The sequence below is a fragment of the Pavona decussata genome, unplaced genomic scaffold, assembly GCF_977016875.1.
Source record: "Pavona decussata unplaced genomic scaffold, jaPavDecu1.1 SCAFFOLD_37, whole genome shotgun sequence".
Taxonomy (NCBI): Eukaryota; Metazoa; Cnidaria; class Anthozoa; order Scleractinia; family Agariciidae; genus Pavona; species Pavona decussata.
In genome coordinates this window covers 2,198,846-2,310,537 of record NW_028145459.1, presented here as the reverse complement: position 1 = coordinate 2,310,537, position 111,692 = coordinate 2,198,846, and the positions used below count along the sequence as shown (strand labels likewise).

The following is a 111,692-nucleotide window of genomic DNA, read 5'->3' as shown; positions in this document are numbered from 1 at the left end:
AAATGATGATGTAGTATGAAGGAGATCGAAGTTTATCTTGTATGCGAGATTGTAATTTCAAAACTTCCACCCTAAATCCAAAAAAACTGCCTCGAGCCTCCTTAAGCTTGTCTTTGTACTCCGCACACTCTTATCCATTATTTATATTCAAATTTGCATTGAAGAAGGCGCAGTTTCTGCCGAAACTTGTCTGTTAAAATAATAAATTGAAAATCGTCGTTTGATATCTAAAACTTATTCTCTATATGAATTGTACTCTGCATAGTACTAGCTAAAGGAAATTATATTCACGAAACAAATATAAAGGAGCGTTTGCTAAATAATTTGCTCCAAGGCGATTGTCGTTCTACAGGTAAACAAGTCCTACAGTAACACAAAGCATATTTGTTTTGACACACTTCAGCACAATTCGGGAAACGAACTGCTGTGGAGCAAAATCAATGTTCTGTGTTTTCCCGCAGTTTGCGGTTAACGACATACACTATCTGACAATACAAGGAATAGTAACCTATAAATAGACAGTGTCATAGGAATTACCTTGCTTTCTTTCGTCCAAAAAATGGTTAATCCATGTGAATTTCTTTTAAATCACCACTAAGATGAAATCAAGTGAATTTTTATAGAATGAGCTTCAGTAAGCTATTATCAATTTATCCAAGACACAACGGAAGAACTTGAAAACTTTGGTCCAGTCAGTTTTTCAAGAAGTTTACGAACACTTCTGCGAGTGTCCTTTGAATTTTGTTACTTAAAATTGATGACACTGTCCTTTTAAAGGCAGATAGAGAGTGCAAACTCACTATAATACACTCTGGCCAAATTCAAAAAGTCATTCTAGATGGCATTGTGCAACTCTGTAGCCCATACAACAAGCATTTCCACTTGCAACAGTGAAAATGGGAGGGGTGGGGGGAAGGAGGGAGGGGAAACTTCCTCTGTCTAGTTCCTAGAATCATCTTCTCCTCTCAATTCTTGCAATTCAACTTTTGGGTAGCAAATCCCCATTGAAACACTTGCTATGCAGACTATCCAGAAAGGGACTGCTAGCCGTCTAAACTGGCTCTATTGGACAGTGCAGCTAGCCTCAAGTATCTGTGTCCTGTTGAAATTTCAGCCGCGTATAAGATCTCTTTCAGCCATTAGCCGACCCTTAGCGACATCCAAGGAAAACATCATTTGCATGTCGTAACTTTGATTTACAAGAAAATTTGGCCAAAGGTAAAACTATGTTGTTTTCTCCAACAATATTTTTGTCACATAGTAAATATACTCCACTTTCACATCTGTGGGGTGTTCTTAACAAAATGTATCCTACATAACCATTTTTTGTGTGCATAATATATATACCGATAATACACTTATGGTGGCAAATTAATTTTTGATTATCAAATTCAATATTATTGACTGTCTCTCAAGACCACATTAAAGAAAACAAACAACAAAAAGACTACTAAAAATTGTACTCAAGTTTTATCCTAACCTACAATAAAGCTCTCTCTTGCAACAAATTTTGAGAAGATAGAGAACAGCACTGCACCAATACACTAAAACTTCTACTGCAGATATTGTTTTCTCCAGTAAATAACTTTTGAGCCTAAGGTGAACCTGCACTTGGCACCTTAACCATAAAGAAGACAGACAAGTTTTTAACTATGCAGTCAAATTAAAAGTTCTAGCATGAGTGAAAACTGATACTACTACGAGTTAATCTTTCTTATTTAATAATGACGAGAGCTGACTATGCGTTTGATACTAAAAAAACCATCAGGAGATTCCAGAGTGTTGGATCAATGGTCATTTATGGTTCAGCCTTTCCTTTCTGGAAGAAACCTGCTCAAGAAATCCACTGGAAGTGGGAAGAGGACAGTGGAATTTTTCTCAGCAGAGATGGTGGTCAATGTCTGCAAGTATCGCAGCTGAAGAGCAGACGGAGACTCTGAAATGATGTCAGCAGCTTCCTTAAGTGCACGAGATGCATTCATCTCACCCTCGGCAGCAATCACCTGAAATAAAAGTAACATATTTAAGTGACTTTGTTACAAGTTATTTGCTTTTAGGAACATTTGCGAATCTGTTATTGTATCAAATACAGCACCTTATTATACCAAAGAAAATTGCAGACTAGGAGCACAGTAACCTTGGGTTTCCATTTCACAAACAGTCAGTAGTACAAATTAAATTTGCCACTATCAAGCAAATCATGTGGAGTGTCACATAGACATCTAGGACTTACTTAGAATTGGAGACTGTGGGTCAAGTGACTGACAAAGACGGAGTCTGATGGTGTGTGACCAAGAGTTACTAGCAATGGCATGTTGGTCAAGCTTTTGGTCTGAGTGGCCTACATAAATACCACATTATGTAACAAGCCTGGCATGCAATAGGATTATACCTTAGCACGAGCTTCGCGCGAGGCTTCAGCTTCAGCTGCCATGGCTCTCTGCAACTGCTGAGGAAGACGAACATCCTTCCTATACATCAACAAAACACACAACTCGTTACCAACCAATTAGGCCTTTAGCAGTTCTGTTTACTTCCTGCACCTAAAAGCTTTAAACATTTATTGTCACAACTAAACCATCCATGCTGAATTCTCATGGGAAGATACATTGCCGAGCCTTTGATATGTATCAGGTTGGTGAATCAAGGGCTACCCTCTGTTGTTGTATTGTTCCCTTACACAAGAAACTGCTCCACATGGCCTCTTCACCAAAGTCTATAAATGTCTACTACCAGCACACTGCTGGGTGGGGTAACCTGAATAGCACCCCCTCCTTGGGGGGGGGGGGGGGGGATTAATGACACTCCTAGTTGCTTCATGCTACAGCAACAGGGCTGAACTCCAGGGCCCAGTTGTTTGAAAGCCAATTAAAAGTTAATTAAGGTTTTCATGTTGCTCATTGAAAATGTTTTCGAAAGCTCATTTTATGTAAGTCAAAACTGAGGGATAAAAATCTTTTGGAAGAATCTCTATTGACTGGTAATTAAACTCGAATCAGAGTTCACATTAATTCTAGCCTGCAGTGCAGGCGTTTTTCATGGGCGAGCGCTGAGTAATAAATTTAGTTCGCATATTTGAACGAGGCTGAGGGGGAGGGGGGGGAGGGGGAGGGGGGGCAGGAAATGAGAGCGAAAAAAACAAAACGCCTGCCCGCAAACCCCGAGTAATCGCCAAACGCCCCTATTTATAGTTGCGCTTGATCAGTGCATTTCCGGCTTCATTCATCACAGCTTGTGCAGTCATGTCACGTACTTCGCGTGATCTAAGTTTCTACTTTGAAATCAAGCATAATAAAGTGAAAGTTGTCTCTGTCTCAAAATAAAAAGAATCATGAAAGAATAAAGCTACTGTGTGACGGTCAAATTAGTAAATTTAGTAAAGTTAATTTTCTGCGTTCGCTTTCAGAAGATTTACAAGTGTCACGCTGTGCGCCGCAAAGGTCAAATACAGAAAATCAAGCACAGATCAGTTCACAGTTTTATTCCGGGCTATGCGAATACAAACCTTTAACCGGTCCACCTGAACAGTATGCGAGTCGTCCCCAGTTATCACACAAAGCTGGTGTATCAATCTTTTTCAGCGTTCGAAAAACGGACAGTACTCCTCCGCTGAAGCAATGATAAACGGTTTTTTGCATCCTCAATATCTTTTTAGTCGGTATCCGTATTTTGTTAGTCCCAGTGAAGTTGCTTCTTCACAGCACTTTTCAGAGGACAGACAAGGATCGCATCAGCACTTTTGCTCGATAAAATCAATTTAAATGCCCTTCAGTCAAACCAACAACGGCAAGGTAAGGCTTTTTCCAAAGGCAGTAGGAAAATCTGCAAATACATCTTGTCTCGACAACCGTGAAAAAATTATTTCTTTTTGTTCGGAGCTCAATTCAAGTGATATTCCAATTTCTGAAAGACACGGTTTCATTGAGCACTGTGCTAGTGGAGCTGGAATGAAATGACATGTGGACCGATCTGCCCTGGATTGTCAGGTATCAATCAATATGTGACCTACCGCACCAATCAGAGCCCCCGTCTATCCAGTGTACGGGTTCTGCAAACAAACAATAAGTGCGGGCAGGCGTATTTTTCCCTCCTCTCCCCCTCCTTTATTTCTCAGCCAGTCGTCCTCTCCCTTAGGGTCACTTTTGACTCGCTCCAGCCCTCTCGCGCTTCCTCGCCCAAGGTGACAGCAACGAAGGATTATTCAGCGCTCCCGCTCCAAAAATACGCCTGCATTGCAGGCTACATTAATTCAGGATTAGCTTAATTGGCTTTGAACAACTGGGCCCAGCTGTGTGGGTAGCCTGTGCCGTGTGGGTAACCTGTGCCTTGTGGGGAACTTTAACCTTTACCTTCCTTAAACAGCAGTTGCTGCAAACACGTTCTATAGACCTTTTTCATAAATGGCGGCCAATTTATTATTCTTTTCAATATATGTTAATTAGCCCTACTAACCTCATTTTAGTGGAAAAATTCTATTGAATTTTGCACATGCTAACGAGGCTAGTAAGGCTAATTTTCATGAAAACAAAAGAATTATTTATCGGCCGCCATTTATGAAAAAGGTCTATGCTGCCACAAAAAGTGACACTCAACTTACTGAATGTCTTGTTACTTTTTTCTGTTATGTTTATAATTAACAGACTGTGCTTTTTTTCAGTCAAGACTGCCAATGAGTAGTATCTCTAAAACATATCACCTATTGCACACACAGTTTATTTCAACTCAATCTACAGTCTTAATTATTAAACAAAATCTTTGCTTACACTTCAACACGTTCCACCTTCACACCCCAAGGATCAGTGGCCTCATCCAGAGACGACTGTTATGGAGGAGAAACAAAAAACTCAAATAAATAGATAAGCATTACTTCAAAATAACAAAAATAGTTATTATATTTACACTCTTAGGACATCTTGCCAGACTTTTTATTCTTTTGGATCAAAGACCCTATGTTATCGGGGGCACAGTACACTGCAATCATCCCCGTCCAACTACTATTATGTGGACCCAGCCTAGCGTTCAGTGCTGGCCAACTTAAGGACGGTGCCTACTTTTGTTACTGCACATACGTTCTGCGCATCTGGAGATACTCGGGTTTCCTATGGGTGGTGCCTTCTAATACAGGGACACTTTTGTGCGGTTTAAAACTATGCGGAGAAAGCAGAACTGAGCAAGTGCTCTTGGTATCCAAAAAGAAAATTGGGGGCAACCATGCATTTTTCAGAGATAATATAGCTTCAAGTTGGAAAAAACACCATACATTGCTTTGTATTTTACGGCTTATTAGAGTAACTGTTGCTTAATTATCTCTAAAAAATGTGTGGTTACCTCCAATTTTCTTTTTGGATTCCAATAGCCCTTGCTAAGATCTGCTTTTCCCACATAGTCAAAAACGTGCAAAAATACTTTGGTATTAGAAGGCACCATTCTTAAAGTTACATTTCTTTACCTGCATAGTGTGACTGATGCTTTCACGATCAGCCAGGATGTCGCTGAGGTTCTTGGTTCCCAGTACATTACGCAAAGTTGTCTGGGCCAGCAGACGGGTGGAGCGATTGGCATTCTCCACATTGGTGATGGATGTAGTTGCATCGTAGATTCTGAAGTACACCACTGCATCTACAGCTACAGTCACACTGTCTTTGGTTAAAATCTAAACAAAAATACAATAGATCAACAGAACAGAATTAAAGTGCACCTAACCCCAAAATGTTTTTTTCTCTTAAATAAATCTTTGCACCTGTTCGAAACATATTGCGCTATTTAGCGCCTTTTCCAACCAAATCTTGACTTTTTATAGGCTGTAAAAGTTACGAAATCCAGCCATCATCTGTCCCATGACCGAGCTAGTTAAGGGCATGGGTCTATTCCTTACTTGGCGTCACAAACTGGTTTGCATTGTATTAAGTCTTTGTGAAAATGCATGAAAAGAAGTTTGTGACATCAAGTAAGAAATAGTCCCATGCCCCTTACTAGCTCAGTCATGGGACAAATGATGGCTAGATTTCGTAATTTTTACAGCCTATAAAAAGTCAAGATTTGGTCCAAAAAAGGCGCAAAAAGGCTCAATGCGTTTCAAACAGGTGCAAAGATTTATTCAAGCAAAAAAAAATTTTGGGGTTAGGTGCACTTTAAGGAAAAATGTTTAACTTTTTTTTAACAAAATAAAGGATAGATCATAAAGCTAGATTACAGCTAGACAGCTTTTATTTGAATTGTCATGCTTGAATATTTAATCCATAGATTCAATTTAAGGTCAGAACAACATCAGGAGGATAGAGATGTCTACTTTAGAGTCATGTGGGCTTTGGAAGAGTATGGTTTAGGCAGGCAAAGGCTTTAGAAGTAATGAACTCAAACTTAAAGTGCCTATCACCCCTACCCAATTCCTCTCATTCTCAAAAGTAGACGTAGAAAGTAAGCCAAAACAAGCAAAATAATGAGATTTGAAGTTATTCTCGATTTTTAAAACGCGATCGAAATCACAATTTCCGAAGTTAAAACCGCGCCACTAGAGGACTGGCACTAGTGAGTTGTGACGTCGACCCGGTATCTCGATAACAAGCACACAACAAAACAGTAGTGAGTCGGAGTGAATTCTACGCGAGCTGTTTGGGGTTTCTGGCCGATTTTTTAGCCTAAAATCCGAACACTGACACCGAATCCGAGCAAAGCTGTAACGCAGATGATTCAGAATTTAACTACAACCCCGGCTACGTGATTGACGCGACTATCAAGCACGTAAAATAGGAATGAAAGGCCTACACAACTCCTACTCGCATGTTTATCGCTTCTATCTCAGTCTTTTGATCAATTTAGCTTCTTATATGTTTACAGCTGGTTGGCATGACGATTTGAAGGATTTGTATGATAATCATAGAACAAAACCATGTGCTTAACTGTAGCATGTTTTGTATTTTGATCTCAAAGGACATTCTGGGGTTAGAGTTCTGCGTTTAGCGCCTGTTTATTTCACCTCTTATTGTTTCTGTTTAGCCGCTGTCGTTCTTATGCCATTTCATTTTACTAATATTTAGATCTAGTTTGGCTCGTTTCAGTTCGCGGTCCGGTGACAGTACAGCTTCTAGTTAGGATTGAACCGGGTGATAATCTTTAACCTCCGAAAGCGACCGCTATTGTTGTCATCTTTGTGAGGATGCAACTGTGTAATTACATCACTTTATCTTACAGTTTTTGTATTTCGGGGCCCGGCCATTTGTTTTTGTGGCAAGATGTTGTGTCTCTGGTCGTTGCTATTTGTTTTTTGATCCTTTCTCTAGCACTGTAGATTGCTTCGAGAGCTATGCAATGCGTGAAATGTTTGTTTAGTTACGGCTTCGTTTTTGCATGACCCTTTGCATCGCCTCGCTTCGCTCCGCTCTGAGGTTTGTGTTGGGGGAGCTTGCTATTTTCTAAATATTTGAAATCTTTCGGTTTTAAAGAATATTTTACTGGGGCTCGATTGAAGTGTAAATAAGCAAGACTTTTCCTATGAACAAGAGGCTTGCCTTTTGTCAACAAAAATACCCACATCAAATTTTACTTCGCGACAACATGCGGACCGCTGAGGAGACATTTTTCGTGGCGTAAATATAAGCTTATTCAGTTGATTTTTTTACCATTTTTAAATTGTTTTTAGCTGAAATTGTTCTTGTATTAAGAGAAGTAAAACCGCACAACGTTTGGAAAGCCATTGCGTGTGTAATTTTTCAAAATATCTCGATTTCCAGGCAAGAAAAGCCGACCTTTCGAGCAGTATTTTGAGCAGTACAGTGTAGGTCAATCGACCGAGATTTTCGATTGACTCTTAATTACTGGCTCGTTCTTCACAGACAAATTCAAGACTGAAGCTTTTTTAAACAGAATGCTCTGTTCTTCTTGGAAAGGCTAATCCCAAACTTATACACGTGGAATTGAGAAAGAAAAAGAACTAGCTTTATCATGTCACTGTGGCCCCTCATCCGCGCGCCAACAGACAGCAGTCTCAGAAGTAAGAGACTCCATTCGCCTCTTCGCATTTTTGTGAGTCTAGACCAATTGTAAATGAAAATAAGTTTACTATTTCAGTAGGTTTTTTATTAGCTGCACCTATAAGCTTAAATAAAAAAAACGGAAACATTTCTTACCGCACGTTCGCGGCGATGTTTGGAAATGGTTTAAATCTGGTCACCGCTTTAGCATGGGCAGTTGGCGTCACATTAATACCGCTATCATCTCGTTTCAGTCTTGGGAGGGTTGGCTTGTTACTCACTTCATCAAGAAATCAGAATCGACGCATGAAGTCGTCGTTCACGAAGTGCTTGAAGCATATTGACGATTTTCCAGGTTTACCCGCTTTTGTTTCATGAAATCGATCTATTTCTTTCTGCATTTCCTTGCTTCATCATTATCGAACAGTGTAGCGAGCAGAACTATACCCTTCTACATAACTGTGAAGGCAGCATATTCACCTACCACATACCATCCTAACACATTCCAAGTTCAGTACAGAGAATGTAGTGACAAATGAGCAAATGCTCTGTGGCTGAGATACCGGGTCGACGTCCCAAGCTTGTTAGAACCCAGTCTCTCAACTGCTCCTTTTTGTATTCAATATGGCGGAAAACGACCTATTTTGGGTGATTTTGTCGTCTGATAAAAACAAAACGAAACATGGAATACGATTTATTTCTTCGCAAAGCGTCTTAGACATGCATAAATTTTCGAAATTCATTAAAACTGTGTAAGGGTGATGGGCACTTTAACGGATCATGTTACAAATCAAGAGCTTTGACATATGAGGAATTAGCAGTACATACATGTAGTTTTGCACTAATAAATGAAAGGAAACTGCAATGGGCATAGTTGGAGAAGCAGCTCTCACTAGAACATGCCTTGTAACTGTTGTCCAGCAAACCAAACAAAGGCAGAAAGTAGAAGAAAGCTGAGAGCAACAATATCCATAAAACAATTACCTACAACAGTGGGGCAGGGCAAAAAACTTTTCTTTCATTTCATTCGTCCATCGGACAAGTACTTTCCAGATTTTGGTTGTCCAAACACAACATCCACTCGTCCAAAAAATGATCCAAAATGTTTTATTAGTAAATTTACTACCAAAACAATAATCAGTATAGTTACACGTACTAAGAATTCTGTCACATTATTTACAACTTCAATAAAAGTGTTAGTACTACGATTACTGATTAAGATTGCTATCCTTTAGACATGTGTTTAGTTTACCGAGGTAAATAACTCCGTACATCATGGGTTGGGAATTTAGGATAATTTTATGTACTAAGCTTGACTAACCGGTAAACGTTTGTATGTGGCTTTACGGACCAAGAAGAAATATCAAACTAATCAAAGCTATAAACGTAACAACAACGAAAGAGACCTAACAACTTGTGATCAATTTCATACTTCTTACAAAGAGTAGCTGGAATCACGCTGAATTTTGTTTCTCTCATGATCTGCAATCGCGGAAATAAAAGCCTTGCATGTCGTAGGATTTCTGTAGTGTTGGCCAATGTTTATAAGCCATTTTCTCCTGAGGAATGCACAAATTTGAAAATTTTGTTATGGCGAGTTTTTCCTTCGCTATGAAATGCGCTGTGTTAAACAGTTTTTCAAGTCTCTCCTGAAATTCTTTGTTGATTCTTACCACTGGCGCCTGCTCCGGTTTAGTCTCGTTTTTCGCTCTTTCAAAACAAAAGTAGTGGTATCGGCTTATTGCGGCTAATCAAGCTTTCACAACGAAAACTTGTCCACGATGAACCATCGGCTACTTATGTCACAAACGGAGGAATATTTACAGCAAACTCTACAAAAGATTTCATTTTTGGCTTCGTGAAATTCAACCCATGGAAATTCTTTCTTCCAGCCTTGGTTGAATTTACGAACACGAGATTCTTCATACCTCTCTCTTCATTGTTGTGGAGATGTTTTTCTCGTTTCCTTGCGCTCAATTTTTTTAAGGTTGAGCAGAGTCATCGTGATCTACTTGAAGACTGACACGGATTTCACGCTCTTTTGAGCCGAAACAAGGGTGCACGTACACAGCATTTCACAGAGAAACAAACACTTTAACAAGAAGTCACTTCTCAGTATTTTATTCATTAGAAAGCTGAATGAAAAAATATTACCACGGTAAAATATTGTTTTACTCGTCCTGTCGGACAAGTGCTTCATGAGTTTTAGTTGTCCGAATCAAAAACTACTCGTCTCAGACGAGCGGACGAGTGAAAGTTTTTTGCCCTGGTGGGGTGTCAGTACTCGATTAATAAAATACAACAGCATCTGTCAGTAATGCTCAGCATGGCCATCTGCAGCTCTTGCATACACTAACCAAGTTATTTTGCAAGGTACATGCAGAGTTACAGCAGCATATAAGTGTACCCAAAAACCTTAATTGAAAGTCTCCTTAAAACCTATAGTCAAGAGTCCTTAATTAAAGTATTTCAAAAGTAATCTGACAAATATTCTGTACCGAGGCCCAGTGTGTTTATTTTTGTAGAGGCAGCAGTTTCTTTGTCTACTATTGATTGAGTTGATATAGTTTTTTTTATTACTTACATTTAATTAATTTCCAGAGGCATGTTTAGTTGGTCAGGTTTTCTCAAATTAATTAAGGTAATATAAATTCCGCAACAGTAATGACAACAAAAATTACAGCTATGGAACTTCATCATTAACTTCAAAGCTGCTGACATCCTTCTCCACTCAATTCTAAAGAAAATGCTTATGGTAGCATTATTAAACACCTGGCAAACAGATAGACCCCTGACTGTTTTTAATTAAAAGTTCTTGAAAAAAATAAATATCAAGCTAACTTTCTCCTGCTTTATTGTTTAGCAAAAAGTAACTGTAAATTATTTTCATTTTTGTAGGAGTGGTAATCATACCATATGTTCACATTTTCAACTGTTTTCTCAGGTTATAGGCCTGGAAGTTACATTGCATAGAGAATGAGGAGCTCTTTTATTCCACAGGAAAGATAGGTCTAATGAATATTAATGCTGCAGTAACTGTAATTTACAAACCTCCTGTGGTGGCACATCAAATGATACAGTCCTGAGATCAACTTTCTGGTATGAGTCAATACATGGCAGAATAAAGAACAACCCTGGAAAACAAAATATAACATAAATTATTGTCTTTAAATTGACAAAAACTGTAAACCATACTATCTTGGAGCTGGACATATTGACATATATGTATCCCAGAAGAAAAGGAGGAAGGGAGAGGGGACGCAACTCCCACAAAAAGTAACGGGAATGTATCTTGGTACTGTGGGTTACTACCACTTTCATAGAGGGTGCTAAAATTAGCTCATATAGTAAATTTCGCCTGCTTTGTCATATCCTAAGCTACAGGGAGCCTGGACCTTATAAGCCCCCAGCTTCAAATTCAGCCTTCCCTGTCACCAAACCTATTTTGTACGTGTAGTGTGTAATATTTATGGTGAGGAAACAAATAAATAAAATGAATTTTGGCAACACCCACTACAAAACATTCTGGTACTTTTTTAACCCTTTAACCCCTAAGGCAAAACGACATTTTCTCCAGATCCAAGACTACAGACTCAATGTCCATGTATGATAAACCATTTTAAAGCTACTCACAAGTGTAGTTCATAACTGATATTAATAATAAATTATTATGAGAAAAGTTATGGCTTTAAGATAAATGGCCTTAAAACGTAAAAATTTTAAAGTTCAAAAACGTCCCAATCCTTGTGTATTATTAGGTATACGTCTAAACTATAGCTTATTTTGCAGTTCTTAACATGTTCATTTATGTGAGTGATGTACTAAGACCCACAACCTCTAGGGGAAAAAAGTTGAAAAGTTATCGGGGTGGTCAACCATATCACATATGGGAGGGGGTTAAGTTTTTATCCTTTTAATGAGTAGATCTTCACAAGACCATCTCCGTGTCTAAAATTCATAGAAATCTGTCAAATATTGAAAGAGTTATGGAATTATGTGTATATTGGCACTCTTTGGGGTTAAAGGGTGTTAATCTCAAAATTTCAGACTGTCACTTTTTATACAGCCGTCTCCCAAGATTAGGTGTATCATCAGGCCAAAAAAATCTTGTTACATTTTACAACAGAAACTTCCATACCTGGTCCTTTGGCTCCCCCAGGAAGCAGCCGACCAAGACGGAAAATTACTGCTCTCTCATATTCTTGCACAATCTGTAGTTTGTTGAGAAGACAAAAGTGAAAGGTAATTATGATGTGGCTAAATATAATTCAGGCAAAGTTAAAATCAAGGCAAGTGCTGGTCAGCGGTGCCTGCATGGCTGTGGCGTGTGGGGTGGCCACACCATTTTGCAGGGGCCTCCAGGTTTTTACAGCTCACATGTTTGTGCCAGTTCATTTCACATCTGCTCACTCGCCAGAGCTTGTGCTTTCCAAGTTTGTTGCTCCCAGTCTCTCGCACCCATTGGTAAGTATAGTTCAGTGGTTGTATGTGGAAAGTATTGTTATTTCTATTCTCAGCATTATCTTTCTATTATTTACAGGAGAAGTGAGCCAAGCAAGGTGCGAAACCATGGCAACCCTAAGAGCGGCAACCACCCTGTACCGTCACACTGAAAGTTCAGTGGAATAATGATCTTTTAGTGGGACGGTGCAGGGTGGTTGCCGCTCACAGGGTTGCCATGGTTTTGAACCTCACTTGGCTCACTTCACCTGTGGCACAACAAGTCTTTCAGGTACCGACCCCCACGCTCATCTACTGACAATGAGTTTAAAGTTAATAATTACACACAAGCTCCATTTCATTTAGAAAATATAACCACCTGACCATTTCAACCTAGACTCAGGTTGAGCAGGCCTTGATTCACATAATTATTGCTCTCTATTAGATAATTAAAATTGTGGATAAAATTCTTGCTGTGCTGTTAACTGGAGTGTGCTGATCTTAAACAAAATAACCATGAAAGAAGCAAGCCTGAGAAACTCAAAGCAACAACTGCCAAAAACTGGTTTTGCAGACAGAAGGGTTGTAAACTTGACAGCGCTTGCCATCCAGGCGGGTGTCTCAACACTGCATGTTTCCAAGAGCAATTCTACGGACCTGTCGCGTGGATCTATGTTTTCTTGAACATTCAATGTTTGGTTAGCTTATCCATGCAATTCAAAGCATGTGGTTTAAAACAAAAATGGTTGCCAATATTCACCACCTAAATGGTGGAGAAAGAACTCACAAGTGGGAAAGAAAACTGCCTATATGTATTTGTTCAGCACTGTAAAAAAACATACAAATTCTATCTTTCATTTAAAGGCAGGGGCATTTTGCAGAACGCCAGATCCATAGAAGACCTATAATGTCAAATGTCTGCCATAACAACAACTTAAAGCTTTCTTTCTGTATAACCGAAATATTGTTGTTTGTGATAACCAAGGTTGTAAACTGCATCCAATTAGTTCGTGCAAACAAGTACCCTACTCTTAAGTTCACGCATGCCCAATAAGCGATCTTAGCTGAATTTTCTTGCGTTTCCTTTTGTGAAATTTTGTTTAAACTGGCCGGAGGTTTCAAATACTTTGTTCTAGTTGGGGCTCAATTTTGACAACAAATAATATTATAAGACAAGTTTTTATGAAGTGGCAAAAACCCCAAACTTTCAAAAAGCAAAGGATCTGCCATTGCAACCTTTACCTTTATTGCTCTTAAAAAAATTTTTCTGGTGCGGTTCTATCCTCTGAAAATTTCAAAAATTTCACAGAAGGAAATTGAAAAAAAATATACCTCGTAATCAAAGCCTAATACACACTGACAAATGCCTGTGTTTGACGGGGCTTCTGATATTATGCGATGTTGCGATTTCGCATAATTGACCTAAAATCGCAACAAATCGCATAATTCATGAAAAATCGCAGAATTTGTACAAAATCGCACAATTTAAGAAAAAAGAGCAAAAATCTTGCTTTATGTTAAGTTCTCCGATAATTTAAGCGTTATCTCAAGGAATTTTTTCTTTCAAAAGGCGTCAAAAATCACCTGGAAGTGTTCGTTTGTTGATTAAGCGAACAAACAGGCGTTCTATGCTTCATTTTACATGCTGGGGACCTGGTGCTGGTTTTCAATATTAAGCAAGTTATCATTGGCCCAGAATAAACAATCCTTTTATGTAAATACACCAATGACAATCATTGATATATTTTTAAGATGTCATTTGATCCCTTCATACTTGCGATGTAGGTATTGGCGTGAAAACTGCTTGATAGTCGCTTGCAATATGTAGTTATTTTGTTTTAATTGAAATAAACATCCTCATTATGGATAAGTTTGTTGTTAAAATGCCGAGCGCTTCTTCGCAGGAGAAAAAAAATCGCACCTTCCTGTAAATATTTCGGCAAAAGACAGGGCAAGAAAGTACCCGAAGGAACGTTTCATGTTGACGATGGTCTGTTGTTTACCCTGCGAGCAGTGTCTCCTTCGATCTTCCTAGATGTTTTGCTCTTCGTGCAACATAGTGGTTGATCATCTTCGAAAGTTTGTGGTTGACAAGCACATTGAAGCTGAGTCACACAAGCGGAACGCGGAAAAAAATGCGGGCGGGAAGCAACAAACGCTGACTTGACCAAATTAGCAATATCTGATTTTCAATAATTTGAAATGAGGCAACAAATGATTTATTTCAGCTGTTTCTTCATTTCTCCGTGCTCTAATTGCTTCTTGAACAGCAAAAAATGGATTGTGTTCCTCTTAGACCTAATAAAACAAGGTTAAATTAGCTTAAATGAAATCGCATAATTTGCCGCATAATAGACCTTTCTTGCCGCATAATGAGATTTAAAAGTGCCGCATAATTTCCAAATTTTTTCCGCACCCTATCAGAAGCCCTGGACTTTGAGTAGTTTTAACTTGAGACTCAAAGGCATTATTTTACCAGCAAGAGGGTTTGGGGACACAGGTTTGTTCTTGACTTTTACATTTTGGGTGATTTCAATGAGTGGTGACATGACATGCATAATGTAGGTTAAAGACTGACCCACTTCGTACGATAAGGACCTATTTACATGGAAGGTCCCTTGTAGAAGGGTCATAAGACAGCCCTCCTTTACATGTGTAGGGTCATCCCTGGAGCTCTGTCTGCCAACAAAGCCGCACAAACCTGAAGCCATCGCTTTGAAATCGACGCCGCTGAATTCACACTTCGTCCTGTACTGGTTGACATATCTGAGAAGCAGTTCAATGGTTTCAGGTGTTCACGGCAGTTTCCTTGCCTTCTTCGACGAAGAAGTTGGTCGATTGGCCACTTTTCTTTTACCTTTCGATTTACTGCGTGGCTGATCAAGTACGGCTCCATCTCTCAAGCTTTCGTTCTTGGTCAAGAATTTTGCCTATTAACTGGACAATCACATCATCAGGAGAATGTTTCATTCCAGCTGCCAAGCTGTTGCCCTCGTTCCGGCATGGATTCACCACTCTGTCAGCATAGTTCTCCAAAATAATTCTCCAGGTTTATAACCATGCAAAGCTATGTTTATAGTTGTAATGTAACAGTAATCTGATCGCCCTAAATTTGGCCCTACTAGGAGGGTAACCCCACCTTGAGCGTTTACATGGCTTAAACAAACAGAAAGTTGACCCTCCTAGAAGGGTAACCCGAACAAGCAGATAGGGTTCCCCTTCTCCTACGGTAACCCTACCTCCATGTAAACAGGCCCTAAGTACGCTATTTTATGTAAATAAATATATTATTGTTGTTGTTGTTGTTGTAGAAAGAAAACAAGGAGAAAACTGTCTTTGTAACAGCCCGTGCCATATGGATGAAAACCATATGGAGCCACCTGAATGACCAATAATTCTAGTCGCATTGACAGTTTCTTCTGGTCATATAACACTGTCTTTTTTTTCTTCTAAAAGTGTCGAAAGTGCAGATTTACCAAACCATTTGGAGATGTTCTTCGCAAGCCCGGATTTTGAACGAAAATTCTAGGCCAAAAAAATGCGGCTTAGACGCCGATGTTTAATACGATAATTGTGCAAAATTACTTTATCGTGCACATGATATCAGATCCCCTACCAGTTGGCACATAGCAAGCAAAAATTAGTTTAGATTTAAATGACTGATCTTGATAGAACAGCGCTATGACAAACTTACCTTTAAGGTAAAGAACAGAGATAATGGCAGCGTACAGATGAATATGATGAAGGACAAAACCGTCAAAACATAGTCACAACAGCCACGGCTTCCGCCCGAATCCTCTGAAGGAATAGAAATAAAACAGACAAAAGCTACAACAAGTAGTAATGCTTGTAAAATCCAACTTAAAACTACTGAAACTTCACCAAACCAAATTAAAACATAATGCTAAAATATCTAACCATGTACAAGGTGTTAGTAACAGACAGTATACAAAGTAACCTAAACCTTTCCGATGTTGTCTCATTAATAAATTATTTCCTCAAAAAGGAATCCAATTTTACACGTTTTAAAAGCCAAGTTGACATTATTTTGTTATGGTTTACAAGGATTCCTATATCCTTCGCCCTTTAATGTCACTTTTATGGTCATTCCGAAAGCTGATTCCTTCGGAAACGGTAGGAAACGGGCAACTCCCCCAGACATTATGCGCATGCAAATTATTATTCGAAGGTGATAATGTCTTGCTTATGAAACACCAAAGAGGTTCGAAACAAGCTGATCACGAAGGAAGAACTTCACCAAAGAAAAATTGGACTTATGAAGCGATATCGAAATGAAACAAATAAATGAATGATGTCAAGAACGAAACTTATCCAAGACATCTTCGTCAGTTCGATTTACACTTGCGTTTATAAACATCCGTGCTGCGACACTGAACTTTTTTTGGTTGAGCTGAATTAATAAATTGCCTCTGGAGTCATATTTATGCCACGTTTACCATTAAAATTGATCAAAACTGCTGAATCCCGCTTAGTTTCCATCACTGAAACATGTCAAAACTAGGGTCACAGCCCAGCTAAATTTAGAAATTTACGTTAGCTCAAAGCTTACGTACTTCGCTGCATACAGCATGCAACGTAAAATCACAAGACCACGGCAAGACCTTCTCTTGGGAATTGCATATTTCTTTCAACGTAGCGCATAACACTCGAAACAGTTTTAAATAATATTTTAACGCAAATTATGTGAACACATCCACTAAAATAAGCAAAACATTACGAATTAAGCTTATATATAAGAACTTAATCGATTATTCCTTCCTCACTGGATAGCTTGCTGGTAACTGCACTGCTTCTTAGGTAAACTGTAATCACGTTTATTGGATTTAGGGCCAAAGTTGTAAATCATACTACAAAATACGGCAAAAACTGTTATTTGACTTACCTTCTGAATCCATAAGTTCCGTTTTGGGTTCCTTATTCGCGGGAATTCGCTCAAAGTCCGCCAGGGCGAAGAAAACCGAAGAAGAGCACTTCGCGGTGTTCGCGCTGGATAATTAAACCATTTACCTAATATGGAGGTAACGTGACAGGGAAAGGGTTAAGTGCGCCTTGAAAGACAAACACCTGTCTTCGTGCCTAAAATGATGTTGCCTTGGCAACCACATCATCACACTACAAAAAGCAAAATGTAAAAAATAAATGAAAATATAAACAAAAATCTACTTATTCACTAGAATTACACTACTAAATTTCCTGAAGGAACCACCTTTAAAATATACAGAAATTTATGATGTTATTGTGGACATAAGTTTACCTCTGAGGTGAATCAGTCCCATGCCACCTGCTGTGAGAAAATTATGGTAACGACGGTGAGGCTGTGAGCTCTCCCTTGAAAACAGACAGCTTCGCAAAAATTATACATCTCCGTGAAAAATGAGTAAAATTATCAAAAAATTTGCGAGGCCACAGGCAGCCCAAGCTCGCAATGTGGTGTCACGAACGTGACTCTTTCTGCAAGTGGTAATCAATATTTTATCATGTGGTTTAGGGCTTTCTGCAAATGACAAAAGCTAGTGGAGTTGTAGAGCTACAATGCAGTTTTTATGGGAAATTTCACAACATTGCGGCCTCCACGTTTTCATTTTTATTCAGGCTCTCTCTCTCTCCCGCGCCAATCAATTCCAAATTTCAACATCCCCCTTAGCCTCGTTGCGTGCCTCCGGCCAGAGCGCGAGCAGCTACGAAGGAGACTACATTGGCTTGTTCAATTCTCGCATCCCGGGGCCAAAAAGTCGTTTAAATGACCTACCAAGCTTCCTCCTCGAGGACAAATTTTCAGAATCAATCAATCACACACTGTTCATGCTTTGCAAAACGTGATATAGTTTCTTGACACTTTCAAAACCTATTTTGAAGCCGTTTGAGTGAGCCATTCCTTCACAAAGGCGGAATTCTCTCCTTAATTAAAAATCTCCTTACTCCCCAAAACTAGGGAAAAACCACGTGCGAAAGCCGCTAGACAAAAACGAAAAATTCAGTTCAAATTTTCCCTCCCCGGGGATGGTGCACGGTCAAATGCCCGGGGTATGCTCGTGTAGGGGGTTTGATCGGCCCGCGAAAAGAGAGGACTGCCGACGCCTATTTTTGTTTAACCAACCACCTTTTCTTTAATTCATCTTGTAAGCATTTCTTTATGTAAATATTGCGACGACTGACTACCTGCAGTAACACAGCTATTTTAGCCACTAAACTGAACTTGTGAAAAAATTTCTCTCTCTCTCTTTTTTTGTTTTTGTTTTCCTATCTCCTTTTACCCCCGTCCCCGTTTCTTCTTAGTTACAGCCTCGTTTCTGGCCAGCCTAGCCTGTGAACAGGCTCTCAAGTGTGTCAAGTAAGGCATAGGGCGAAGAGAAAAATCGGCGCGACGGAGACGGACGAGCGCAGCGCGGTCTCGATTTTACTCTTCGCCCTATACCCTTCTTGGGAGCCTGGCTAAGGCAGCCCAAGTCAGCGCAGGTCGGAGAAGTGAGGACAGATGCCCAAGGTAGTTAACCAAAGTGGGAGGAGTTACACCACAACGACACAAAAACGAATGATGCAGTAACATCAAGTATTTAGTGTTGAAGTGAGTGAGTTAGTGCCGTGGAGGTGCAAAGAGAGTACGGAAGAGAAGTTAGTGGAGTTCGCCGCGGAGATCAGTGTACAAGGGAGGTTTGGGAATTGACAGTGTTTTGGAAAGAGAATTTTGAAATGCAGAGGACCCGAAACTCAAGCGGTATGAGGAATTCATTGATGCGTGTAGTAGAGGGTGGCTGGAGTCCAGAATTATCAGCTTTCTGTTGGTTGCAGTGGATATGGGCGAGGAGCTTGCGTACATGTGTAACTTCACAACGTACAAAACCTACCCCGCAAAAACACGACAGGTCTGTAGTCTGTCCCATGCCACTACCTGCAAATATTTAAATGCTCCGCCCCACTAGCACCTTGCGCTAAACAACTATAGAGAATACGAGTAGTAAGCGAGCGAGGGACACACGCGAGCGCGCGCGAAATTGCTCGCCGCAAGGAGACGCAACGCGTGGCTCGTCGCGTGCTGTGTCACTTGCCCCAGTCACGCGAAGAAATGGATTGAATTATAAAGACAGCTGTAGGCTGAAACACCTTTTTTATTCATCAGAACCTAGATTACAGATTAAGAAACAGTCAGTGAACAACATTATTTTAAAGCTCCGACTTGCAGAAGTCCTGTTTTACGTAAAGAATTTTATAAGGAAAAATAACGGAATAACAATATACCAGTGAAGGATGAATAAATGAGTATGAATATATGAAACTAAAAATTATGAACTGCAGATGAAAGTTTAAATAGAAGAAAAGATCCTCGCAGTTAGTATGTAACTTAAATTTGAAAAGGGAAACGAAATGAATTCTGGTCGGTTGTAGTCAAATGATGTCATCTGGCGAAAAGAACGCCTGAAAAGAAATTTCAGGCTTTCTTTTCACAACTGCTTAAGTTGCGTACTAACTGCGAGGATCTTTCTTCTATTTAATTAGCTAATTCCCGATTAAAAATTAACCAAGGTTTTCATCTCATGCAATTAAATTATTTTAAGCTAATGGTAAAGAAAAGTGTAAGTCAAAACTGAGGCACAAAAATCTTTTGAAGAATCTTATTGGTTTAAAAGTAAATAAACTCAGGTGTGTCTATTTATCACTTTATGGCCTTTCATACAGCCAGAAAAAGAAGCAATCCTAGAAAAGATCTTGGTAAATTTTCTCAGGCATTTATTACAAACTGAATTGCCATGAAGTGGTGTTAAGTCAAAGACTACTGTAATTATGCCTGTATAAGAATCAAAAAGACAAAAATTGAGGTATTTCTTAGAAATTATAACCAGCTGTCCCTCCAGTAAACATCTGGGGCAGAAACTTTTATTTTTACCTTTCAGTTTGGGACTCATACTATTCTTCTGCCTTTCAAAGGCACTATATGTTAACTTTAAACTTGATTAGGTGTCCCCTACCTGAAGTACAAACCATCTTTTGTCTTATTGACAATATGCTGTACAACATTTCTTTGTTGAAACAACATTAAACAAACAAAGTACAGGTTCCTAATATCTATAATTTACTAATAATTTTATATAACTACTTTTCATTTTTGAATGAAACAGTGGTATAGAAAATCTAATACTTTTAATGTGCTAAACACAAGTTCCTATATGCATATCTCTATGTAAACTTTACAATAATAATAATAATAACAATTGAATACACTTATATAGAACTATATTTCCTGAAAGATACAGTTATAGCACTTTACAACAATATAACTTAAAGATAATAATTAAAATACAATAAAATTATTACAAAAAGAATGAAGACATTATCTCATTATGGTTCATAAAACACTTTGTTAATTAAAGCCATGATTTAAGTTTACGTTTAAATACATTTATTATTCAGCCGAAGAGCTTTTCCTAATGCCTGGTGGTAAAACTATATCTTCCTATGCGTAACTTTTCTTTTATTCATGTTTATTGCATGTTCACAAGGATTGATGGAACCAGGATAATAAGTTATCGAAAAAAATACATGCAATTACATAATAACTACTAGACAGGATTTTCCCACCCATGAATGCTTAACAGATTGCAAGTTTGCATGCTAGGCCCAGTCTCTAGTGATCCCTAGGATGACAGCAGCCTAAGGAGCTATGCTACCACCAGGCCTCTCTCCCACCCGGGAAGGTTAAATATTAACAATAATTATTATTACTTGTATTGGAGCCTACCAGCAGACCCTCATCATTGATTGCTTTATGGAGTTCTTTGATTTCAAGCGGGCATTAATGTGCACTTTAATTTGCCATGTGTTTGCAGGCAGAACATTATGAAACATCATTGTCACATATTTTAGTTCTGAAAAACCCTGAGGCAAGCATGCAGCTCCGTAAATGTGTGCATGAGTTTCCAAAGGTGTTCTGAGAGTTGGTTCCATGAAGTTTCTGCATAGACTGACAAGGCGCCTAGCAGTAAAAAGTCAATCCTTGCAAGGATAAATTTCAAATCAAGGTTGTCATCCTATGACAGGGTCACTTGCACTGCTTTTCGTTGCTGGAATGTGACGGCCTCCTAGTGAGCCAAGATGACCAGTATCTTAATTAAAAGTGATGTCACCTTATGTAGTAACCAAGGAAACCAGAAACCAGATGTACATGTAATGTTCAAAGACTCATTGCGGATAGATAAAGGGACAGTCCTCCAAACTTTGCAAACCTCAACACTCCTCTTTTTTCATCTGCAAATGGTCACAAAAGTCAGACCTGAGTATACAAATAACTGAAAGTTTCAAGGGTTCAGCTTCCATTATAATGCTGACTGCATCCTTCATCTCAAACAAACAACTAAAGGTTGGCTTTTTAACAGGTCTTTGATGAAACATTGATAACCAAAATTAAAGACTGTGTAAATTACACACTTTTTTTACTTATCTTACTACCAATACAGGCTACTCCCTTCATTGCGAACACCCTCAGGACCGCAAGTCAGTGTCCTTAATGGCAAGAGTCCGTAATAGCAAAATTACTGGCAATTTAGCTGTATGATCTTTAAAGTGTCTTTATTTGCTTAATCAAATCTTTGTGTTGTTCTGATATGGAAATAAAAAAAGATTTTCCTTTATTGCCAATTTTTCTTCCCAACATTTGCTAAAGCATATAAAGCATTAAATTTTACTTTTGGTGGGTTACAATACTGCACAAGATGGGAGACTGGGGATAGTATAGCTGTGATGTCAACACAGGATCGTTAATTTTACGGTTTTTCTATTCCTCAGTTGTTTCATTGTGAGCATTCAACATTCCCAGTCATAATTTTGTCCACACAGTTTTGTTTCTCTCCACACAAAAAGTAGGTTCAATTTCTGCCGCTCCCTTGGGTTTTATTCGGTTATCTTTGGGGATGAGTGCAGGCTCATTTCTGTATTATTATTTTGTATTTTTTATTTACTCCACATGATGCTATTACATAAGGTTACAGTGCTAAAGAGAGGAGTGGAGAAGGGCATAATAATTAGTTAACTATAATTGTATGCCCTTTAAAAATACGAAACAATATTTGTTGAAATATAAAAAAAATAGAAAAGGAAAAGCAAAACTAATTATAAATAGAGGAGAAGAAAGACAGAAAACGTTTTACAGGGTTGTATGGCAGTGATTAATACTGAGCAAAATAATACTGGAAGAGAGCTTGTTTAAATAGTTGTTTTGTTGGATTCCCAAACAACAGCTGGTAATCGAGCCTACGCAAAAAACAACTAAGGAACAGGTTTTCTCAAATTAAGGTTACTGTTAGTATAAATTTCGCTAATACTACTGTCAACAAAAATGTGGCATGGGAATTTCATGATAGGCTTTGAAGAAGTCCTTCATTCCATAGGGAAGATAGGTCAGATGAATATTATTGTTGCAGTAACGGTACTTTACAAACCGGTCAGTATAAAATGCAGACTGCAGACTGCAGATTGCAGACTGCAGACTGGGTATAAAATGCAGGCTAGGTATAAAATGCAGACTGAGACCAAAACCGCCTCTTCGTCAAATACAGGATACATTTTGAATTTTTCAACTTAACTTAGTGTCATACAATCGTCTTTCGAGATCATTTGCCATAAAATATTTATTTGACATTATTATATTCTTTTCGAAAAGCGTCAACCTTGAAATAAACAACCTCAAAGCATGACGTAAGCAATTAAATGTTGACACATGACCTTTACTTCGCACGTGGTTGACCTTTTCGCCGCTTTGCGTCAACATGACATCGGCAACATCGGTAAGTGGTAGTCAGGGTGGCAGTAAAATAATGTTTCTTGAATAAAATGTGTGTTTATGTATTGTTAGAATAGTGAAGGTATACAATTTGTCTTTGACAAACTTCGTTAATATTCAAGGAAACTAGTTAAAATCTGTCGATGTCAAATTGCTTGCCCCCTCAGAAATCAAGTCTGTTTCCCTCATAATAATAATTATGAAAACCGTCATGGGCGTAATTGTTTACGAACTAATGCAAAGCGATTAAGCTGGAGTCTTCTTTGTGAAGAAAGGGCCTCAGGAAATGAAAGCTACCAAATCAAGATAAAGAAAGCAAATTGTTGAGAAATGGGTCAAAAATAAGGTCAATTTCGAGGGAGACGATCTCGGAAATGTGATTGCGTGACACTTGAGTGAGTTGAAAATTGAAAATGTATCCTGTATTTGACGAAGAGACGGTTTTGATATCAGTCTGCATTTTATACCCAATCTGCAGTCTGCAGTCTGCATTTTATACCTAGTCTGCATTTTATACCCAGTCTGCAGTCTGCAGTCTGCATTTTATACTGACCGCTTTACAAACCCCCTGTGGTGGCATATGAATATTAATGTTGCAGTAACTGTAGTAAAAATACAAACCTCCTGAGGTGGCATGTCAAATGATGTAGTCCTGAGATCAACTTTCTGATATGTGTCAGTACAAGGCAGAATGAAAAACAACCCTGGAAAACAACGATATAACATAAATTGTTGTCTTTAACCAAAAAAAGCTGTAAACCATACATTATCTAGGAGTTGGACGTATTATATCCCAGCAAAAAGGGGGTGGGGGAGGGGAGAGGGAGAAGTAATCGGGATGCTTCCTGTTCCTGTAGGTTTAAATACCGTTCTCACGTACGATGCTAAAAGACCCACAACCAAAAACAAAATTACAGGATCTACTAACAATGTATTAATTTGCAGTAAAACTGTAACTTCCAAGAGGTAAAAAGGAATTTTGGCCACAACCGCGATTCTAGTACTTTTAATAAAAGAAAGTTTGGACAGGCATCTCTGTCACTTTTGTACAGCAGTCCTCACAGATAACTATATCTATCACCAGTTTAGAGCAGTGTTGTTACATTTTAGAACAGAAACTTCAATACCTGGTTCTTTGGGTCCGCCAGGAAGCTGCCGACCAAGACGGTAAATTACTACTTGCTCATGTTCTTGCAGAATCTGTTGTTTGTTTAGAAGACAATAGTAAAAGTTAACTATAAATTATCTCCAATTTTAACCAGTTCCCAGGCTGAGTAAGCCTTGATTCACTCATGGATGAAATGGCTTCTTTTGTGATGGACTGGGGTGTGCTGTAAAGTTCTATCATGCAAATTATCGACCGTTGAAAGTACACATGAAATGTCAGACCTCCAAAATAATTATAACCATGAATTTAAAGTTAAGCGAGCCTAAGAAACTGAAGAAAATGACAGCCAGAAAGCAAAAACAAAAACAACAACAAAAAGAATAGCTTGACATACTCTGTGCAGTGTGCAATATTGTTGGACATGGTATATTGACAGAGCAAAACTAGTATTGGTAATTATTAAATTCTCAGCCTCGGATATTGCATTTCTAGCGTTCTGATTGGTTCACTAAATCTCGGTTATCAGCTCATATACCGTAGTTTGACCTTATATGGAAAACGAATGCCCCAGGTGTCGCTAAGCTAAATTTTTTTTTCCGGGGGAAGCAAAAGTTTCTTCAGAAAAATGTAGAAAAAAAAGGAAAAGAAAGAAATTCCAAACAATGCCATCTCAATATAACAACAATAAAAGCCACAAAGTTCGGTATGACACTATTTAATGGTACATATCTCAGGAGTTTCCTTCAAAATCTTCAAAATTGCAAGATTTTACAATTTTTTAGATCACATAACAACAATAATATAAACAACCGGTTACCTTCAAAAATTTCAGGATGGCTTGCAAATCCTGGCGGTAAGAGGTTAAAACCAATCGAAGAAATTTCTCAGGAAGAGCTTTATGCCTGCCTTTATGTTTTTACGAATTTACGAGGACTTGAGATGGTTCATCTATGAAATCCGTACGAGCGGCGGCCATAATGTTCATTTCCGTCGCTCGGCACCACTCAGCAAAACATTTGCACTAATGTGCACAGCTCTTACGCTTCTCAAATAAGCTTGAAGTTTAAAAACTTGCACTGAATGCTTGTCTCAGTGAGGTTGTACCTCGTACACTTGGACTTGCCTGAAGTGTTTTAAATCGTCCGCAAGGAATTCAGTTCAGCATGAAAAAAGCCGACCTTGCCCTGATCTCTTCCTTCGCTCGGCACCACACAGCAGAACATTTGCTCAAATGTGCACAACTATTACGCTTCTCGGTGAGCTTGAACTCCAAAAGCACTTGAATGCTAGTCTCAGAAAGGTTATAATTCGTACATTTAAACGTTTCTTGAATTTTAGATGTCCGACTGTGTCCAATTTTCTTCGCTTTCGATTTTTCATTCAACTCCGTTTGCAAAGCGCTTCGCGTGTCATGTGATCATTAGGTTTCGCGCGCTTTGGTCGGAGGTTGCCTCAATATCCGGTCGTTTTAATTTGACAGAAATTTTTTCTTAAAATATAAAAATTCAGTAAACTTCAACAGCAATGTCTAAACGTGGAGAATTTAATAAAACAATTATTCCATTCGCGCTTGTTGGATATGAGATTAGTTATAGCCAACCCGGCGCTTCGCGCCTCGTTGGCTATTTACCATCTCATATCCAACGCGCGCTCATGGAATAATTGTTAAATAATCCAGACAGAAGGGTTGGAAACTAAATAGCATTGTACCTAACATCCAGGCTGATGACTCAAGAATTAACGCACCAATAATAATAATAATAATAATAATAATAATAATAATAATAATAATAATAATAATAATAATATATAAAGCTACCGTCAATTGACTTTCCTTTAGGGAATAGCGTAGAAGCTCAATATAGTTTTGGTATTAGAGAACTTTTATATTTGTATGAGATTTTTATATTTTATCGCTATTTTTTTTTTAAGTCAGCAGTTTTCTTTTTATAAGTTCCTAAAGATCGCATAGGAAGGAAAGTTATTGACTAAAGAAGACGAGGCTAAAGCAAGATGGAAAGAGCACTTCATGGAAATCTTAAACCGGCCAGTTCCCGAAGTTGTTATTGAGATGGAAGAGGCAGACGTAGTGTATAACAGCATCAATACAGGAGAAATAACAAGGGAGGAGATTAGGAGTGCATTGAGGCACATGAAAAGTGGAAAGGCGCCAGGTATTGATAGTATCACGGCAGACCTTCTGAGGGTTGACATTGACACCACAGTTAGTGTCCTGTATGAGTTATTCAACAAAATATGGGAGGAAGAAAGTATTGCAGAGGACTGGTCTAGGGGGCTTATCATCAAACTGCCCAAGAAAGGGGACTTGACGAGTTGTGGAAACTGGAGAGGTATCATCCTCATGTCTATTGTCGCCAAGGTGTTGGGAAGAGTCTTGATCAAGAGGATTGTTGTTGGAACGGATGCTGAGTTGAGAAGAGATCAAGCTGGTTTTAGAAAAGGAAGGAGCACGACTGAGCAGATCTTCATATTGCGAAATATAATTGAACAGGTAGCCGAATGGAACACCAGCCTCTACCTTTGTTTTGTGGACTACGAGAAGGCCTTCGATAGCATACACAGAGACACTCTCTGGAAGATCATGAGGTACGTGCTATGGAATACCAACTAAGATCGTGAAAATGGTGCAAGTCATGTATACTAACTGCACATGTGCTGTGGTAGATGGTGCTGGAAGATCAGATTGGTTCGAAGTGAAGTCAGGCGTCAAACAGGGTTGCAACATGTCAGGGTTCCTGTTCCTCTTGGTGATTGATTGGGTGATGAGAAGATCAGTCGAATGCACAAGGACAGGTATTAGGTGGAGGTTGACAACTATGTTAGAGGACTTAGATTTTGCAGATGACTTAGCTCTCATCTCAAGTACATTCACGCAGATACAGTCGAAGATTAACCATCTCAGTAGTAATGGTAAAGGAACAGGCTTAAAGATTAACACCAAGAAAACCAAACTGATGAGGATCAACGCCAACAGCAACAAGACAGTTGTTATAGATGGGCAGGAAGTTGAGGATGTGGATTGCTTTGACTACCTAGGAGCAAGAATAACCAAGCATGGAGGGGCTGAGGACGATATCAAGCACCGTCTAGGGAAAGCTACAGGAGCATTTAACAAACTAACTAAGATCTGGAGAAGTGGACAACTGAGCAAAAACACTAAGATCAGAATATTCAAATCCAATGTCGTAGCAGTGTTACTCTACGGATGTGAAACATGGAGAATGACAAAGAGGGACGAACGAAAGCTGGACACATTCCTACACAAGTGCTTACGTAGATTACTTAAGATCTATTGGCCAATGAAGGTGACAAATGAAGAGGTTAGACGGCGAGCAAAAACCTGCTCCATCAGTGAGCAGATTAGGAGACGGAGGTGGCGGTGGATAGGGCATGTCCTGCGCATGAGCAGCGATCAGAACCCGCACATTGCCCTAACTTGGACACCGGAGGGGAAGAGGAAAAGCGGGCGGCCGAAAGAGACCTGGAGAAGGACTGTGGAAGGAGAGAGGCAGAAGATGGGTTTTGACACTTGGGGAGAGGCTGTCATCGCTGCGAGAGACAGGGTGGGATAGAGAAAACAAGTCAACGGCCCTATTCTCCCAGAGGAGATAAGGAACTAAGTCAAGTAAGTCAAAGATCGCATAGGTTACGCTGCGCGCCCTATGCTGTTCTATTTTAGCATACATATGTTTATTAACTGCACAAAATAATAATAATAATAATAATAATAATAATAATAATAATAATAATAATAATAATGAAAGAACCCACCAGTGCTCAAAATGAGCGGTCGTCCCAGTTGTCTAAGACCAATGAAAGTTTTTAGATTAAAATTACATAATTTATCACATTATATCAGAATCCCTTCTAGTTGGCACATATATATGCAAACAAGTTGGGATTATTGAAATGGCTGATTCTAATAGAGTCAGCATCCTGACAAACTTACCTTCAAGGTACAGCACAGCGAAAATGGCATGAAAAGGAGGACCAAGAGTAAAGACAAAACAATCAACACATAGTCAAAGCAGCTGAAACTTCCACCCGAATGCTCTAAGGAAATCAAAAGAACATTGAAAAAAGTTTCACATAAATTATCACACTATAATAATATAATGCTATAAACGAAGGGCTGGCTAGAGCATTAAACTGACCCAAATGACATTTCAGATCATTTTTGGTTGTTTTAGCTCAGATTAACTGCAAATTATTTTTGCATGTGGCCAGTTGTACTCCAGTGTTTTATCCGTATTGGGTCACAGGTAGCCGTTGAGAATTTAAATACATTATAAGACTTTTATGGGGAATAAAATATTGCTGATTCCGAACCTTTAATAATTCTAAATTTTAACTTTCATTCAATAAAATGAATAAAACTGACTCACCTCTGATGTATTCTCGTGCGTTTGGGGGTTATTTTACTGTTTCGGCCCTTTATTCTCGGTTTTCACTGTCACGCCATTGAAAAAAAAAATCGAAACCATTCCGTGAATGAAGTCAAGAAATTGACATGGTATAGAGGATACATAAATAAGGCATCTGTCCAAGTGTCAGGTCTGTGCGGCATTCTGTACTCGAGTTATTTGACAAAATGTTCAACATAAATTTATAGAGCTTAGTATGGAGACGCCATGTTTGTGTCCCTCTGAGGGGCACAAACATGGCGGCCGGAAATACGAAAAAACATCTGGAGTTCACTTTTGCCAGAAAAGAAGTTTGTTTGCCCTTGTGAATTTTTGAATGTTTAGATTAATATTTCTCCTCAAACTTAAATTGTTTAGAATGCTGAAAATCACCCGAAGAGTCATTTTTAAGATACGGAAAAGCTCTGTCACGGCCGTCCTCTTTATGTCACGCACGATGGAAACTCGGAAATTGAAACTGGTCTATTTTCAAAAGGAAGCACGACATCGAGCTAAGAAATTGTGAACAGACATATTTTTAGGTAATCTTTCCTTGAATGAAGGTAAAAATTTTGTAGGCCTCCCAGCTTTGAATTCTAGAATTTGGTGACGTCACATGAAAACCAAGAATTCTTTGAAATCACTGTTATTCCCAGTGATAACTTTCAAAGAATACCCGAAACGGTAAACTTATCAACCCCCAAATGAATGAGAATACATCAGAGGTGAGTCAGTTTTATTCATTTTATTGAATAAAAGTTAAAACAACAATTAAGACTCCGTCTTATGAAGGGAATAACAGTGATAATTTTTAAAGAATGCCCGAAACAATAAAATAACCCCCAAAGGCACGAATACACCAGAGGTGAGTCAGTTTTATTCATTTTATTGAATGAAAGTTAAAATAATAAGACTCCACCTTATGAATGGAAAAACAGTGATTTCAAAGATTGCCCGAATTGGTAAAATAACCCTCAAATGCACAAGAATACACCAGAGGTGAGTCAGTTTTATTCATTTTATTGAATGAAAGTTAAAATAATAAGACTCCACCTTATGAATGGAAAAACAGTGATTTCAAAGATTGCCCGAATTGGTAAAATAACCCTCAAATGCATGAGAATACACCAGAGGTGAGTCAGTTTTATTCATTTTATTGAATGAAAGTTAAAATTTAGCATTATTTAAGCATCGGAATCGACAGTACTGATTTTATTCCCCATACAAAGTCTTATAACACATTTAAATTCTCAACTGCTGCCTGTGACCCAATACCGCTTGCACTCAAAGGTGTTCGTCACACTAGTAATTAATTGGTGGTTTTCACCTCACACATCGTCATGCAAGTAAAAAAATGAAATCCTCAACCATTCAATAGATAAAGTCAAGAAATTGATATGTTGTAGAAGAGTGATACATAAACAACGTGTGAAAACCACGGGGCTGTGCGATATCTCATAATCGAATTATTCGAGAAAATGTACCAAGGAAAATTACAGAGTTTAGTATGGGACGCCATGTTAGTGGACACCAACATAGCCACCAACATGGCGGCTGGAAACCAGCAAAAACATCTGGAGCTACCTTGGCTATTTCAAAGCCTTTCTTCTCTCTGCTGAACTTTCACACATTGGCATAGTCGCTTCTATTTAACAATTAGATTATGAGCTCGAGATTTCTATCGCGTGATAGCTGATGAGGGCGCAGCCCGAATCAGCTATCACGCATAGAAATCGAGAGCGAATAATCTAATTGTTTTAGTATAAATCTACTAGTCGGTCAAAACTAAACAAGTAAATTATCTATTTCCTCATCGCAGACACTTCGAAAACGCGAAGAAGCAGGCGCCATTTTGTTGAAAATCGCTACTCACTATCTATCACAGAATAGATAGCGAGTAGCGTAGCCAATCAGAGAACGGCATTCGTGATAGAACACTAGTAGATTTATACTAATACATGTTAGCTGATCAGACCTAAGAAAAACACGAGGCAAATCGATGTTTTCATGTACGTGACATGTTTAGAGCAGCAATCGCTTCTGTCACGCACTACCCAAAAATCTAAAATTCAAACTGCTCTATTTTCAAAACAAAGAATGCTATCCTGCTGAAAACAAGCAAGCCGATTGAAATTTATATTTATTTTATGTGATGAAGATAAAAACCCAAAATTTTGCAAAATTGTGTTTAGTTATGAATTTCAGGTTTTTATGACGTCATGTGAAAACCAAGAATTGTTACACGCTCTCCAGTGACACGAGCTTGGGCTGCCTGTGACCAAAGCTGCTTCAAAGAGGGGTGTGACAAAAATTGCACAAAAATCGCAACTTACAGTAAATGGGCCTTAACAATTCAAATTTTCGATAATATTAACGATTGTTTTGCCAGCAAGGTAGTTTATATAATTAAGCACACGTGCTTTTCTAGCTCGGCCGGTTGTATTGTAATGAGATTGTTTTCTCTGATCCGGCCACGTTTTTATGGATCAGCGATCGATTTGTTATTGCCTCTATCTACACGTAAGCTTAACTGAAGCTAAAGGAGTACTTAGCCAGTAACCTTTATCACAAGACCTTCTCTTGGGAATTGCATTACTTTTAAAGCAAAAGGGAAAAACAAAACATTGCGTGATTTCTTCCTTCCTCACTACATGTTGTATCTCTGTATCTGAGATCACCTTTGGCCACACTAGTTGTACGATCAAAACTGTTGTTTCTCTTACCCTCTGAATCCATTAGCTCCTTTGGTTCTTGACTTCTCTTTTGTCTGGGATTTACTAGCCTGTTTTAGTTTAATACTGGCGTTCTTATGGGATATAGGTGCGAATCGAACAATAAGGCGCGGGAAACAAAAGACTCGAGGAGGGGGCGAAAGAACGCCTTCTCTCTCCAGTCTCCTCGCTTTTGTATAACCGGGACGCGGGCACTTGCGTTTTTCTGCTCTCAGGGCCGTACATAGCGGGGGGTGCAGAGGGGGCAGCTGACTCCGCTAGGAAAACTCAGTTTTTTCTGACATAGTGTTGAGTTTGCTGAGCTATTTCTATAGCTATAATGGTCCGAAATCACAAGAAAATCGACAAATTGACTGAAAAAAATCTTCCTTCAATGTGAATTCCAAATAATTATTTTGGAAAATCTTTCGAGGCAAACGCCAGTACGAGTTTTCCTATAAAAATAATGATTTTGTAATTTGGGCTGCCTGTGGTTTAGAAGTTGGCGAGTAAATTAAGACTGACAAGCCTAAGCCACTCCTAGCCTTTTTAAATCTAGCTTACACGAGTATGTTTCTAACAACAACAACACTTTCAGTAGAAACCAGAGAGTTACAAGTTAGGTATATACCTACCCGCAAATAGCTAAAGCTAGTCGAGGCGGGTAGGTATGACTATATTAAGCTAAGTGCAAATACATTTTTGTGTTTACAAGCTGACATTACAAAGCAACAGCAGCAACTAAAATAAGACTTAAATAAGTAGTAAAAAATTAAGTGAATATACAGGACAAAAACGGATTTGCAAGCTATATTGATAGAAATTACGGGATTGTTACAAAATTTACAAGTTTTTGATTATTTCAAGAATTGAAGCCAGGTGTAAGGTAAGAATTTTCTTTTTTAAAATGTTGATAAGTATTTCATTTATTTGTTTTTGAATAGTTTTCTGTTGTCAGACTTTCTAATATTATCAGGTCAGAATTCCATAACCGTGCCCCAAATCGAGAAAATGAATTCTTTAGTTGTTCAAGACGTGGAGACATGATATAAAATTTGTTAGCGATTGCTGACTTGGTGTTGTAGGAATGTATATCTCGGAGACATGTTTAAATTGGTTTTTAAAGGCCTGCGCTAATTCCCAAGGTTTGGAGGATTTGATAGAGCCTTGAATTTAAGCATCGTATGTTCCGACACCACAGGTCATTTGTAGCTGATGAGTTTTGATTTTCCTATTTTGAATTCTCCTCATTTTGAATATGACTTCTTATTCTGTGTGTTAATTTAACGACGGTGTTTTTGATGCCACATAGGGCATGTCAGCTAGGTTTGGTTTGGCTCGTTTTTGTGCAATATTAGGACAGGGATTAATCATTGCTTGTATCGTGCAATGAGCTTCATTCTGTAGTTGTTGTAATGCCGGGCCCGGCTATTCATGAGTTTTTGTCACAAGGTGTTGCGTTTCTTGACCTTTCTTACACGGCTGTTTAGTTTTTTTAGGTCTCTAGTAATCATTGTAGCGTGTTATAGAGCTATGCAGCGTTTTATAGTAATAAAAGGCTTGAATTATACTTAAATCTTTTTGCAAATTGTTATAGTGCGTTTGACTTGTGGGAGCTCAGTGATTTCCTCCTTTTGTTTTCAGCAGTGCATCGACTGTTTTAAATTTACCATTAAATGAAACTTTAAGGCAATGTGTGGTTCCAGCTAAACAAGGTGTTTATGCCATAGTAAATCATGACAATTTAAGACAAAAAGCATCAGTGTGTTTTGTTTTCTTTAAAGATCTTAGAGGGAACTTTCTGTGTGGGGGTAAAAAAAAAATAAAACATTCAACTAGAAACTGTCTGTATACGGGAGACCCCTGTGAGAGGTGTGCGGAGTTTGCCCCCGACAAAAAATCCTAGGTACGGCCCTGGCTCTGTAGGTTAATTGCGCCTTGACAGTCACCCTTCTTAATTCCTAAAGGTCGGCACACACGAGGGGACTAGTCGCAGGGACTTATTTTAGGGACTAGTCCGCTATAGGGTTTACACGATGACACGATGGAACAAGTCCCTTAAAGGGTTTACACGCGGGGACCTGTTACACATCGAAATAGCAAAATTTAGGGCGCAGACACGAAAAAGGAGCGGTCCTAAACGGTGCATCCGAAGTTACAAAATTAACCCCAAAACATCGAAATACACGTACACGTCAATAAAACAGCACACAGTCGATCTATAAAATTAGTCAGTTATTTACAATTTGGAAAACGTTTTTTGTTTTTTTCTAGAGTTCAGTATACTACTGATCTAGAACCGAAAAATAGCAGCTATTCAAACAAGGCCTTTAATACAAACAAATTCAAGATTTATTCTCCAGGCCATGTCAAATAAAATTTCAACCTCACAATCGGCCCCCATCTTATTTTCATTTGGTCGCAGGGGCGACCATAATTTGAGAGGATAAGTCCCGAGGACTTGTCCCACGAATTCAAACCATGTTTGAATCCGTGGGACAAGTCGCAGGGACCAAATTCTGGTCCCTGTGACTAAATTTTTTGATGAAAATGGGTAGTTCACACGAAAGGACTTGGTCCCCGGGACTAGTAGCGGGGACTAGTCCCTTCGTGTATGCCGACCTTGAAATTATGGATGTTGCCTTGGCAACCACATCATCATCATACTTGAATTACATAAATGGCGAAAGAACATAAACTGAGACTAAAAACAATTGAAGTGATATGAAGTGAAAAATAATTTATGCCTATTTGAAAGGCCTTTCAAAGAGAAGAAGAATGGCGTTTAATGCCGCCTCAAACATTTCTTCTCAGGACTACACTCACCCTGATGGTCATAATTTCAGGTCCTTTTATCTCAGATTGTCTCTGAAAGAGTCTATCCCGAGTCTTAATGTGGATTCAGAACCAACACATCAACATTATACATGGTCTTCTCCATCAGACAGCTCCAAGAGAAGTACAGAGCAACGAAAGCCTCTCTACATTGCCTTCATCGATCTAACCAAGGCTTTTGATCTAGTTAGCAGAGATGGACTCTTCAAGTTCCTCCCAAAGATTGGTTGCCCACCAAGACTCCTCAGCATCATAAAAAATCTTTTCATGACGACATGAATGGTTTTGCGATCTTCGATGGCTCAACCTCGGTAGCCTTCGACATCCGCAGCGGAGTCAAGCAGGGATGTGTACTCGCCCCCACCCTGTTCGGGATATTCTTTGCTGTCCTCCTCAAGTTCCCATTCGGGACTTCCACCGAAGGCATCTACCTGAGGACCAGGCTGACGGGAAACTGTTCAACTTCGCCAGGCTAAAAGCCATCACCAAAACGCAACTCAAACTTCTGCTAGACTTTCTGTTCGCAGATGACGCAGCTGTCGTAGCTCACTCAGGTGAGGAACTCCAGCAATTGATGAGACGCTTTAGTACAGCCTGCAAGCACTTCGGACTGACCATCAGTCTCAAGAAGACCCAAGTGATGGGGGAAGGAGTCCCTTACCCACCTGGGATAACAATCTCCAATCATCAACTTGAAGTGGTCCATGATTTGGATTGGCAAGGCATCAACCACCATGTCCAGCCTGACAAAGAGAGTTTGGAAGAATGGAAAACTCACGGCAGAAAACACCAAGATTCAAGTATACAAGGCGTGCGTGCTGAGCACGTTTCTGTATGGAAGCGAGTCTTGAGTGCTACATGCATTGCATGAGCACAAACTCAACATCTTCCACCTGCGCAACCTCCGACGCATTTTGAACATCACCTGGTAAGACATAGTTCCCAACACTGACAGAGGTTCTTGAGAGAGCAAATCTGCCAAGCATGTACTCTCTATTGAAACAGCGACGCATGCGATGGCTGGGGTATGTTTGTAGAATGGAGGGGGGCAGAATCCCAAAGGACACTCTGTGTGGTGAACTGGCGGAAGGAAAGCGCCCCGCTGGCAGACCGCAACTGCGATTCAAAGACATCTGTAAATGCGACCTGAAATCCATGAACATCCGGCGATACAAACTCTTGGGAAACTCTTGCCAAAGACAGATCAGCCTGAAGGGAGCAGTGATAGCTGGCCTTGATACTTTTGAGGAGACACTCACAATCATCCAACACAGACGAGAAGAGAAGGAGAAGAATGAAGAAACAGCAAGAGGGGCATAAAGACTCTACCTTCATCTGCCCCACCTGCGGAAAGGACTGTCATTGAAGAATTGGCCTTTCCAGCCACAACAGAAAATGCTTCCAGCGCGCAACTCAATAGTCTGACAAGACCGTTGGATGCCAAGATATATCACAAATCGTCTCAGCACAAAGCAGGAGCCCATATGTCTGGATATTTCTGGAAATATTGGATTGATCCCATTCAAATTTAGTACCAATAATGCCCAACAGAGACACAAAATGACACCAATTTTGATTTTGCCATGGCATTACTCTCAGCCCCAGTCCCTGTAAATAAAAATAATTCTCACGATTCAGTTGAGGTGAATTTATATTGTGCTGTTGCTCGATCTGGTCACAAGCCTAACCAATTTATAAATTCATTTCTGAATAGACTATGAAGTTCAGCCACAAGTGTCTTCTCGTGTTACCCTTATTCTTGACAACAAGAAGCCACGATGGTTCTCGGATCTTATCGTTACTGAATTTCGATAACTTTATCGATGAATGCATGAATCGTCGCTCTCATGCTAGAGATCTCAGTGGGGTTTACGGTCAGTCGTCAAACAACCTAAAATTTAACCATCAACCGTCAAAAAGGGTAATGTTTACTGTCAAGCTTCAAAAAGGCAATTATGGTCTTTTCTAAATTGACATCACAACTTGAACTAGTTTCCCGTCTGGAAGAACTTCGGGTTTCAAGATATCACTGATTTACTACATTGATCACTTGTTTCTGACCAAACAACCTCATTCCCGGGGCTTTCCAATTTTCACATGGAAATGCCCTGGGAACGAGGTTGTCTCCTGAAAACAATTGTTATTATAAAAAAACCACACACACAAAAGTTAACTTTTAACTCACGGATGAAGATTTCCCCTTCATAACCGTCAAAGCTTTCCCCCCATTGAGACCCACACACTAGTGAAATATCTTGATAGTTCACGGTCCGGCTCATGTCCCCACCTAATCTCGTACCCAGATCTTCCACGGTCAGCTCACATTTCGAAATTCCCGAACCGACTGAGATCTGGGTACAAGATTAGTCCCCACACCCACACGAGGGTCCCCTTGCTCGTGTTTTTAGAGATGGTCCTTGGTAAGTCATGCGATCAACGAATCTTTAAAAAAAAAAAAGAGAGAAACACGGTTATAACTGAAAAAAAGAAAAACAAAACAAAACAAAACAAAACAAAAAAACACCATCAGGCTAATTTGACAGTGCCACAGAGTCAGCAAGGAATTTGTGCTTGTGGATAGAATACTTTGAGGGAGACCACTTGATTGTGGCTTATTTAGCGGTATTTCCCGCCGTGCTGTTTATCAGAAAAACATGCAAAAACCATATTGCTACAGAAATAATCCGTAACCGTCTGGAACGCAAACTTAGCATGTGATTTGCATAATGACGCGCGTTGTTCTCGTATACTCCTTACATAAACAAGAACTTTCTGGCGGTCTACAGCGCCCGAGGCGAAGAAATATCGTAAATTTCTGGACGCGTTCAAATAAGCAACATGTCTGTTCCAGAAAATTGGCAAACAACAAAACCCACCATCAGGGAAAGAACCAAGTTCCTGCTAAACAACGATCTCTTCAGCGATGTGAAGTTTGTGGTTCGTAGGAGTGATGGTGAAAGTGAAAGTAATCAAGTGATTCCAGCTCACAAATTTGTGCTGTCGATTGGCAGTCCTGTGTTTGAAAACATGTTTTACGGTGAGCTAGCGGAGACTAGAGACTCCATTGAACTGCCTGACTGTGATTACGAGAGTGTGTTGGAGTTGTTTCGTTACATGTACAGCGATGAAGTGAATTTGAGCGGAAGTGATGTGTCGATGAGAGTGTTATACTTGGCGAAGAAATACATGGTGCCTTCACTCGCTGTGAAATGCACGGAATGTTTGCAAAATAATCTAGCTCCGTCAAATGTTTTCAATTTTTTGCCAATGGCCGAAAAGTATGAGGAGAGAGCCTTGCTCGATCAATGCTGGAAAGTAATCGATGAACAATTAGAAGTAGCAGTGAAATCGGATGGATTTGTGACAATTGAGAGATCCTTACTTCAAGAAATAGTCGCAAGAGAAACTCTGTGCATTGAAGAAATCGATTTATTTCAAGCTGTTGATCTGTGGGCAACAAAACAATGCGAAAAACAAGGCTTAGCAGCAGATGGTGCACTGAAAAGAAGGATTCTTGGCGAAGATATCATAAAAGCAATCCGATTTCCAGTGTTGAAACAGGAAGAATTTGCCTCTGCTGTCCTCGATACAGGCATTCTTACTCGAAATGAAGAGGTGACCTTTTTTAAATTCTTCAGTTCAAAACTGACTTCTCCAGTAGGATTTCCAGAAACCAGACGATCAGGAACAAGAACAATTTCCTCCGCTCCCTCGAGTCCGTCTTTCCTTCCCGAGCCTGAGAGACTCTGTTCGGAGGTGAACGTGGGTTCATTTCCCGAACAGCAGCTGGTATTAATCGAGCCTGAAACAAGAGCCAAGACTGTAGTCTTTCACCGATGTGACAGATTTGAATCGGTTATAGTCGCTAGCTGGGGTTATGGTAGAGGGCGGAAAGACTTTCTTGGTGTCACTGTAGACAAAGATGTGACGTTGCATGGACTTTGTTTATTTGGCAGTGAGAATAATAACTACACCGTTTCCTTAGAGATAAAAGATGCCAGTGACATCGACAATTTGTGTCTGCTTGTCTCAAAGTCAGGAACATTTTCTTCAAAGCTTCTGCAATATAAACGCGAAAAATATCATGGATTTGAGGTTTTGTTTGATTCTCCAGTTGACTTAAAAAAGAACATCAAGTACCAGATAGAAGCATTAATATGTGGTCCAATGTCTGGGAATGGAGTGAGTGGCTCCAGTACTTTCCTGTGCAATGGTGTGACATTTACCTTTTTAGACTACACTTCACGGCTAGCTAACGGAACGTCTTCTACTGTAGGCCAATTTCCTGAATTTCTGTTCTCAGTATAGGTCTATACTTTGTCATATCAGCGGACATGATCATAGAAGTAAATATAAAAATACAATACGTACTGGTGTACAGGCAATACATTAACCAGAAGCCTGTTAGGGATTTTGATAATGCTACAGGTGACGCAAGCTCTAGCTCTTTACCATAACGTAAACACTAGCGTTAGGTCATTTGAGCATCAAGATGACCAATGCGTAATAATAAAATTACAAGGGTTTGTATGGCGAAAAAAGTATCGTATTTGAAGGCAATATTAGAAACGATATTTGTGTCCCGTGTGGTTTTGGATAGAGAGAGAAGTCATGGGAACTGAAACGCCAAAAACCACAAAAGACATGATCAGGGAATTCAGGATAGAAATACAAGACTGGCAATACACAAATACGAGAAGCCTGTTAGGGATTTTGATAATACAGCATCAGTTTGTGTATAGTAACTGAAAGAAAAAATACGGAATATGAATATGGGGACACCCGTTCTCTTTAGTTCTCGTGGGCTTCTACTCTACTTAATCTCATTTCATAGGGTATTGTTAATATTTTTTCTTTCAGCTTTAATTCTAGCACTTACTTTCACACCGAAACTCCCAGTTACACATAACTACTTTAAATTCATTAGCATCACACCAGAAAATATCCTGAAGAAAGAACTTTTACTTTTCACGGGTGAAAACAGACAGATATTATCATGATTGTAGTATATGGAAAACCCAACAAGTTAATTATTGGCTTGAAGCATCGTAATGACATCATTCGCGTAGCCGATTCAGCGTTGACGCTGAAGTAGAATAAGAAATCAAATAGGCCCACCCACCCTTCCCCTTCCCCCACCTCGAATTTACCATTCAAAGGAAATTAGAAAGCCATGACGTGCAAATCACAAGGCCGTCCAATGTTCCTTGGTACGTGGACTTAATTATGTCCGACCCCCGGGAGGGGCAATGTGAAAATGATACCCGGGGATGTGGGCTGGGGGACAGATTGTGCTCGTATTAATGCCACTGACAGAGCTTCTGCTTTTCCAAAATTGGGCCCTAAATTATGCTAGTTTTTTTAAATATGCAAATATTAGCGGAATGCTCAAAATCTATGCTAGCTAGCTGAAACTTTTTAAATTCTATTCAAATGTAACTAAAACTGTCACATTTCCGCAAAAAAATAAAAAAACAACAATCAGGACATAGGTGCAACCAAACACTTTCGCGTACAATATTCTTATCCACGGACATAGAAATGACAATGATCGTGATACTAAAGCATATTCAGTAGCAGAACATTTAATTAAACGTATTGATTTTGAAAACTGTTTTGAAAATTGATTTCGCTGCTTTCTGAATAATCAACATATGCCAGGAGCCAGGGTAATGGGTTCCTTGAATGCCGTAATTTGGGCGCTGGCGCTGACTGAGTAGCACGAAAACTAGTTTTTTCAGATCCCATCAGCCCAGCTCTATTTTAGTTCCAGTTGAAAGGGCAGGAGGTTTCGCCCCAAAACAAAAAAGAGTTTGGCTCCAACATTCAATCAAATTCCCACCATTCCCACAACATTTCGATTCGTCCTCCATGTTTAACCCGGTTGAGCGTTGTCGAACTCGAAATGTAGGTGAAGAGTGAGTTCCCCCAGTACGTAACACTAAATGTTCAACGCACACTGTCACACAATAAAACGGATTGAATTCAATATTAAATAGAAGAAAAATACTTGCAGTTAGTAAGAAACTTAAGCAGTTGCGAAAAGAAAACCTGAAAACATTCAGGCTGAGTGGGATTGGAACCCATGACCTCTGCGATGCCGGTGCAGTGCTCTACAAACTGAGCTATCAAGCCAACTGGGAGCAGGTCATATTATGTCTTTCATCCAGAGTTCAAAATTTATCTTTAATATATTTATATTCATGAATTCAATATAAAAACAAAAACAAAAAGAGACAGCTGGAGGCCAAAACACTTTTTTATTCATCAGAACCTACAGATTTAGGATTACAACTTACTTGTTTTACAGATTGCATATTATATACGGTCAGACTAAAGTCTATTATATTTCTATATAATTTAGTTGTAGCATAATGAACACATAACCTAGCGAACTTTAAATGAACTAATAATAAAATTATTCAAATACATCAAAGTCATTAAGACAGCCACTGTAGTTTTTCTAATCAATGCTTGGTTTATTACAAATGGTCTTTTTCGGGAGAAGAGCTGATGTATCTGGTGTTACCCCTGGGAAGTTTGAGTGCACGGGTTTGTCCATAGCTCAAATGCTGACCTATATATCTATATTTAGACAAAAAAATATCAACAGCTACCCTATTGAAACTGAGCTTAAACCTTGAGGTTTATTGAAACACCAATGACTGACAGAATCATCAGGTAGACAGACATTTATTTATTTTAACATAACTGAATGATCTGAATAAACATACTCTCTAGTGGACCTCTAAGGAATATTATAACGTATAGTTTGAAAGAGCAGGTTAATAACATTTACTAAAAATTTGATACAGGGTCCCTGGCCTGGTGTATGCACTATCTTTGTTCAATTGACATGTTGTTGAAACATCCACATTGTTGAAGTGACAGTTGACCCAAACAAAGCAATTTCTTATTTATCATTTAATGGTAATTACTTTCTATTTTTTATTCACACATTGGTGTGCAAATTCTACTCACCTTTAAGGTGCTTAACCAAATTTCTTATAAAACACAACATTTAATAAATTCATACGTTACTGCTAATTGGCTGTCATGGAATCTATGATATATCTGGAACACTAAAGGGCCTACATGTATGGTATCCTGGTTTTACTATTATTTAGTAAACAAATCCCTTCAGGCGGCTGGTATATCTGAGGATATTGCCCGAGGCCGAGGCTGAAAGACGTTCTAGAAAAAAACAGCAGTTGGCCTAAAAGCAAAGTTTTGAGGGAACCTTTGAAATATTGAGGGCAATCTTTCAGCTGAGGGTATTGTCGTGCATATCATCTGATATGCCAGCAAGCCAGAAAGGTTTTGTTTTCGTGCCTAACTGTGGAAAAGACAAACAGCCAGTGACGGTCTCAAGATGCTGTGACTAACCAAAGCCTACATGTACTTCACAGTATCAGGGGCGTAGCGTCCATATACGCACGTGCGCCCGTGCGTACAGCTGAAATCTGAGAAAAAAAATTTTCTCATTAAATTTGCTGGGTAATAATTTCATATTTTCACATTATACTGGCGTTTCTTATAAAAATTTCCATTATCCAAGTATTAATCATTCAGTGCTGGCCACTAATAACTATTACGATGACGGACGAAAGATTAAGCTCCCTAGCAATCCTTCAAATACATAAACATAAGAACGTGGATATTGACAAGTTGGTTACGGAATTTGCCCGTCTTAAGGGCCGACGCCTCGCCCTTTGCTTGTGACCTGCTTCATTGTTTTTGTATTTTTTCTCTTTTCAGCCACTATAGCTTACAGAAAACACTAGGGAAATGGTTAAAATAAACAACTTTCTACTGCATTGTTGCCGCATTATTTATTGAAAATGCCCCGCAGAACAACCAGGAAATGGCATTTCCGAGACCCTAAAGCGCCAAAGGCGCTTACGAAAATTTATTCTCGTGCGTATATCTTCAAATTCCCACGCTACGCCCCTGAGTGTAAACAATAAGTCTTAAACTATGGAAGCATTCCAAGTTGTATTCAGACAATAATCTGATTTTAAAGAATACTGATTCAGTTAAAGGCGACTATTGTCTTCACACTGTCCAGCTAGTCATTTGCCTTCATTTGGAAGAAATCTGGACAAAAAATTGACAGAGAGAGGGGGAAAGGATGGTTGAATTTTTCTCAGCAGAGATGGTGGTCGGTGTTTGCAAGTATTGCAGCTGAAGAGCAGACGGCGACTCTGAAATGATTTCAGCAGCTTCCTTCAGTGCACGAGATGCATCCATCTCTCCCTCGGCAGCAATCACCTGAAGGAAATAAACAAGCAAGCTAGGTACCAGTATATTAAAAACATCTTGCAATCCTTATTTCCCTACACTTACTTTCACATTTGTCAGACAGGGAAAGCCCATGGCCATGCACTGCTCTTACCAGGATTTTGTCTTGTGAAGCCTTAGGGCCCCTTTGCTGAAAGAAAAAGGGGGCCCCGCAGGAAATCGATTGGGTCAGAGTTCCTCATGGTCACTAACTGTCTTGGAGAAAATCCTTTGGGATTACTGAACCCCTTCGACTTTGCCAAGCTCTCTAGTTGATGGGAACTTATTTGATTAGGTGCTGATTTGGGAATAATAATAGGGTTCAAATTGAGCTGGAGTATTCGCTTTTTGGTCGAAAAATTTCTCGACTTACTAACTTCTGAAAGTCGATTTGGTTTGTTAAGCATCCTAGGGCGCCCTTTTCGTGGCTTCTTATGTGCCATTCAATTTTTCCCGTGGGAATCCCGCAAGGCCGCAGCCTGGTAATAACACTGGGGATGAATCTCGTCTTGCGTTTATATATATAGCAGGGGCACCCAACGGAATATGGGGCAAAAGGGGCATGGTAAAAAAAGCCTTTAGTTAGTTTTTTTTAGTGGGTTTCTTGTTTATCCTTATCTAGACCAGGTTTTAAAGCTATAGCAGCGACACTTGGAGGATAATGTCTGCAATGGTGGTATCATCTGATGAGGAAATTATGTCATGATTTATGACTGAGGAGTAATCCGCCCACTCCCTCTTACCCTCCACATAAGTTTCTCTTTGCTGTACATTATTTTCCAACAGATTTTCCCAAACGTATCAAAAGACAATAAATCAACTTTTCATTCCATTAAATCTTTCTGGTGTCATGTTTTTTCTACTTCAAAGTTTGGGTGTGACCCAGTGCATAAGCCTATTTGCTCCTGGGTTTACTGCACAGTATCTACAATAAATGGGTAAAACCCGGCGTGAGATTTTCGAGGATCATTTTTATTTTTAATTATCGCTATAATAATGCATCAGTCAATTCCAGCCGTGCCCATCCTTCCCGGGCAATAGAGGGGCATTTTCCCACACTGTCCATCACGGGGGTCGGGCATTAGCCTTCCACCCAATTACCCCAGGGCATTTGACCACCTCACTTTTTAATTTCACCCTACAGCATTGTCGCTTCCTTAATGACAAATTCATCTGAAAATACAGTAAATTTCTTATTGAATACGTCTAGATAGGACATAAAATGGGACGCTAGAGTTGTAGAATGACCTATTTTTCCACTAACTACGGGAAACAAGACGCAGCTATGACTTAATTTGGTCTGAATTAGCTTAGATTTTACTGAAAGTAAGACGAGAAACGACGAAAATGAAACATTTTTGACATGTTTGAGCCACCACCCAGGGGCATTTGAACAATTATTTTGTCCCGGCGGAGGGGCATTTGCCAGTTTATTTTCAAAAAATCCTAATTCCCGGGGTCAGCCCGGGGTGGGGGGATCTGTTGGAATTGACTGATGCATAACTTGTACCTCTTGGGGTGGTACGTCAAATGACACCACTCTCAAATCCACTTTCTGATAGGAGTCAATACAGGGTAAGACAAAGAACCGTGATTTTTGAAAAACAACAACAGCACCAGTTCAGGACTGAAGAGTTCACACAGAAACTGGCAAACAAAATTCATCTTAGATGGTTAACACAAAGTTTACCAAATTTCTTTACTTTTCAACCGTGAACTTAAAACAAATTAAATTAAATAATCAATCCTTACAAGCTTCCGTGATAACACATGTACAGTTCATACTAATTAATTGGTAGTTGTATAATTTGTTAAATCCTGTTAAAGTAACCAATATACCTTTTTGTTTCAGAACTTGGCTCATCTCCGGTGTAATATCCACAGCTGGCATCATGACTGTCGCGGTAACACATATGTATGGTTTTCCACGCAAGAAGGAGGAAACACGACAACAAAGAACTATAAGAACCACGGGAGCCACGAGGAGTCGAGAACCAGAGAACCACGAGAAGGACAACCAGAGAACCTGTAGAACCAGAGAACCAGAGAATCCTAAGAGCCACGAGAACTACAAAACTAGAGTATCAGATAAGCTTAAGAACCACGAGAACCAGAGAACCAGAACCACGATAACTACGAGAGCCACGAGATCTACCGGAGCCCACGAACCACACGATCTACGAGAGCCAAAAGATCGTCAACCGCTTTAACCACGCTAATCACGAGAAACGCAAGAACAAATAAAAACACGAGAACCGTGGGAAACTTGACAAACATAGAAGCCCCAGAAGAAACAATGAAGTAGTAGAACCACGCGAAAAAGAGAATCAGACACACGAGAACAACCACGACAACCCGAAAAACCTTGAGAACCACGTTAACTACGGGAGCCACGCGATCTACGGGAACCACGCGGTCTAAGAACAAACAAAAAAAATTAAAAAAAACAAAAACAAAAACAAAAAGTGTTGGAAACCAACACTAAACAGAAGGCAAAGACTGCAAAGAACACATTATGGACGCAATAATGATCACAGTTATTAAATGTTTTCAGGTTGAAAATAAGTGGCTTTTATAAGTAATTTTATATGTCTTGGCTTCGTCATTCTCGCCAGAAGTGTAGAAAAGGAAAACATGATTTACAGTAATTTGCATTTTAACGCCAAACGAAAGAGCATACGAAAATGTACAGTATATATTAGACCTCACACGCTTCAAAATGTCTCTCTGTCGTTTGTCTGCGATGTATCAATTGTACAATGACACTTTGAGCGAAAATTCCGGCGCCGGCGTTTGCAAGATCATGGACTGAATTTCTATTTCTTTTTAAGTATTACCTTCTACTTGTCTTTACGTGATTCTCTGAGCCAAATCTAAATATTAATTTCTCATCAACTGAAAAAAAAAATGTTCGGCAAAGAATCCTCTGATTTAGCTCGTTGTGAAAACTTTGTATCTTTGCTTGCTTTGGTTAAAGGGATGATTGGTTCGATGGACTTTTGCGGGAGTGTCCTGTGATGTGATTGGTCAACTTTGTGTGACCCCGGTAACACTAGTCGTACTGTAACACAACGCGATCAGGTTGAACGGAAAATAACAATTCACTGACCAACTTTTGACAGATTTTAAAGGCGGTTCGTAGATGGATTGTTCTATTCTTGCTGTAATATCATGGGTGACTCCTTAAGTTTGGCGCGAAATTTCAGCGTTAATGTGAAATTACAAAATTGCTATAGCAACGTTTCCTATATCTCAGCGCCAAGATGGCGTCAAGGTTTAACGATGTAGTCACGGCATTAAAACACGCTGCAGAAAACCTAAATGACTCAAATTTCTGCAAGGCTGATCGGACTGCGTAGAAACTTAACACGACAGCGACAGAATAGAAGCCAAACCGAGAATCAACAGAATGCGGCAACCGTGGACAGCTGTTTCGAGCTGGTCGGCTCTCGTCAGCACGCAACCAACGCGAGTCAAGTGGTCTACCAAATGCACGTGGTAGTGATTTTGGATGGGCCCAAATTCAGACATCCGTCCACGTCATAGCGCGTGAATACGAAACCTAAATACGCGAAAGAGTACAGTTAACTGGGTGAGGGTTTTTTAGAACTGGTGTGATGAAAATATCCTTCAGAAAAACCCTTAGACGGTTCTTCCTGACCCGTTGGATAAAGCACTCGATGGTTTTTTTGCTTGGGTGTGTAAACAAGACGGAAGCGACCACGATTGTGAGCCTTATTTGTCACCCATGATATTACAAGGTAATCAAATGGTATACGCGTGAAAAGGCGAGGGAAATTATAAGAATTTTGACAAAACACAAGTGAAATTATTTCCTTATTTCACGAGCAATAGCTTACAATGCGCGTTTTCTTGTTAGCGTACATTTAAGTGCGATTAAGATACAAACGATAAAGGCGTCAGTAGTTTAACTATTGACTTACTTGCTTCTTGAACGGCGACGTTTTCCTTGCGTTCTGTTAGTTGATTATTTGCCATTAGGATCCTTCAACCCTTCCTGCTAAACTGGAACACAATGTCATAGCAAGCACTTGTTCTGGCTGAATGATTTTCACCGGCCGATCATAATTACACTTTTACAATTCATATCACGTGAGGCGTCCGTGTTAACATTCACCTGCTGGCTTCAAGGGAGAGATTCAAGATGAATGGATAATTTACGCCTTTCTGGAAGTAATTTATGAGTTGGCGGTACGAGAACATTTTAAAAAATGATCACTTACAGTGCCAACTCGTATACTACATTTTCATCTGTTGGGCCTAAAAATATGAAACCCTATGTTTTTCAAAAAGAACAGGAAAGAATCACCATAGCGTGACATTCCCAGAAACAGGAAGTCAATGATGTCACACCACAGGGACTTTCCCGAGGAAGTTGGTCATCAGAATCCTATTGTGTTTAAGTGAAATGACAGTGGTGTGATTTGTTAAAGAAACGAAATGATGGCACATAGTTTTCCACATTTAGTATAAAATTGTGTGTAACTTTCACAGCTTAATTGCGTAAAATCTGTGAAAAACGCCGCTTACTTTGAGATAGTTGCAAAGTGGTAGGTTGAAAAAACGAGGCGCAGCCGAGTTTTTTCAAACGACTTCGAGGTATTTGGATATCTGATGAAACACTCTTTCGAGTGTTTGATATGGCTTCTCAAATGATCAATAATTCTTGAAGAAATTCAAGGCTAAAGTTGGCAAAATTTTATGGTGATTAGGATCACATGTCCAAACCACGGTCACGTAGTGATTTTCTTTGTTTTCTCTTGATGAATTATTGATGAGTTTGAGAAGGATATATCGTTTATCGTCGAAGCATGATAATGACACTTAATTTATCTCATAGCTTCCAAGTTGATGATTATTGCTTCTGATAGTTTTCATTTTATGATACATTTGTTTGTTATTAAATAACATATTTTTATAGCCTTCATGTTTGATGTCCTTTTTTACAACATTTTTCTTTCTTCCTTTTGCTGTTTTACTGCCTTTATCATTGTCTTTTATGTATCATCTTACTTCTCACTCCAATAAACTCATTGTGTAGGAACTCTGCATGCTTCGTCCTTGAATTTACCTATTATTTCTTATTACGAGCTTTGTAATTTCGCCTGCTTTAATCATTGGTTCTACCAAACTGTTGTATTCTTGTAATCTTGTATAATCTTTTTATATTAACTTTAGATATATACCTTACCTGAAGATATAATAAAATGGACATTCCTAATTATGATTCCAGAAAGAAAAACAATAATTTCAAACGTTTTTTTCATTGTATGCCTCAAGACACTTTCAGAATGCTAATTTGCTGCAACACTTGTTGTGGAAAAACAAATCTATTAGTGCACATGTTGATGAAACCATTATCGTATCATGACAAAATTCATCTTAATGCCAAAAATCTGGAACAGGAAAAGTACCAAAATATGTTAAATAAATTTGAAAAAGTAGTCAGCAAGCTGGTTATAATGTTATTCTTCCAAGCAATGATGGTATTTTTCCTGTCAATGACTTAGACAATGAAAGCCAAAAAATGTCATTTTTGATTACCTTTTTCGCGCAAAAAATCAAAAGCCATTGGTGGACTATTTTATTCAAGGAAGACATTAAAATTGCTCTGTAATATATTCATCTCAAATTTGTTACAAGACTCTGAAAAATATTAGAATAAACTGTTCGCATTATTGCATTTATGATTCTCCAAGCAGCAATGAAAGCAAAATGATTTCAAGAGAGTTGGGAGTGGAACAATTTTCACAAGCAACTAAAGAACCATGTTGACAAGCCTAAACAAATATTTGCAAAACATTTCTACGGATAATATCATCTAAAAATAAAATGAGTTTCTTCAACTCTAATCAAGAAAATAAAAGATATTTTGCATCCAAAGGTACAAGAGGTCCGCCTGGTCAATTTGAAGACCTATGATGGTTTTGATGGAAATAGACGATCAGCAGTAATGGTTACTTCCAGAGATCAAACAATTACCGGAAAAAAGATTTTTCATGATAGTGAGGTTCCTAATCCAACGGAAAATGCTGATGCTGTTTCAAAGAATTATGTTGATGGTAATTTCTTAAACAAATTAACAGGTGGCGCTATCGGTGGGGATTTGGATATGAGAGGAAATAGAATAAGATCTCTGAAATTCCACGAAGACCCATCCGCCGCCGCAAGAGTAGCAGAATTGAAATTAAAGTTTAACAAACATGGAGGCACACTGCAAGGTCCGATTAATATGAAATAACTAATTTAAATAAAAATCCTTATTTGAATTATGAAGCTGTTCATAAAAGATACGTTGATGATGAGATAGCAAAAGTAAATCAAGGATACAATGATTGGTGTGACAATAAGGTTAAATGTTGGTAATCCTACAAGTGATAAAGATGTAGACAAAACATATGTGGATGAGTGTCATGTTTCATCCTCGGAATAAAAAAAGACGTATTCAGATGCTTGATGCAAGATATTGACGACAATAGTTTGGAAAACAACATTCAGGTCGTTGGAATCGTAGATTATGCAAACATACCACATCGGTTGAACAAAAAAAACATATCAAGTAACACTCGTCAAAGATAACGGATCCAGGATTGGATTCAATCTTTACAAGATTCCAATAGGATATTATACCATCGTTCTTGAATTTTTTCCTCCAGAGATGACAAATATCAATGTAACAGCTGTGGGAACCACACTATCAATAACCAAACAAACAAAAAAAAAAACCTTGAATAAATACACAAAAACATTGGTTCAATTTGATTATATATATATATTTTGATCTGCATTGCAAAACAACGTTTTCAACAACTGGACATTTGATTGTTTATGGTGTCAAAGATTATTTTTCCTCGGTTGATCTATAAGTATACGATTCAGCTTTTGTGGTTGAAAATGGAAAAATGATGACTGATATAATATATGATATATAATATATAATCATTCAATAAATTAAAAACTTTTTGGATTTCAATCATATCGATAACAATATGAGTAAAGAGAAATTGGAAGAGATTAAATCCTTGTACAAATTTTATCACAAGCAATTTTAATGTCATAAAAAGACTTATGAACAGTTTAAGCAAATCAATTTATAAATCAATACGGCTTTCACCTCTCTTATCGTCATTGGAACGATAGTGGGGTGGAATAACTTTGAATCCAATATCATTGGGAATAATTTCCGGATCAGGTTTGTTATTGAAAACATTTTCTAAAATAAAAAGTTATAAAAAGAAAATCGAAGTAGGCAAGTTTGCTTACACAACTAATCAAAAAAAAAAAAAAAAGAACTGGTGTATTTCAGATCTTTTCTGAGAGGGAATCATTTTAATCACGCAAATTTTATAACAATAAGAGGCTATTGGATGAAATGATAATTGACCTGTGTCCTCCGATAAATTTTGAAAAACAGTTTAACAGGGTTTTCAACCTATAAATTTGAAACGTTGTTTCCTGATATTATTCTATCAATTTTATCTTTATGTAATTCATAAATTTCTGAGCACCACTTTTTGTATTCTAATTTTGTTTTATAAGCATGAAGAAGATTTAGAATTCGCTTTATGATTTATTTCAAGGGAATTATTCTTTTTCTTTCTTTATCAACTTGCGAAATAAATTCTTCCATTACTTATAAACAAATAATTTAATAGGCCATTTCCGAGTTGCTGTGAACCTCATTATGGAAGCGAAGCTAAATGCAAAGCTTTTGATTTTAAAATTAGTTTTGTTTGCATATGAATGAAAACTAATTTTCCTAATGAAAACTTGGCACTTAGCCTCGCTTTCATATGAGGTTTGCAACAATTCGGAAATGGCTTATTTTATCCTTGTCTTCCCCAGGGATGTTCATTTCATTGAAAAATTTCCGTACGCGATATTTTCTTTGATACACCGATTCATTTCGAAAATTACCACTACATCGTTCCTCATATTTGTTTCCAATTTTTGCTCCACAGCAGGATCTTCATTGTCAGGGGACTTTTCCGATTCGATATATTTGTCCATTTTTTATTTGAAAATAATTATTATTTTCTTGAATCAGGTTACAAGTTTATAATGATTATATGTAAGAGTGTGTATCTTGTCATACATTATTATTCGCTTACTCTCTGTTCCTGACGATGTAACTTTATTACAAGTGATGTCATGTTTGTCACTTTTGATAATATTTATATTTCTTGTTGATAACTTTATTTCACCGTCGGGGATTTTTACATTAGCAGCAGCAGCGGCGTTTTGTCAAATCACTGAAAGAAAGCTAACAATACTTTATTCTTTTATTTCATTTATTCATTTATTTTGCCATTAACCAGAAATACAACAACAGTATACAGAAATACATTAAAGATAATATACAATATTCCTACATAATTGTTTACAAAATCAAATGTGGTAAAGGCAAGGAAGCCTATATAGAAGCCGGGGGCTTATAAACTATAGGCTTCCTGGAACTATGGAACTTTGAGGGCGCTTAGAATAATGGAAATTGACTGAAGTTTAAACAACTTACCCCTTAGTTCGTTTCTTTCGACGGACGTATGATAGTCATTTAGAACTCGCTCATTCACTTAAATAGAGTCTATTTCGCATATTAATGTTCGCTAGAGTCCTGAGGGTACGCACGTTTACGCGAGTTCATTAAAGTTGCATTTGTATTTAAGTTTAGTAACAAAAGGCAAAAATAATGCTTTTAAATTAACATTTTTCATTTCTTCCCCTTCAGAGAATAAACCTTGTTTGTAATCTTCCAAACTTATCTCATTTTTAATAACCACCTTTTTAATTCCTTTATATTTCTTTTCTTGCAGAGCTTTCACCCCTCTTCCCCATCAATTTTAATAGAAAAATGTTTTGATCGCAATCCGGCAAATTCCGTTATTTCTTTACCACCGGTTTAATTTTTTAAACATACCGATGATCTTTTTACTCTTTACAGTTTGAATTCCTGATGACTGGTTAGAAACTTTGGAGGTATCAAATGTTTTTTTGACATCTTGAGAAATATCCTTGTAAATTCCGTTTCTCTATCATACATTAATGAATCAGTGTCTGTGAATAACAGTTGTGCTTTTTCTTTGCATTTTGGTTTGATACACTTATAATGAAATTCGGATATTAGTTATTTGCTAATATCAAGAATGCACATTTCCAAGTAAACAGGTTCGTTGAAAACAAGTTTTTTTCATATGTATCGCAATAAGATTTTTATCAACTTGATATGTTTAGTTTTTTAAAATTTGTCTTGTTCACTAATTTTCTTGCTTGTTTTGCATTGTTAACCAATCTTACATGTTCTTTGTTTCGAATGTTTTCCATCGTTTTTCCGAAAACAGAATTATTCATTAGTTTGAAGAAACCTTTTTCAAATTCAGATTTTGTCTGTGTTCTTATATTTGTATTCAAATCAATATATGGTTTAAGCAAATTACTATTATCAAATTTTATTCCTCTATGAATTTATGTTAAAAAAAATTCCTAAAGCAGTGTAAAGACGTAAATTTGAAGCATGCAATATATAGTTCTTACTCGGTACAAGATGCGGAATTAATTTTTCGTCACCATTGATTTTAATTGTTTCAGGAGCAAGAGGATATTCATCATGTTTTCATGTAATGTGGAAGAATATTCGAGATCAACTTCTAAAATACAAGCCTTTTCTTCACATTCATTAAATTTGTCCCAGTTACTTAATTCTTTCTTTTTCATCCATTCAAATTCTCCTGTTGAAAGTTATCTTGACATTTTTTGCATCAAGATATGGGATAAATTTGGATGGCTTAGAAGGATCATAATATTTCATATACTTCTTATTTTCTTTAGCATATCTCTTTGGTATCATTGATATTCCTCCTCGAATACCTCTTTCAAACATGAGCAACATTTCAGAATCTTATAAAAGTTGTAAAAGTTGTAATTGTTTGCTTCAAACAAGCATCCCAAGCAAGATCGGGAGCAGTGTAATAATAAACGGGATCTAATTCATACTTTTTTCTCACGTTTGTTGACTAAACTTACCAAACGTGTTGACAGGAATTTGAAACGGTTAATTCAAATCTGGTATTGATTGTTTTTTCATCCAACTTGAATTTGTCGACTATTAAATCTTTGGAAATGAAATATATTCTCATTCGCGTTTAGGATGCATTTTATATTTTCTCCACCTCTTCATAACTATTTAATAAAAAGATGAGAATCAAATCCCGAAAGGTTGTGAATTGAATTCAATACCACATATATGACATACAATTTCGTTTTAAAATTGTTTTTATCTTCTTTTGCCACAATTCCTTTTTTTTTTTTGGAAATTTGTCTTATTCGTAAGTATTTGAAGATCTTGAACAAAATCTTCTGATGCATTATCTTCTTCACCCTGTTTTGAATAAATAAAGGGTTCCATTTCACATTTTATTGAATCATCAGCCTTGACAATCAAACAGTATCCAGATGGAGTATGTTTTTGATATTTTTCAGTAAAAGAAGATTCTGGATTTTGAGAACAACTCTGAATCGAATTTGTAAAACATTCAAAATCAGCACACACCACAAAAAGCTTCTTTACTTTTCTATTATGGTTTTTAAAACAAAGAAGAGGATGCTTGGGCATGTCAATTCTGACAGGTTTATTTGACTTACAAAATGTAGCGTGTTTTTCCAACAATTCTTTTTTTGTCAAAATGAGAAAAACACATTTTACAAAAATATTTTCCCCATCGTGTTTATTAATTTGTGAGCTGATTTCACCATTAGACAATAATGTTTCGTTTTATCGTCTGATATTAATAACAAATCAATAGATTTGCAAGTATCTCTTATATTAATTTTAAGTAAATAAATCTTTTTTATTTTCGTATCCATAAACATTAATTCCTGTCAAATCAGTAGTTCGTCTTTCAAGTTTTTCAATATCATCAAGTTTAACTGGAAACTCAATCCCATCAAAATTTAAATTATCTTTTTTTTTTCAAATCACCAATTCTCACTTGATTATTCTCAAGAGGATTTAAATATCGCAAGATACACCATTTAAAATATTCATTATCTTTGTTTTGAATATTAACTATGTTTTTTTCAAAGCAAATTCTCTTGGAAGAGGAATATATGGATTTTCTTCTATGGGTTTATATTCAAAAGAGATTATTTCTCTCTTTAAAAATCCAGTTGCTGCCATTTTTGTTAGAGTTTTGCAATTTTTAAATTATTTCATCTGTTGCTTCTTTATAAAGCTTGGCTTTATTACTTGTTTCAATGTTTATTTTTGTCCCAGAATTAAACTAAGGTCTATCAGCTATTTCTCCAGTCGCAAAATTATGGCAGGACAATTAACAATAAAGAACAAACCTGACTTTTATATTTTTATTTTCTTTTAAAAGTTTGATATTTTTTCTTTTATATTTTTTGAAAAACGTTATTGGATCAATACCACTAACTCATTTTGTCATAAAATTCTTTGTAAATGCCAAGAGCTGTTTCCTTTTCATCAATTGATATATTCGTTATTTGTAAAAGTTTAATTATTTTTTCTTTGAGAGCTTGCAATTCTGGTTTGACTTTCCAATATATTAAGGAATTTTATGGCAACAATCCCAAATCTCTTGAATTTCAGCTTGTGAAACTTTGTGAAACTTTTCTTTTTTTCCAAACATTAAATTTTTTAATTATTCTTTTACCCTTATCCTGGGGACGAGATTTATAGTTTGGTTTAACAACTTTTGTTGGTTTCATTATATCCAATTATCTCATTTCTTTAAACCACTTTTTATTTTTTCCATTTTTTTTTTCTGGGTCATTTTTTTCTCCCGCAAACATAATTTTATTTAATGCAGGCAAATAGCTTTTAATTTTAATGTTCTTAATTCTGCTTCAAATATTACTTCGAATTTTGCAACTCTCACTCGTCTATCATTTAATTCATTTTCAACGCATGAAATTGTTTTGTTTATATCATTTCTTTTGTATAAAAGATTTGATAATTTCTTTCCAAAGTTTTTTTTGTCATTTCTTTTTATAACGAAACAAGATAACGAAAGGTTCTGTCATCCAACATGGCTGCCACATCAATGTCTTTTGGATCTTTAGGGATTGGTTGCAAACCACCTATTGATCTTGAAAGCTGTTTCGAAAATGGATTTCGCTGCTTTCCGAATAATCAACATATGTCAGGAGCCAGGGTAATGGGCTCCTTTAAATGCCTTGTTATGAGCACTAGCTGAGCACTACGAAAGCTAGTGTTAAACTACAAGTTTTCAGACCTATCGCTTCAGCCCATCTAATTTAGTTCCACTTGAAAGGGCAGGACGTTTCGCCCCAAGCCCAGTTAGAGTTTGACCACAACGTTGAAGCCAGTTCGCCACCTACATTTCGATTTGGACCCTTATGTACAACCCGGTTAAACGTTGTCGAACTCAAAATGTGGGCGACATTGAGTTCTCCCAGTATGTGTAACGCATTAAGCGTCTGAAGCCGCTAAACCCAACTTTAACTTCTACGCAAGCCGTAACTTCACTAGCCGGCTGCGTGACGGCAGCATGAAAAATATATAGGGCGCAAAAAAGAGCGAGGAGCGCCAGGGAGACACGCTCTCCCTCGTGCATGCACCTTCTACGCACGCTAAAACTTTATAGGTTTGTATTTAACTATTTGCATGCAGTGAAAGAGACTGCTTCGCCACACTTGCAGCCTGTGCTAAACACCTACGGAAGGGAAATGATGAATCAGGGATAACGCGTACCTGGGGCAAGTACTTGGCACCACTGAAAAAATGGATTGAATTCAATATTAAATAGAAGAAAAATACTCACAGATAGTAAGCAACTTAAGCAATTGCGAAAAGAAAGCCTGAAAAAATTCAGGCTTGAACGTGATTCGAACCCATGACCTCTGCGATGCCGGTGCAGTGCTCTATCAGCTGAGCTATCAAGCCAACTGGGAGCTGGTCATATTGTGAGTTCGTAATAACTGCGAGGATCTTTCTTCTATTTAATCTTTCATCCGCAGTTCAAAATATATGTTTAATACATTCATATTCATGAATTCAATATAACGAGACAGCTGGAGGCTGAAATACAATTTTATTCATCAGAACCTACAGATTTAGGATTACAACTTACAGATGTCCTGTTTTACAGATTGCATATTATATACGGTCAGACTAAAGTCTATTATATTTCTATTTAATGAATACATAACCAAATAACTTATGAACTTATTTGAATACATCAAAGTCATTAAGACTGCCACTGAAGTTTTTCTAATCAATGCTTGGTTTATTACAAATGGTCTTTTTCGGGGTAAGAGCTGATGTTTCTGGTGTTACTCCTGGGAATTTTGAGTGCAGGAGTTTGTCCATAGCTCAAATTCTGACCTATAAATCTATATTTAGACAAAAAATATCTACAGCTACCCTATTTGAAACTGAGCTACCTTGAGGTTTTTTCAAACACCAACGACTGACAGAATTATCAGGCAGACAGAAATTTATTTATTTTAACATAACTGAATGACCTGAATAAACATTCCTCCAGTGGACCTTTGGAATATTATAATATATAGTTTGAAAGAGCACGTTAATAGCATTTACTAAAAATGTAATACAGTGTCCCTGGCCTGGTGAATGCAGTATCTTTCAATTGACATGTTGTTGAAACATTCACATCGTTGAAGTGACAGCTGACCCAAACAAAGCAAGTTCTTGTCTATCATAATTAATGGTAATTACTTTCCATTTTTTATTCATACAATGATATGGAAAATCTACTCACCTTTAAGGTGCTCAAGACAAGTTTCTTATAAAACACAAATTAATATGCTACTGCTAATGTCAGTGTACCACCCAGGGATCCCTCAAAATTGGCTTCCAATGGAATCTATGAGATATCTGGAACACTAGAGGGTCTACAAGTATGGTATCCTGGTATTACTATTATTTAGTAAATAAACCCCTTCAGGCGGCTGGTATATCTGAGGACATTTCCCGAGGCTGAAAGACTTCCTAGAAAAAAAATTGACAGTTGGCTAAAAAGCTTTTAGGGACACTTTGAAGTATTGAGGGCAATCTTTCAGCGGAGGGTATTGTCGTGCATATCATCTGATATGCCAGCAAGCCAGAAAGGTTTTGTTTTCATGCCTAACTGTGGAAAAGACAACAGAGCCACTGATGCTCTCAAACTTAGACATTTTACCATGGTGACTAACCGTAGCCTACATAAAAAACCCTTAGCCTACATGTACTTCACAGTATAAACAAAAAGTCTTAAACTTTGGTAACATTTCAAGTTGCATTCAGACAATAATCTGATTTTAAAGAATGCTGATTTCAGTCAAAGGCGACTATTGTCTTCACACTGCCCATCTAGTCATTTGCCTTCATTTGGAAGAAATCTGGACAAAAAATTGACAGAGAGAGGGAAAACGATGGTGGAATTCTTCTCAGTAGAGATGGTGGTCAGTGTTTGCAAGTATCGCAGCTGAAGAGCAGACGGTGACTCTGAAATGATGTCAACAGCTTCCTTCAGTGCACGAGATGCATTCATCTCTCCCTCGGCAGCAATAACCTGATGGAAATAAACAAACAAGCTAGGTACTGGAATATCAAAGAGATCTTGCAATCCTTATTTCCTCACACCAACTTTCACATTTGTCAGACAGGGAAAGCGCATATGGCCAGTGCGTAATGTATCTAGTCAGCAACAAATGAATGTAACAGATTGTTATAATCTAGTCACGTGCATAGTGATGTTGTCAGTAATCGGATGTCTCAGTTGTGCAATGCATGATTTTGTTAGTTCATTCCTTACCGTGATCATTAAATAGTATGTAGATGAAATTCGTGTCTCCTCGATTTATTACATTGGCGACGAGGAAAACATGGCAACCTACGGGAACGTAGGAGAGTTTAAGGAGTCAGAGGAATGGTGGACTCAATACGCGGAACGACTCGAGCAGCACTTTGCCGCAAATGAAATTAAAGACGCGACGAAACGGAGAGCTATCCTGTTAAGCGTTTGTGGATGCAAAACGTACGGGTTAATTCGAGATCTGTTACAACCCAAGAAACCAGGAGACGCGGATTTGAAAGTAATTTGAAAGTGAAAGTGATCTACGAGACGCTGGAAAATCACTTCTGGCATAAGCCAAGTGTAATCGTCAAGCGATTCAAATTCCATAGTAGGAGTCCACTCGAAGGGGAATTTGTTGCGGAGTTCGTTGCTGGACTCAGGAGGCTGTCGAAGCAACACTCGAGGATATACTGCGCGATAGACTCGTTTGTCGACGATCGCATTGAACGACTACTGTCCGCCGAACGGGAACTCTCCTTCGAAGAAGCGTTGGAAATTCGTGCTACAGCAACTGAAATGGCTTTGAAGAATCTCATTGATTTAGGCGGGAAAATGCACAACGATGACAACAAGGTCAACAAAGTAGACGAAGAAGCTAAATCTCCGAATTATACAGTCAAAACCACGATCCCTAGGGCTGTAAATTAAAGGGTGAATTTAAGGATGATGTGGAAGGAAAAACATGATGGAAATCGACACTGGTGCGCCAAAGACGATATTAAATGAAGCCACGTATAGAAGATTGCGTGACGCGTTGGGTCCACTTCAAAATCAAAAGCGGTTCTAAGCACGTAGACCGGAGGAAAGATTCCAGTGCTAGGAGCTGTTATGGTTCCTGTAAAATATGGAAATTTCAGCAAGAATTAGAAGCCCTAATGGTTAAAGGTAGCGAACCGAAGCTACTGGGCCGAGACTGGCTCGAAGTAATTCGTTTCGATTGGAACACAATTTTCAAATTGCGAACGATAACCCCCGAACGGCACTTCAAGACGTCCTCGCGAAATATCCAGATGTCTTCGCTGAAGGTCTGGGAACCCTCAAAGGAGTAAATGCGAAGATCTATGTTTATCAAGATGCAGATCTGAAATATATTAAAGCCCAATCGGTGCTCTATGCATTGAAAACCAGTGTGGAACTTGAGCTCGAGAGACTAGAGCGTGAAGGAATAATATCGCCTGTGGAATTTTCGGAATTAGGAGCACCAATCGTACCTGTCGCTAAACCAAATATGTGAGGATTTGCGGAGACTACAAACTGACAGTAAATTAAGTTTCTAAACTCGACAACTATCCAATACCTAAGACAGAAGATCTGCTGGCTACCCTAGGAGGTGGTGAAAAGTTTACCAAGCTCGACATGTCCTAAGGTTTATCAGCAAATGACCTTGAACAAGGAATCGCGAACGTTTACAACTATCAACACGCATAAAGGCCGTTTCCAATATAACAGACTGCCTTTTGGAGTCTCCTCTGCACTTGCAATTTTTCAGAGAGCAATGGAAAACCTCTTGCAGGCATTTCTCATGTAATCGTGCGGATGGACAACAGCCTTATCAGTGGGAAGGGTGACAACAATCACCTGGCCAACTTAGAAGCAGTGCTCAAGACGCTGTCTGAAGCTGGGCTGCGGTTGCGAAAAAAAAAAGTGTTACTTCATGGTGCCGGAAGTCACCTACTGTGGTTACGTGATCAATGGTAGTAGTATCAAGCCAGTAGCAGCTAAGGTGGAGGCCATAAGAAAATGCCCCAGTGACTGAGAATGTCACACAGCTGCGAGAACTCCTGGGAATGCTGAATTATTACCATAGTTTCCTACCAGACGTAGCTACAGTACTAGAACCACTCCACAAGCTTCTAAGGCAGGGTACAAAGTGGTGCTGGAAGACTGAACAGCAGGTGGCATTCGAAAAATCCCAAGAACCTTTTCAGTCTGCAGATCTCCTAGTACATTTTCAGCCAGAACTGGAACTTTATATCTTTGCGAGGGATGCCTTAGATTATGGAGTAGGGGCGGTACTTTCCCACCGGATGGCTGACGGAACGGAGCGCCCAATCGGTTATTCTTAAAGATCACTGAATACAGCCGAGCGTGGCTACTTCACTATTAAAAAAGAGGCTTTGGCTATTGTCTTCAGAGTGAGAAAGTTTTACCAGTTCTTGTATGGGCGGAAGCTCATCATACAGACAGATCACGAACCGCTGGAGGGGCTGTTTAATAAGAAGAAGGGAGTACCGCCAATAAGCCGCCCCTAGAGTTCAGCGGTGGGCCCTGACCTTGTCAGCGTAAGAATGTAGGATTGTCCATAAAGCTGGGAAGACAAACGCCAATGCCGATGCACTAAGTAGACTTCCTTCCTTTGTCTATTACGCCAGAGTTTGTTCCTGTACCAGGAGAGACGTTTTGCTATTGGATCATCGAGACCACACACCAATAAGCTCACATCCGAGAATGGACGAGGCGCGACCCTGTACTCTCAAACGTGTATCTGTTTACACTTAATGGGTGGCCACATCATTGCCTTGATGTGCAGTTACACCCATATTTGAGCCGAAAAGTAGAATTAACCATAAAGGGTGGATGCGTTGCATGGGGCAACGGGGTAATAGTACCACCACAAGGACGAGAGCAAGTCGTAGCTGAGCTTCACGAGGCCCATCCAGGTATTTCAAGGATGAAAGCGCTTGCACGTGGTTACATCTGGTGGCCGAACATGGATCATGCGGAGCTAGAAAATGCCGTAAAGAATTGTCCACAATGCTAACGACATCAGAACGCCCCAGCAGAAGCACCCCCTCACCCATGGGAGTCATGGGGGTGGCCAGGTCAACCCTGGTCAAGAGAGCACATCGACTATGCAGGGCCATATAAGGGTCACAGGTATCTAGTGGTGATCGACGCACATTCCAGGTGGATGGATGTTCACATTATGCATACGACCACATCAGCCAGCACCATCGTAAAGTTAAGGGAAATATTTGCAACCCATGGTCTTCCAGAAACCATCGTTAGCGACAACGGTCCAAATTTCACGAGCACATTTGAGATTTCCTGGCTAAAAACGGTATCAAGCACACAAGTTTTGTGGTATCACCCAGTGTCAGGCAGAGAACTTTTTCAAATACGCTGGGAGAGTTCAGGGAGCTGTTTTCATCTGTATGAATCATGCTCATGATCGAAAAATTAGTGGGTTTTTTATTTACAAATATTTGGTAATTACAGAAGCTGTTTGTTGCGATATTTTTGAAAGCTTCTGCAATGGGGGAAAAGCAAAAATCATGCGACGAGTTGTATGCAAATTAGTCTCAGCTGGACTCTACTGCACGTGTGCCTCATCTGACATAGTCCCTTTAAGGGTGGGCCAACCAGGTGAGTGGGATGCAGTGTTCTTACCAACATTTTGTCTTGGAGAGCCCTAGGGCCCCTTTGCCGAACAAAAGGGGTCCTGCAGGAAATGGATTGGGTCAGCGTTAATCACTGTCGCTTACTGGCTTGGAGAAAATCCTATGGGATTTCTCCCCCTTCCACTTTGTCAAGGCTATCTCTCTACTTGATGGGAACTTGCAGCAAGCTGCTTGTTTGGGAGTAATAATAAGGTTCAAATTGACACAAATTGAGCTGGAGTATTCGCATTTCGGTTAAAAGATTTCTCAACTCAACCTACTAACTTCTAAAAGTCGATTTGGTTTGAAGCATCCCAGTGCGCCCTTTTCTTGGCTTCTAATGTGCCATTCAATTTTTCCTGCAGGAATCGTACAAGGCCGCAGCCTGGTAATAACATTGGGATGAATCTTATCTTGCATTTATAGATCTGTAACAAATCAGCCCACCATCTAGGCTGGATCAAGTTGGTCATTTCATCCATTTCACCCTTTGCTCACCTGCATTTACCTGATTAGGGGCAATATGCGTAAGTCAGCTAGTAGTTTGGGCACGATGATCAGTAATTAGGCATATTTAATTAAGAACAAAAATAATGATACACACCTGCATAGTCTCACTTTTTGTTTCTCTTTCATCCAAGATCTCACTCAAGTTCTTGGTTCCCAGCACATCATGCAGGGTAGTCTGTGCTAGCAGACGGGTGGAACGGTTTCCATTCTCCACGTTTGTAATTATTGACATGGGGGCATTGTATATTCGGAAGTACACCACAGCGTCAACTGCTACAGTCACACCGTCTTTTGTCAAAACCTTAACGGAAATCAAACAGTGGAGGCCTTATCTAAGTTGGCTGCATTATTAAAGATCTACAAGAATACAATGGTTGCTTTACTAACCAGGCCGTCTGGGGCGAGCCAGGTTTAAGGCTTACCTGAAGTTTTCATTTTGTTCGTCCCTTACCCTAGACCTTTATCTTTGTTTTCAGTTGGTCAACACAGCCAGTGTTCCAGCTAAGAGAGGGGCCTCAGGTCAAAAACCCGAGAAAGTTGACGCCCTGACCCATCAAATTGAATGGTAAGCTGAAGAATATTGGGTTAGAACCATACCTATTGACCCCTCAAAATTCTTCATCGACTCTCTGACTTTGAAAGTTATCGGGAACACTGCAAAGCACCCTTCTGGAATATCCGGTAAATTATTGGCGAGTCATGAATTAATAAAAACAACATCGCTTCACAATGTTTTGTGACGTACCCATGATGAATAATGGTGGTGCTCTGAGAAGTATGTATAGTTTTAAATGTTACGCCATCGAGATGATTACAATTTTAGAGCAGGAATACCCCAAGCTATTCCAATAGTTCACAATCGTTTTACAAGGAGTTCACATTGAATGTTTGCCAGGAGAGCTGAATGGTGTAGCGGGTGGGGGTAAGAAATCTAAGGGGTGTAGAGTGGGGCAACGCGGCACGCTAATAAAAGCCTATAGTTAGTTTCTGGATTTCTTGTTGTCAAGACTAGGTGTCACTTGGAGGATTGTCTGTAATGGGATGCGGTGACATCATTTGATGAGGAAATTACATCATGATTTACAACGAAGTTCTACCCGCTCCCTCTTTCCCTTCATATAAGTGTCACTTTGCTGTACATTATTTTCCAACAGTGTTTCCCAAACATGTATCTTTTTGTTCTTTATTTTATTTTGTGGTAAAATAAATAAACTCAAACCCAAGACAATAAATCGTTTCATTATTTCATTGTCTACTTCAAAGTTTGGGTGGGACCCAGTGCACAGGCCTAATCAATGGTTCCTGGGTTTGCTGCACAGTATCTACAATAAAATGGATAAAACCCAGCGTGAGATTTTCAAGGGTCATTTTTAATTTTAATTATCACTATAATAACTTGTACCTCTTGGGGTGATACATCAAATGACACTACTCTCAAATCCACTTTCTGATAGGAGTCAATACAGGGTAAGACAAAGAACATGCCTGAAAAACAACAACAGCAGCAGCATTTCAGGACAGAAGAGTTCACACAGAAACCGGCAAACAACATTGTATGAATTTTTTGTGACTTTTAACCCAATTTCATGACCTTAAAATTGGCTGCCAAAGTGAGCCGCTGACAAGAGGACTGGTGAAAACAATGCATGAAATGCTCCACTGGCTGAACATCTTAGATGGTTAACACAAAGTTTCCTAAATTTCTTTAGTTTTCAACCATGAACTTAAAACAAATTTGGGAAAATCTGAAATTCCATGATTTGTCCATTTTCCAAGGAAAGGAATATTTTTTTTTTAACATCAAGGACCAGAATTTTATTCTCCAACTTTAAATTATCGAAGGTTAAAAAAAGGTGTTTAAACTTGTCAAAAAGAAACAACATTAAAACTTAATTTTACCTGGTCCTTTTGCTCCCCCAGGCAGCAGTCGACCAAGACGAAATATCACTGCTCTCTCATTTTCCTGAACAATCTGTTTAATTTAAACAAATGTTTTAATTTATTATTACACGAGTGGCTACCTTGTTTAAAGTAGTGTGTATTGTATTCAGTACTTTGTATTTTAATAATTATAACAACAGAACTCAAGAGGGAGATGAAGAAAAAATTTGAGAGTAAAACAGGGTTGGGAACGAAATTTTGACAGCGCTCACCATATGGGCTAGTGTCCTAATAAGAACTGCACCAAAAAAGTCACAATTTGTAAGCCCAAGAAGATTTGACACTCGCCTGTCCAGTGGGCGAGGGCTAAGCCCCATCCCTGGTATTAAATATGAAGTATTCACTTTATAAACCATGCGTTACATTCAACTTTGAAAGGCGCAGATTATACAACAAACAGCAGTCATATGCACTGAAAACAGGAATCGGAAGAAAAAGAAGAAAAAACTATAATTACACTACAATTGCATAAAATTTTCTAGAAGGAAAAGTGCTGTGGAACTGACAGAAAAAATGAGTGGGAAATGAAAAGCTCACTCTCCCTTCCCCCCACTACCCACCCTTCCTCCCCCCCAAAAAAACAAACAAATAAAACATCCGGTACATACATTATCAAAAAATCTCCCTCTTCAATTAAAAACAAATTAATTTTTCCAACACTCGTCGGAATGAGATGTTAGAATTTTCATAGTTATTTTGGCTATACATTTGGCTAGATCTGCAAGCATACCTTAACACAGAAGCATAGTGACAATGGCAAGGTACAAATAAACATCAAGAGAGAGACATGTGGCAGCACACAATCACATATGCCTCGGCTTTCAGAACCACCGCCTGAAAATAAAACAGTCAAGTAAAATTAATTATTAGCAAATTTTAAAAGTTTACAACCATAAACTACACTGTACCTACACAAGTCCTTCCTGTCTGTATAAGAATGTTTGGATTATTCTATTTCCATAATTCATAAGCCCATTGACATATCAAATGGTCGATAATACATCATGTGCAGTGAATTTATATCGTTAAAAGACTCTTAAAACTCCTCTTTTTTACTATGCGGTGTTTTATCAGCTGATAAAACATTCCTCGTTATTATGCGGTGTATTATCAGATATAAAAACATTGCACGTTACCTTTTAATATGAATTAATTATCAACACAGCAACTGACATAACAAATGGTGGGTGCATTTGGATTTTTGTTTTTCCTACCATTCTGCCATTCCAGAAAAATTTCAAATGAACACTTTGTCACTTCATGAGTTGACTTTGGAGTAGCATTCTCGATTAAATTAGCCTTCCGAAAAGCTCTGAAACAGGACGCCATGTCCTCTTCGGTTAGTAGAAGAAAAGTTCAAACACGTGTTAGATTTGATTTTCTTGCATACTAATTTAAAACCTAATGTTTTTCTCGTATGCTAATTTCCAACGCTCACAAAAGCATACTTGTTATAAAATCTATTGACACACGCTTTTCAAGGAATGTTTTTGAAGCCGTTCAAAAAACTTGCAGCACGTGTTTTATCGGGTCTAAAACCACTCGGCACAAACATTACCTAACCTGCTGGTCCAAAAATACGCTGTTGGTCATACAGTTACACTAGAACTACTTGGACTAACTAGAAAATTACCATTGTCATCAACAGCTCCATCTGAAACAGAGAAGATGTCGATGTATTAGTCAAAGAACAATGTCTGGTGATAATAAATAACCTGTATGCGAGGATGCGAGGATGAGAAATAAAATAAGAATAAGAAAATAATTTTATAATAATAACTTCAAATTGAAATATTCAATCCTTACACGCTTCTGTGAAAACACAGTTCATATTAAATAATTGATAAGTGTATAATTTTTTAAGTTATCAATCTGGAGAACCTTTTTGTTTCAGAACTTGGCTCATCTCCGGTGTAATCTCCAATGCTGACATCATGACTGTCACTGTAACACATATGTATGGTTTTCCACGCAACAAGGAGGAAACGCGACAACAAAGAACTACAAGAACCATCAGAACCAGAAGAACCACGAGAACCACAAGAGCTACGAGAACTACGAGAGGCACAACCAGAGAACCAGAAAAACCACGAAAACAGGAGCACCACTTTAATTACGAGAACCAGAAGGTCTACCCACAGCAATGACGAGACGCGAAAAAAGCTCAAACAGTTGAAGCACGGGTACCACGATACTCAAAAGAACGGCAACCAGATCAAGCAGGTAAACCACATAACACAGAAGTAACCAAATAACCACGAGAACCAGAGCCGCGAAAACCAGAAAAGTCCAAGAAACACTAATGAAGTTGAAGAACCACAAGAAGAGGATGAAAAGAGCCACGGGAGCCGTGAGAATCAGTAGAATCCCGAGAGCCACCTCACCTACGGTAACTTTGGTAACAACGTCATCTAAAAACAAACAAACAAAAAATTAAAAAAACAAACAAACAAACAAAAACAGGAAAATCATGCATATCTGCAGGAGCCATAATTAGAGATGGAGACTGTAACGAGATTTGACTTGTGAGATTTGATTTGTGAGGTTTGTGAGATTTGTGTGATTTGACTTGTGAGATTTGATTTGTGAGATTTGTGAGATTTGCGAGATTTGATTTGATTTGACCATTTTGACTTGTGGGCTTGTCCCCATGTGTTGTACCCAAAAAATCTATTTTTGTTGCGGGCCCAAGGGAGGCCAGAAACCTAATCTTGACAGTGACCAGCGGATTGCGTATTACGCGTGCGCGCCACGTTTATAACAAATAACTTTTGTTCTGCAACCTAAGAACGATAAAAATGCAAACTATGTGTCAACTAGAACAGTTTGTCACATGGGATCCCAACCTCGTTCCCAGGGTCTGAGAACGAGGTTGATGGGATCCAAGCTTCTGTCACATGGATCGAAGGACGTTTTGCTGACATTGTTGACGCGAGCTTCGAGGACTTCCAGCGTAATTGGATTTGCTGTAGGTTATTTTTTAAGGTTAGTTAAATTATATTGAATACTGACTAGAAATACGTGACTCGCAAAACCTCGCGAAGCTGGGGCTGGGTGGAAAGCCCTCTTTACTCGTATTATAGCATCAAATGAGGAGATTAAAAGGGGCATAGGATTTTTTTTATGAGCATGGTCTTTTCGTAGTTCCACAGGCTAGTTTGCGGTTGAAAACCTATTTCTGACGCGACGTAATGTACAACGGGCGTGTAGTGGTCGAAACGTCGCGATCCACATCTTTGTGACTCAATCGTGAGACAAACAATTAACTTATCTATCATTTTAAACCACGATGACCAACACCTTTCATGATAAATAGATTCCATTTTGCCTTGCGTCTGTACTCAGATAAAGCACAGATGACGTCAAAACGTGGTGAGATGATCTGATGTTCTTACCTCGTTTTGACGTCCTCTGTGCATTATCAGAGTACAGAACACAGCAAAATAATGGGAATCTAAGACATGCAACAAGGGCTCGACATTTCGGAGTCATCTTGCATGTCTCTGCTTCAGGAAATCCCTTTGATTAAAATGGAATCTATTTGTTTTATACAATAACTATAAGACATTTCAACACATTTCGGGAGCATCGCGTTGCCTGAGCTGAGTTAACAACTTTCCAGCAAACTCAGTTTTAGACTACTAAACAAATGCAATTGTGATCCTGTAAATTGGAGTATAATCCGAAAGAGTTTCACTAACAATACTTTCAAAATTGATCTTTATCCTATAAGGAAATCCTGACCCCAAAATATTACAGCATGTAAGTCGCTTCCTGTCGCTTTCCTGCGATTTGTAATCGATAACTCGTCATTACCGGATTTCTGTTGGCGACATATTTCGACAAATATTTGCTTCCTTTTCACGTCACAACAAAGTTCTAGCTAAGGTGACCCTCAACGGTCTTTGTCCAATTTTTTATCGGGCAGTTTTCCTTTCCTGCGAAAATTCGCCTGTTTGTCCGTTACTCGAAAAACAGTTTGCATAACTTCGTTGATTAGTCGCTGGCTGGACTCTAGACTCTGATCACGTGTGCCGGTCACACCACCCGATGAAGTTGATTGTGTGTCTATACTCTAATCACAAACTCCGCTACATATATCAAAACGCGAGTTTTACACTGTTCATTGTATAATGTAACGTTTCAAGATGGAACAGACATATAACCTCTTTTCTCGATTTCTCGCACTTAATAGGAACATGCACAACGACTCGATTAGGGAGCGTCTCCTTCGTGGACACAATTATTCATTTGTAGAATATCTTTAAAATAATATGAATATAATTATACAAAGCTATATTTACAGTGCGACTACTGTTACCGGAGTCACTTAAACAAATTAAGATGACTGATCAAATCACAGGACACGAACAACGAATTCCCGCTGAAGTCGATCGAACCAATCAGCGCTTACAACCAAAGACAGCTGAAAAGATTACAAAGTTTTCACAAAGAGAGCTAAATCAGAGGATTCGTTACCGAACATTTCTTTTAGTTGATGAGAAATATATTTAGATTTGGCTCAGAGAATCACGCAAAGACAAGTAGAAGATAATAGTAAAGAAGTCGAAATTCAGTCGATTATCTTGCAAAAGGCGGCGTGTCGGAATATCTCAATAAACTGACTTTTGACAAGCTTCGACAAATGATATTTAGAAACAATACATGAAAGTTAAGGAGAGAAATGTTTTTTCTTTGATGTCTGTTTTTCTGGGCTTAGTACCTGACTAACTTGTCTATTTGCTCTACGCCCTGACGAGGACCTGGCTTTGTCAGTAATATCAAAATCTCAGAACCTTACTGATATCACCCGTTTGATATTCTGTTTGATCTTCTGCAACCCGGCAACTTTGCGAAACTTTGACGCGTATAAATATAAGTTTTGTCTAGATATCCGGTAGCCGGGCAGGATTATCAAATATTACGTGTCCGGCAGTGCGATAATTTCTCAATTTCGAGTCCATTTATCCAATACTATTTTTGTTTTCGTTGCAAGGCGATTCAGAAATCGAAGGTCCTTGGCGGCCGATCATTCTGCGAGCTCGGACATACCATGAAATCACTTCAGTCCTGAGTTTGAAAAATCACTCAACTCACGGACACGGTGCCTCGAAGTTAAGTCTAAACACGTAAATAATTTTCAAGTCTGATTATTCCGAGATTTGCATTTGCGGAGCGGTGACGGAAATTGCAACAAATTGAGGACTTTAATGGACTACTTCTAAAATAGACCCGGAACGGAGAAATTGTCCGACTGCCGGACACGGAGTGCTTTGAAAATCCTGTCCGGCAGTTTACACCGCAAACTCACAAATAATTTCCAAATTTGATTATGGCGAGATTTGCATATACTGCGGAGCGGTCAGCGAAATTGACTCAGCAAAATGAGGACTGTAATAGACAACTTCTTCGTGATTCAAACGAAGATAGCATTGGATCAAAGGACTATTTCGCGTAAATTATCCTGTCCGGCTGCCAGACATCTAGACAAAGCTAATATACGCGTCAAAGTTTTACAAAGGTGCGGGAGTTGCGGAATATCAAACAGAATATCAATATCAATGAGGTTCTTAGATTTTGATGTTACTGGCAAAGCCAGGTCCTCGTCCGTGCGTAGAGCAAATAGGCAAGTCAGCTACTAAGCTCAGAAAATCAGACCTCAAAGAGAAACATTTTTCTACTTAAACTTTCATGCATTGTCCCTAAATATCATTTGTCGAAGCTTGTCAACAACACTGAGATACTACGACACGCCGCCATTTGCAAGATAATCAACTGAATTTCGACTTCCTTTATACTATTACCTTCTACTTGTCTTTATGTGATTCTCTAAGCCAAATCTAAACATTAATTTCCCATCAACTGAAAAATATGTTCGGTAAAGAATCCTCTGATTTAGCTCGCTGTGAAAACTTTGTATCTTTGTATATTTGGTTAAAGCACTGATAATTGGTTCGATCAACTTTAGCCAGAATGTTCTGTGATGTGATTTGTATAACTTTGTTTAAGTGACCCTGGTAGCAGACTAACAGTAGTCGCACTGTAACAACGCGATCATGTTCAACGTAACACTTATGTAAAATAAAAATTCACCAGCCAAATTTTAACAGATTCTAAAGATGTTCGTAGATTGATTGTTCTATTCTTGCTGTAATATCATGGGTGACAAATTACTCCTCAAGTTTGGGGCGAAATTTCAGCCTTAATGTGAAATTACAAGCTATACCAATGTTTCCTATATCTCAGTGCCAAGATGGCGTCAATGTTTGAAGATGTTACTGATGAAGGAAGTTACGGTATTGAAATACGCTACAGAAAACCTAAATGACTCAAATTTCTGCAAGGCTGATCGGACTGCGTAGACACTTAACACGGACAGCGACATAATAGAGACCAAACCGAGAATAAAGAGAATGTGGCAACCGTGGACAGCTGTTTCGAGCTGGTTGGCTATCGTCAGCACGGTGTGGCACAGCAAAAACGCGAGTCGAGTGGTCTACCAAATGCAAGTGGTAGTGATTTCGGATGGACCCAAATTCAGACATCCGTCCACGTACGTCATAGCGCGTGACTACGAAAGCTAAATAAGCGAAAGAGCACAGTTAACTGAGTGAGGGTTTTTTCGAAAACTGGTGTGATGAAAATGTCCTTGAGAAAAACCCTGAGACGGTTCGTCCGGAGCAGTTGGATAAAGTACTCGAGGGGTTTTTTGCCTGCGTGTGTAAACAAGACGGAACCGACCACGATTGTGAGCGTAATTTGTCACCCATGATATCAAAAGGTAATCAAATGGTATACTCGTGAAAAGGCGAGGGAAATTATTAGAAATTTGACAAAACGAAAGTGAAATTATTTCCTTATTTCACGAGCATACCAGTTGATCTAACATATACATATCAATAGCTTACAATGCACGTTTTCTTGTTAGCGAACATTTAGTGCGATTAAGATACAAACGATAAAGGCGTAAATAGTTTAATTATTGACTTACTTGTTTCTTGAATGGCGCCGTTTCCCCTGCGTTGTATTTGTGCCATAAGGATCCTTCAACCCTTCCCGCTAAACTGGAACACAATATTGTTATGCGATTGCAAGCAGGTGTTCAGGCTGCATAATTTTCACCGGCCAATAATAATAATTACACTTTTACAATTCATATCACGTGAGACGTCCGTGTTATCATTCACCTTCTGGCTTCACGGGAGAGATTCAAGATAAATGAATAATTTACGCCTTTCTGGAAGTAGTTTATAAGTTGGTGGTACGAGAACATTTTAAAAAATGATCTCTTGCAGTGCCAACTCGTACGCTACATTTTCATCTGTTGGGCCTAAAAATACGAAACTTTATGGTTTTCAAAAAGAACTGCTATATGGGCATTCTGATGACCAACTTCCTCGGGAACGTCCCTGTGGTATGACATCATTGATGTCCTGTTTTCTGAGAATGTCACGGGAAAGTCCCTGTGGTATGAGATCATTGATGTCCTGTTTTCTGAGAATGTGATATTTTTAGGCTCAAGAGATTAAAGTTTAGTATACGAGTTGGCACTGCAATGAAATGATTACACAAAATTTCCCACATCTTGTATAAAATTGTGTGTAACTTCCACAGCTCGTGTAAAAATCTATGAAATACGTCGCTTGCTTTGAGACAGTTGCAAAGTCGCCGTGATAATTGTTTAGATAACATTGAAGAATTTAAAACGATGGCGGATGGAATTGGTGGTTCCAATTTGGGAAATGTATCATTCAATGCGACTTAATTTTTTTAAAAATTTAAAATGGTTTGATGTAAACAACGAGTGATCAAATCATTTTTTTCGCTCTTTCCACAATTTCCTATGGTTCTGTCTTACGCGAGAAACGTCAATATCACGCGGTGTTGCTGTCTCACTTTTGCGGTCTGTGATTGGTTCCAAAATTGTAATTAACAATTGCGACATTGAACTGGACTAGCTAGCCCTTGACTGGTCAAAACTGACTGTGACAGGGTCGCTTTATTCAAATGGCTTTTCAAACTCTAATGCGGAGTTGATTGAACTTTCAGTTTACTGATTGAAAATGGACTTCAGTGCTCTTATTTCAACAATTTTCTTCAATTCAATTCAATTTTATTCACACTTGTTACAACGAAATACAACATAATTTGTAGTAAGAAAAAAAATTTTAAACGTGCAAAGCAATTTATTTAGTAATTTTACATTCTACGGAAGAATTGCGTAGTGGCCAAAGGAGCAAAGCTTTCGTGTTGGCCACTACCTCTGTGCAGTTAAAAAAAGTAGGGGGAAGTAGAATTCATAACGCTGGTTGAAGAGTTCTGCTAGTTAAATTAGACTCAGGAGTGGAAAATACAATAGTAAGGAAAAAAGTGTTTACAACAAATATATAAGTATATAGTATACGTTAATTTTTTTTATATTATTTATGTTTGGCTATCAAGTAAAAAAAGTTTGTATTTTTTTTTTAAATCATTGTAGGGCAGACACTTAACTTCCATTGGAATTGTTTCCCAGGTTTGTGATGCCACTACTCTAAACCGTGCTAAACCATAATTAGTTCTTGAAAATGGTCTGTACAGGTTTTGACTAGTGGCAAATCTGGTATTATATTTATGGATATCAGAAGCTAGGGAAACAAGATCATGGAGTGCAGGGGGTGTTTCTTTTTTATTGTATTGTAATTTATGCACAAGGGAACCAATTTTCAACTTAAAATTGTTCTCTAGCTTAAGGATTTCTAATAGAGTAAAATATAGTGTTGCATTTTCTCTTTAGTGTGCAAAGAAGATGCAGCGAAGGCAGTTATTATGGCTTATTTTAATCTTTTTTAATTTTGTTTGGCATGCAGTACCCCAGCTCATAAACCCGTAATTAAGATACATATATATGAGCGTATAGTATAGTTGTTTAAGCGTATTCATAGAGACATAGTATCTAAGTTTATATAAAATTCCAATGTTTTTTGTTATTTTGTTGTTAATGTACTGGAGCTGGGCATCCCATCTTAGACAGTCATCGATAAAGACGCCCAGGTATTTGATTTGAGATTTTTGTTCTATGTCACAGGCCGATACTCGAACATCAACTTTCTTCCTAGGCGAGGTTATTAACATATAATGGGTTTTCTTGAAGTTAATTGATAGCTTATTTGCTGCACAGTATTTTAAAACATTTCCAAGTTCTTCATTTTATAACTCTTTGTAATTGCTCTGGGTCGTTTGATGAATAGAAAATATTTGTGTCGTCAGCAAAAATTTTAAAACTCAGTTTCTTTGAGGATTCAGGTAGGTCATTAATGTACAACAAGAAAAGTAGTGGCCCTAAGGTGGAACCTTGAGGCACACCACATGTAATGGTTTTCAAGCTAGATTCTGTATTACCAACTTTAACATACTGTTTATGATTGGTAATATAGCTTGAAAACCATGCGTGGGGAAGACCTCGAATGCCATATTTACTAAGTTTATCTAAAAGAATCTGATGATTGATTGTATCAATTGCCTTTAAAGAATCTAAAAAGATAGCGCATGTTATTTTTTCATCGTCAATTGCTGATTTTAAGTTTTCTAGAGTTTCCAGAATGGCATATTCTGTTGAATAACCTTTTCTAAAGCCGAAATTGGAAGTTAAAGAGCAGACATTGTTTTTCTAAGAAGGAGACAAGTTGCTGATATACTAATCTTTCCAGAACTTTACTAAATGGAGAACTAACTGCTATAGGCCTATAATTCCCTAGCTCAGTTACTGCACCACTCTTAAATATGGGAGTTACTTTGGATATTTTGAACAGTTCAGGAACTTTCCCCGTTAGTATTGACTCGTTATATATTACAGTAAAAGGTTTGGAGAGAAGTTCACTTGCGAGTTTAATTAGCTTGTTGGGGATGTTTAAGGATGTTTTTTTTTTCGTTTAGACTAGTAAATCATGCAAATACCTGTGCTTCCGTTATTGGAGAAAGATAAAAACTACATGTTGGTGAAGAGCTTATGTACCGTGTAGGATCTTTATTATTAGTTATTATTTCCTTAGCTAAGGTTGGCCCGATATTCAAAAAATAGTTTTTAAATAGTTCAGCAATATCTTCCTCCTGTGTGAAGGTGTTATTGTTAACGGTAATTCTGTTGGGACATGTCTGACCTTTAGTTTTCCTTTTAACAAGGGTACCAATGCGCTTAGTTCTTTAGTTCCTCTTCACTGGAAATCTTCATTACAAATGGTATGTTTATACAATACTTTTTAATTCATTTTAATAGAAACCTGCAATTCTAAGAGATCTGAAATAGCGGTTATGCGTTGATTAAATTTAATATCGAAACTTCAAAACAAACTTCTTCCAAAACAATCACGCGTTTCCAATTAAAATTATTCTGATTGTCTTACGCTTAAGTCTTGTAAACTCATTTTTCCATTAACAGAGACAATGTCACGTTAACATCGGCTAACATTGTCATGAAATGGGAAGTCACTTGTCATTTGGGAAATTAATGTTAATCTGGCAAGAGTTCAAAGTGGAACAATTGAAAAGATTAGAGAACAACTGCTGTTCTGCGCTTGTCGCGTTTACAGTTGTGGCCGTACTACTGTAGACAGCCGTAGAGTATCTTCCCTGTTCTTCCAGTCGATCAAACATATCCTTCTGTGTTTGTACGGAGTTATGACTGTCAGACTGGATGGAGGTAAGGTTGGCGTGCCCAGTGAGCTCAGAGATTGCCAGTGGATCGAAATGACCTCGAAGACTTTGAATGGTTCTTTTATCGACCCAACGAGTTGGTAAAGTTCCTCTCGTTTTGGATTTCTGCCTTCCCGACCATTCGTTTCATGATGTTGGCCAGTCCGTCTCTCTTTAGTGGAAGCTTCTTATACCAGATGTCTTCTCTGGGGTTATCAATGGGCTGGAAATAAAATTCGTCGATACCCTGTGGTCTGTGGCTTAAATACTTCTTCAAAGCAAGGTACGGATCTCTCTCATCACCCTTTTTCTTCAAATATTTTGTTGTTGTACTTCCGTCTTGCTTTTGAGTTGTCAGTTTCCCCGATTCTCGCTTTTGTAGAACGCTCTGTGTATTCATAGAAGTTTTCTCGGTCTGTGAGGCCCTGAACCTTACAGTTTAAGTGTTCTTGTCGGCCTCTCATGCCTAACAAATGAATCTGGTGATGTTCCACCGCATGAGATGTAATAACTGTCGCTGAGTTTTCAAACCAATAGCACCACTCGTCCACAGCTTCTCCATCTGACTGTCATCTAACGGATCAGACCTGTTAGGACGGTTCCCTTTTCCTTCAGCCTTTAGTTGCTTTCCTTTTGAAGCGAGCTTCATCTTAAGATTTTCATCCTCTCGGATGTCGAAAGACTCACCGTCCTTTCTTTCGAAGAAAAATCTTCTTAAAAAATTTCGGTAAGTGCTCAGGGTGGACGGCTCGTACTCCTCGCCAAGCCTATCTTTTCTTGTATCTCGTATTTCGAGAAAGAAGTGCCTCAGCAGGTCGGAGGCGTTGGTTTTGTTGATGCTTGTCAACTCCAGTGTCTTGCCATATCGATCGTTGTACCACGCTTGAAGCCGACGAACAGCACTCTCAGTTTCCAGCTTTGACAGTATTCTTCGCGATCTTCTTTCTCTTGAATTCTTCAATCTCCTCGTCGTCCAAGATTACAATACTACTTCTTTTCTTACTCGGCTCAGTTTGGGGCTCAGTTTCGTTACTTTTCGGCTCGCCATTGTCACAGCGGCATTGCGCGTGACACTGCGTGACATGACAGAATCTTACGTTGCGGTGGCTTGGGACCGAGCGGTCCCGGATGACCACGCTAGTTGAACGTTTCAGAACGTTTTCGCTGAGTTAGTACTTTGAGTTGAACATTTCTACGGCTAAAAGGTACCAAGGAACGGATTAAGGACTAAGGTTTATGTCATTAACGGAACAAGGACACAGATTTTTCTTTACCGCATCTCAACGCGTCGCATCGCATCGCATCCGTTACATCGCTAGTACGTTCCCATTGCATTATCAAGGCATTATTCACAAGGAATCTTTTGTAAGGAATCTGGGAATCAACGGTAGTGTGTACAAGAATTTCTGTGAATTAAACTTAAGTTGTGTTTACAATGTACGGCTCATCGATTTGCAAGGTCCTGAGGCAGTTCTGCCGCCTCAGCCATCTTTACTCGGCGACTCTCCTGTTTTGGTTTCGGCATCGATGTTGTCAAATAACTCTTTGAAAAAAGTACCGCAAATATCAAAATTTGGCATTTCGCCAAATTCATCACCACGGGAAACGATATGAAACCTCGACAACTCTTCCATTGATTTTCCAAGCTTTTTCTGTTTCAATTAAACGATTTTAGACACGAAAAATTACGAAATTGTCGGCAAATTTCAAATATCCCGCGACGAATTTGTTTACGCGTAAAAAATGTTACCATGGATACGTTTGCAGGTAGCAAGAATATACATTTTGACCAGGCGCAAAATATTTTTTTTCAGTCTTACTTTTCCTTATAATGGACGAATCACGATACAAAACTAATTGCGATTTTTAATACGGTTGCTCTACTGTTTCACACAAGAGAACTTCTGTTTACTAATGATAGCGGCAATCGCATGACGTCATAAAATCCAAAATGGCGGCGCCCGGGAAATTTAAGAGCGAAAATAGGCGACAACCATATTTGATTGTTAGCACACTTGAATGTCACTTCTACTTTTTAAACTATTATTTAGAATTTAGAAACCATTTCAAACAATTTACCGTCTATTTGTTGTCGGAGTGGAGGTTCCCTTTGAGACATAAAGATTACCCACCTCTGAGTGTTGAAATAGATGATGATGAAGATATACGATTCACATCAACAAATCATAGATTTAGATACCACATTAGTTGGACCTGGAGATTTACCTTAACACCAGGCTACATTTTTATTGAAATTGAATATATTAATATATAACCATTCAATGAATTTAAAACATTTTTTATTTCAATCATATCGATAATAATATGAGTAAAGAAAAATTGGAAGAGATTAAATCCCTGTACAAATTTTACCACAAGCAATGTTGGTGTCATAAAAAGGTTTATAAACAGTTAAGCAAAGAAATTTATTAATCAATACGGCTTCCACCTCTCTTATCGTCATTGGAAAGATAGTGGGTGGAATAACTTTAAATCCAATATCATTGGGAATAATTTCCAGATCAGGTTTGTTATTGAAAACCTTTTCTGAAATAAAAAATTATAAAAAGAAAATTGAAATAAGCACGTTTGTTTACACAACTTACACACACTTACACGCACTGGTGGATTTGAGATCTTTCCTGAAAGGGAAGGATTTTAAGCACACAAATTTTATTACAATAAGAGACTATTGGATGAAATGATTATTGACCTGTGTCCTCCGATAAATTTTGAAAACAGTTTAACGGGGTTTTCAACCTATAAATTAGAAACGTTGTTTCCTGAGATTATTCTATCAATTTTATCTTTATATAATTCAAAAATTTCTGAGAACCACTTTTCATATTCTGATTTTATTTCACAAGGATGAAGAAAGATTTAAAATTCACTTTATTGTATATTTCAAAGGAATTATTCTTTATCTTTCTTTATCAACTTGCGAAATAAATTCTTCCATTACTTGAAAAATTAATTCTATTTTATCCCTGTCTTCTCCAGGAATTTTCATTTCATTCAAAACTTTCTGTATGTGATAATCTCTTTGATACACCGATTCGTTTTGAAAATTACTACTACACCGTATCTCGTATTTGTTTCCAAACATTTGCTCCACAGGAGGATATTCATTGTCAGGGGACTTTTCCGATTCGCTCCACAGGAGGATATTCATTGTCAGGGGACTTTTCCGATTCGATATATTTGTCCATTTTTTTATTTTAAATAATCGTTATTTTTTTTAATTAGGTTACAAGTTTATAATGATTATATGCAAGAGTGTGTATCTTGTCATCCATTATTATTCTTTTATCCTCTTTTCCTGATAATGCAACTTTATAACTTTATTACAAGTGATGAAATAAATGTCATGTTTGTCGCTTTTGATAATATTAGTTTTTTTGTTTATAACTTCATTTCACCGTCGGGGATTAGGCGTTTCTTGTTAAATCACTGAAAGAAAGCTAACAATACTTTATTCATTTATTTCATTTATTCAATTATTTTGCCATTAACCAGAAATACAACCACAGTATACAGAAATACATTAAAGATAATATACAATATTCCTACTACATTATTTACAAAATCAAATGTGGTAAAGGTAAGGAAGCCTTTATAGAAGCCGGGGGCTTGTGAACTATAGGCTTCCTGAAACTATGGAACTTTGAGGGCGCTTAGAATAATAGAAATTGACTGAAGTTTACACAACTTACCTCTTAGTTCGTTTCTTTCGACGAACGTATGATAGTCATTTAGAATTAACTCAAACATTCACTTAAATAGCGTCTATTTCGCATATTAATGTTCGCTAGAGTCCAGAGGGCACGCACGTTTAGGCGAGTTCATTAAAGCTGCATTCATAATTAAGTTTAGTAGCAAAAGGCAAAAAAAAAAAAATGCTTTTAAATTAACATTTTTCATTTCTTCCTCTTCAGAGAATAAACCTTGTTTGTAATCTTCCAAACTTATCTCATTTTTAATAACCACCTTTTTAATTCCTTTGTATTTCTTTTCTTGCAGATGTTTCACCCCGCATCCCCATCAATTTTAAAAGAAAAAAGTTTTGATCGCAATCTGGAAAATTCCATTATTTTTTTACCACCGGTTTCATTTTTTAAACATACCGATGATCGTTTTATTCTTTACAGTTTGAATTCCTGATGAGTGGTTAGAAACGTTGGAGGTATCAAATGTTTTTTTTAACATCTTGAGAATTATCCTTGTAAATTCCGTTTCTATTTCATACATTGATGAATCAGTGTCTGTGAATAACAGTTGTACTTTTTCTTTGGATTTTGGTTTGATATACTTATAATGAAAGTCAAACATTAGTTATTTGCTGATATCAAGAATGCACATTTCCAAGTAAACAGGTTCGTTGAAAACCAGTTTTTTTTTTCATATGTATCGCGATAAGGTTTTTATCAAATATTTTTAGTTTTTCAAAATTTATCTTGTTCACTAATTTTCTTGCTTGTTTTTCATTGTTAACTAATCTAACATCTACTTTGTTTCGAATGTTTTCCATCGTTTTTCCAAAACAGAATTATTGATTAGTTTGAAGAAATATTTTTCAAATTCAGATTTTGCATGTGTTCCTAGATTTGTATTCAAATCAATATATGGTTTAAGCCAATTACAATTATGAAATTTTATTCCTCTATGAATTTATGTTATTTCCATTCCTAAAGCAGTGTAAAGACGTAAATTTGAAGCATGCAATATATAGTTCTTACTCGGTACAAGATGCGGAATTAATTTTTCAACACCATTGATTTTAATTTTTTCAGGAGCAAGAGGATATTCATCATGTTTTTATGTAATTTGGAAGGATATTCGAGATCAACTTCTAAAATACAAGCCTTTTCTTCACATTTATTAAATTTGTCCCAGTTACTTAATTCTTTTTTTTTCATCCATTCAAATTCTCCTGTTGAAAGTTTTCTTGACATTGCCCAACCGTAAAGATTATTTGCATCAAGATATAAGATAAATTTGGATGGCTTAGAAGGATCATATTAATCTTTCATATACTTATTATTTGCTGAAGCATATCTCTTTGATATCATTGATATTCCTCCTCGAATACCTCTTTCAAACATGAGCTACATTTCAGAATCTTGTAAAAGTTGTAATTTTATGTTTGTTTGCTTCAAACAAGCATCCCAAGCAAGACCGGGAGCAGTGTAATAATCAACGGGATCTAATTCATAACTTTTTCTCAAGATTGTTGACTTAACTTACCAAACATGTTGACAGGAATTTGAAACGGTCAATAAATCTTAACTCAAATCTGATATTGATTTCTTTTTTTTTTTCATCCAACTTGAATTTGTCAACTATTAAATCTCTGGAAATGAAATATATTCTCATCCGCGTTTAGGATGCATTTTATATTTTCTCCACCTCTTGATAATTATTTAATAAAAAGATGAGAATCATATCCTGAAGGCTTGTGAAATATAAAAGGTAATATTTTTTTTGAATTTGAGATTACAGATATTATGAGCTGCTCCTCTATATTTACCAGTAAAATGACAATGATCCCCTACTTTTTCACCCTCATTGAATTCAATACCACATATATGACATACAATTTCGTTTTCAAATTGTTTTGATCTTCTTTTGTCATAATTTCTTTTTTTGGAAATTTGGAAATTTGGAAATTTGAAAATACTTTTTTATAAATCGTATTCGTAAGTATTTGAAGATCTTGAACAAAATTATCTGATGCATTATCGTCTTCAATCTGTTTTGAACAAATAAAGGGTTCCATTTCACAATTTATTGAATCATTAGCCTTGACAAGCAAACAGTATCCAGATGGAGTACGGTTTTTTGATATTTTTTAGTGAAAGAAGATTCTGGATTTTGAGAACAATTCTGAATCAAATTTGTAAAACATTCAAAATCAGCACACACCACAAAAAGCTTCTTTACTTTTCTATTATGGGTTTTAAAACAAAGAAGAGGATCCTTGGGCATGTCAATTCTGACAGGTTTATTTGACTTACAAAATGTAGCGTGTTTTTCCAACAATTCTTTTTTTGTCAAAATGAGAAAAACACATTTTACAAAAATATTTTCCCCATCGTGTTTATTAATTTGTGAGCTGATTTCACTATTAGACAATAATGTTTCGTTTTATCGTCTGATATTAATAACAAATCAATAGATTTGCAAGTATCTTTTTTATTAATTTTAAGTGAATAAATCTTTTTTATTTTCGTATCCATAAACATTAATTCCTGTCAAATCAGTAGTTCGTCTTTCAAATTTTTCAATATCATCAAGTTTAACTGGAAATTCAATCCCATCAAAATTTAAATTATATTTTTTTTTCAAATCACCAATTCTCACTTGATTATTCTCAAGAGGATTTAAATATCGCAAGATACACCATTTAAAATATTCATGATCTTTGTTTTGAATATTAACTGTGGCTTTTTTCGAAGCAAATTCTCTTGGAAGCCGGGAATATATGGATTTCCTTTTATGCGTTTATATTCAAAAGAGATTATTTTTTTAAAAATCCAGTTGCTGCCATTTTTGTTAAAGTTTTTCAATTTTTCAATTATTTCATCTGTTGCTTCTTTATAAAGCTTGGCTTCATTACTTGTTTCAATGTTTATTTTTGTCCCAGAATTAAAATAAGGTCTATCATCTATTTCTCCAGTCGCAAAATTATGGCAGGACAATTTACAATAAAGAATAAACCTGACTTTTATATTTTTATTTTCTTTTAAAAATTTGATATTTTTTTTTTATATTCTTGAAAAAAGTTATTGGATCAATACCACTAACTCATTTTGTCATAAAATTTTTTGTAAATCCCATGAGAGCTGTTTCCTTTTCATCAATTGATATATTCGTTATTTGTGAAAGTTAAATTATTTTTTCTTTTAAGGCTTGCAATTCTGGTTTGACTTGCTTTCCAATATATTAAGGAATTTTATGGAAACAATCTAAAATCTCTTGAATTTCAGCTTGTGAAACTTGATCTGTTTTCTTTTTTTCCAAACATTTAATTTTTTTATTCATTCTTGTACTCTTATTCTGGGGACGAGATTTATATTTTGGTCTAACAACTTTTGACGGTTTCATTTTATCCAATGATCTCATTTCTTTAAACCACTTTTTATTTTATCAATTTTTTTTTTTTTGGGTTATTTTTCTCTCCCCCAAACATAATTTCAGGCAAATAGCTTTTAATTTTAATGTTTTTAATTCTGCTTCAAATATTACTTCGAATTTTGCAACTCTCACTCGTCTATCATTTAATTCATTTTCAACGCATGAAATTGTTTTATTTCATTTCTTTTGTATAAAAGATTTGATAATTTTTTCCAAAGGTTTTTTTTTCATTTCGATCTTTTTATAACGAAACAAAAGCTCTGTCAACCAACATGGCTGCTACATCAATGTCTTTTGGATCTCTAAGGATTGGTTGCAAACCACCTATTGATTTTGAGAACTGTTTCGAAAATTAATTTCGCTGCTTAATTACGAATAATGAACATATGTCAGGAGCCAGGGTAATGGGCTCCTTTAAATGCCCTGTTATAGGCACTTGCTGAGGAGCACGAAAGCTAGTGTTAAACTACAAGTTTTCAGACCCATCGCTTCAGCCCATCTCTATTTTAGTTCCAGTTGAAAAGGCAGGACGTTTCGCCCCAAACCCAGAAAGAGTTTGACCACAACGTTGAAGCCAGTTCACCCCCTTACGCCTACATTTCGATTTCGACCCTTATATGTCCAACCCTGTTGAACCGACGGTTCAACGTTGTCGAACTCGAAATGTAGGTAACCCTGTACCTGTATTGAGTTCACCCCTCACTTTTAATAAAACGAATTTGATGGAAAACAACATATAAACGTGTTGTTAACACGTTAAACGTTCAACTCCGCTAAACCCAACTGTAACTTCTACGCAAGCCGCAACTTCACTAGCCTGCGTGACAGGCGCATGAAAAATATATAGAGCGCGAAAAAGAGCGGAAAGCGCGAGAGGGAGTCACGCTCTCCCTTGTGCCCCATATATTTTTAATGCTCCTGCTACGCATGCTAAACTTCACAGGTTTGTATTTAAATATTCGCAAGCAGTGAAAGAGACTGCTTCGCCACACTTGCACCTTGTGCTAAACACCTACGGAAGGGATATGATAATCAGGGATAACGCGTACCTGGGGCAAGTACTTGGCACCACTGAAAAAATGGATTGAATTCAATATTGAATAGAAGAAAAATACTCACAGACAGTAAGCAACTAAAGCAATTGCGAAAAGTAAGCCTGAAAAAATTCAGGCTTGAACGGGATTCGAACCCGTGACCACTGCGATGCCGGTGCAGTGCTTTATCAACTGAGCTATCAAGCCAACTGGGAGCTGGTCATATTCTGAGTTCGTAATAACTGCGAGGATCTTTCTTCTATTAATCTTTCATCTGCATCCGCGATCGTTTAATGAATTCAATATAAAGACAAAAAGAGAGACAGCTGGAGGCTGAAAAACTTTTTTTATTCATCAGAACCTACAGATTTAGGATTACAACTTACAGATTTCCTGTTTTACAGATTGCATATTATATACTGTCAGACTAAAGTCTATTATATTTCTATTTTATTTAGTTGTAGCAAAATGAATACATAACCTAGCGAACTTTAAATGAACGAATAATTTGAATACATAAAAGTCATTAAGACAGCCGCTGTAGTTTTTTCTAATCAATGCTTGGTTTATTACAAATGGTCTTTTTCGGGGGAAGAGCTGATGTTTCTGGTGTTACCCCTGGGAATTTTGAGTGCAGGAGTTTGTCCATAGCTCAAATGCTGACCTATATATCTATATTAGACAAAAAAATTTAATATCTACAGCTACCCTACCTTGAGGTTTATTCCAACACCGATGACTAACAGAATCATCAGGCAGAGAGAAATTTATTTATTTTTAAATAACTGAATGATCTGAATAAACATTCCTCCAGTGGACCTCTAAGGAAGTAATGTATATTTTGAAAGAACATGCACTTTAATAACATTTACTAAAAATTTGATACAGTCTTCCTGGCCTGGTGTATGCGCTACCTTTCAATTGACATGTTGTTGAAACATCCACATTGTTGACGTGACAGTTGACCCAAACAAAGCGATTCCTTGTCTATCATTTAATGGTAATTACTTACTATTTTTATTCATACAATGGTATGTAATATCTACTCACCTTTAAGGTGCTCAAAACAAGTTTGTTATAAACCACAACATTAAATAAATTAATCTTACTGCTAATGTCAGTGTACCAACCAGGGATCCCTGAAATTGGCTGCCAATGGAATCTATGAGATATCTGGAACACTAGAGGGCCTATAAGTATGGTATATCCTGGTATTACTGTTATTTAGTAAATAAACCCCTTCAGGTGGCTGGTATATTTGAGGATGATGCCCAAGGCTGAAAGACTTTCCAGAAAAAAAAATTAACAGTTGGCCAAAAAGCGAAGTTTTGAGGGAACTTTGAAATATTGAGGGCAATCTTTCAGCCGAGGGTATTGTCATGCATATCATCTGATATGCCAGCGAACCAGAAAGGTTTTGTTTTCCTGCCTAACTGTGGAAAAGACAAAATAGCCAGTGATGGTCATGGCATAATTTGGTGTCTACTGTCATTATAATAGAACAGTTGGGACCTAAACAAATTAATTTAACATTCTTTTTTTGTTTCTTCAAATTCCTGAACATCAAATGGATTGTTGTTGTCTTATAGCCGCCATCCGATTTTGTACCATGTGACATGATTTGTCCAGTGAGAGTGTGCAGGAATTATTTGTTGGTTATATCGTAGAATATAAAACCACAACATTATTAATGCTGTATAGACACTACCTAGAAATGAACATTCTCAAACTCATTAATAATTTGTGAAGAGAAAAAAAGAAAACTACTACCAAGAAGGCAATTTGGAATGCGTCTCTTCAGATTTCCAAATACATTGAAGTCACTAAAAAAAAATTCTGTATCTTGGTTTTTCAACCCACTTCCCAGTCTTGTCATCCAGGGTTTGACTACACATCACAAATGTACAGCACTAAATTGGCTAATGACTCATGGGGAACAATGACAGCAAATCAATGGTCATTGAAACTGGCGCTTGTACAATAATAGCTTTTCACAATACAAAAGTTTGATGAGCTCAAATTTTGACATTTTACCATGGTGACTAACCTTAGCCTACATGTAGTTCACAGTATAAACAATAAGTCTAAAACTATGGTAGCATTCCAAGTTGCATTCAGACAATAATCTGATTTTAAAGAATACTGAAATCTTCAGTTAAAGGCGACTGTTGTCTTCATACTGTCCATCTAGTCATTTGCCTTCATTTGGAAGAAATCTGGACAAAAAATTGACAGGGAGAGGGAAAATAATGGTGGAATTTTTCTCAGCAGAGATGGTGGTCAGTGTTTGCAAGTAGCGCAGCTGAAGAGCAGACGGTGACTCTGAAATGATTTCAGCAGCTTCCTTCAGTGCACGAGATGCATTCATCTCTCCCTCAGCAGCAATCACCTGAAGGAAATAAACAAGCAAGCTAGTTACCGGTATATTTAAGAGATCTTGCAATCCTTATTTCCTCTCACTAAGTTTCATATTGTCAGATAAGGAAAGCCCACATGGGCAGCACCTAACGCACCTACTCAGCAACAAATGAAAGTTATGCCACTAGTACCAAGGTCACAAAGGATGGATCAGAGAATCAATTCTGCAGTGTATGTTAAAGTCCTAAAGTGAACCCATGGATTTTCCACCGAGCGTTAGCCCTAGTAAGGAAATGGGAGATTGAATGAGGCAAAATACTCAAAATCCTCTTTTTGGGGGCTGATACAGGTTAAGCTGACAGCACTTTTACCTTAGCACGAGCCTCGCGCGAGGCTTCAGCTTCAGCTGCCATGGCTCTCTGCAACTGCTGAGGAAGACGAACATCCTTCCTACATAACCCAAACAACAAACAAACAAAGGTCGGTTTTTAACAGGTCTTTGATCAAATATAATAAAATAAGCATGCAAGGCATGACTTAAATTCTTCACTTATCACACTAGCAATATTGATAAATTGAAGGGGTGAGTGGAATAAGGCCCCAACTGACTTTTGATGTTAGGTCAAATTCTCCTTTTGTTTCACAAGGAAATAATTTGGAAGGAGAAACAAGCAATTTATCACAAGTCACATAAGGCTTTTTTTTCCAGGGATCCCTTCAACTGAAGGGCTAAGAGCATAAGCATCAGTTGTAGTATAAAAATTCATTATTACAATCATAATAATTATAATTTTAATTTAGTGACACAATAAAAATATTGACTTGAGCCTAGATATTAAGGTATCAAATGAAGGACAAGATAAGGTAAGGTAAGGTAAGGTAATGTCTTAAATTAATGAGGGTAGCACTTAGCAACTTTAAGCTAACAATAAGCTGTAGCCATCCAAATTAAGCTATACAGTAATCACAAACTAACAATTACAAGACATGACACAAGTTAACACAGAGAAAGATAACAAAGTAATCAACTTACACTTCTACACGCTCCACCTTTACTCCCCATGGGTCAGTGCCCTCATCCAGAGATGACTGTTGGAACAAGTGAATTATGCTAATTATTATACTGAGTTGAGGTTAATTTTTAAATGGACTATGTCAACCCAAGCACATGCTCACGTTGATCAGAGGCACTTTGAAATAGTTGACCCAACGTTTTCGAATACCATCAGGAAGTTGTTTTCATCCGTTTGAATCATGTTCACCTTCAGTAAGTTTTGGCTGAATTTTTATTTACAAATGCTCTTTGGTAATTGCAGAAGCTGTTTGTTGCAATATTTTCGTAAGCTTCTGCAATGGAGGAAAAGCAAAAATCATGCAATGAGTTGTATGCAAATTAGTCTCAATTGGACTCTACTGTGCATGTGCCTCAGCTGACATAGTCCTTTTAAGGGTGGGCCAGCCAGGTGAGTGGGATGCACTGTTCTTAACAAGATTTTGTCTTCAGGGCCCATTTGCTGAAAAAAAGGGGGTCCTGCAGGAAATGGAGGGGGTCAGAGTTAATCACTGTCGCTAACTGGCTTGGAGAAAATCCTTTGGGATTTCTCCCCCTTCCACTTTGTCAAGGCTAGCTCTCTACTTGATGGGAACTTGCAGCATGTCCACTCAAGGTGCTTGTTTGGGAATAATAACAAGGTTCAAATTGAGCTGGAGTATTCACTTTTTGGTTGAAAAATTTCTCAACTTACTAACTTTTAAAAGTCGTTTTGTTTTGTAGCATCCCAGTGCACCCTTTTCTTGGTTTTTAATGTGCCATTCGATTTTTCCTGCAGGATTGCCACAAGGCCGCAGCCTGGTCATAACAATGAACCTGGTCTTGTATTTATAGATCTGCAAAAAATCAGTCTACCATCTAGGCTGGATCAAGTTGGTCAATTCACCCATTTTAACCTTTTTGCACCACTTACCTGGTAAAGGCTAACATGCATCAGTCAGCTTGTAGCTTGGGCAAGTTGATCAGTAAGTTCTAGGTATATTTAATTTAGAACAAAAATAATGATACACACCTGCATAGTCTCACTTATAGTTTCTCTTTCACCCAAGATCTCACTCAAGTTCTTGGTTCCCAGCACATTACGCAGGGTGGTCTGTGCTAGCAGACGGGTGGAACGATTTGCATTCTCCACGTTTGTAATTGACATGGTGGCATTGTATATTCGGAAGTACACCACAGCATCTACTGCTACAGTCACACTGTCCTTTGTCAAAACCTGCAGACAAATCACAATGGGGGCCTTATCTAAGTTGGCTGCATTTTTAAAAATCTAAAAGAATACAATGGTGGCTTTATTAACCAGTCCGTCAGGGGTGATTCAGGTCTAAGGTTTACCTTAAATTTTTTATTTTGTTGGTCACTTACCCTAGAACTTCGTTAAGAAAAGTCCTCCATGAATGGTAGGCTCAAATTCAAATTTAATCCGAATAAGTAAAGGAGAGATAATGACAAAACAACAAAGTGTGAAAAGAAACTACAAAAACCGTGGTCGAACAACAAAAAAACCTTGTACGTGTCAACAAATTGTATCCGCTATAATAATTCATTTTTATTTTTAATTATCGCTATAATAACTTGTACCTCTTGGGGTGGTACATCAAATGACACTACTCTCAAATCCACTTTCTGATAGGAGTCAATGCAGGGTAGGACAAAGAACATGCCTGAAAAAACAACAACAGCAGCAGCAGTTCAGGATTGAAGAGTTCGTTTTTAAGTGGCAAACAAAATTCTATGACTTTTTTGTGACATCTAATATAACCCAATTCCATGACCTTGAAATTGACTGTTGAAGTGAACCGCTGACAAGAGGACTGGTGAAAACAATCAGTGAAATGCCCCACTGGCTAAACATCTTAAGTAGTTAACACAAAGTTTACCAAATTTCTTTACTTTTCAACCATCAACTAAAAACAAATTTGGGAAAAATCTGAAACTCCATGATTTGTCCATTTTCCAAGGAAATATTAATTTTTTTCAAATATCAGGGACCAGAATTTTATTCTGCAACTTTTAATTATCAAAGGTTAGTAAAAAGGTGTTAAACTAGTGGCAAAATGAAACATTAAAACCTAATTTTACCTGGTCCTTTTGCTCCCCCAGGCAGCAGTCGACCAAGACGAAATATCACTGCTCTCTCATATTCCTGAACAATCTGTTTAATTTAAGCAAATAAATTGATTTATTATTACATAAGGGGCTACCTTGTTTATATAAGTGTGTGTTGTATTCAGGTCTTTGTGTTTTAACAATAACAATAGAACTCAAGAGGGAGAAGAGGCAAAAATGTAAGAGTAAAACAGGATTTGGGAACTAAATTTTGACAGCACTTGCCAAAGAGGCGAGTGTACATGCCCTAATAAGGACTGTACCAGGAAGATTTGACACTTGTCTTGGCAAGTGGGTAAGTGCTAATTTCCATCGAACCCGATAAAATATAGAGTATTCATGATCACTTTATAAGCCATGCGCTTCATTTAACTTTGAAAGGTACAGATTATTCAACAAGCAGCAATCATATGCACTGAAAATAGGAATCAGGAGAAAAAGAAAAACTATTACACCACAATAATTTGCATGATGTTTTCTAGAAGGATAAGTGCTGTAAAACTGACAGAAAAATGTGTGGGAAATGAAAAGCTCACTCTGCCTGCCACCCATCCTCTCCCCCCCCCCCCCCCCCCCCAAAAAAAAATACATATATACATTAGCAAAAAAAAAAAAAAAACAAACAAAAAAAATCCCGCATTAAGTCAAAATAAATACAATAAAACAAATTTTTTTCCCAACACTCCTGCATTGAGATGTTAGTATTTTCATAGTTATTTTGGCTAGATCTGCAAGCATATACACGTACCTTAACACAGAAGCATAGTGACAGTGGCAAGGTACAAATAAACATCAAGAGAGAGACAAATGTCAGCACATAATCACATATGCCTCGGTTTTCAGAACTACCACCTGAAAATACAACATTCAAATAAAATTAATTAACAAGTTTTCAACTGTAAACTACCTATACTAGTCCTTCCTGTCTGTATAACAATGTTTGGATTATTCTATTCTAACCTGCTAGTCCTAAATATGCTGTTAGTCACACAGTTATGCTAGAACTACTTGAACTAACTAGAAGATTACCATTGTCACCAACAGCTCCATCTGAAACAGAGAAGATGTCAATGTATTAGTCAAAGAACAATGTCTGGTGATAATAAATAACCTGCATTCAAGGATGCAGTCACTAGTGACTTGCTACATTAGCATTAGCGACAGAACTTTTGTCACTGCAGGCTCATTGTTTATTAATTTATTTATAGGTGACAGAACTTGTAGCACTGTAAGTATTTTAGATAAACACGCAATCATTACAACTGCAAAACATAGGTGGCCACACGAATATTGAATATAAAGGCCATTTTCAGTTAGCTAAGAACATCATTCTTCTTGTCTTTACTGTGATTCTCTATGACATGTTTTCTGAACGGCTTTGGCCGTAGTTCTTGTTTTGTCGGACATAAGGAAAAAAACGAGAATACAATAGTAATAATAAATTAAAATCGAAATATTTAACCCTCCCTTGAAATTAGGCTTCTCACGTTACCGTGATAGCACAATAATATATTAACAAACTGATAGGTGCGCAATTTGTTAAATCCTTGTTTAAGTGATCAATCTCGAGAACTTTTTTGTTTCAGAACTACATCATTCCTAAAAAAAAAATGTACATTTATGTTTCCTTGACAGCACTAAAATAAGGAACCAGCGAAAATTGATTGACGTTCAGCTCGATTAATTTTTGGAAACCAAGGCAAAGAATATATTATGGAGGCAATAATGATCACAGTTATTAAATGCTCTCAGGTTGAAAATAAGTGGCTTCCATTAGTAATTATGTCTTGGCTTCGTCATTCTCGCCAGAAGTATAGCAAAGGAAAACATGATTTACTATAATTTGCATTTTAACGCCAAACGAAAAAGCATACGAAAATGTACATTATTACACCTCACACGCTTCAAAATGTCTCTCTTTTGTTTGTCTGCGATGTATTAATTGTACAACGGCACTTTGAGCGAAAATTCCCAAAATTGCGTGAAATACATTTCTAAAATTATTGTTTTGTGGAATATCTTCAAAATAATATGAATATAATTTAAATTATACAAAGCTTTATGTGTAATACAACGCGATCAGGTTGAACGTATGTAAAATAATAATTCACCAACCAACTTTTGACAGATGCTAAAGATGTTCGTAGATGTTTGATCTATTGTCAGGCAAATAAAAATTTTCTCCAGTCAAAATAAACGTTTTATTGCAAGATAGCGGGATAAAAGAATACTATCACAAAGGAAAATGTTTTGACCAAAAAAGAAGAAATCCAATTCGTAAAACTTTCGAATGGTGATCGGGAATTCGTCAAATTCGAGACATCAGAACATTATAATGTACTCAGCCTCAAGAAAGATTATTGCTTGAAATCAATAGCTTACAATGCAGGTCTTCTTGCTAGCGTGCATTTAGTGCGATTAAATTACAAACGATAAAAACGTATTTCGTTTAACTATTGACTTACTTGGTTCTTGAATTGCGTTTTCCTTGCGATTTATTTCCATAAGGATCCTTCAACCCTTCCCGCTAAACTGGAACACAATATTGTCATGTGATGTAGCAAGCAGGTGTTTCTACACTCTACTGTAAAGGCTGCATAATTTTCACCGGCCGACCATAAATTACACTTTTACAAATATGTCAATTCATATCACGTGAGGCGTTTTATACGCCGATAGCTAAGCGTCATTAACAACGATAATTACATCCTCAGATCTATGTAAACATTCACCTGCTGGCTTCACGGGAGAGATTCAAGGTGAATGAATAATTTACGCCTTTCTGGAAAGTACTGTGTTGCGTGAACATGTCAGTCATAAACATGATAAAGCTAACCCGACAGAAAATGTCCGTAAGGGCATAAATAATTTTGGCCAGTCTATATGAATTCAAAATACTTGGCACGTAGAAAGAGATTGAAAAGCTCAAGATGGTCACTTGTCGACACTCGTTCAGGGCGCAGAAAAGAATCTCGTATGTAACAACTCTCCAGGTTCGATTCGAAAGTTGAATGATATGATCAGACATACAACAACACCTATCCGATCATGCATGCCGCTGAATGTTCGCTGCACGCCTTCTAATTTCTGTGAATGTCGTAAGTTGATGTAACTTTCCAATGGCATTTTACGAACTTTTATACATATATGTGCCGATGCAGCGAAATCTCAAGAAAAAGTTTGCTCTCTAGGATTTCAGCTTCCCACTTGCTAAGCTTCAACGCGTTCAGAACGCTGGGACCGGAGCTCGCCCAAAATTTTGTCGGGTAACACTTCCATCGAGTCACCTGTTAAGTCGCATTCATGTTAATTTTGTTTCGAACTTTTCAAGTGTGTCACCGGATTAGCAAGAGGGTTAAGTTTTGTATGGAGGTCGAAATGGTTGATCTCAATAGCACATGACCAAAGTTGTATTATCGCAGACGCCATCACAGATCGGACAAATCCCTCAAATACGCTCGCGCCGCATGGAGCAATCCGCTCGGTGAACTAACGGATCTCTTGGACGGCTTACCAGTACGTCGTAGTGTATTTCAGTAGTTATTCTATTTAGTTTCCAGCCATTATAAGCCCTTTTTCATTTGTAAATGCTCTTTTAAAATACTCTTTAACAGTCAATTTATCAGGTTTTAAGCCATGCTTTGCGAAACAGAAATCCTCATGACGATGCTGATGATGACAATGGTGATTAGTTTTCACGTACGAGATTGTTCTCATTTATTCATCTGCATTTGCTTCACGAGCTGAAGGATAAAACAATTTTCTACGGGCTTCATTATTACCGCAACAGCCATTGTTTGGAGCCCCTTGAAGTATGCAGTACGGGCCAAAAGGAAGAACTTTGGTTCCAACCTGTTTCTGACCGCATACAAAATTTGCAAGGAAGCAAAAAAGAAAACAACTGAAAACTAAGCATTTTTTGAGTTTTCGGCCATTGAACCCTTCTAAACTAAGCCTTCGGGAATAATTTAGGAAAGTCATTCCTGTAAGGGAATTTCTCGCAGTTATCAACCCTTACCTTTCGGTCATTACACCATTTCTCAACTGAGGCTTGGGGAATAACTTGAAAAAGTTTGTCTTGTAAGAGAATTTTTCGCATTTGGAAAAGATTAGTGTTGGCACTGCCGCTGAAAAAGCAGTCGCCTGCACAAATTCGGCGTTTATAGTTTCCTGAACTTTTAGGTACAACCTTAGTTGAAAATTAATTAAACGACGTTATTCAGGTTTTTTTTTTCACGTCCAGGGGGCTTCTTCTGCAAAACCGTGAAAAGACCACAATTTCAAGAATTCTGTGTTTTCACAATCACGAGACAAAGAAAGACGCCGGATTTAGCGACGCTAAATCAAACACTGGAATTGAGTGAGAACCATGAGATCTCCGGTCGGAATATCTGTGAAACTACTGAGCCTACTAGACTGCGAGCGGGCTTTAATTAATACTTTTTGTTTAAATATGTTAGACAGTGGGGTACGCGGTGCGAGAATTAAGAATTGCGCTACTTCTGAGTGGCGAAGTTGCGAGCAGCAAGCCTTTGATACTTGCACCGAGCGCGCCATTTTTGGCTCGACCATCATGCGCCCCCACTCTCCCAATACGGTTTTTAGCGGTCTCGGTCATGTCACTTGACATTCCATTTCTTTCCATGTTTCGAAAATTAGAAATAAATCGAGATGAAAGATCATTTGGGCGGGGTTTGGATACAACAGTATATCAATCAGCTGGAATGTTGACCGTAAACCATCAAATCATCTAATGCCATTAGACAGTGGTATTTAAACACACCCGTGCAAGCTGGCCCTGAGAAACGAGAGTGTGATGCTCGCGCGCAAGAATACACTCTTTCTCGCATTTTGGGCACGCGCTTGTGTGTTGCGTTCCGCGCTTGATGTCTCGCGCTTCGCGCCAGTCTAAATAAACGCCTGTTACGCAGGCTACTAGGTGAATGGTGTCTCCCTCCTGAATTCTAAGTTTCCCTCCAAAGTGGCAGAGAGTTGTCTGATGGTGGGTGCTCCAAATCATCATGGAACAAGGTGTGGACTGGAAAAAGCTCACCAAGTTTCTGTGAGTACACTTGGCATAACTAAATAAACTCCTCAACTCTAACATTTTCCATTATCATCATTCATCATCAAGTCGATCTTAATCTGTTCTCAGTGAACGCCTTCCGCATTTGCCTGTCTAGGATGCGATGCTTTTGTTCCACCACACTGCAACCCATTTGCCCTACAAGTCAATCCAGGCAGCCGAGTTCTGGCAGGCCTACAGCTCCTCTTTCTGCCATGAGGCGGTTCCTAGCCCTCCAGCAATGACCAGCAAACTTCAGGCGCCTTTTGTTGATAACCTCTGGCACCTTACAAGTCACATTGAAAGCGTGACACAACAAGCGAGTGTAACACCCATCTAAGTTGTTCCCACGTGTCTTGGTGAGGGACCATGTCTCGGCGCCGTACAACAACTAACACTCTAACGATTGCCTTGAAAGGTGTACTTTTAGCCCCGGGGGAAAGTTTTACACACGGAAGCTCCGCCCCGAGGTCCAAACCTCTTTTCTACACCACTTTCACGGCAAAAGTTACTCCTTTCACATATCTACAGTAGAAACACTCCATCATCTGTTCGAGATATTTTAAAAGGCTCTTTTAAATACCTAAATGACAGTTTTCTGTACCCTTTTATATACCTCCATCCTGAAATAGGAATCCCTTTAGGCCAAAGCCACCCCGTATAGTGCATTACAGAGAGTACCACCCCCCCCCCCCCCCATTCCAGGATTTCAGCTCACTAGGTAGGTTAGACTTCCAGATGATAACAAGTTCCCGCATTGCATTCCAGGCACGTGCTTTCCTCACTTCCACGTCCTTGCCTGTAGTGGCTATCCAAAGGCCATTGTCAACATTAGTTAACAAGAGTGTGCAGTGTGCAGGTTTTTTTTTTTTTTTTTAATTTGCAAAACACAAAAACTGCTACATTACTTACAATACAGATCTCTTACACCACTAACATTACAATAACTCTACTTTCAAGATACAACTTACATTACAATACTTACTCAACTTAAAATACGGTACAATGCTTATTCTACTTACATTACAGCACATTACATCATTTATTGACAAAATAATTTTTTCATCGGTTTCCACTTACTTAAAATTTTATCGTGATGAGAAAAGTCACGTGCAAATTTTTCAATATTGTAATGAAACTTAACGTAGCTCTGTACGCCAGCGAAATCGGGTTCACGTCCCTCCATTTTGCATTTGTATATGAAAAACTTGACTACTAAAATAATACAATTAATCGCATTCTTATAAGGCATACAGTTTGTATAGCCCAAGAGAACAGATTCAAGAGAAAATTCTATTTCAATGTCTGTTACCGACCAGATCCAATTTGCGAGGGCGATCCAGAGGTGGGATATCCGGTCACAGTACCAAAAAAGGTGCTCTATGGTTTCAGGTTTACTGTCACAAAAAAAGCAATTATCGTGATCCTTAATACCCATTTTCATTAACAATACATTTGTGGCAATAATTCTATGGAATATCCTATATTGAAAGCTTCTCAGCTTACTAGCACTCGTGCATAAGAAAGGGATACTGTAATAGGTAGACCAATCCTCGACAGGAGATGGTAGATATTTATTCCATTTACGCTGCACCTTAGCTGGCTGTATGGCAACCGATTTTCGCAAAGCGTCGTAAGTAAAGCTGGTCACCTTTTCTGTCTTAAATAACCTATCTATATTTTGGGATTTGACCACAGGTAACCGTTTACCAAACTCTCTAATCTTTGACTTCCATGAACTTGGAATTGCGCACATAATACCATAAGCTTGTAAAAAGGTACAAGTTAGGCTAAACTTATTAATCAATTTGGTTGGTGACATAAAAATGCCGGATTCGTCTACAAGATCATTGACGTAACGTAAATCTTTTTTGTGCAGTGTGCAGGTTGCTTTTGGTAAATGTATGACCAAGATGATATGTGTTCCTCCTTTCTAAGAGTCGTTTCGATCTGCCATCACTATGTCCTGGTATTGAGTTGGCCAGGAATTCAATAAAAATACTGGTCTTCTTGCCACTTCCCTCCCAACTCCCATCCCATAATGACCATACACGCCAAACCCTGCACAAATTGACTTCAGAAACAATGGAGATCTGTAAAATTTTATATTTTGGCAAAAACGAAAAATTCCTGGTTAACTTGGAGGGAATATATCTGTATGTAATTCCCCTGCTAGCAGAGCGTGTCTTTTTGGTACAAGTTTTTTTAGCATGTATGGAGTCCTTTGCATCTCTGGTACTTCACATAGTTGGCTTGTTTAGTGTCCCCAAAGAAACAGGCCTACTGTATGAAATACCAGACACGCAAACAACTTCATGCATGCTAAAAAAATACTTCCCAGAAAGACATGCTCTGCTATCGGGGTAGTATGTAATGCATAACTTGCTTTTGATGTTCCCTTCCACCTGTTTCCACATGAATGGCTCGTGCAAAAAAGGGCATATATGGCAATTTACCAAGAAATTCTAAAAAAGCTCTAAAGGCCTACACTGGTGGTGTTCTAAGCTTTGACCTGTTTATTTATTTATTGCTTTGTCTCCTGAGTCTTTTTAAAGTGGTTCACGTGCAGCGTTTTTGCGCTTGCTTTGTTCTGTCATAGTGAACTTCTTAGAAATTATATTGACTTCAGGAAAAGTGCAAATGTGATCAACATTTAACATGTTTCCTAATGCAGGTAAAACTGGGCTTTCAAAATGCTTTTTAGATTTCTTAACCCACAGAGGTGACATACAGTATGCCATTTTTGCAGAACGTCTATTCTTGATCCAGTATCAAAGGTTTGCTCACTAAACTTAATAATTTCAGAAGCCACTGAAATTATAGAACTAATTTCAAATTAAAATCAGTTTTGTGTGCGTACAGGAACATGTTTGCAAGAATTTTCACATAAATTCCATGATTTCTAAACAACGGTATTTGCAGCACTCAGTTTTTATGATGCAGTAAATCAGCATTTGAAACGTTTTAATTTAAAACAATATTTTTTTAACATTTGCTCTAAGAAAAAAATAATTGCAAAATAAAAATGTCAAAATGCTGCATTTTGTTTGTGTCTTCATCAAATTTTGATGCCCTTTGTGGTAAAGCATTTGACTGTATGATTTTTTACAGTTCAAGACACACAAAAAAGCAATTAATTTGCACAAGAGAAATCAAAAATGCCTTTGTCTTGCCTTTTCTTTCTTCTCAATGTCATGAAATTAAACTTTGTGTAAGAGCTGTTTTGAAAAACATATTATGCAAATAGTGATTTCAAGATCCTGACATTTGCATAAATCAATTACTTTTGTTAAAAGTAATAATGCCAGTGCCAAAACTAATGCTGTGCGCAATCTATTACAAACTGATGGACCACATGTCGAGCTCAGCTTTAATAGCAAACTAAAATCAATTACTTAGCATTTTATGCCATCTTGATGCCTCTATGTGTCTCTACAGGGAATGTTTTGAAGGGATCAGAAAATTCAACTTAATTACAAGCCTCAACAATGGACCCATGGGGAAAACTACCGATGGCAAATTAGCGCCATTTTAAATTTATGAAAAAATAGAGACGATTCCTTTAATAATAATGGGTTTACTATCTTAAATGCTCAAGGGGAAAATAGTTGTTAAAGAAAACAAGAATTTGAAATACATGTATCCCATCCAAAGCATATTTTTTTCTTTCAATATCCAATGTTCAAGAGAGCTAGAGCTGGTGATTTGCGTCACAGGAGCCTATGGTGATTTGGGAGCTTTTTTAATCAGGTAAAATATATTATTTGACGCTGTAAGCTTGCACAAATCAAGAAGAACGAACAAAAATAAAACTTTATACCCTTAAATTTGAACAGAAAGTATTATATTCTCAAGACAACTCCATATGTAAATAGTTACATATTTTTCTCTACGTGCAAATACTTAGAGTAAATTTTAAACAAAATTTGTGAAATATTGTGACTTGAATGTTTAGGAAGAAATAAAAGGAAAACATTCAGGTTATGGTTTAATATGGAATGGGTGGTGTTCGCTTTGCATATGCTACCTCAAAAATTATTAATTCATTATAATTCAGTGAAGTTTGAACGGAGCTAAAAAAATAAATAAAACAAGACTATGCTACATTGTCAATATATTTGACAGTGGAAAAAATTTTTATTTATTTTATACCGAGGGTCAAATGACAGCGAATGTCATTACTTGTAATAATAAACCTTGAAGCCTTTCTTTCAAGGTGCCTACATTATTGTAAATATTTAAATTGTCAGATAAGGAAGCATTCTTGTCTACACGATTTTGCGCCTGAATGTAAGCTTTCTAGCTAGCCAGAGGAACGATTACTATCTACCTGAAAATTAAGCCGTGAGCTCAAAGCCAGTAACACGTTCAGAATCATCGTAGACAAACTATTAAGATTCAATTTGCTTTTGACATGCTGTGTTTGACGTGCGAACAACTCACCTTCGTCTATAAGTTCTTTCTCGTCGCTTCTCGATGTTTCTCTGTAGCCTTCACCGACCGGATTAAGTTGCATAGCGGTCGAAGTAGCGTTAGCAGCCATCGACAAATACACCAATTTCAAACGTCCTCCTTTCAAGATGAAGACATTTTATCCCCTCCCGCCAAACACCATTCGAACGTAAATTTATACAACTCGCGGAAAAATTCTGCGCAAGGTCTGGGCAAAAAAGGTGTGTGCGGGCTGAAGTGCGGGATCGCCCGAACAAAGCCCGCTAACACCCACAAAGTAAGTATACTCCTTAAATCAGAATATGGCTCCAAAAATCTTTTGATTGTTTCTTTGAGTGGTAGCTTCATTATTCCACATTTTAATCTTCGAACTTTTTTCTCTTTTAATTGCCACTGGCTTGCAACACAGGAACACAACTCTCACATTAAAACGGGTCGAACGGGCTCCTCCCGCGAGCGGTTGCTAGGAAGGTTTGTGACGTCACGGATAAGCAAAAGGCAAGCTCAAAAATCACCACACCAGTGTTTTGTTTATAGCGATTAGGGGTTAGCAATAATTTGTACCGTTTATCTCGTCAACTGCCGTTAAAAGATGCAGTTAGGAAGGAGCACAGTGTCTATTTCAAACTTCTTTACACACGCAAGTTAACAGACATTTCTGTTGCCTTCGACGGTGATGAAAAGTGAAAGTTCATGCGGGGCTTTATGCCAACATCCAGAATGTTGGAGGGCGAACTTGCAGAAGGTAAAAGATGCCGTGAGGCTTAGAAATGGTATCCACAGTCACGAAACATTAGAACAAAGAGAGTTTGAAACTTCGGCGGAAGGGAGCAGTCATAATGAAGATGGTAAGCCTGTGAGATCGCTATAAATTAATAATGTAGTAAGCGTAGTCTTATAAGCTTTCACGCTTTGTCGCAGATACAACGAAACTGTCTCTATTGCTTGTTGTAAGTTTCGCCACTTAGTTCATTGATCGGGGGCTTGGGGGATGAAAAACCGGGATGAAAAATTATGAAGTCATATACAGGTGCACTTGTGCCTGGGATTGGGAAAGCTCAAGTGAAGTCATTTTAATGTAGTCAATGCATGAGCCAGGCCAACTCCAAGAATGCCTTCTCCCCCCGGGCATTTGCATTTTATGAAAATAAACTGGAAAATGCCCCATGGCTGGGACAAACATGAAGCTGAGCAAATGCCCCATGACGCAGGTGAAAATGACACACGCCAAACTCAGTCTCGGATAAGTTCTATTTCTCAGTATAAAACTAATTTGTGGCAGTGACCATTCATTCTGTGGATCAACCATCTTATTTATGTCCTTGTCAGACATAGTTAATCAAGAATTTATGCAGGCAAAGCAATTATGAAACACTCAACCTCCTATAGAGGTTCGGATTTATGGAAGGCCATGATCGCTACAGTCGGATCACTAGGAGATATCATGATTAAGACATTGGACGAAAACTCTGTAACTTAAGGTGGCTTACTACAGTTTTTCTGAGACTTAGTGGCGCGCGCTATGATAGCCTGCCACACGTCAGTATTTGTCGTGCGTGCAAAAATGACGCAAGTAACCTCAAGAAGTAACAAAAACCACTTCAGCACTTGAAAGGTGTCAAATCTCTTTGGTGTTAATGTAGCGATAGTTTCAAAACTCCGTTCAAACATGTAATCAAGCCTAGGGCCAAAAAAATATGGCAAAAAAGTTTGATAAACATTCGGTAAAAGAGCTCTAATTTACTGTACCTTTCTCGCACGCGATACATAGCGTTACATGAGCGCGCGCTTAAATAAAGGACATGCGCAATTCAATTCTCGTCCGAGGTTGTAAAAACCTGTCTTTGATCGAGGATTGCTCGAAAACTTACCGTACAACTTATGATGAAATTTTCACGGTTGATTTGCTCGGGTGAATCACGTTTGGAGCCAAAATTTTTGAAAAATCTGTAAGACAGATTTTGGGCTATTTTTGATTTCACATTCTCTTAGTTTGCACAAAAACTGCCTTACAGATTTTTATTTTACTTTGCATGAATGTTAAATCAGACCCAATTTCTTATTCCTGAAATTTTCAGCTGGGGTCATACGGGTAGAATTTGAGAAAAACGTGACTTAACCTACTAGTGCCCAGTCTCTCATTGGGTACTCGGTCGCTCATTTTGGCTATTTGTTGACGTTTAATTGTTCAAATTTCACATAGAATCGTAAAAGCCTTAAGCAAACAGTAAATAGTGAAGGTAAAAACAGCTTGGAACCTTTCTTAAAAGAGTTAAAAGTTGTGCCCTTATACTCCATTAAAACTGTAGTAAGCCACCTTAAATGCATTCAATGATTTTAATTTTCGCTACAATATCAGCTCACCGCTGATTTGAAACATACATGTAGAGACTTTGTTTGCAACATTACTGATCTATCTAAGCATAATTATACCATGGGGTGGGGGTGGGGGATTACATCCTCACAAGGCTAAAATGCGGGTATCTGCCGCTCGATTTTGCAATTCCTTATCTATAACAGGGTATCCATATTTGAGGCATTTTACTATTGCAGATCTAATGGGACTTTCGAAAATATCAAAAATATACTTATTGTAATAAAGGAAATACAGTATGTTTGTTACACTTTTTATGTATTTCAGGCTCTCTTCCAACTCTGAAGGTTGTCAACATGTTTGGAGAGACAGACCTAAGAGCCAATAGTGCACCTTACAACAGGTCAGCTGCACAGTCAAACAGATTTCACAAGAGATCAACGTCATTACCATCATTATCACCAGATCCCAGGTATGAAAACAACGAGGCAATAATTTATGATCGTACATAATTGTAAAGGGGTCTACTATAATGTTCAGTAAATTGACTCCCTGTCATTGTACATGATTGATAAAGGGCGGTTTGCACAGTGAAAAAAAATACAATTTACCATCACATTAATCATTTACATGAATGCTGTCATTATCACCAGTTCCCATGTGTGAAAGTTGTAAGTCAAGAACACATAATAATATTATTGTACACTGTAGATCATGCACATGTACATGTATTTATGCTGTTAAGTTCAGAATTAGAGTAAACTGAGCTCTATTACAGTATGGGGCGGTAGAGCTTCACAAGTGGTGTTTTCCTCTACAGCCAAACCAATTTTTTGTGGTCTAATTGTTGCATTTCAAGTGCAAGGCAAAGATTACATATGAAGCTGTTGTGGTATAATTTTTTTAGTTTAATTATCTTCAAACCAATTTAATGTTTACTTTCCTTTGTGCAGCATTCGTTACCATACTCTATCTGAGACAAAGGGAAATAAAAAGTAAACTGGTTTGAAAATTTCTAAATAAAAAAAAATGAACCACAACAAAGCCGCCTCTACATAGGCAACCTGAGAGCTAAAAAAATACTGAAAAAGCTACTGTAAATAAATTAAAGAAAAAGTTTAAGTTTCCTGTGCAAGAGTCAGGCTAACTGCCACAATGTTTTCAATAAAATTATATTACCTGTACTTGTACAAACAAAAAAAAAACAACCCATATTTAGAGATCAACATCAATGTGATCGTCATTATTTATAATGTGGCCCCATGAAAGCCATGAAAGTTCACAAAGTCCACCTCCAGATGTGCACAGAGCACAAGGGAGGTTTCAGATCATGTTTCTTAATTTTTTTAAGGCCAGATCATCACATTCCCTTCTCTAACATCATTGAGCTCTTTAACCCTTTAAGCCCTAACAGTGATCAGCATCAAATTTCTTCTTGTAATATCAATTCTTATTCAACCCCTGAGGTCACGAGAATTAAAGGATATGATCACCCAAGGGGAATTTTCTTGTTATTTTAATAACTTCTCCTCAGTACATTTATAAGTAAAGTACATGTATGGGGACATTAGATAGGAGAATTTGGTCTTTGATATTAGGAGTTAAAGGGTTAATTAATAATAGTCATTTTAAACATTATGTTTCTTCACCAGTCCGCAGTTGTCCTCGACCTCATGCACTCCAACTGCCCGTGCCCCTCGCCCATCCCCTGTGTCACCAACAATGTTAACAGATTACCAGAAACGAATGCTATGGAAAAAGAACATGCAGACTTCTCCTGAGCCCGCTGCTGTTAATGCAGAGAAGCGGCATGCATCTGTAGTGGGTGTCCATGAGCTATATGAGAATGATGAGTTGTTACGGGATTGGAAGGACGTATATATTACTTCAGCATACCTTATCTGGTGCCAAACCAACAGGGTGAGACATACACATATGAACTTACAATAACAATATTAGTTTGTGAAGTTGAATAACATAGACTGCAGTTGATGAAGGAATTAGTCTTTAGACAAAATTTTGTTCTTAAAATTTATTTTGAATATTTAAATATTATATTATTAAAGCTATTTGCACACAACAGAATAAATTTAATACCGTCTGGTAATAAACATTTTAATTATTAAACAATAATTATTAATTAATTTGAACTAAGTTGATTCCTCCAGAATTGATTTGATACCTCAGAGTTGCTAATTTAAAATTATGCATCAGCTTGAGACATACATAACTTTATTATTAGTAAAATGACCTAATAAAAATTAATGATCTTACTAACTTACCACAAGTCTCCAGTAGCTGAGTGCTTGGAGCATGGTCTCCAACAGTATAAGGAAGGTCCAAAGTTTGTGACAAGCTGAACATTAGTATATTTTGAATTTTTGTGAAGAATTATGTTTACTTAAGAGCAAATTATTTCTTTCTCATCTGGCTTGTATTAAAATATTGTGTAGTTTGAGAAAATATTCAATATGTCTGCTTCATGGAGAGGATTTTCCATAAGCCCTTAATTCTTACCCCTCTGGGAATTCCAATTTATTTAGCTTCATACTTTTCTTTAATTTTCCAATCCCTTCTGTGGTGGGGGGGGGGGGGTAGAGGGGTGTGGGGGGGGGGGACAGAGGATACATGTTGGGTTTTGTATGGATTTTTTGCCTTAGTTAGCACTGCAGGGCCCCTAAATCTACCAAAACGATTCTGTATAGGACAGTGTACATGCAACCAGCTAGGTTCAACATTTTCAGTTGTCAAGTTCTTATTAATAGGAGGATCAACTCTAATTAGATTGATCTTCCCTCACAGAAAATAAAATTTTGCAGCTAAATATTTTAAATGCTGCTTAACTCTGTTGAGCGTCAGTATATTCATTATTTTTGTTCAATGGATACTGTATTTGAATTTGCAGAGAAAACAGCGGAAAGCAAAGAGCACTGGGTAAGCTTATAAAAATTATTAATGACAGTTTGAATTTGAGTGCAGGCACACATGTAGTGACAAGAAACTGTTTGGCTTCAATGCAAGACAGAAATTGTTTCATCTGACTCTGTCATGAAGAATTTTTGTGGATAGTTTATAATTATTGAAAAAGTTGATTAATGCTGGATTTTTCTTGTGTTTAGATGCATTAGAAAAGACCCTCGGAGAATAGCCTTTAAAGATGTCACAGAAGACATGATTCCTGCTGCGATGGAAAAAATAAAGCCTGTAAGAAACAGTACTAATTCTTATAATATTCAATTGAAATTTGTATGAATTTATAACTTGCAAATGAATCTTTTAGTCATGGTGTTGCCTTTTAATCTATATATTTTTTGGCAGACCTTAAAAAAGAGTTTTGTCATGCCCAAAACAATAACTTTGAACAGCTAATTACTTCAATTTGGACTATCATATTATAAATACATGGAGTCAAAAAAGCTAAGGTTAGTTTTGGTTAGTTTTGACATCTACATGTACTTCAAAAATGTGTTGAAACTTCTGACTTGAATTTTAATGCAGTCATTTGAACCCCCTAGAAACGTGCAGAACCACGCAGATCTCCAACTGTGGGTCTCCCTTACAGTCCAAGTAGAGCCAGCTCATATCGACGAGTGCCTGTCCAACACCTGGACCTTGCCAATTATGGGTATGGATCTACATTTTACATAATATTATACTTCATTTCCACAGAGGGTTTACATTTCATCAAACTACTTTGAATATGCCAGCTTGTGTACATATTTGGTTGGGAGGGGGCAAACTAAGTTGCAGGAAAGCTTTAATATACAACATTACTGTAGCATGCGAATAATGCTATAGGGCTTTACAATATTAATGTGGCCTTTATCCCCCAGTACCCACCCACCCCACATGCCATCCCTTTGGGTAAAGGTTGTGGGACTCAACAACACTTGTGAACTTATACACATACATGTAAGCCACAAAAAATATTGCTACCATCTTTGCAAAGTTTCAAGAGAAATGTCACAAAATTTTAGTAATTGCACTAACACTTACTTACATTTTAGATCATTTGTGTAACAGTTATATTTATTAATTCCATTTTATACTGCAAGTATTACTGAGTAAAGTATTATCTGGATTGTAACTATTACCAAAGTCTAGAAGTCCAGAAATTTAAAGTTTGAATAATTATTGTATTTATTGTATCAGATGGTGACAAATTTTGTTGCTCATTAATCTCATGGTCAGCCAGTGTTTTCACCTGTGACATATTGCATATCTTTCCCCAGGCTTGAAGATTTTGGTGACTTTCCTAAATCAGTAATAGCTGGAATCCTTCAACATCTCAAACCAAGGTATGGTCCATTCTTTATATCTTAAAGAGTGAATCATTCTGCACCAAATTTCATTTTATAGTACTAATAGTGCTCCTCAGCCTGCATTACTAATTTGTGTACTAAATTTATGTTTGTCTATGAATCTACTCCATCAAATATAATCAAATGTAAGCTGGCCGGTCTTTCAAGGGTTCCACAGTTGAACTCTTTTGTACTCATTCTTCGATCTGGACAAAGACAAAATAATGTAATGACAGAACTGATGGGTAAATGTATCGACTTAATGCTCAGGGCAATCAAAACAAACTGCCCTGCAGAAAAAATCCCATTGTTAATTATACATGGTTGGCTATATTTCTTTCATTTTACCAGTGGGTGTGGCCTATCCCTTTCAAGTATTCAATCTTAACCCTGCTTCTTTAACAATTATTTTGTTTTCTTTTCAACTTTCAGCAAGGAGCCAGTTGATAGTGAATTGCCTTTTGGTTTAGAGGCTCATCCTAAACAACAATCCAGTCCAAGAGGAGGAGAGACTGGTGCAAAATCAGTGAGATCTGATCTAAACAAACAAGTTAAACTTGTGGCAGATGCACCAGAGAAGAGCCTGGAACAAACAATAAATGATGAAAACTCACGCATGCTTCTGGACATTGACATCAACTCCCACTTCACCCCTCCTGTGGAGGAACAACTCACTGATGACGAGGGAGGGGAGGGCAAGAAAGGTACCTTCAAACAAGGGGCAAAATCAGAACCAAACATCATCAAAGAAGTGACTGAAAAATTAGCAGCAAGGCAGGGTCGCGCTTTGTTGCCGCTTCCTTCGATTGGTGTACCCACGCAGCGTGAATCAAAGGATAAAGTGCATCACTGCATGAGCTCAATCCCTCGCAACTTAGATTTAGGCGTAGTCATGGAGCCTGTTGAAGTAGTGTCAGTCACACCAACACCCACAGGGACCCCAGCTGAAGAGGTACCAGGAGAGGGGTCCCAGCTGTGTCTTGATCACAGTTCTCTGGATGTGGCTTTGGTTACAAGTGAACTTGTTTCTCCAAATGATGATCAAATGAATGGGTATTGGCCAGGTATAGGTCACGTGACCTCTGCACTTAGGTAAGCTGCAGCATGTTGTTATTGGTTCAAAGCCCTTACTTACAACTCGTTTCTCGTTTGTTCCATAAAGTTTTGTCACCCTTAAAAGGGAGTGTGTGTGATAGTTCCGTTTATCGTCGTTGTAGTTTCAAATTAGGGTGATTGGTCGAAGTAAAGAAATCGAAAACAAAAGAAAGGAGAGGAAGATTTTGAAACCAGGGGCGGAGTATAACTCAAGTGTCAATTTCCACGTGACCAAGGTGACCAAGATACTGATTACAAAACTATAGATGCTGCCGTCCGAGCTTGTAAGACATCTGCATTCTTAACTAAATACTATTTAGTTACCAAAGCAATAAAATTTGACGTTTGTGAGTAGATCTCCAAACTAGCGCCAAACGTTTCGCTTCGTTTGCAATAAAAACCACTGAATGATTATGAGCAAGATTTCCGTTTTTATCACAAAGCGAAGCGCAAAGCAGCTGATAAAACATTAGGCAACGTTTCCTAACTGAATTCAAGGCCACATGCAAAAACTCTGGTGAATCTGAGCCAGAATAAAGCCGCCGTTACACGTTGAAGCTTTTAGCTGAAACTTGTATGCAACGGCGCTGCGAAACAAGTTTCAGCAGGCGTTGCACCGTGTAACATGGTCGGTTTCGTGAAACGTTTTCGAACTTCCGTTGTGAGACAAGTTTGACGAAAAGTAGAACCGCTTTCTACTTCTGCAACGGCTTGCAACGGTCGCGGCGGTGAAAAAACAAGAGTTTCACCGTGTAACACCACTTCGTGAAACTGGTCTCGTTCGCCGTTGCACACACGTTTCAGCTAAAACGTGTAACGGCGGCTTAACAAAAAGCAATCTGAAAAGTCATTTAGATTGGTTATGCTCTCAGCCCTTCAATTAATCCAACCTTTCACTGATTCTTACATGTTCTGTCTTCCTGTAGATACTCTCCAACTCCAGTGCGAGCCCCAGCTCCAACACCAATCAGCCCTGAGAGATACGGACAATACACGCGCACACCACACGCCAGAGAACACAGCACCTCCCTCACATCTCGACACATGAGGCGCTGGGAAACCCTCAGTAGCGTGTACGATCAAGATGAACCTCCCCTCTCCCGGGAGGCTCTTGGAAGCCCTGAGGGGGAAGGGGACGAGCTACCAGTGGAACCAGTGTTTATAACGGAAGATGTTTTGAATCGTGATCCGAATCTGACACCGTTGTCAAACAGGAAAGACATGGAAGAGTGGCCCCAGGAGAAAATGATCATTAATATCATCGAGAACGGAGATGAAATGTCGCGTTCAGGTCGAAGCCCGAGTCCTGGGAGTAAAACGTACATCCCACATGATATACTGGCTGAATTTCACGGGGATCTCTATGGAAGAAAAGTAATGCACATCGCAGGTCAGAAAATGACGGGGTCACCGAATATTGGCAAAGAATTTCAAGGAATAACAGACACACCAGCTTATATCGCTCCTGCTTGGAGGCCACCCCGCTCAAGAACTCCAATTCAGTTCTCAGAGACACCATCTCGGAGAGCACCAAAACCTCTCAGACAGCCACCGGCGAAAAGCGTACCAAGGTCATTGACAGTTCAATCGTTAACAAGGCGGGCCCTACAAAGGCCCAAGAGTACCCCTCCCCGCATAAGTTCCCCCAGGGATTCAAGAGATTTACCCGTACAACAAGTCTTGTCTGATTCATCGCTCGTTAATTCAACACGAGCCAACGTGGAAACTTATCCAGCGGCTATGCATGCATCTTCGCCCTCGGTGGACACATGTGGGGCCATCCCCCCTCCCCCCTCTCCTGAGGCTCAGATGTTCAGCACCGTTGTTCCCAGTGCCCCTAGGCTTGATCCCGTGAGTGAGGCTGAAGAGAAGAGTAGTTTAGCGTCAGCCAGTGTTACTGATGGGACGAGCGAGTTGGAAGGGTACGACAACGCTGTTCCTAACCTCTCTGAAGTCGAGGAAGAGGAAGAAGAAGCTGACTCGAACCTGAAACCAGAAAAAGTCTACCTTGAAAGCAAGACCGGAGAAAACGTTGTTGAAGGGACAGAAAATTCATCAGAAAATACGGTGACTGAACAAAAGAAAGAGGACGAAGATCCCCAGACCTTAAACTCACAACCAGCTAGTGTAGATTCTCTCTCTGTCAAGGACAAAAATGCCCCACCTGTGGACACTATTTTAAGTGATCAAACCCAGACTCCTACACAGGAAGCCGAGAGTATTATAGGTGCTAAAGAACTTGGAAACCAGGGGGAAGAGGCTGATGAGAAACAAGACGAGATTTCAACCGAAATTAACACAACAGCGGATGAATCACGTGACAAAGAGCAACACGAGGAGGAGGCCACGGTTCCTTCCCACCCCCCTGGGTCACCAGACATTACCAACACTCCTGACTTCACGGAGGGATTGGACATGAATCTCGATTTGGAGGCCGAGTTGCGCGCGGCCATGGAGGGACTGGACGATTTAGATGACAACGAGGCTGGTGAAAAGCGAGCTTCTCCTGAATTGGAGGCCTGGTAGCTAATTAAATGCCTCGTTTTCAAGTCATTGGACATTTCATCACTTTTGTTTACAACTGTAAAATATGTTATTTAAGAAATAAGCGTGCATAGAAAAATGATTGAACTATATTAAAATTTTATGTCCTGTTTACTATTTGCGTTGGTTTATTGTGAAAGTAATCTCCCGCTGTCAGCTTGTGTTCCAATCTTGCCCCAAACGGAAAAGCTGCCATGGCATGCCAATTAACATCCATCTCAAGGATTAGAAAAACAAACTTACCCGAGTTAAATTAGAGCTAAATACTGCCCGATTCAAATTATTACCACATTGTCGAGCATATTGTATTTGGCTTAGTTACCGTCATTTGAGTTGAAAAATAAGTGCTTTTAAATAATTTATTTGCTTTGTGCGTCAATGAAGAACGGTTGTTTTGCCAGTCTATTCAAATATCAACTAATAGCTTTGTATTCATGACGTTGGAGGTCTTTATGGAAAACAAAACGAGATCCACGGAGATTGAATTTATGCGTGATGGAATTTTTTTATCCAACAAAAGGTTTATTCAAAGGCAGATTAAAACAAAATAGAGGTTCTTCGGCGTACAGTAATTACCGAACGAATAACGCCTTTGTAGCTGCAGCGCGTATTTTGTTCTGGGGTTTTTCTTTTGTAATATTGCTGCAAGCTGTATTCAAGCACAAATACGGAAAGGATAAGAGTGTTCGACTATATATCGATCCAATCCTGCTGGCGCTAAACAAACAACTTTTTCTTGTACTTGCAAACAAACTTCTTGCCGTGGGCTGAAAAGATGAACTCCTCAACTTCAGTGGAAGTTCCTTTCATCTGCTCCGAATTAAACTTTCCTGAATCCGAAGAGGAAAGGAAAGCTTATCAACAATTTTGCCAGTGTTTTATCCCTCCGGAATCGTGGCATTCTGAGGTGGAAGTCGTCTTTAGCAAGTTGCTGTTGGTCATCTCGATTTTCGGCAACCTTCTTGTTATTTACGTCTTGCAACGAATGAAGCGAAACGGTGATCAAATGGGCGCTATGAAGCTCTTGGTTCAAAACCTCTGTGTTGCGGACATGTCTGTCTGCATCATGTACAACGTTGGCGAAGCTGTGGGGATTGATTCAAGTTACACCACTACCCCGGTGTGTAAACTCGCGGCGGGTTTGTTATGGACAACATTGTCAACCTCGTCATGCCTCATTTGTTGCGTTTCAGCTGAACGTTACCTCGCTGTTGTAAAACCATTTGATTTTGCAATTAATAGGCGCCAAACAGTCCTCATGGTCGTATTTTCGTGGTATTATTCTCTGATTTTCACCATCCCAGATTTTTACTTCATTACAAAGTATGAAGCTCCGTATTGCGGGAAAGGAATCATTCCATTTTGCACGTACGATTTTATACGAGGCACTGACATAACAGTTATCTTTCTCACGGCTTCCTCGGCAACATTTCTTGTTCCTATTGTTTTTATCATTGTTGTTAATGTAGCTGTTGTCCGCTCTTTATTACGAAGTCAAGGATCTAAACTTTTCCGAAAGTTTCGGCCGACTACGGACAGAAAACGCCGTGGAGTTGTGTTTATTGTTTTATTATTGACCGCCATATTTGTAGTGTGCTCCCTTCCCTTTGCTACTCATTTATTGTTAAATGCATTGAATATAGCGGTACCCAGAGATATTATTATAGTAGCTTACTATCTTATGCTTGTTAATAGCACCGCCAATGCTTTTGTGTATTCGTTTTTCAGCGCTGAATTTCGTAAAAACTGCAAGGACTTGTTTCTGCTGCCGTTTAAGTGCCTTAAGTAATTTAAACGAAGCACACAGAAGTGGTTTTTATTCACGAAACTCTAACGCCCTGGCGAAAGTCTATGATTAATTCTCTTAGTTTCATCCGATAATTCCGTTTTAACTATTTAGCTCGTAGATTGCAGAGCCGGAATTTACTGAAGGGTTTTTGATTAAGATAAGGGCTTTACAGTATTAAAATATTAAAATTAATTTGCTTTGATCTTCAACGCAGCATCTGGTATATTTATTATTCTATTTTGCATAGAAAAAGTTTGCATAAGCCAGCCTTGTTATTTTCCATTTTCATTTTTTGTCTTCGTTGAAATTTTAAGCCAGATAAAGTTAAGAAATGAGCACGGCAATGTTTTTAAGAACATTTTTTTTATGCCATTTCATTTTTTTGTTGGGGACACGTACGTATGTCAACAATTTACATTGTAGAGCCAGAAATTTAAGGGCGTTAATTTTGTTGTGACTTATTTTGCATGATTTTCTACTATCACGAAGAGAGAAACTAGAAAGTGTCTCATTTAATAAGGAGGAAGTTTAAACGATTCTGTTTTTCAAATTTGGCGAAATTTAATTTTATAACCTTAAGCCATCGACACACTCGGCGATTTTATACGCCGATCGCCGCGATCGGCGTATAAAATCACCGATATCTGGCATGTCAGATATCGACGCCGGCCGGATTAAATTCGCCGGCATTCGCCAACTGTGCCCGTTCCCGCGATCTTGTACGGTCATTGCTGCGAATCGCCAATAAAGCCAACTCAGTAGGTTGGGCGATTATTTCACATGACTTTTCAAAACTGCCACATCGCCGCGATCGGCGAAAAAAAAAATCGCCAAGTGTGTCCGCATCAATCGGTGGCGAAAATCGCTTGCGATTTTCGCTGTCGATCAAATTCGCCGCGATCGGCGTATAAAATCGTCAGGTGTGTCGCTAGATTTACCCTTCCACTTTTATTTGGACAAATCCTCAGTACATCTACATCTAATCTACATCTCAAGTCAAGTCAAGTCAATTTTATTTAATTCACACGAATATTACGAAAATGATTGTTTTCTAGGTCACACAAATTACAAAAGTGCCTTTTCAGCGATGTTCTCATTTCGTTCTTTTGTCCATTAAAAAGAAAAAGAATGTTTTGAAAAACATTGTTTATGAATAGTAAATTGTCAGGCGCGTAGGAGGGGGGGGGGGGGGGGTTCGAGGGGTTCGAACGAACCCCCTTTGAAGATCAATAATGGCGGAAGAAAAACTTTTAAATAAAGTTCCTGTGGTCGAAATACATCAACCAAAGAAAAATAGAGATATAAATCCGTTCTTTAGGCCTAATGTCTTATCCTCAGTAAAAATAAAAATTGTCAAGAATGCTTGGAGATTCAAAATTTTAACGACGTTTCATTTTTGCGGTCAAACCGCATCCGCCCGAAAAAGCCATAGAAAGTACCCTCTCCACAACTCTTTTCCTCCGAATTCCAGAGGTGGAAAATTATGATTCATCACGGACGAATCGTTGCTGATTCGTGTCAGGCTTCGTCTCTAAAAGCATGTGTTCCCGACGACTTTCCCAACCTGTACATGCTCCAGAAAATTGCTGCCACCCTTCCAGTCACCACTTGTGAACGTTCCATGACCACAATGAAGAGGTTGAACAACTACATGAGGCCAGTGTACCGTGGGAGAGAGTAAGCTGTCCGCCATGGCTGTAATGCATATCAAATATGATATGAGAATAATGCCTGTCAATCTTGACGAGATAGTCAATTTGTTCCTAGGCCTACACCCAAGAATGATGCAGTTTACCAGCTTGGTGTATGACTATCGATCAGCAGATCAAATAGCTTTCAGAACTTGACAGGGCGCGGAATTTACATTGAACTTTCTTGTTTAAGTTGAAACAATTATGCCGTCGAGATGACGTATATAGCTTAAAAAGCTGCTGTAAAACAAAGTTGTGATTTGCCTAAAATGGGTCTCAAAATGCAGGAAATGAGATTTCTGTGAACCTAGATTTTCAAAAATTTCCGGGCGAGCATGTCCCCGGACCCCCCTAGTAAGAGCGCCTCCGGCGCTCAGCAAGATTTGGAGCTCAACGAACACCCCAGTTCCGAAACCTTAGCTACGCGCCTGATTGTACAATGTAATAAATGTATCGCATGCTTTATTCACCCGAGAAATAACCAATAATTCCAGTCAACTCAACTCCCTCCTTATTTTGCAGACTTTCTCGGTAGGAGTTGAAGTCCGCATATTAAAGAGGAGTAACGAAAATCATTTCCGCTAACTACTGTCTTTATTAACTCACTCCCAAGAGTGCCATATGGCACAGAAAGTCGCTACTTGCTCAATATTGGGTCAATCTGTATAAAATTTGGACACCAAGCAGGTCTTGGAGAGATCTGCTCAATGGAAGCATAAAATCTTACCCCCCTCCTCCATGAGACATGATTAACCATCCCTTCATTTCTTGTACATTATTACTCTCACACTTTTAAGACCAAGTCAACATTTGACAAGAAACCGTGTACTGA

At 38.2% G+C, this 111,692-nt stretch overlaps 7 protein-coding genes and 1 long non-coding RNA gene across 14 annotated transcripts; 4 read left to right on the top strand and 4 right to left on the bottom strand.

Moving 5' to 3' along the window:
• Window positions 1-705: 705 nt before the first annotated feature.
• Window positions 706-17,472, bottom strand: LOC146483990 (mechanosensory protein 2-like). 3 transcript variants are annotated; one of them, XM_085105311.1, is made up of 9 exons: window positions 17,314-17,445; window positions 17,188-17,233; window positions 16,105-16,210; window positions 12,109-12,181; window positions 11,022-11,104; window positions 5,450-5,653; window positions 4,764-4,819; window positions 2,393-2,471; window positions 706-2,003 (listed from the first exon to the last, which is right to left on the bottom strand). In XM_085105311.1, the coding sequence occupies exons 1-9, from the start codon at window positions 17,324-17,326 to the stop codon at window positions 1,806-1,808; spliced, it is 858 nt and encodes a 285-aa protein (XP_084961437.1). In that variant the 5' UTR covers window positions 17,327-17,445; the 3' UTR covers window positions 706-1,805. The 3 variants fall into 3 exon arrangements, with proteins under 3 accessions (XP_084961437.1, XP_084961439.1, XP_084961438.1); XM_085105313.1 differs by lacking the exon at window positions 17,188-17,233 and having other exon boundaries at window positions 16,105-16,208; window positions 17,314-17,472; XM_085105312.1 differs by lacking the exons at window positions 17,188-17,233; window positions 17,314-17,445 and adding an exon at window positions 16,868-16,985 and having other exon boundaries at window positions 16,105-16,208.
• A 2,802-nt stretch (window positions 17,473-20,274) lies between these two features.
• LOC146483989 (band 7 protein AAEL010189-like) lies at window positions 20,275-31,622 on the bottom strand. Of its 2 annotated transcripts, none has more exons than XM_085105310.1 (5): window positions 31,458-31,622; window positions 28,281-28,384; window positions 24,330-24,402; window positions 23,824-23,906; window positions 20,275-21,696 (listed from the first exon to the last, which is right to left on the bottom strand). In XM_085105310.1, the coding sequence occupies exons 1-5, from the start codon at window positions 31,468-31,470 to the stop codon at window positions 21,691-21,693; spliced, it is 279 nt and encodes a 92-aa protein (XP_084961436.1). In that variant the 5' UTR covers window positions 31,471-31,622; the 3' UTR covers window positions 20,275-21,690. The 2 variants fall into 2 exon arrangements, with proteins under 2 accessions (XP_084961436.1, XP_084961435.1); XM_085105309.1 differs by having other exon boundaries at window positions 20,275-21,671; window positions 31,458-31,621.
• Window positions 31,623-36,789: 5,167 nt separating this feature from the next.
• Window positions 36,790-39,843, top strand: LOC146483988 (BTB/POZ domain-containing protein 6-B-like). The gene has a single exon (XM_085105088.1). It carries the CDS (start codon window positions 37,119-37,121, stop codon window positions 38,586-38,588), a length of 1,470 nt encoding a protein of 489 aa, XP_084961214.1. The 5' UTR covers window positions 36,790-37,118; the 3' UTR covers window positions 38,589-39,843.
• Window positions 39,844-40,521: 678 nt separating this feature from the next.
• Window positions 40,522-70,391, bottom strand: LOC146483986 (mechanosensory protein 2-like). Its single transcript, XM_085105307.1, has 10 exons — window positions 70,244-70,391; window positions 65,134-65,663; window positions 64,886-64,906; window positions 63,983-64,086; window positions 63,211-63,283; window positions 62,714-62,796; window positions 61,406-61,612; window positions 56,814-57,136; window positions 56,617-56,783; window positions 40,522-41,520 (listed from the first exon to the last, which is right to left on the bottom strand). The coding sequence occupies exons 2-8, from the start codon at window positions 65,264-65,266 to the stop codon at window positions 56,939-56,941; spliced, it is 819 nt and encodes a 272-aa protein (XP_084961433.1). The 5' UTR covers window positions 65,267-65,663; window positions 70,244-70,391; the 3' UTR covers window positions 40,522-41,520; window positions 56,617-56,783; window positions 56,814-56,938.
• On the top strand, window positions 41,246-56,728 carry LOC146483987 (uncharacterized). Its single transcript, XR_014863716.1, has 2 exons — window positions 41,246-41,377; window positions 56,485-56,728. It is a non-coding gene; the product is annotated as an uncharacterized LOC146483987 (long non-coding RNA).
• Window positions 42,250-97,321, bottom strand: LOC146483985 (mechanosensory protein 2-like). 4 transcript variants are annotated; one of them, XM_085105306.1, is made up of 10 exons: window positions 97,118-97,320; window positions 91,622-91,627; window positions 88,639-88,659; window positions 88,358-88,461; window positions 87,583-87,655; window positions 87,082-87,164; window positions 86,513-86,716; window positions 85,483-85,538; window positions 84,821-84,899; window positions 82,419-84,480 (listed from the first exon to the last, which is right to left on the bottom strand). In XM_085105306.1, exons 1-10 carry the CDS (start codon window positions 97,215-97,217, stop codon window positions 84,283-84,285), a joined length of 924 nt encoding a protein of 307 aa, XP_084961432.1. In that variant the 5' UTR covers window positions 97,218-97,320; the 3' UTR covers window positions 82,419-84,282. The 4 variants fall into 4 exon arrangements, with proteins under 4 accessions (XP_084961430.1, XP_084961432.1, XP_084961431.1 ...); XM_085105305.1 differs by lacking the exons at window positions 91,622-91,627; window positions 97,118-97,320 and adding an exon at window positions 90,075-90,577; XM_085105304.1 differs by lacking the exons at window positions 82,419-84,480; window positions 88,639-88,659; window positions 91,622-91,627 and adding an exon at window positions 42,250-42,551 and having other exon boundaries at window positions 97,118-97,321.
• Window positions 97,322-97,587: 266 nt separating this feature from the next.
• On the top strand, window positions 97,588-107,495 carry LOC146483984 (uncharacterized). The gene is made up of 9 exons (XM_085105293.1): window positions 97,588-97,974; window positions 99,768-99,912; window positions 101,093-101,360; window positions 102,346-102,374; window positions 102,560-102,644; window positions 102,956-103,065; window positions 103,673-103,738; window positions 104,174-104,833; window positions 105,763-107,495. The coding sequence occupies exons 1-9, from the start codon at window positions 97,803-97,805 to the stop codon at window positions 107,360-107,362; spliced, it is 3,135 nt and encodes a 1,044-aa protein (XP_084961419.1). The 5' UTR covers window positions 97,588-97,802; the 3' UTR covers window positions 107,363-107,495.
• Window positions 107,496-107,613: 118 nt separating this feature from the next.
• Window positions 107,614-109,703, top strand: LOC146483983 (octopamine receptor beta-2R-like). Its single transcript, XM_085105301.1, has one exon. The coding sequence runs from the start codon at window positions 108,156-108,158 to the stop codon at window positions 109,167-109,169; it is 1,014 nt and encodes a 337-aa protein (XP_084961427.1). The 5' UTR covers window positions 107,614-108,155; the 3' UTR covers window positions 109,170-109,703.
• The last annotated feature ends 1,989 nt before the right edge of the window (window positions 109,704-111,692 follow it).

Excerpts from the sequence above, each read along its gene's own strand:
- LOC146483989 (XM_085105309.1), bottom strand. Across the intron at positions 23,907-24,329 it reads TGGCGGACCCAAAGAACCAG|GGTTGTTTTTCATTCTGCCT; the intron begins GTATTGAAGTTT and ends GTTGTTTTCCAG. Across the intron at positions 21,672-23,823 it reads TTGACATGCCACCTCAGGAG|ATGAAAAAAGAGGAGTGTTG; the intron begins GTTTGTATTTTT and ends GACCATTTGCAG.
- LOC146483988 (XM_085105088.1), top strand. The coding sequence starts at position 37,119 with ATGTCTGTTCCAGAAAATTGGCAAACAACAAAACCCACCATCAGGGAA.
- LOC146483984 (XM_085105293.1), top strand. The coding sequence starts at position 97,803 with ATGAAAAGTGAAAGTTCATGCGGGGCTTTATGCCAACATCCAGAATGT. Across the intron at positions 103,066-103,672 it reads CTGGACCTTGCCAATTATGG|GCTTGAAGATTTTGGTGACT; the intron begins GTATGGATCTAC and ends ATCTTTCCCCAG. Across the intron at positions 104,834-105,762 it reads CACGTGACCTCTGCACTTAG|ATACTCTCCAACTCCAGTGC; the intron begins GTAAGCTGCAGC and ends GTCTTCCTGTAG.
- LOC146483983 (XM_085105301.1), top strand. The coding sequence starts at position 108,156 with ATGAACTCCTCAACTTCAGTGGAAGTTCCTTTCATCTGCTCCGAATTA.
- LOC146483986 (XM_085105307.1), bottom strand. The coding sequence starts at position 65,266 with ATGGTTCTTGTAGTTCTTTGTTGTCGCGTTTCCTCCTTGTTGCGTGGA. Across the intron at positions 63,284-63,982 it reads CACTATGCTTCTGTGTTAAG|ATTGTTCAGGAAAATGAGAG; the intron begins GTATGCTTGCAG and ends TAAATTAAACAG. Across the intron at positions 57,137-61,405 it reads CAAAAAGTGAGACTATGCAG|GTTATTGCTGCCGAGGGAGA; the intron begins GTGTGTATCATT and ends TATTTCCATCAG.
- LOC146483990 (XM_085105311.1), bottom strand. Across the intron at positions 2,472-4,763 it reads AAGGTGGAACGTGTTGAAGT|GAAGGATGTTCGTCTTCCTC; the intron begins GTAAGCAAAGAT and ends GTTGATGTATAG. Across the intron at positions 2,004-2,392 it reads CGCGCGAAGCTCGTGCTAAG|GTGATTGCTGCCGAGGGTGA; the intron begins GTATAATCCTAT and ends CTTTTATTTCAG.
- LOC146483985 (XM_085105306.1), bottom strand. The coding sequence starts at position 97,217 with ATGGCTGCTAACGCTACTTCGACCGCTATGCAACTTAATCCGGTCGGT. Across the intron at positions 87,165-87,582 it reads TGGGGGAGCAAAAGGACCAG|GCATGTTCTTTGTCCTACCC; the intron begins GTAAAATTAGGT and ends TTGTTTTTTCAG. Across the intron at positions 84,900-85,482 it reads AAGGTGGAGCGTGTAGAAGT|GAAGGATGTTCGTCTTCCTC; the intron begins GTAAGTTGATTA and ends TGGGTTATGTAG.